This window comes from Leuciscus leuciscus (assembly GCF_965113295.1).
Source record: "Leuciscus leuciscus genome assembly, chromosome: 22".
Classification (NCBI taxonomy): domain Eukaryota; kingdom Metazoa; phylum Chordata; class Actinopteri; order Cypriniformes; family Leuciscidae; genus Leuciscus; species Leuciscus leuciscus.
The window spans coordinates 9,654,793-9,791,148 of record NC_138746.1 but is presented as its reverse complement, the minus strand read 5'-3'; the positions used below and the strand labels follow the sequence as shown (position 1 = coordinate 9,791,148).

The 136,356-nt window shown below is 37.1% G+C and overlaps 10 protein-coding genes and 1 long non-coding RNA gene across 13 annotated transcripts; 5 read left to right on the top strand and 6 right to left on the bottom strand.

Annotated features, from left to right (window-relative positions):
* Positions 1–16,666: 16,666 nt before the first annotated feature.
* On the top strand, positions 16,667–41,083 carry gabrb1 (gamma-aminobutyric acid type A receptor subunit beta1). 2 transcript variants are annotated; one of them, XM_082154927.1, is made up of 10 exons: positions 16,667–17,521; positions 18,098–18,189; positions 18,305–18,372; positions 27,194–27,414; positions 29,848–29,930; positions 33,280–33,414; positions 34,603–34,755; positions 35,017–35,255; positions 35,668–35,901; positions 37,358–41,083. In XM_082154927.1, the coding sequence occupies exons 1-10, from the start codon at positions 17,430–17,432 to the stop codon at positions 37,403–37,405; spliced, it is 1,365 nt and encodes a 454-aa protein (XP_082011053.1). In that variant the 5' UTR covers positions 16,667–17,429; the 3' UTR covers positions 37,406–41,083. The 2 variants fall into 2 exon arrangements, with proteins under 2 accessions (XP_082011053.1, XP_082011052.1); XM_082154926.1 differs by having other exon boundaries at positions 35,668–41,083.
* Positions 40,929–44,064, bottom strand: commd8 (COMM domain containing 8). The gene is made up of 5 exons (XM_082154930.1): positions 43,729–44,064; positions 43,261–43,416; positions 42,986–43,138; positions 42,718–42,873; positions 40,929–41,354 (listed from the first exon to the last, which is right to left on the bottom strand). The coding sequence occupies exons 1-5, from the start codon at positions 43,771–43,773 to the stop codon at positions 41,334–41,336; spliced, it is 531 nt and encodes a 176-aa protein (XP_082011056.1). The 5' UTR covers positions 43,774–44,064; the 3' UTR covers positions 40,929–41,333.
* Positions 44,065–45,153: 1,089 nt separating this feature from the next.
* On the top strand, positions 45,154–73,936 carry atp10d (ATPase phospholipid transporting 10D). The gene is made up of 23 exons (XM_082154925.1): positions 45,154–45,446; positions 48,501–48,846; positions 48,940–49,134; positions 56,670–56,874; positions 58,024–58,109; positions 58,190–58,296; positions 58,409–58,540; positions 59,221–59,333; positions 59,694–59,946; positions 61,138–61,352; positions 61,519–61,695; positions 62,696–63,332; positions 64,939–65,036; positions 65,189–65,315; positions 65,409–65,593; positions 66,701–66,971; positions 67,055–67,131; positions 67,457–67,582; positions 67,674–67,874; positions 68,014–68,094; positions 68,432–68,536; positions 70,183–70,370; positions 71,950–73,936. The coding sequence occupies exons 2-23, from the start codon at positions 48,560–48,562 to the stop codon at positions 72,161–72,163; spliced, it is 4,080 nt and encodes a 1,359-aa protein (XP_082011051.1). The 5' UTR covers positions 45,154–45,446; positions 48,501–48,559; the 3' UTR covers positions 72,164–73,936.
* Positions 49,176–55,190, bottom strand: LOC309487322. The gene is made up of 2 exons (XR_014201827.1): positions 54,530–55,190; positions 49,176–54,086 (listed from the first exon to the last, which is right to left on the bottom strand). It is a non-coding gene; the product is annotated as an uncharacterized lncRNA (long non-coding RNA).
* Positions 73,937–75,338: 1,402 nt separating the features above from the next.
* dapp1 (dual adaptor of phosphotyrosine and 3-phosphoinositides) lies at positions 75,339–82,537 on the top strand. Of its 2 annotated transcripts, none has more exons than XM_082154929.1 (9): positions 75,339–75,628; positions 76,628–76,685; positions 77,635–77,768; positions 77,860–77,990; positions 79,521–79,568; positions 79,798–79,860; positions 79,948–80,033; positions 81,168–81,255; positions 81,455–82,537. In XM_082154929.1, exons 2-9 carry the CDS (start codon positions 76,639–76,641, stop codon positions 81,476–81,478), a joined length of 621 nt encoding a protein of 206 aa, XP_082011055.1. In that variant the 5' UTR covers positions 75,339–75,628; positions 76,628–76,638; the 3' UTR covers positions 81,479–82,537. The 2 variants fall into 2 exon arrangements, with proteins under 2 accessions (XP_082011055.1, XP_082011054.1); XM_082154928.1 differs by having other exon boundaries at positions 75,352–75,628; positions 76,628–76,750.
* A 33-nt stretch (positions 82,538–82,570) lies between these two features.
* On the bottom strand, positions 82,571–84,315 carry lamtor3 (late endosomal/lysosomal adaptor, MAPK and MTOR activator 3). Its single transcript, XM_082154931.1, has 7 exons — positions 84,220–84,315; positions 83,993–84,042; positions 83,881–83,915; positions 83,729–83,787; positions 83,509–83,642; positions 83,242–83,305; positions 82,571–83,137 (listed from the first exon to the last, which is right to left on the bottom strand). Exons 2-7 carry the CDS (start codon positions 84,005–84,007, stop codon positions 83,064–83,066), a joined length of 381 nt encoding a protein of 126 aa, XP_082011057.1. The 5' UTR covers positions 84,008–84,042; positions 84,220–84,315; the 3' UTR covers positions 82,571–83,063.
* A 670-nt stretch (positions 84,316–84,985) lies between these two features.
* On the top strand, positions 84,986–89,748 carry rrh (retinal pigment epithelium-derived rhodopsin homolog). Its single transcript, XM_082153531.1, has 7 exons — positions 84,986–85,183; positions 86,689–86,879; positions 87,249–87,348; positions 87,477–87,630; positions 87,794–87,962; positions 88,884–89,062; positions 89,144–89,748. Exons 1-7 carry the CDS (start codon positions 85,057–85,059, stop codon positions 89,247–89,249), a joined length of 1,026 nt encoding a protein of 341 aa, XP_082009657.1. The 5' UTR covers positions 84,986–85,056; the 3' UTR covers positions 89,250–89,748.
* Positions 89,551–104,958, bottom strand: enpep (glutamyl aminopeptidase). The gene is made up of 20 exons (XM_082153530.1): positions 103,977–104,958; positions 101,381–101,522; positions 99,493–99,624; positions 99,250–99,370; positions 98,429–98,583; positions 97,255–97,368; positions 97,002–97,136; positions 96,849–96,914; positions 96,700–96,765; positions 96,268–96,428; positions 95,627–95,700; positions 95,387–95,523; positions 94,473–94,528; positions 94,132–94,282; positions 93,866–93,939; positions 91,850–91,954; positions 91,582–91,755; positions 90,306–90,446; positions 90,131–90,212; positions 89,551–90,033 (listed from the first exon to the last, which is right to left on the bottom strand). The coding sequence occupies exons 1-20, from the start codon at positions 104,600–104,602 to the stop codon at positions 89,887–89,889; spliced, it is 2,859 nt and encodes a 952-aa protein (XP_082009656.1). The 5' UTR covers positions 104,603–104,958; the 3' UTR covers positions 89,551–89,886.
* Positions 104,959–110,162: 5,204 nt separating this feature from the next.
* lrit3b (leucine-rich repeat, immunoglobulin-like and transmembrane domains 3b) lies at positions 110,163–116,124 on the bottom strand (the record flags this gene model as incomplete). The annotated part of the gene is given in 6 exon segments (XM_082154366.1): positions 110,163–110,279; positions 110,283–110,611; positions 112,714–112,776; positions 113,663–113,968; positions 114,490–114,944; positions 115,565–116,124. Coding segments are annotated over 6 exon segments (1,395 nt in total). The 5' UTR covers positions 115,690–116,124.
* An 817-nt stretch (positions 116,125–116,941) lies between these two features.
* metap1 (methionyl aminopeptidase 1) lies at positions 116,942–128,888 on the top strand. Its single transcript, XM_082154714.1, has 11 exons — positions 116,942–117,097; positions 118,998–119,049; positions 119,183–119,292; positions 119,435–119,495; positions 122,699–122,790; positions 123,931–124,014; positions 124,649–124,787; positions 126,653–126,784; positions 126,979–127,122; positions 127,254–127,319; positions 127,831–128,888. The coding sequence occupies exons 1-11, from the start codon at positions 116,984–116,986 to the stop codon at positions 127,995–127,997; spliced, it is 1,161 nt and encodes a 386-aa protein (XP_082010840.1). The 5' UTR covers positions 116,942–116,983; the 3' UTR covers positions 127,998–128,888.
* LOC309487167 (alcohol dehydrogenase 1-like) lies at positions 128,856–135,828 on the bottom strand. The gene is made up of 9 exons (XM_082154717.1): positions 135,737–135,828; positions 134,822–134,923; positions 134,573–134,714; positions 133,136–133,223; positions 131,547–131,766; positions 129,790–130,050; positions 129,542–129,671; positions 129,320–129,458; positions 128,856–129,248 (listed from the first exon to the last, which is right to left on the bottom strand). The coding sequence occupies exons 1-9, from the start codon at positions 135,752–135,754 to the stop codon at positions 129,218–129,220; spliced, it is 1,131 nt and encodes a 376-aa protein (XP_082010843.1). The 5' UTR covers positions 135,755–135,828; the 3' UTR covers positions 128,856–129,217.
* Between the last annotated feature and the right edge of the window lie 528 nt (positions 135,829–136,356).

Genomic DNA, 136,356 nt, shown 5'->3' with positions numbered 1-136,356 from the left:
CAAAGGTTTAAGGTGACATTTGGGGAGTTCAAATGGTTGATTCAACACTGTTCGAGACCGGCAAAATCTGAGATATTAAAAAATGTTTTTCCAGCCGTCACCAAACAGTGCACTGAGATATCTCAGAGGGCCAAGGTTCATTAAGCACTTAGCCAAGAGAGAAAATGAGAGGGAGGATTGACGGGGGTGGAACAGTCTGTGTGTGTTGTCCTTGAGGTCAGGCCACACTACGATCCATGGTTCATGATTAGTCAGGTCAAATATTGATGAAAGTTATACAGAGAGGAGCATTTTACAAATAATTGTATTGCATAAAAAGATATACCATATATTGCGGTCTGATATGCCACTGAATACACTGTTAGACTTTTCAAGGGTTTTTTACAGTAACTTACTGGCAACACTGTTGCCAGTAAGTTACTGTAATTAAGAGTTACAGTACCAAACCGTATTTCAGTTTTGTGTAATACAGTGCATTACTGTAAAAACGAAGCTAATCAGTACAGTGCATTACTGTAAAAACTAAGCTAATCAGTACACTACTGTAATTATTTTTATTTGTACTAAATATAAATTAGATTTGATAATTTTGATATATGATTAATTTTATTTTTATCCTACATAAGTACTACTTTCATACAAACCAATTAGACAAAGTTATCACAAAATACCATTTTTTTATTTAAAACATTTCATATATATCACAAAATAAACATGCCAATGCTGGAAATGATGTGTGAAATTTTTACACATTAATGGGTAAGTTTAGAGACAACATTTTTTGTGTTAATTTTAACTCATTCATTGTGTTAATGATTTTAACAAAGTAAATATGTCAGAGAGGTTAGCACAAAGATGTGTAAACGTGTTAAATTAACACATTATGTGCTGTCCTTCACTGCAAACATTTTTGAAAACATACATAAAATCATAAACAAAACATTAGCATTTGACTAAATGAATGTAGAGTCATTGGTTGTTTAGCTTATACAAGTATTATAATGAAATATCAACCATTACATTCATAAAACTGCAGAATATAAATACATTAAGCATTCAAAAGGAAATGTCCAAAACAGGACAAAACACAGTTCTTTTCACAATACAAGACACATAACCCCACCTTAAAAATAATTTCACTTATTTCCAAAAATGTGTTGGATTCATGTACACTGGTGGCCAAAAGAAGTATTTAAGTGGCGTAATGTTTTTGAAGAAGTCTCTTTGATGCTCAAGAAACATTTATTATTATTATCAATGTCTGACTGTCTACTCCATCTTTTCTACAGCATAGGAGTAAAAGTCATCATCAAATAATCTTTAAAAAGCCAACACAATGTTTTTGTCCACCTTTGTGAATAAATGAACTTCTCCAAAGATTGGTTCCTGTTCAGAACTTGATTGACAACATCAGAGTGTTCCCTGGTCTGCATGCGTGCCCACAAACACAAATGTACTCAGTCCTTCAGAGGAGATCCCGGTTCCAAAACTATATGAGAGAGAGAGAGAGAGAGAGAGAGAGAGAGAGAGAGAGAGAGGAGAGAGAGAGAGAGAGAGAGAGAGAGAATATTAGTGTCACATTATTTTTAACCTCCTTTTTGTTAATTTTTATTATTATTTTCACAAAAACTTAAGAATATATATTTGTAAACAGCTTTTGTCAATAAATAGCATACAAAAGAACTAAATTAAATTATGCCAGATTAAATTTTAATACTTACAAATCCTAAATTCTGTCCAAAAATGCTGAGATGCATAGAAAGAAGTTGAACGACTGAAATAGATGATTTTAGCCCATTTCAGCTTGTCTGCAGTGAAGGAGTACCTGTTTGAGACAAATACACAGTAAGATACATGCAAGAAATCACTGTGTGATGATCGTTCTCCTTCCTACAGTAGTTAACCCACCTGTGCGCTGATATTAGGACCTTCCTAGTCAGGTGGAACTGCAATGGTAGAGTCGCTGGCTAATAAAATATAAAAATAATGCAAAAATATAAACTTAAGTTGTTTAGAATGCTAGATTTGGTCTGAATGAATTAGTGAGAGTTTTACTGCAGTGCTTACCTGGATCCATCTTCTGATTGGTTCATTTGCTGTGTAATAAAGTTAGACAATGCAAAGGTCACTTATTTGATATAAGTTAGCCAATTTTATAGAGATTTTATAAGATATTGTTAGCTACCTAGTCTGCACCAGTGGCTCAAAAGCAATTTTCACATAGTGTATGCTAATCATTTCAGCAAACTTATCTCAAAATATATCACAAATGGGCTGGCCTACCTCTGGAATCTTGCTAAGTCACTGGCGCGAATTGGCGCTTTGTTGCAGTTGCCTTTAAACACAAAAATGGAAGTAAATATTAAATTCCATAAAAAAAAAAAAACTATAATATGGTATAGTTTGCAAACTAATGCTAAAACTATAAAGGTTCTCATCAGTAGGCCAACATTAGGATATAAACAGAATTTCACATTAGTTTATTCACATTTATTGTTAATGTAAACGCGTTGCTCGTTGGCATATTTTAACTCGACAATTCAATAATCTAACAAAGTGTGTAAAATGAAACGTTAGCTCAGTTTACCATGGTAAAGTTCGTTACCGCCATGTTGACGACGAGTAACGTTAGGCTAACGTTAACGTTATAACATACGTTAAACTGGGCACAATCCTGTCAACATACACAGAATGTTTTTTTTTTTTTGTGTGGTTTTTTTACCTTGCTTGCTGATCTCTCTCTCGGTGAAGTGAATTCCGTCTCTTCCCCGGGCCAGACACGAACGTCGCGATCCAACAAAAGACAGACCCCATTACCTACACTGGATGTCTGTCTGACGCGACACGACAAATCCCAGACAGTATAGTGATGCGCCGCGGCCGTTATATTTCAGACGTAGTCCGATACGAGTCCAAGCGCTCGCACTAGTTCTTACAAGGGATAAACAGGTTTGCATTTAAAGGTCCGGTCGCTTCAATGTGTCCAATATAGACAGCCTCTGGCTATTATAGCGTTGTAGACACGTGGTGTAAGGCAACAATTAGGAAATAAAAAGCACGGTGGAATGGTGCCAGCCAGAGAGGCAGTTACGTCAAATACAGTAGTATACAGCAAATTTAAAAAATACAGTAAGTCTCTGTATGTGCTGTTAGACGTCACAGAAAATTCCCATGATGCAATTGGAATCACAGTTATTTACTGTAAAGAGAAATAGCAGTATAATACTGGGGGATTTAAAGTAAATAACTGTAGAAATTACAGAAAAGTCTAACAGTGTATATCATATTCATCAACTGTAATTTTCGGGCAAATAGCCATGCAGGGAAGAAATTATGTCATCGAAAAACAAGAATCAATAGGATTTTTATTATGATGTACAGGAGCGGTTTTTGGCACGGGCGAACCGGGCAATCGCCCGGGGCGGCATTTTTGGGGGGGGGGGGGGGGGGGGGGGGGGGCGGCGCCGCCGGCACGAGCAGAAAATAAAAATACAAAAAATAAATCTGCGCCGCGAAGCGGTTTTCTATTATCTATCATTTCACTGTGTGGGGAATTGGCAAATTTGCGCCCCTACTTGCTGAGAAGATGCCGTGCACAGAAGCTGTTTGTTTGAGAAGGGGAAAGGGGAGGGGGCGCGGAGGCGCGGGCGCGGATGACAGTTCACCTCTGGGTCTCTCCCAAATGGAACGGACAAGGGGGGAGAACGGGGGGTCCATATAGTTATCTAAGTCAGTCACACTTAGACTTTCTTCCAAATAACGCACATTTCATTCAGAATATTATAAATACAGGCCTCTATATTTCCTGCACATTTTCGTTTTTCTGAATTGTCTGCATGGCTAATAAAAATAGGTAATACAAAACGATTACTTGGTCACCACCACCAAGGTGAATTGGTTTAGTCTTGACTTCTGGTCGTGACTCGTCGTGAGTGACAGTTGGTATGGAGGGGGTCAGGGGAAATCTGTTGATTGTCGATGTCGTGCCAAATAAGAGATGGATCTTGGACAAGAAAGGTCAAAGCCATCAGGTGCCCAATTTAGAAACGAGCGAAAGATAAAGGTATGCAACTATGTTTTCTCTGTATGATTACGGTATCCATGTCATGAATGAAGGGGCAATATTAATTGGTGCGTATAACTCTTATTTGTTAGCCTTTTTGCTATGATTTTTGCTATGCTTAACAATAATTCGGTTTTAACTCAAACACGAGATCTAATTTCACCATAATATTGTGCTTTGCAACAAAACTGTTACAAGTTCAGTTATTACACTGCAAAAAATGCTTTTCTTAGTATTTTTGTCTTGTTTCCAGTCGAAATATCAAACATTTCTTAAATAAAGATGCATAACGTTATTACTAAAGTAGTAAAATGACATAAGATATTAAGTCTTGTTTTCTGGTGGAAATAAATAAAAATGGAGTTTTTGCTTAAAACAAGCAAAACATGATCTGCCAATGGGGTTAGAAAAATTATGTCCAAATTGGGGGGGGGGGGGGGGGGGGGGGGGATTGGGGGGCGCTCGAAGGGGGTCTCGCCCAGGGTGTAATTCAATGTAGAACCGCCACTGATGATGTATACATTTTAGAGTAACACTGGCACTCAGATCAATTTAATCTGTTTATATTTAAAGCAGCTTCATTAAGCAATGATATATCATTGTCCTTATGTGGGGGACAGAGATGAAGGGATTACATTTCTTCACTTCCCATAGCTGCCAAAAACAAATACAAGGCCCTTAAAAAAAAAAAAAAAAAAAAAAAAACTAGGCCAATGAAACCACTTAAATGCATGTCATCATCCAAGCACACACCGGGTTAGTCTCTGAAATCTGCTTCATTCACTCAAGTTGCTCTGCCTTTCTTTATGAAGTTCATTTGCTCATCTATTTCCAGACACTTGACCTTTCTTGGCCCCAAAGGAACAACTTCACAAAGAACATTCTGACAAAAATGTATCAGTTTCTTCTGTTTCTGAAGTAAATTCGCATGGCTCAGTGCACTAGTCTCAGTGCTTTATTTATTTGCATTTTTCTAATTTATCACATTTCTTTTGTTACAAAATATATCAACAGCATAATTATTTGAGTGAAAAGTTGAGGCTGGTCCTCCTAGAATCCTAGATTTTTCAATGTGGTATCAAGACTTTAACGTCAAAGCTGTTGGAATTTGCTTTGACAGCCAGCAAATCTATTTATTAAATAGAATTAATGTAAAAAAGAGTGGCTAAATATTATTTTATCTAATAAGTGTCCTGGGGTGAACCTGAACAGTAAACTGTTTTCGACAGCCAGTGGCTATACTACAGAAAAGGGCCGGGCCGGCTCTTCTGTCTGTTCAAAAACAGCATTACAGTGTGATGTAATGTAGAGCAGATGAGCAATGATGTGCTGGATGGCCGCAGGGTGTAAATACGCAAGACTGACAGGTGAGTTGATCTGTGTTAGTGTTTGGGTCATTGATTTGGGGGACAAATAATTAATTTTGGAACAACTTCATAGTGCTTGGCTGTCCAGTTCAGTGACTCATATGCTTTGTAGAAACGACCATCAGTTCCTCTCACTTTTCAGTTTCTCCTCTCACTCAAACACCCACAAGTACACACACATTTTTGTAATTATGACATACATGTGTACTCTAACTGGTTTGTGTTTTGTGTATGTGTATGGGTATTTATTTCTGCATCAGGTATACTAGTTGCATGTATATATTTGTGGCTGCTTGCGTATCTTTGACTTGCCTGGAGAGTGGCTACTAAAAGTCCTCTCTTTAATGTCTGATTGGAGCTGACATTTTGGGAGCCATGGTGATCAATACGCCTCACCTGATGAGTCATGCACTATCTTCACATCACACACTCCCCAATCTATTCACCATCCACTCACTGTAGACTAGTAAACATTATGAAACCCAATGAAGATTATTCTGACACCGAATAAGAAACGAAAATATACATCAATATAGATCCAAGGACATCACATTCATCACATTTATACACTCTCAGAAAAAAAGGTACAAAAGCTGTCACTGTGGCGGTACCTTTTCAAAAGGTACACTTTTGTACCTAAAGAGTACATATTAGTCCCTCAAAGGTACATATAAGGTACATATATGTACCTTTTAGGGACTAATATGTACTCTTATTGTTTTCTATTATGTACTCTTACGTACATATATGTACCTTTGAGGTACATATATGTACCTTTGAGGTACATATATGTACCTTTGAGGTACATATATGTACATTTTAGGGACTAATATGTACTCTTTAGGTACCGCCACAGTGACAGCTTTTGTACCTTTTTTTCTGAGAGTGTACAATGTTCCTTGAATGAATTCTGTCATCTTGTTCTCACCCTTATGTTGTTTCTTTCATAAATGATTCAACTATTACTTTCAATTGTGTAGTCCAAGGAGCACAGCATTGTCTGTTTTTTCCCCCTTTGAAGTCTGGAAAGATAAGAGTCCTCCAGAAACACACATGGAGACACTATTCTAGTCATGTGTACATGATGTCATCCCTCTCAATTGTTATACTAAAGGAAGAGGTGAGCAAACGGGCATTTGATTGTTTGGAAAGCCTGAAGAGAGCGAAATGCTGCGGCACATAATAATATCATAAGCACAGTTTGAACTCATACACGCACACTTTAAACATTTGTTCCCCTGCATTGTCCCAAGAGAGCTCTGTAGTGGATAAGAGGCACAGATGGCCACTGTCAAGACTGCTGATAAAGTGAAACGTAAAGAAGGGTTTCTCATCACTCACACGCAACATTTTTGGAGCTTTTACGGAGTTCACGCCGAAATATTAACTTGTCTTTGTACTTACGATACACACTCATATCTCCTACTCTGTTGACTGCATACCACAGCAATTTAATAATCTTTAAAGAAATGTACAGTTATGACACATCTCAAAACATGTAAGTATAGCTTAATCTAGTCCTTATTTGAGAAATAATGAAGCCTAAAAAAAGACATCTTGGGGTAAATTCTAAAGGCATGTCCATATTGTGCTCCCCCAGGCTAAGGAAGTAAAACCATTTGCACATACAGGGATATAATCATGTCAGGGAATGTGCACACACATACTGAATGCATATATAAACACATCAAACATAGGCAAAATACTTTTTGGTGAAGTCACTCACGTGAAAGACTAGATTCACATCACATCAGGCTTAGATCAAGAAAACAGACAGATGCAGGCTCCGGAGGGCTATGTGATTCATACTAGACTGACAGTACATACTATGTCAGGACATGAATCACTAGATTATTTCCTTTTTTATATCATTTTTGATTTTGAAACATATTTCAGTTTATCTTTAGAAACTGATTGCTTTGTTTTATTGTTGTATTAACTAACACTTACATTTTTTAGTGAATAAACAATAAAAAATAAAAAAAGGATTTGAATACGTCTATATATTTGTTATTTGAAAATGCGAATTTTTCATTTTTGAATTAATAAATTGATACTTGATTCCTTCATTTTATTTCAAACTGGCACTACTACTTCCAATATACGTCGACCAACTGTGTGAGAGAAATGGAAGTAGCGTATATGAACCCTGCAGATGGATGAATAGAGCCAGGGATTCTTCTATAGATAGAAATAGTTTCCATTTGTGGTGAGCCATTTTGAAGCCATGCATCAGCCTGAATAAATAATGGCTTGATGACAGAAGAGTGTGGGACTGATAAAGATTCCAGCTGAAAATCCACAGTTCTTTTGTGCGTGAGCGAGTGAAGATAACTAGCATGCATCCTCATGCATCTTCATCAAGACAGTTTAATCAACAACTTCCTCAGGATGTAATTTTATACACGTCTCTCTAAAGCTGATTTGAAGCGGGTATGAAGGACTCATCTTGCACTGCTCTACTCTAAGCAAACAAACAACTTTAATCGTTACTTATTGCCATCTCAAACGGATTTTGAATTCCACAGTGGCAAAACACTGCAAAGTCCAATAATCTAGTGCATCTGACTCATACCATGAAAAAACTGCAGAGCGTCAGAGACAAAAGATGCTTTAGTTGGAAAGGATCTCTGAATTTGAATCTCTAAATCACATTTGAGAGTGACAGTGTACTGATTCTTGCATTCCTGAGCTAAAACGTTTATGCAGCAAAGTACAGTTTAGACACAATATTGCCAATTACTTTGTCTGTTTTTAGCCTTGTCAACTAAAATAGTTCAAAACAAAGTCACATTGGAATTAACCATTCCATAACCAATTAGTCTCTGAGAAACAGTCGTGGTGTTTAGTTGTTGAATGAATCAGCCTTATTGATCAAATCAGTTGAGAGAATGGTTCAATGATTTACTCATTAAGACAGTCACTTGTTTTCTTCCTGAATGATTAATAAAAAATAAATAAAAAAGTTTACTTTAATGGCACCTACAGTGTATCAATTTAACCTGCAGAAAGAATCACTGTAAAATCCAGTCTATCTGGAACGCACTCTCAGAACGCTGCTCAGTCAATCAAGTTCGAGGAACAGAACTGCTGTATGAATAAGATTTCACAGGTTTTATCTCAATTTTAACGGATATACCCCTGGTTAGATGCACACCATTAATATTTTTTTTCTAGAGCACATTTACAAAAGCTATATAAATGTCCTAATTGAACTATAATACATAATCCTGCCTTAATCTAAGCCTGTCTGTGAGACCAGCAGCCAGTTGCATAAATTGTGAGTCATCTAATTTTCTTTTTTAAAAGACTGTTCATACATAATGAAACGTAAGGCTGATAACCCCTAACTAACTGCTAGTTGGTCATAGCCTACTAGTTCTATTGTATTGGCAGTGTGTGTACACAACCACCCTATAATGATAAAAATCCACTCAGTGCTTTTTTTTTTTTTTTATCCCCATAAATCATAAGCAGTGTCTCAGAACAAGCCATTTTCAGATTCTGGGCAATGTGACGTACTTTTGCACAAGCCCCGCCCACAACACTATGACACTGCCATATTGGCATAGACCCACCCTGAGTGAGCTAAACACAGTCCGCCATTGTTTTGACGCCGGAGCAGCTGTAGACAAGAATGTCTTCTAAGCGATTTAGGTGTTTTGTTGTTGGATGTAAGAATGAACAGAGCAGTCGTCATTTACTCCCGACATCTGTGCAGATGCAGTGGATTACTTTTGTTTTTGAAGGGAATGCGACCCTCAATCTATACCTAAATGCGTTTATGTTCACTCTAATCATTTTACACCACACTGCTTTGTGAACAAGGGTCTGTACAAAGCAGGCTTGCTAAAAAGTTGTTACTCGAGGATGAATCTGTAACAACTGTTGTGTTCGTGATCTAGCTTACAGTCTTACACACTGGTCACGGCAATAATGAAAGGTAGAGTACGCACTTTATTACAGTTCATCAGAATTGTTTTACGGATATAAAGTTTACCAGTTTATTAAGCACCCCCTGAAAAGGTCTGTATATATTTGTTTACTGTTAGTTGTAACAAGTGTTTTGTGTAATTCGCTGTGTATGTTGATGAGAATGAAAGGGAGAGAGAGTTTATGAATATATGCACACTTTTTGTATTGTTTTACTCAGCTCTTACAGTGATTTTCTGGACTAAAACAAATGCTTCATCTTCTGTGTGAAGTACAATAAACTTCATAAAACTCATCAGTACATTTTTGGCCATCATTAGGATGGGGTCCGCTACAACACGCTTGTACTAATAGTGGATAAAAGCAAGATGACAAATAAGTTATAACCGTAATTAAACTAAACTATACCTGCTCTATCTCCATGCAGCATAATATTCTCTGGCTGTGTAGGCATCATTGTCCGACTCCGGTTCGAACTGAACACCGCTAGTACAGTTTCTGTTGTGATATTTTCATTTCGTGAGATGAGATTTTCCTGACACTGAAGAACGAGCTCTTAAAGCTCCGCCCTCTGTGCCGGGAGCAGCAGCTCATTTGCATTTAAAGGGACACACACAAAAACAGCGCGTTTTCCCTCCCCTACAAAAAGTGGCAATTTTAACATGCTGTAAAAAAATATCTGTGTGGTATATTCACTTAATACTTCACATACACACTCTGGGGACATCAGAGACATATTTTATCTTGTAAAAAGGGGCATAATAGATGCCCTTTAAGACACAATCTGAACTTAATGGCTATGTGTAAGCAGCTGGCCCCAGGCCATGAAGTATTGAGTTACGGTCAGGATATGTGGTTTGAGGGGTAGTAATTATTATAAAAAATTTATTTTAATCATTTTGACAAATAAATAAAGATGAACTGAAAATGTAAATGTCACATCTGTACAGAACATATAGTATCCAACTCTGATTCATTTCTCAAAATGTTGCTATTTCACCTGACTTTTGTCATAAGACAAGTCCAATAAGAGAAATGTACCACAGGATTCAGTGTACTCAGAGACACTGTACAAATACTTCTTTTCGATTTCTATTTGTTTTCACAAAACATTTGAATTTGGAAATTCCAGATTTATGCATAATAAGACAAAATGTTCCCCCATGGGGATACGCACAGTGACATCGCACACGCACTTATAAAAACAGAAACTCTCTCAGATGCAAGTGGGTTTAAAATGGAAGTGGTTTGACTTGTGTGTTCATGTAGAGGTGTGGGTCCAGCTTTTTGGCCTGACAGTCCCAGATGCTCTCATGTCTTATTCATGTACATTTGGTTCTTGAATGATGCTTGACTTAAGTGTCTTGTAACCGCCTCTACTTTGTGTGTGTGACATCACTTTTTAATCTCACGAGGCGATTTTTCCACCCAAAAAACAAACCATGAGTAGCTTGAACAACTTTGTCTGAACATCTTGCATCTGGAGCCTCAGGGTCGTCAGCTGAAGGACTTCTTTTCAGAAGTTTTCATGAACTCTGTCCCATCTGCTCTCCAGTTCCACTTCTGTATTTCTAGATGGGCTTTAAACTTTGTAAAGGACACGAAACCAAACACAATAAAATTCTTAAAAATATCCACACAGGCAGGAACATTGGGACACAGCCGGATGTTGAACTGCAGAGAGTGTGTGGTGGATGCTAGGAGTGCAGTGAGTCATGGGTCAGTAAATGTACTGCACTTGTGGCATTTGGAATTGTTTAGTGTTCCACTTTTTCTCTTTTGTCCCTCTCGCCACCCTTTTTTCCCCATCACTCAGATTGAAATAGAAGTAGTAAAGACCTTTTCCATCCACCCTTTAAGTACACAGTACTATGCACTGTGGACACCCTAACAGCACAAATGGTCTACAGAGATTCATCTAAACATCACTGGGAACCTTTTTGCGTACACACACATGCCCATTCACAGAGATGATCAAAATGGCCTGTGCAAAACCATAAAAGTGTGTGTCTGAGTCTCAGTGAGGACACAAGTGAAATTAAGCTAGTGAAATGAGAAATTAAGCTTTTCAAAACTCTTAATCATTTGAACCAATTGCTTCGGAAAATGATTTACTGTTTTGGATGGCGGAGTGCTAAATCAAAACGGTGTAAATGTAATGAAAGCTCAAACATGTATAATGACACCTTGTACAAACCAATTGCAAATGTTTTCATGAAAGTGCAGTATATTAAATGTAATCTACAAATAATTGAATACCACTGAAGTGAAGTAAAGTGACATAAAAGCCAACTATGATAACCCATATTCGGAATGTGTCCTCTGCATTTAACCCATCCAAGTTAGTGCACACACATTAGGAGCAGTGAGAGTAAATGATGATAGAAGTGACTCACAAAAGCGCATGTTTGCATAAAGCTATAAAGCTCTTCCTACTCATAATCTCAATCATAATTTATTTGCTGCTCAGATGTGTAGGTCAATTGCCCTCTGTATGATATGTCCTCTCTTTTTTTTTTTTTTTTTTTGGGATGTAACCCAGCAAGGCAATATGGCAGCCGTCCCAACAGTCTCAACTCTGGGATCCAGGTCTATATACTGCAATTCTCGTCCATTTGTTCTGACCAAGACAGTTTAGTAATTATGCTGGTGTATTTAGAGCGGTGAGAACATGGCAGTGTGTTTGCATGAGTGATTTCATATTACAAGGCGAGTAATTCATCTCGACTAAGAGTCTCATTTACTTAAAGTCCACTATTAGGAATGATGAAGCATGCGATCGGATCCTTTATTAGAAGATGGAGATGTTTGACTGAGGGTAAAAAAAAAAACAGTGTCTATTAAAAGCAGGCAAAACTATCAATCTGAAGCTTTGGGGAAAAGCTTCAACGCACTCATTTGCCATACCAAATTAGTTAATTTCCATTTGTTCCAGCCAGGGCACAATTTAATCATATCACATCTATTATCCAAAACACATTCTGATGCTGGATCACAGCAGCAGTATTAGCAGTATTATACAGCTTCATGTTTTATGTGTGTATCTTTATGTGATAAAGGTTTATCTGAAATAGGGTCAGACAACCCCTGAACAGACCACTGGCACTGTCACCATAGCAACAGTCAGTCCTGCCATCCCCCTGAACTGTTGCCAACAATCTGATGTCTCTCATAAGACAAAACACAACACTTGTCCTTTAAACTCAACAGGGGAGGTCTAGAATGATGGACAACACATCCTAACCTCAACTCAGGCCCAACAAAGCCGGTCACAGGGGGTCTGTGTAGTCATCTTTTCAAGCAACACAGGCTTCAGAGGCGGAACATGCGAAGAACAGCCAGGGGCCTACTATCCAGACCCCACCTACTGGGCCTTTATATATGGAGTGAATGCTTGAAGAGCCCAGTGCTCCATATGAGAACAAACCACAATATAACAAGCCAAGTTGACAGCTTTGTTGAGTTTTAAATGCATATATCTGATTTCCTATTCTTTTCTTACTGTTCATTGCAGTTGTATCCTTAAATTGTCAACTGTCATAATTTACCTGATTGCGCTCCAAACCCATATGACTTGCTTTATTCTGTGGAACACAAAGAAATATATTTTGAAAAGGTTTTTTATTTTTGTCCATACAATAAAATAAAACGAGGTCCAAAGTTCGAATTTCATTTGAAGTTTTTAATGTTTCACAGAAAAAAGACAGGTTTGGAATGACATAAGGCAGAAATTTCATAATATAATACTGGTTTAAAATGACGCATTTTCAGATTTTAAAAATAGCGCTATCCTGTAATCATCTCAACTTCCCATCTGTGGCATGTTTTGCTGAAGCATTAAACACAGCTGAGCACACAACTACTAATACCTTCCTAAGCTCAACATTCTGCCTATGTGTACAGTATGTACACTACATGGCCAGAAGTGTGGACACCCCCTTCTGACACCTGGGTTTGGCTATTTTAGCTATACTGCCACAATGCTCTCAAAATCTTAACAGTAGACAAACAATATTTTGAGCCGTTTTGTAAAAAATTTTAAAGGGATAGTTCACCCAAAAATGAAAATAATGTCATTAATTACTCATCCTCGCATCCTTCCAAACCTGTAAGACCTTCCTTATTACTGGTGCCTAAAATCACACATACTGCCATACAATCTTCTTTGCCATTTTTTTCAGTATAATTTGGTGTTTTAAAAAATGCACTAAAGGATGCCAAAGAAAGATGGCGTGCACAAAGCCCAGACCTAAACCCTAATAAACATCTTTGGGACAGGAAACCAGACCCCACTACTTGACTTTACTGACGCTTGTGTCTGAATGGGAACAAATACACACAACCATGTAACAACATCTTCCTGGAAGAGAACCAAAGGAACCAAACCGTATTTAATGCTCATGATTTTGGATGTGGTGTTCTGGTGTCCGTGTATGTGTATGTGTACAGTAGGAGGGCCAAAACAACTTTTAAAGTTCAAGTTCGGTATTTTACACTTAAAGCCCTGTTTACAGATCGTTTCTGATGAAATAGAACGGTTAAGATTTTGGTTAAAATTTGGACACATGCTGCTGTTCCGAGAATTTTAGGTTTCTTTCGCTTTCCCCCCCACCTCCAGAATGGCTGGATATGTGCACTGGAACAATCCTTCCTAAAACGCATTAAACTTTCGTTTACAAAGACGTGAAACTCACCGAGTAGTCAGGGGTGTGCACTGATATGCTCACACAAAAATCGCTGCAAAAGATGCTTTCCAACAGGTGTTTTACCCGAAAGAAACCTAAAATTCTCGGAACAGCAGCATGTGTCCAAATTTCAATCTTAACCGTTCTATTTAATCAGAAACGATCTGTAAACAGGGCTTTAAGTGTAAAATACCGAACTTGTCCTTTAAGTAAGCAACATGAAACTTTGATTTTTTATTTTTCTAGTTATTGTCTGAGTTTCTGTCTTGTTGAACACAAAAAAGTAATATATAAGTAATATTTTATATATATATACATATATATATATATATTATTTTTTCTTCTTTTTTTTTCTTCTGTCTAACAGAAGACAGAAACTCATACAACTAGTCCCATATGGTTAACAAAATGAAAAATAATGATTTTGCTTCTAAATCTTATACCTTCGATTAAGTGCAACTCTCTACACTGTTTTTCATATTCTCTCTTCCTCAGTCAGTCTGAATCTATTTTATTTATGTTTCCAAGACATTATTTAGTTGATAGCGCCCCCTAGTGCCACCACTGTCCTCCATTACAGTAATGCAAGCTGTGTCTCCAAAGGTTCAAGCCTTCAGCATTACTGCCACCGTCTGGGTCATATTTTGCTCCCTCATTTTTTGTTTTGATTGACAAAATATTGGGCATCATTTTATTTTATTTTCAAATAGGAAGACTTTATGATTTGTTATGTGTGCAATGCCAGACCTGTTAGGTTTATCATCTTGAAAATGTCCCAAAACTGCCATTTTATTCACAAGCAGTGAATTGCTGATTAAAAACCTGCCAATGAATGTGCCATCAAAATAGACGAATACTGACACTGACCTTGCTTTGAACCTTTAGCTTTTTATAGAGTGAATCTTCCATCTTCCATGACTGGTGTCCCTGAATCTGTAACACAACAGCCAACTGAAAGCCAGTGAGGAGAAGCAGCAGGCAAATGATCAGGATGGTATTTTTCACTCACTCACTTACTGGGTGCCGTTATATTTGTGGTCTGTGGTTTTCCCAGTAGATAGCCACTTCTCAATAAGGCTTGATGGACACACGCTGTGAGGAATAGAAGGTGAATGTGATTCAGTATTGATTCTTTGCTCTAGTTTGGGTTGATGCAATGTCTACAGTATGTGTGTGCATGTGTTCAAATTGGTGTGGCTGCTCATTTACCAAAGAGAAGTCAGAAGAAGATCAAGTTATGACATTTTGATTAAAAATTATGAACTCAAAAAAAGAAATATATAAATAAATAAATAAATAAACATATGGATGAATCGTTCACAGTAAAATCAATAAAATGCATTTAGAAAATAGATAGGGTAATTTTCCATTTCATGTCGACTTTAACCTCAGGTTACTCTAAGGAAGTGGTTACCAACCGGTTTTGCTTCAAGACCAAAATTTGACATCAAGAGGCAACCCCACAAAATACCCCAAGTAAATGTCTTTAAAATCACTGAAATAAGTGTAATGAATTGCAAAGAATATAAAAAATTATTAATATAACTGAATGGGAAACTAAAGTTTCAAAGCCACAATGAATTCTGGCATCACATTCTGTCAGCAATTTTCTAAATCATTCCACGTCTTTTTACTTTTAAGTCTGAATTGCTTTGAAATCTTTGGCATTTTTTTATATTTTCTTCTAGCTGGATCAACTGAGCTCCTTATCTGCACCGTTCACTCCAGTGCCCTCTTACACAGATCCTTCTGCTGTTCCAAGACCTAATTTCCCACCAGGCTTGGACTTTGTGCACTTGAGGATTTAAAGATCCCCAAAACCTACTTTCCTACCAACCCTCTCCTTCATGATATTTCAGGTCAACTCAAAACATATTATTATTATTTATTTTTGAGGGCTCTTTACAAAGCCTATACATATGGCTGAGCATCAAGGCATAACACTTAATGTCCAGAGGGGAAGAACGCAGCCTGCCATCATGTCTCAAACTCTTTGCTCCATTAAACAATAAATCTTCTTCCCACCGGCCCTGACATGCAGTTTAGTTCCTGTCAGGCAAAGTAGACGACTTGATAGCAGTAGTAATTTATATTGTAGTTTAGCAGGTAAACTCTCCCTGTCGTATCATATAAAATATACTGTATAATAGACTACTTTACAAATTGGCGATTTCAGTTTTAAATTTAAAAGCATGAAGGTCCAAACCTAAACTTAACCCTCAGTGGGATGCAAGCAGATCATGAAAATGTATGAATTAGTTAGAATCCACACAATTTAAATAGGCTACATTATCATCAATGAATTGAATTGTCATGAAAGTGAGTTTAATATTTCTTTAGTTTTTCTTATTCTATGTTATTGTTAGTCCATTTAAAGATGTGAAAAAAAAAAAACATAGCTTAATAAAATACAGAAAGCTTAAGTTATTGGTCCCAATGTTGCACTGTCTGCATTGCAAACACTTCAATTGGAATCCACAGGAAGCCACCACAGTAGACGATTTCACATAGGCCTATATTTTTAAAGAATAGAAAATGAAAGTAGGCTACCAAAAATAGTGTTTGAAAACAACATTCCATTGCTAGAGAAAACATGTTAGCTTGTAAATGGACTTTACCCACTGTTACTGTGACAACAAAACCCTGTCTCGCCTATTCCTTTATTTTTCTATGCTGTATCTGCCTTTATTATTGAATCACTTAAAAATGTAGGTTCCTGCTCTCCGTTTATAACAGATAACGACTATTAGCCTAAATAAAATACAGTCAAAATTATTAGTTAGTTTGACTTGGCTGTTTGAACAGAATCGCTATACTTATACGGTCGAATGTTCTTTCCTCACATCAGCGCAGCGGTAACGCCTGTCCTTCCCGGCCGACACATTAATTATTCCAACAGTCTCCATGGAGATCTGCAGATATTAATGCGTTTTTCTCAGTGCCCGCTGTTTTAATGCGTTTTCAGAGTTTCTAACAAATAATTCACTCTGTCTCGGGCGCGTGATGCACAGCAAATTGAAAGATGGCGCGAAAGAGCTCTTGAGCCGGCGCGCGCGCTCAGGTGCACCCACGTCAGCTCTGCCTGCTCCTCGGATTGAATGAATAATTTTAGATGCACGGAAGGGATAGGCGCATAATCTAAACGCGACTGTACGTTCAAGCTTCTGTGCCATGAGCTGTCGTGTCCAGTGACCCGCTGGCGATGGGATCTGACCGGCATACTGATACGCTCCGACAGCAGCGTCAGCACCGGGGAGCACGACAGCCGCAAGAACACCTCGCGCGCCACTTTGGATTTGGATCACGTTGCTGTGTAGTTGAAATCGCTGGAGCGCTTCTTCAGACTAAGTTTGGGATATTGCAACTCGGTCGATTAGAGAGATGCTGATCGCTCGGGATCGGTGGCGCGCGGGGATCTTGTGTCTCTTCATGCTCGTGGCTTTGACGCTTGGCCGTAGCCCGCCAGCGAACAGGTAAGACATAACGTGCTTGTGTATATCTGTATGATCAGTCTGACTGCTTTCCCTGCAGAGCCACGTTAAACCAGCCAAAGATGATTTGCTGGTCTCCCTGCCTGTTGGCTGGTTTAGGGTGGTTTTGGGCACTTTTCAGATGGTCAGGATGAAAACCAGTTTCACTTGCTTGGCCAGCCTGAGGGACTATCTAGAGCAGCTGGGCCATACTGATAGACCAGCTAAGACCAGTGGCCAGTTGCATAAACTGTTAAGACTAGTCTTACAAGTTAGTCATCCAATTTTATTCTTTAAAACTATTAATAACTTTTTAAAGTCAGTAACATAAAAACGTAGATTGGTCTTATTTGACACCGAACAGTAAGACTGATTACCCCTAACTAACTTCTATTTGATCATACTAGTTCTTAAGACACAGTCTTAACATAATGGCTATGTTTATGCAACTGGCCCCAGGTCGCCCAGGCTAGAAGACAGTTAAAACCAGCTTTGCTATGCTACAAGACCAGATTTTAGGCTTAAGATGGTTTCTTTCCGCACAGTTGAGTCACAGTTTCTTAAACTACTCTTCCCCAGTGTGAATGAACGGAGCAACATGTCATACGTCAAAGTCACCGTGGATAAACTTCTCAAAGGCTACGACATCCGTCTCAGGCCTGACTTCGGAGGTAAAGACGTTATATTGATTTAAAACACTTTTTTGGATGTGACCATTTTGATGGATGGATAATTGACTGTCATGAGACCATGTTAGTGAGATTGTGGTGTCTGTTTGCTTTGCAGGTCCTCCGGTTGATGTTGTTATGAGTATTGACATCTCTAGTATCGACATGGTGTCAGAAGTGAACATGGTGAGTCCACAGGCTGCTCAGATTGTTTAATAGATGGTGGGCTATATTAAGCAACCAGAGATATCTGTCAACACAACCTGTTAAGGCTACAGTTAGTAAAGTGGTAGAATAAACTTCAGTTTGCTATTGTAGTCCATTCAGGAAAGAGTTACAAGCTGTTCCTATTTCTTTCAGAAGCACAGCTGACTGTAATATTAGATAGACATTGTGTTCATTTTGCATTATGATTGTTTTGGCATTGGAGCTGAACTGACATATTTTTTTACTCTGACTCAGCAAAGAAGGCCAAAATAAGCAATTTTTTGGGAGGGACATACGCACAAGACCCCATATACCCACAGGATGGTGCAGGTTGAAGTAATGGATTTTTTTTTATTTTAATTGAATAGGCGTTAACACAACAAAAGGTTACAAGTATGTGAACATAAGAAAAAAGAAAGGAAAAAGGGGACACATACAAACATGCGCACATACATATGTATATATACACACATATAGACATACAGTATATACTTCTCTGTTCTGTATTTTTCAGCAGTCTGTAAAAATATACCTCAGATTTCTTGTCAAATCTAGTTGTACAGTAAATCGCAAAGCTCTTTCATGTTTTGATGTGTTTTGAGTGTTTTTTTGTGTGGAATTCACGCTGAAAACAAATGCTGCCGCTCACTCTTTTTGCCACTTAGTGGCCCTAACCTATCATTTAAAATGATAAAAAAGTTGTAAGAATAATAGTAAAATGTGTTCTGAAATAAACTTCAGGTGTAGCCTTGTGCATTTCCACTCTGAAGTCTGAAGACTAATGCACTCTGTGGGATTTCTAGGATACTCAAGTCTAAGGTTGAGGTTGTTACTTTTGTTATGACAAGGTGTCACATTTCTCATGCTGGAAAGAGCTTTTTTTCGTGAATTATGGATAGTGGGCCTGAACAAAAGCCATTTCTGTGGTGATTTGTCATACATTAATTATTTTAGCAGGTGGGAGGCCTTTCAGGCACATGGTGGAGGGAGTTAGTGAGAGAGAGATAGTTAGCATTTGCAGTGTCTCCCTCAGGACTCGCTGTTTCTAGAAATAATACAGTTTTAAAATTAAAATAAATTCAACATGTAAATTACCAGATTAAATATATGCATTGCAGGATTACCACCTGGACCAATTTATGTCAGCTTCCTCTCTTGTGGCAAAGTCAGGGTAAGAAACTAACCCAAAACCCAGTTATTGTGGAGTTTGAAGTTATAAGGTAGAGTTGACTCTGGTGGTTGGTTTCATTCATTCTTGACAGGAAGAAAGGATCTGGCATAACATTGAGTATTCTTATACTCTATTTTGAAGTTCTTTATCTAATCAGCTTCTCATGATTGCTTTTTATACTGTTGGGCAGAGGGTCAAAACCAAGGCAAAATAATACAAACAATAACAGAATCCAATAGTGTACATGAACACCACCATGCTTGGGATTTTCTTTAAGCCCCGATCTTTACTATTTGGAAATGTGCTGGAATACCACAATATTTAAAGATATTTAGCAGTGATATTGTCAGGCTTTTCTGTTTACAGTGAAGTAAGCTAATTGCCTGCACAAAATATGATAGCATTATAATATAACAATATAATACGTAACGATAAAGTTTACAGTGGTTTCATAAATTAATTCAAAACATAAAAAAGCAAAACACACCTGATGCACATGCCTTGTTCTTTATTTTCTAGAAGTAGAGTTTAAGAACGTTGCTCTATTTTTGTGTAATTAATTAAGAGAAAGTACACCGACATTTTACTCAGACGAAAGTGACTTGAACGCACCTGCCATCATAAACACGACTTCCCACCTCGTAAATACGAACTTCCATGTAGGACTTGAACGCACCACAAGACACAGGCAAACAGGGATACACTGGGAAACGGGCGTAAGATGCAGTGTGACACTAACAAGATCTTGCAGAGAAAGTAAGCTGAAATGTAATGAAGCATAATAGGGCTGACCTCGACTAAAGATTATGAATGGGAGACTGTCAAAACATTTAAATCATTTATTGCTAATGTCTTTTGTTGTTTGATTAACATTAATGACACTCACTGCTCCTGAATGAATAACTTTTGTAACCTTTATTGTAAGGATTAATCTGTATTTAATTTATTTTGGGAAGACCATTTAGTGTTATTTTACATTTGATTCCTTATTACATTTCTTTAGTAATTCTTATTTTCTTTATTCTATTTTCATTATTTGTGCTACTGCTTGTAAATTGTTTATTTGTTCTTATTTTATTACTGAGTGTTTACTTGTCTTTTATGTGAATTCAATTCACAGTTTGAAATCAGGCTTGTGCTGTGTGTTAACTAACTAAATAACTATAAGCATATAATTTTAATAACGGTGATTTATTGGCTATGGACCATTCAATGAAAGTAATTATCAGCTTGCTATCGGCCCGAATTTTTATATCAGTGCATCCCAAGTGCTTTTAGAAAATAGATATTGAACTCCTTTGGTCCAAACTCTCTCATCCTATTTTCTCCTATTTGATTGTCTGAAATGAAAACACACATACACTCTGACATGATTTTCATAACACTTCAGGATCGAAGCAGCAGAGATCGACAGACGTGTTTTCTGTTTATTTGCTTTTTATAGCACAGAAAATCGTAGGTTCATAAAGAACTGCAAAAGGTGATTTGGCGGAGGAGTGAGAAAACCTGAATTTAAATAACCAATTTAGAAATGGCGTTAAACTAAAAGATAATCTACCTCAGCTCCCCTAAGAACATTGCAGAAGGTCAGCTGTTCTCAAGGCTGTCACAGCTTCATATAGCCAGCTCTTATAAGCTTCTGCATTGATTGTTAATGTACACTGCTGGTTACCTCAGTTGCCCTCGTTCACCTCGTCGTGACTGCAGTGTGCGGATACATGTTAAGATTGCAGTAAAAAAGCAGCCTCTTTGCCGCAGCATAATGCTGGTGTTTTACTAACGACTTGTGTGGACTTAAGCAACAGAGACTTTATTAACTTTCTCAGTCTTCTTGTAAACGATTAATCAGTTTATTCCAAAGAAAAACTTGCATATTGTTGCCCTATTGTTGGTTTGATTGCTTCTATTGTTCTCCTCATTTGTAAGTCGCTTTGGATAAAAGTGTCTGCTAAATGATTATGTAAATATAAATGTAAAGTCAAAAAACTGGGTGTTCATAAGATTAATCAGGGTATTTTAAAGAAAAAATGGGTGTTCATAATAACAAATATTGCTTAATCTTTCTCCGAAATTACTTTTCTTTTCTGCTGACGTCACTTAGGCCATGCAAGCTAACGGATAATTTTAACCAAAATATGTAAGCATTGATTCAGTAAACTTGCATTTGGTCTTGGTCAGGGGTGTCACACTCATTTTAAGTTGAAGGCCGGGAAAAAATGTAACCATGTGCGGGCCGAATTATCTTTTTTAAACCTTAGTGAGCTGACAATTAGCCTACAATAATATTAACCATACAAACTACAAATAATAAAACTAGAAAAAAGGTTCGGGCTGTGCCTATGCAATCATCTATCAATATGCATATTCTTTTTCTCACAATACTACATTTATATTTCAGGCCCTGTGTTGATTCATATCATTTCTGAAGATTCATGAAAAAAACTGTCTAAATAAACAAAGTCTAAATTCACATTGACTTTAATGCTGCGTCAAGCTGAATCAAGCCAAAGCAGATTTTTTTCTAGTGATTTTTCTTGATATTTGTTCTTGTATTATTCGCTACTTTAAATCCTGTTATGTCCCTCTGAAGTGAGTGTCTCTCTCAGCCTCTATTCTTCTGTTCCTCTGTGATGTCTTCTGTGTGATGGATTGGGCACAGAGAAATGAGTTCATTTTAAACCGCACTGTGAGATAGGGTGTGACTGTGATTGGTATGGCCTCCATTTGTGTGCATATGTGTGTTTGTTTAAGCATTTGTGTATGTGCTTTTGTTTGTGTGTCAGGGTGCTCTGTGAAGAAGTTGAGGTGCTGGACTGATGATTTTAAGCGGTTGTCAGGGGCAACAGCTGCTTCTAATAATAGAATCTGAAGGAGGCATTTGTCCTAAGCGAACCTGAGGCACACCCATCCTGTCTCTCTTTCACATTTCTCTCGCTTTCTGACTCGGTCTTCGCTTTCTCTGCTTTTCTGCCGCACTCACATAAATTCACTCAAATGTTGTCATCTTCATGGGACTGCACACTTCACGTCTGAAGAGTAGTTATGGATTTTATTTATATAAAAAGGGTGATGGTATGAGAAATAAAATGTCCTTGATCTTTTGAAATAAAAAAATTCATGGTACTATGAAAATACTGTGTAAATCACAAATGCATGATATGATGTTTCAGAACCATCCTCAATTTTTTTTTAAAAGACCACATTATTATAATTATTATTAATTATAATTATTAGTTATTATATATTATACCTTTTTAAATATTTGTACATTTTATTTTTGAATAATAATTAATTCATAAATTAAAATGTAAAACTAATTAATAATAATAATGATAATTTAGATAATGATAAAAAGAGTTTAGTAGTAGTACACAGCTCCACATTGTGGCCTCCATATGTGGGACAACCTGCTTCATGTAGAATAAAACAGCTTTTTCTAGGCCACTGTAATGTCTGGAGTCTGAATCATGTGTCAGTGGACATAAATATATACTGTATATAGAACTGTTCAAAAGTTTGGGGTCAGTAAGCTGTGAATAGCTGCCCGAGAGGCATTTCAAAGATGTCCGCTGAGTAAAATGATTATTGCTTCAAAGGGACTTTGCCTGTACGCAGTGCCGTTTGCTTCGGGGGTTGGGCGGAACTGACTGACCGGCAGTTTCTCTCAGTTTTTCCCCTCTGTTTGGCCTACTGTGTTCGTGGTCATCCAGTTTGAAATGTTGACTGCAAACACAGAGGTTTTTCAGATTTTCCGGCATTGTGTCCATGTTTACGCTTATTTGCAGCTTTTAGCCACGGCACTGCCTGCCTACAATGCGCTGGATCCTTCACTGGAAACCAAAAGTAACTCACTCCAGCTTAACATTTTCTCTTTGAATAGTTGCACCCGGGAACAATACAAGTCGACACCATAGAGATTCAAAGTTTGCTAAGAGGTATTTCCTACTAAAGAAAAGTGGTGTTTGACTCAGGTAAGCGTATCCATATAGCAGACTGGCGGGCGTGGCCTTGGCAACTTGTCAAGTGCATTATGGGTGTTGAAGTTTTCCTACCTATTTCCCCTGTTTTCTTAGTCAGGTGACAACGGTTTAAAAAATATTTTTCCATTCTACTGTATAGGCAACCAAATTTGATTGAAAGCCCATTTTGCCAGCAGTAAAGGATCCTGAAGTTAGAAAAGAGCACCTGTAATTTTGAACAAAATCACAGTAAACTAGTGGCATTTACAGTTTTCACTTTAAGGTCATGCATACATGCAGTAGGCTACATCATCTCAAAAAGTTTTCCCCTCAAAGGCATGTTATGAAGTGATTGCATAGAGATGTTTAAGTCACAATATAAGAAGAATTTGAGAAGAATTTTAACCAAATCTTTGCAGTAGATGAGTCTGGAGAAGCAGTAGTGCTGGGACAGGACCTACCTGCACGCCTTAGTAGGGCAGCTGAAACATCTTAAGTGTTTTTATAACATCACACATATGGAGAATCTCAGAATACTAATTGATCCAAAGTATCTTCATTTTGATTCCTCACTGCTTTTTCTTTATGTGTTTACTGAAAAGTTTTGCATATTCCATTGGTTAATATTGACAGGATCAAATTTTACTGCATTGCAGCAAACAACTTGAAATTGCTAAGAATAGAAACATGACTGTTACTATCCTAACACAAGAACATATATCCTGTTCTATTGTACTATTCAAATGCTTACAAAAAAGAAAATTGAAGAAAAGAAAAATTGATAAATTCAATTGCTTTAATAAAAAAAAAAAAAAATTTTGACTGAATTTTTTTTGTTGCTACATCAGTTTAAATAAACTCTTTAATTAGTTGTTTTATATGTTTACACAGTTTGTATCTTAAAACTGTTGGTCTTTACTTTTAATTGCATGTGGCATTCAGCACTGATTTCATGGTTTTCAACTAACCTGGGTGACGCTGTGTTGTCAATAATGACAACTTGGACAGTTACAAGGTAAAAAGTGAATTTCACAATTGTTTCTAAATCTCCACTGTACCATTATTTGATGTGATATAATATGATAGGTCTGATTATTAGATATGATATGCTCTGTCAGAGATTTACTGAGAAGTAATAATTCCGGTGAATGAAGCTACTTAAATTATTGAGCTTTTTTGCAGCATCTCAGTGTTGGTTTTTACAGCTGGTTTTAAAGCCAAGGTTTTCTGCCAGAATAACAGATGCTGTGATTGTTTTATAGGGGTTTGTAAGTGTCTCTGAAAAGCAGGGTGATTCCACTCTGTCTGTTTAACATTCACTCTCACTTATCATGTTGGTTTAATGGGATCTCAACTTAATTTATTTCATCTCTTATTCAACTGAGAAACGTGGTGACTGGGGGATGGAGTTAAAGCAGAAGCCTCATTGAAAATGTGACTGCGTTTTACAGTCTAACCTTTGACTTTACAGTTAGTCCCAACACATTTGGGTTCTTAAGAGACCTTTTCATTTTCACAGCAACCTAAATGAAGTGCACAGTCATGTAAGTGGCAATTACTGAGAGCAGACTAGTGTTTGAAATATGGATGTACTGTTGGAACGGGATCTCATTTTAAGTTAGTGAGTTCACTGACTTGATTAACTCGACCTCAAAGCAACTTTATTTTCCTTATATTGTGGAGAATGAAGCACACATTTGTTATAATTTAGTTGTTTTGTCTGCAAAGGAGAGCTTGTCATCTTAGATGATGCTTTGTGTTTTTACACATCTGGAGGCAGTGGCTATCTGACCCCATCTGAAAAAAGGTCTTGGCTTGGAAGGCTAGCTCAGCCTCCAGGTGGTTGACATCCTCTTTGATATGTCAGAGTGGGATGAAGATGTAGGTCCTGAGATTACAGATGCAGACAGAAAAGGAAATGAGATAAATAGCAGTGGGATATATTTGAGTATGTGTCTGTGACATATTTTCTTTGAGTGTTAGTGGGGCGTTTGCATATGCTAAAAGGCATGCATGTTTTCGCTGTTGAAACCACTGAGAACACGCACAGTTTTAATGTAGTGTGCATTTTAGTTTTTTTATGTATATTATACATTTGCAAGTTTTGAGACTAAAGTTACACTTAAAATTTAATAAAAATGAATTTCATATTGTTAGATTATGGCAAAATGTTGATCAGATGGAATCCCCACGTCAAAAATACAGAAATATCAGATCCGACTCCGGACGCCGAATCCCTTCCAGAAGATATTCCGTTTTGTCTGGTTTCCAAACCCACTCAGCAATACCCCTTTAAAACTCATGAAAATAGTGGCAGGCTTCAGGTCCTCCTAGGGTGGCGCTTGTCTGAAGTTTAAAATCATTGGTTACCCGTAAGCCAATCACATAACGTTTGGTTATGATGTGTGTTATGCGCCGACTCAGCCGCATCTAACTTCCATTGTAAACACATGTATGATGCGAAAACAAAACCATCGAGCGAAATACCGGAGTGAACATGGCTGTGAACTACTTTTGCAGATTATGTGAAGTAAATCTACACATTCACGGTACAATCAGCGTCTACGTCACGGCTCTCAGCCCGCCCTCTGTTCGTTGATTGGCCGGCTGTTTTGAGGCCGGAGGAAAACTGATAGACAGGTCGCTATCTCAGACTGAGTACAGAAGCGAACTGAAATTGAGCGGAAGTACGAAGTCTGACGTAGTCAGGCTAGCCAATCTAGACAATTACAGTAAAATATGTTTTTTCTATATTCTTAATGATTAATAAGGAATATTAGCTGTTTATTTAAAATGAGTAGAAATTAAATCAATATTTAGGGGTTTTATTTTTTTTATACCCTGATCATGATGTGCAGTCAGTTCTCCTCAAGATCACAAAGGTGTCATGGCAAAGTAACAACAGGTGAAGTTTATCACATAAATAACTATGGACATGATGATGTGCCTTTCAAGTGGAGTCGGAAATATTGTAATTACAAATTCAGAGCACATTAATGACTGAGCTAAGTGGTAGTTATGATTGTAAAACTCCGAAATCTCTGATACATGCGTTGCAGAGTGTTGTGACGTTGGATGGGGCATAATATACTGTAAATAACATTGTATAATATATCTATAATATATAATATATTATTTATATTATATCTATTTATTGTTATCTTAAATATATCTTTATTTAGAGATCAGTGAGCACTTAGCAGAAAGCAAGGCTATAGCGAATTTATAGTGAAATCATTCATAGAAAATTATATTGAATGATTTTGCAAGTTATTTTAGTTTTACATGCTATATTTTAGTAGGAAGTATTAAAGGTATGGAATAGCTGATAATTAGCAGTTAATCAGACAACTTTTATAGTTTGCTTTATGTAACACAAACATGAAATTTCAATACCATGTATAAATAAGTGATAAAAATTAATAATTCTTATCCTTTTGAATTCATATGTAGTTGGGTTTATTGTTCACAATATTATTATTTTGGGCTATTTCTCCATTATGTTTCTGACTTGAATGTGTGACTTGTTTTGTAATAATGAATGCCCGATTTGGAGGGACGAGTTTTCCAGGGACACTTGAAGGCATTTGACAATCAGAAAGAGTCCGGATATTTTTGGTCTTCATTTTAAACTGTAAATTTATCATTTATTTTTGTGTGTGTTTTTCAGGACTATACCATCACCATGTATTTCCAGCAGTCCTGGCGCGATAAGCGTCTGTCCTACACAGGGATCCCTCTAAATCTTACTTTGGATAACCGAGTGGCTGATCAACTCTGGGTGCCTGATACTTACTTCATAAATGACAAGAAATCTTTTGTTCATGGGGTCACTGTGAAGAACCGCATGATTCGTCTACATCCTGATGGGACTGTGCTCTACGGCCTCAGGTCAGAGAGTTTGTGTGTGTGTGTGCAGTTTTTTAAAGTATTTTTTTGTTTTACTTCTTCTCTCTCTCATGCATTAGATTGATGTTAGATTCTTTTGTGTGCGTGCATCTATACATTTATCTCTGTCTGTATGTGTATGCTGTATTTTTGGCTGACCCTATTACCCTGGCTGTCCTAATGTTTCTTTTTTTAGAATTTAAAGCCCAGTGAGAGATGCGTATCCTGTCTCAGTCAGGGAATATAGGTTCTGTTTACCAAAGAAAGATGAGGCTGTCTCTGTCCTGGTTGAACCAGGCTATTTGTTAGCATTCACTAATTAGCAAGAGCACAGTCCATATCTGGACCCCGGATTGGTTTCATCCAGACATTATTATTATTATAACATGTGAAGAGAACAAAAAAAAATGTTAAGTCATCATGAGTACATAATGTACACTTCCCTTCAAATCTTTGGGGGTTTTAATGTTTACATTTTTTTTTTTGAAACAAATCAGTAAATCAACATTTCAGTAATATTATGACATATTATTACAATTTAAAATAATCTATCTATTTGAATACATTTTAAAATATAATTTATATCTGTGATGACAAAGCTGAATTTTCAGCATCATTACTCCAGTCTTCAGTGTCAAATGATCCTTCAGAAATCCTTCTAATATTCGGATCTGCTGCTCAGGAGACATTTCTTATTATTATCAATGTTAAAAGCAGTCTAAATGATTAATATTTTTGTGGAAATTTTATTTTTTTCAGGATTCTTTGATGAACAGAGAGTGCATTACATTATAAATTACTTTACTGTCACTTTTAATCAATTTAATGCATCTATGGTGAATAAAAGTTTTAATTTCCTTCCAAAAAATAAATTTAATTGACACCAAACTTAAAACAATTTTTTTTTAAATGTTTTAAACACAAAATACATTCGGTTAGATTTATGCTAAAAATAAGACAAACAATTATTTTAAGAAAATAAACAATCCTTAGTATCCTATAATAAAGATTAGCTTCTATTATTATCTCTGTAAACAAAAAAAGAAAAGTGTATCAGAACAATTCTGGCCTGTTAAAGACTCACTAGTAAATAAATAACTTTCAGTAGACATTGTTAAAGGGATAGTTCACCCAAAAATGAAAAAGAAATGAATTTACTCTCAATCGAGTTGTTCCAAACATACTGTATATGAATTTCTGTCTTCTGCTGAACACAAAAGAAGATATTTTGAAGAAAGTTGGTAACGAAACAGGTTTGGTTACCCATATTCTACAATCTACATCTTCTTTTGTGTTCAGCAGAAGACAGAAATTCTTACAAGTTTGGAACAACTTGAGGGTGAGTATACGATGACAGCATTTTCTTTTTTGTTTGAACTATCCCTTTAAATCTACCAAAACATAAAAGGAAAATGATGATTAATTAAAGTCAAGTTTAATGTCTTTCTGCAGAGGAAAAGCTGCAGTCCTACACTTCTTTCCCTACATAGTGCGATATTCCATCTCTCTCCATCTTGCTCAATACTGTATAATTTATATCTAATGTACTATGCCTGAGAGGTATGGACATGTGCTGCTCTACATCGGTGTGCACCTATTAGTGTGTGTCTATAAATATATGTGATCACTGATTAGAAAGCTATCTCTCTGCCAGGAAAACAATATGGAGTATAATAAGGTGTTTTTGTGGGGGTGGATGTACCCGTACGTGTATACAGTGTGTTTGTGTTGCATTTGTCAGGAAAAAGTGCTTTATACCCATTCAGGGCTGCAGAACGAAGAAGCAATTCCATCATAAGTTGTGAAAAAGTGCAGCAGTCACGCACTGAAAGGCCATCACGTGTGTGTTTCCGTGTTAATTCAAGCTCAACATAATTAAGATCCAGCCAGAGGCATTTCAGAGAGGGGCTGCACGCTGCAGACATGACTGAGACAGCGTTAAGGCAATTACACAAGAGAGGAATAAAGAGGGATGAAACACGAGAGTGATATAACGCAGTGTGCCTGCAGTGTTATTTTACCAGCAGCTTGTGAGAGTACCACGTGAATAAACAATATAAGCAAATATTACTGTGTATTACCATCCAATCACTTGCTACATTTCACTTAATGGCGGTTGATAGGGAGATGATTACATTTGTTTTGTAATATGAAGTACCCATGTGCTTGTCCAATCATTATTAGTTCAGCATGAATTAAAGTTCTGCAAAGCTTTCCGAATATAAATCTCATTACAGGTGGAAGTATGTGACTGTAACACCATCTGCTCTTAAATGTTTCACTTACCTCTTCTGACATCTGGACAATTTTTCTAAAATAATATAAGTATGTTTGATCAGTCAAACTCAAAAGCAAACTTGCTATTACTGTAGACATACTAAACAACTGCTCAATTGTAATAGTATCGTGTTGTTGTTTTTCGCCTCATATCTGTAGGATAACTACCACAGCTGCATGTATGATGGATTTGCGCAGATACCCGCTGGATGAGCAGAACTGCACGCTGGAGATTGAAAGTTGTAAGTGATGTTCACAGTTTAACCGTTAGCATTCATGACTAGCATGCTGAATAGATAGGTTGATTGCATATTCACAATTAATCATGTGAGTATTAGCTGAGATAACCCTAAATTAATATTATTCAAAGTCATTATAGTGTCATTAAACCTACACTGTATAATTTTTTAAGTTCATTCTTAGCAGAAAACACTTTGTTCTTTCAAAATTATATGTGCTCATTAATGTGTAATTACTTCTACCAACTAATCAAGTATTCTCGTAAGCGTAGAATCTGCCATTTAGAATACATGTGAGCGAGTCGCTCGAATGGCGGAAGCCATGTTGCGCCTCCATCTTGAAAATACATTAGCCAAAGAGGGACATACCTGGAAATTCAAGATTCGCCTTTCGCGTTTTTACACTCAGTGACACCGTGACGAATGCGAGGGGGAGATTACTCACGACTGCCGGCAGATTTGAAATAATACGGCCACCGTAGGAGTTAAAACGCCCCTGGAATGGGAGGAGCTAGAAAGTAAAATTCAGTTGGTAGTCATATACAATTTCACCGCTAGATGGGAGAAAATCCTACATAGTGTAGCTTTAAATAGACTAAAAGTGGTTTTGAATCAATATTTAGTTTATTTTAGTTTTCTAATCATTGAACACAAGACTATCACTGGCCTATAGTTCACACAGACATTCCTTTAACAGTCGAGTTTGTTAAACTGTCCAGGGGTGCGTTTACCATGAGCAAAGTTTTCTCAAGTTCAGTCATTACCAATATAGTTCAACAATTTAACATTTCCCCAAACCATAGTTCCAACGATTTCATTTACAAACAGCATTGCAAAGTCGTGTGATTGGAACTACAGTTCTTGACCTGTTGAATCATAGTTTCAATTTAGTATGACGTGGACTTATATAGATCATGCTCTTAAGCACAATCTCATATATGCAAATTTCATTCTATGTCTTTTAGTTTGTCAGAAGAATGAAAGCGCTATTTTTGAAGAGTGCATTGGGCGAATGTGCTCTAGAACCCCAGGGAAGCCTGGAGTATGACGCAAGAGGCAACCTGCGATTGAATCAAACATCTGGAATTAAAGCAAAGCAACAAAGAACAAAAATAGCGAAGTAGTCCTCTGATGCCATGTTCAGTATTTACAGCAATTAATGAGAGTTCTATGTTGTTGAACAAATGTGGTGTGAACTAAGGGACGTGCTACAAAGTTACTATGGTTTCAGGAAAAAGTTGTGACTGGCGAACACCAAATTGTACTATGGTAGTTAAGCAGCGATTTACGCTGTTGTACTGGAAACGCACCCCATGGTACACCGTTCACACTGGACACGTTCTTGTATTCTGTCTGTCTGTTTTTTTTTTTTTTTTTATTATGTACATATGCAGAATGGCTTTTCCATCACGTGCTCTTCAGCATCTTGTACTATGATTGTCACAATATTAAGACATCTAGTCAAGACACGTCTTGAGCATTGAGCATCTGTTACATGTGTTTCATCTCACTGTTTTTTAACTCAAGATCACGTCCTTTGTGAACGGCTTCACATGTGAGGAGGTAAATAAAGGTTGTAATTCCAAGTTTTTATTTCTCCTCTGGTAGGAAAATGGATCAGGGGGCATGATTAATTTTATTAATTTTCTTTTCACACCATTCTGTTTAATTAATACCATTAAATGAATATAAAACATTGACAGCTCTAAAAATACATAGAGAGAAGGTGAATGCAATAAAGTCCACATTTTCAATGAAAGCATTAAATGAAGATGCATGAATTTCTTGCAGCAATGCAGCAAAAACTGGCACAATCAGTTGTATAATCCTAATGCATGTATGCATGCATCATTATAAATTTATCAAGAAAAATACCTGCAGAGAATCTGGCTGTGCTGACTAATCTCTCTGTTTCATCTTTCTCAGTCTCTGCAAATGTCTTACTCTCTGTCACTCTTTCTTTTTGCTCTCTTTCATCTCCTCCCCTCATCTCTTTTGCACTTTGCCTTTCTCAGTGTGACAGACAGGGTTTGTAATTGGGTGTCTTCTTTGTTGGTCAGACAGCTGTATTCCTGTGAGGCTGCTGTCATGTCAGAGCTCTGAGATGCATATCACCACAGGAAGGAGAAACCTCAAGATCACAGCAGACATAAACCATGTCGCTTTCACGCGGCAGACATAAATCATGTCACCTCATCATCCATGGGATGTGGTGAAGGTGACATGATTTATGTGGACAATATCAGACTTACTGTAATAAGAGACAAAAATACTTTCCACAAATAAGTTAGAAGTAGTTAATAGTTCACCCAAAAATGAAAATTGATCTTCTGAAAATAAAAGAAGATCATTTGAAGATTGTTGGTAACCAAACTATTTTGGAGACCATTGACTTCCATAATGGCCAAAAAAACAACAAAAACCCCCCTCAAAATAGTTTTGGAATACATTTTATTCATATTTGGGTGAACCATCCCTTTACGCACATGTCATGGAATAAAGTCTCTTTTATTCTTTTTTTTTATCAAAAGGTCAGTAAACATTTGCATTCAATTTGTTATGGAGCCTTTCATTTGGATGCTATTCATTTTATGTGAATTTGGCCATTTTTACAAACCTGTTTTTTTACAAACCAAAATTTGATATATCACACAGTTTGCTTTTAAGAAACTCAGATGCTTAGATCTTTCATTGACTCTTAATGCTTATATCTTTCAACACATACAATTTTTAAATAAAAAATGGGACAGCTAAATATTTTTAATTGACTCAATATTTAAAGATATGTACCACAATAACTGAATCTAAATTTAGGAGATTTTTTTATATTTTTTTATTGATACTGTCAATACAGTGGAAGAGGAACAGGCCTAAAACATTTTGGAACAGTCATTGGACACCAGAGTGTACCCTTTTTGTAGAAACCAATTAATCCAACGTTACAGACTCGAACATTAAAGAGAAGGGGACCGGGAAGAGTAGACCTTCATGAGGATTATCACTGTGCTTCAGTCACTCAGGAGTATAGGCTGATGTTTCTCTTGATTGAACTTAATGAAGAACGGGAAGAATTGGCTATCGTAATACTTTATCTTCTAATTAAGCTTTAATGTTCTACAGTACTATGCTCTCTTGGAGATAAGCGCGCAGAGTCTGCAGGGACAATCTTTAGCAGTTAGACTTGGACCGGACCTCTCACAGAAGTGTTCTCACTGCATTCACATGCTGATTTACACCACTGACAACACAGACTTCGGGAACGTGAGAGAGGCCGCTTTCCCTTTGAGCCAGCATGCTGTTTTGTGGATATATGTGTATTTCTAAATGTTTCTGTCCCTCTTTTGTTTCTCAGATGGCTACACTACAGATGACATTGAGTTCTACTGGCAGGGAGGAAGTTCGGTGACGGGCGTGGACAACATTGAGCTGCCGCAGTTCTCTATTATTGATTATAAAACACTGTCTAAGAAAGCTGTGTTTGCCACAGGTACAGTGCGCTCCCTGCATGTTCATGAGATGATTATACTTTCTTTTGAGATGAGTCAGCCCTCCTCAGTACTGTATGCCAAGATTCTTTCAGTTCACTTCAGTTCAAACATGATTCATTAAAATAGCTGTATATTTGTAAGCACAGAAATTCGAAAGTGGTATGCGTGTAGCTGTAATATTGTGCTTATGCTAATGAAATTATGCAGTTCGCTGCTACATAATGTCTGGTCCAGTTTGCGGCTTATTTTCATCAAGACCCGCCCACTTAGATAGGAATCTATCTGACTGACATGTTAAACGACCAACCACAGTTTGTTTTAGTAAATCTGAAACATGATACCATATTAATAGACCGGTGCAGAAAAAGCTAATTCGAAATATGGTGTAACAGTCTCCACAGTCTGTTAACAAATGCATGCATAAACACGACTATTCAAAAGTTTGGGGTCAGTAAAAAAAATACTTTTGAAAGAAATTAATACTTTTATTGACACTGAAGTAAGTAATGGCTGTAATGAGTAATGGCTGCTGAAAACTCAGCTTTGCCATCACATGAATACATTACATTTTAAAATCTATTAAAATAGAAAAAAGTTATTTTAAATTGTAATAATAATAAACTTTTTATTTTATATAACGCCTTTAAAGCAGCTTCTCAAGGCACTTTACACAATAAAAATACAAAGAGAGAGGGAAAAAAATACACAGATAGAAATACAAAGCGTACAAAAAACAAAAGAACACACTGGAATACAAAATAATTAAAACCATAAAGAAAAAGCTAACCTTTTAGGTTGGATTTAAAAATGCTTAGATTTAGATTTTGTGCATCAGGAAGTGCGTTTCAGAGTCTAGGAGCATAGGATGAGAAAGCCCTGTCCCGTACAGATAGTAAACGTGTCTGTGTCTAATGTCACACTATTACTGTTTTTACTGTATTTTTGGTCAAATAAATGCAGCCTTATTGAGAATATTAGGCTTCTTTCAAAAACATTACAAAAAATCTTACCAACCCCAAACTTTTGAATGAATTATTACTGTGTGATTAAATTACTGAACTGTGTGTGTACAGAACAGGATTAAGCACTAATAGGTGAAATGACAACCAAATTTACCGGTAGCTGCAGTGTGTAAGTGGCGTTTGTGTACCTCACTGACACAAAACACTTTAATTTCTCACTTTCAGGGTCGTATCCTCGTCTGTCTCTCAGTTTTAAACTGAAGAGAAACATTGGATATTTCATCCTACAGACCTACATGCCTTCAACACTGATCACCATCCTGTCCTGGGTCTCCTTCTGGATCAACTATGATGCTTCAGCTGCAAGAGTTGCACTAGGTGTGTGTGTGTGTGTGTGTGTGTCTGTGTGTGTGTGTGTGTGTGTGTGTGTGTGTGTGTGTGTGTGTGTGTGTGTGTGTGTGTGTGTGTGTGTGTGTGTGTGTGTGTGTGTGTGTGTGTGTGTGTGTGAGAGAGAGAGAGAGAGAGAGAGAGAGGACACATTTTTCTACACCTCCCTTTTCCCACTTCTTAAATTTACAATTAATGCCAACCAGTTTCTAAATAAGCTTTTTTAAGCATTGTAAAACTGACTCTTTTTAGGAATCACCACCGTTCTGACTATGACTACAATCAACACTCATCTTAGGGAGACTTTACCCAAGATCCCTTATGTGAAGGCCATAGACATCTATCTGATGGGCTGCTTTGTCTTTGTGTTCCTGGCCTTGCTCGAGTATGCTTTCGTCAACTACATATTCTTCGGCCGTGGTCCACATTTACGGAAGAAAGTGGCAGAAAAAGCTGCAAAAAGCAACAATGAGAAGAGTAACAAAGTTCAGGTGGGTTTTTGACCAGCTCTATGTTTACACGAAGTAATTCTTTTGATCAATACAGTAGAGGTGTTGGACTTCATACTGTCTCATATTATTATATGTAGATTACCTTCATCAAACATTCACAAGATAATTTTTAAAAACACTAATTTAATATAACACTGTTAAATGTAATCTTTAGCAAATCTGATATTTTTTCATACATTATAATGTGGTCATGCCTAAATTTACTGGATTTTAGTTTTTAGTGTTTTGTTTTAAATAAAATTTCAACATATTAATATTGGCCAAAACTTGAAAACATTAATTGTCTTATCAGCATTGGCCAGACTTTTAATATTGATACATCTCTAAATTCTAAATCACTTTTATTTACTAAAATTCAGTTTTATTTATTCCTTCTTTTATATTAATAAAGGTTGATGTCCATGTAAGCATTCCCCTGACGAACCTTGATCTTCGCCTTAGTGGGGCTGAGATGTTAGGTGCTCTTGGGGACCCGAGGAACACCATGTTCTCTTATGATAGTGCCAGCATCCAATACCGTAAGCCCCTTACAAGTCGGGACCTCTATGGACGGCCCACTGCCTCTCTCGAGAGGCCAATGGCACGAAAAAAGAGTCATCTTAGGAGACGAGCCGCTCAGCTGAAGGTGAAGATTCCAGACCTGACAGATGTAAACTCCATTGACAAGTGGTCACGTGTCATATTTCCAATCACCTACACCTTCTTTAACTTAGTATACTGGCTGTATTATGTCCACTAGGGAGCAGCACTGACTCAACCCAGCCATTCACACATCAGGTCAGGCTCTCTTACCCTCCTTGCGGTTTTCGACTGCCAGTCAGACAGGAGGAAGAGGTGCATTCTGTAGTTAGCCCTTCTCTGTAAATTATTAAACTATAAAAATATATAATATAAATCTGTATTATCATTTTTCAATAAGAAAATAAGTCAAAATGACTACTCAACTGTTGCTGCTTAATGTAGATTATCATAAATATTAGTTAAAATTGTCGCTGGATTTTTGCACTTTGCTTCTGTGGGATCAATTTCACTGACTTGCAGAAAGTGCAACGACGCAATGGGGAGAAAATATGCTTTTCTTAGCTGACGACGGCATTGCACATCTACTGTAGGTCAGGCAGGCTTGAATTTGTAAAACAGCATTTGAAAGTTGTTTTCATCATTTATCTTTCATATATGACGGTCTTAAAAGGATGTTCTGGGTTTATTACAAGCTCTGACATTTGTAGCATAAATTTCATTACAACAGAAATTAGCCTAATTTCGACCTGTACCTCAGTTTTATTATACATAATTGGAATAAATAATTTTCAAATAAAGCTCTTAATTTCAAATTACTTTTATTTGTTACTTTTACTTGTAGATATTATTGAAGCTGACCCCTTTGTTTTACAAAAAAAGTAGGCTTTTTTATTTATTTATTTATTTATTTATTTAAGAAAACCAATTGTTATTCAGTTATTTGTGTTTTAGGTCAATATGACCCAAGCTAAAGATAAAGAAGAATAGTAAAAGTTTCGTCAAGCTAAGTGTCGACCTAATTCTGTTCAATATATGTGGTATTAGTTTGTGGTTACAGTCGGACACTTAAAATAGAAGTATACAGGCCAGGCAATTGAAATAACCACATAACATGAAACGCTATGAAACTTTACACCAGTTGCCATAATGTAATGGTTGAGCACTGCTTACATCGGCCAAACGGAATTAATGTGCACTATAATTAACTTAATATAAGTTAATTCACCTAGAAAAGTAGTTCCTTCAAAAAATGTAATTTTATAGTTGGTAGATGAAGCTTAACTTGAATTAAAACCTGGAACATTTCTTTAAAGCAAGACCTTCATAGTATATATTGTTCAAGTTTGTTGATGAAAGTCTTACCCCAGTTTAGACACATCACATACTGTAGATTAAACATGTTCTTATAAAGACTTCACTACCAAGAAATGGGCTCATCATTTGGGTTACAGTATTTATAGGGCTTGGTTAAGACTACAACTCAAAAAAAAATTATTGTCTTCAGCTCTGGTGTCTATATGTGGCCTAACACACTTTTTGTTCTCTATAATCAAATGTAGTCAATCTGCCAAGAATGGATGTCCTTGCATCAATATGACAACACATGATGACAAGCAGGATGTACAGGAGTTCAAAGTCTGGACAGTATGTACATTTGTACATTAAAACATCAGGTATCAAAAGATCTATGATGTCATCAAGTTTTTCTGTACTTTTTCTTATAAGCCAATTAATCCTGCATATTTCATTCAAAGCAGTAGTTGATTTTTTCAGCCCACTTTATATTAAGTGTCTAACACAGTCTAACTACTGTGTAGTGTGTACTATCATTTATATTAATCATTTCATACAATGCACTTATTGTGTTCATACACGTTTCTTACACTGTACGTATATTTAAAAATACCTTCATGAAATTACAGCTGTAATTAATTTCTCTAATTACTCTGTTGTTGACCCTTCTCTTACACCTTAAGTGAAGTGAAGTGACATGAAGGCCAAGTATGGTAACACTCTTTGTCTATTTGTCCTCTGCATTGATTTAACCCATCAAAGTTAGTGCATACACATTAGGAGTAGTGAGTAGTGAACACTGGGCAGTGATTTGCTGTGGTGCCCGGTAGGGCTGAACGATATTCTGTTTTAACATCAACATCGCGATGTGCGCTTGAGCGATAGTCACATCGCCGGAACATGCGATGTGAAGGGTAGTAGCACCCATGGTGTATTAAGAGAATAATGATTTCGTACCAAAAAGAAAGTCAAAATCAGCTATTTGAGACCATTTCGGCTACAAAAAGGAGGATGTTGACCAAAAAGAGGTACTTTGCCTGGAGTGTTAAAAAGTTGTGGATGGTTGTCTCTTTTAAAAAGTATTTTGTCTTTTATTTTTCGTGTTCGCATTTATGAGGAAAAACCAATGTTACGTGACAGTTCTCTGTAACGGACGCGAACGCCCTGAAAGCGGCACTAAAAGACTGCTTTAAAACTTTCACAGAGACCTCAAACAGAAAGCACAAAGCCTTTCTTTAAAGCGAATTTCTTTTTGTATTAATTGTATCTTAATTTTAATCAGTGTTTCATTATCCAATTTCCTGGATTTAATAAATAAAAAGTAAATATAGCAGACAATAGATAATCACGACACGGAGGCGCCAGCTCTTGAACTGGAGCATGCTATCATCCATGAACCGAAACTCAGCGTATAAGGTAGCCTACTCGCCTCACACACCTAAAAAAATATAGAAATATATCTATTATCTACAGAAATCTCTATTTTTAAACAGAACCATTCAAAACAAAATAAAACGATGTAACGTTAATCCGTATGAAATGTGTATTTCTCTCCGGCGCGTTCACTAGGCCTACTGCGAAGATCGCGAGTCAGCCTTTCGTCAACTTCATCTTTGCAGCCGACACAGAAAACACTTGTTTATTAATAGACAATTAAAATGTGTCATTGCAATATTTTACATATTCATAATCATTACTTTTGCTGGTTCTTTGTGACAGCTTTTAGGTGCCGTTTACATGAACGCATCTGCATCAGCACTGAAAACATATATATAGAGAGAAAGAGAATACGATTTTTTTTTTTTTTTACTTATTTTGAGGAATTATAGCCTAATGAACAAACAAACATATGTTAAGAGCGCCCCCACGTTGGATTGCGATAGAACGTTCACCGAATTCTGACAAAAATATGTTCTAATTTTGGAATAAAATATTAAGTGACCTTTTTGTCACTTGTAATGAAGCTTGCTTATTAGTGAAATTATTAATATCATGGAATGGTAATTATTGACTTTAGCCTGGATTGATGGCTCGCAATATATATCGTTGGGGAAAAAAATATCGCAATGTAATTTTTTTCCAATATCGTGTAGCCCTACTGCCCGGGGAGCAATTGTGGGTATTGAGGGTGGAAGAGAATGCTGTTTGTTCAGTCCCAGTATTGAGAATTGAACCCGCAACCTTGCGGTTACAAGTCTGACTCTCTAACCATTAGGCCACAAATGCTCCATTAAACCTAAATAAACCTACCCATACCACCAAACCTGTCCCTAACCAGTATCCCAGCTCAATAGCAGCAAAAGTTTGTTGGGTATCACTTTATTTTACTGTGTTCTTGTTACAGGTTACATGTAGTTACTATAGTAATTACATGCAACTAACAGTAAACCCTCTACTTAACCCTCAACATGAACACAATAAGTGCATTGTACCTAATAAACAGATAGATAGATGGATAGATGTAGGTACACAGTAGTTAAAGACACCTAATATAAAGAGTGACAGTTTAATACTGTAAAGCCCAATAAAACCCAGACTTGATTCATTAGCAAGAGATTAAAAATGATATATAGCTTAATTATGTTAGTTCCTATTGTTCAATATTTGACTCGGCACTCCTAACACTATTGCAATCGAAATGTAGCTATGACTTTAGATATAGCCATTGTTAGGGATGTAGTTCTAACTATTTATATAGTAAGTGACTTAACTGTATTTACCTTTCAAATTTGTATTTAGCTTTAAACCTATTCACTGCGAGTTATATTATCCAAGCTCACCAAAATGTCAGATAGGACTTAATAACAAATTAGATTTTTCCTCTTTATGGCTGAACTTGTGCCTTTAAAAAAAACAAAAAATAAAAATAAAAAATAAACACATTTTACAGGGTTTACCATTCAATAGCTGGGTTGAAATTTTCTGAATGGTTTTCCACTTTTCTATAGATCAAAGATTACTCAAGGGTACCACACATAATCAAAATGAAAGGTACTTTCAAGGGCTTTTCCAATGCCCTGCATTAATATGCTATGTAATATTATAAATACATGAATATATATATAGCATGTAAATAAATTGCTTGCATTGCAACACTCTTTTTAGTGTCAATCTGACTGGGACGTAGACAGCTCAGTTATTGTCCAGGAGTGAATTAACTCCATTAAAGATTCTCATTTAAAGCTAATCAAAGAGATCTCAAGAGTGGCAGAATAAAAACAAAGCTCACACACGCTCCAGCCAGAATCAGCATGAAGACACAAACACGTAAAACACATAGAAGTGTTAACATATTTAACTTAGGGGTCTGATAGGCTATATATCACTCATACAACGGCAAATGCCAGAAAAAGGAAAAAAGTATGTTTTAAACAGTATCCTATTATCCCTGTATGATTTCTGTAATTGCACTTATGCTATTGGCCGTGCAATCTTGTGCAGATGCGGAGTGTGTTGAAGGAGAATGCATTTTCACTGATTGAGACTGATGATTGTATTTGAGTGTATGTTTGTATTTAAGCTTAGCAACCACAGTTGTACTTTATTTTAAATTGTAGACATTTTGAATTAATTCAAATAAAATATCCCACTAAGCAAAATGTGAAGAGCTGATTATTGCATTGTTGTTGCATTAACACAGGATATAGGAGTTCTTTTGTGTACTGGGAAGTCTACGAATCATGATGGACACTGATTTAACTGTGGATTGGATTAAAAAAGGGTTAATTGTTCTCACAAACCATGTCTGGGGGGTTTCTGCCTTTTATCATTTTATCTGCCTATTACTTATTATGTTGACTCACATTGACAAAAAAGGAACAACTCTCAACTCATGTGTTGGCATTAATGTTTTTAATTGCTTTATTTAGAAAGGCATCCCTTGGGGTGTGAAACCAAAATTAATTTGCATTTCATGGAGAATTGAACAAGATCCTGGCATCCGTTTAGCTTTTCATCGTGTAAAATCCTCAGCTTCAAAACGATCCTAGCACCATTAATCACGCAACTTCAAGTCAACTCTAGTCCATAATGATGTAGCTTGAACAATAATATTCAGTCTGTTGAGCTCTTTATGAACACTTCATAGGTAGAGAGACTGAGAGATTCCCGGTTCTGTCCATAAGGTTCCTGTTTGCCTGCATGCAGGCATTGTCTCATAATAAAGACATCAGAAATCCTCTCTTTGACAGCAGATGGCACAGAATCATCTTTATAAGGAAATGTACTGGTTGGTATGTATCTTCATTTCAACTGCAGCACCACCTAAAATAAGACACAAAGTCAGCAGAGGTAAGCGTTGGTGCCACTACTGTATAATAAAGTGCCCCTTTTATGATTTTTTGGATGTTGCCTTTATGTAGTGTTATTTAGCTGTTTTGAATGTAGAAGTTCTGCAAAGTTTAAAATATAAAAGTGAACGATACATGGAGTTATTGTCTCCCAAAAGAAAGAGGCGATTCTGAACTGCCTGAAACGAGTCATCAGTATGTAATTCCGACCTTGCTGCGCAAACCTCTAGGTTTGCAGGTTTTTTGACTGCCGCTGAACACCGTCTACTTTGACTCGCCCTTAAACACTAGTTTTAGTTGAGGCCTATGCTGCGTTCCAGTCCACTTTTAGACACGCACTTGTGAACTTCCCTAAGCACTTCCCCTCAGGGGAATCCCCGCCGCCATTTTGAAGTGCATTCCACTTCGTGAAGTGGACGAGGGAAGTTTATATGGACAGACCCTCGTTCCCTCGATTTTGACCGAGGGAGCGAGTCTACTTCACATGTACACTTCAGGCACCTATATGTCCCACAATGCAGTACGATTGTGACGTCACCACAAATCTCGTCTAATCACCACCACAACAAACAACTCTATGATATATTAATTTTATATATTTTTTAATTTAAAACAACCCACACACACCTATATACATTCAGATACTGCATTAAACAAATTCTTAAAGGGACATTTTTTTTTATAATAAATCAACTCTTTAGCTGATTCCAAGTGATCAAGGGCTTAGGACGTTCCAATTCAGCCCGTCGCAGTTTCCGCCAGTAGTGGGCACTCGTAAGCAATGACGTACATCCGAGTGAACGAGACAGAGGGAAGTTAGCGAGTGAAGGGCATGACAATTTTAGACTAGAACGCAGCCCTGGAAGAGTTTGGTTCATGTTGTCGACATGTCGAGAAGACGCTCTTTTCTGCAATGCAAATTTAAATCCACTTTGTATGCACTTCCGAAAGATGAAGACTTGGGTTTGAATTGATGCGGTAAAACCAACACTATGATAACCGTTCGTATCACTGTGTTTACAAGTGCTGAGGAAGCCTCCTGAAATGCAGATACAGTAAAGGGCGTTTTGTATTATAACACGTGCTGTAAGCGATAGACCAATCACAACAGCCTGAGCCACCTGACCAATCAGAGCAGAGTAGGCTCTCGGAAAGGAGGGGTTTAAAGAGACCAAATCCTTTATCTAACCGTTTCAGACACTGTGATAAAAGAGGTGATGCTGCAATAAAGTACAGTATGTAAGTATTTTTTTTACCTTGGATGTGTGTAAACCTAAACAAAATTAGAAACTAATAGGGGCACTTTAATAGTCCATTACCTTAACCTTAAGCATTACCTTATTAGCAGCCTCTAGTGAACTGATGAGAGTTTGCAGCTCCTCTTTGTTCATTTCTATATTCACAGATCTCTGAAGTCCATTCTCTTTCAGGTCCAGACTGAGATTTAGCAGAGGGGTGTTTAAAGCTGACAGCTTATCACTGGATAACGCCAGCTAGGAAGGAGAGGGGGGAGGAAGTAAGAAAGCAATATTAGCAAATGGAAAAATCAATAGATTTTCTTATCACTATGATTAATGCACACGTGTATGTGTGTGCTTGGTGCACCTTTAACTGCCAGTTAAAGTCCTGTAGCTGTGTGCTAGAGATGGCATTAGTTCTCTCCACCAGAGCATGTCTGATCTCATCAAACCTGGACCGCACACACTGGACAACAGCCTCAGCCCGTGCTGTGTCCAAATCACTCAGCAGTTCCTGGATCTTCAGACGTGCACATAATGAATCAGATGTTTAGTCAACCAATAAATCTATTTGAACATTTATATGACTCTGTACACAGTTAAGACACGTTCATATGTCTATTCAGATTCCCCTCTACTAACCTCTTGATCTGAGCAGCCCCTTCCTACAGCAAAGCGGATGAGAGAAGAGAGAGTGTTCATTAACTCCACCCATTCTGTCAGACTCCACCGATCACCGTAATCTGTTTGCCTCGGACCACTCCGCCCGCACACCCCATCCACCACCCTGTGCATGAGCTTACAAAAGAAACAAGAAGTTTTCAGGGTTCAAAGTCAAGCTGATAAACAAAGATTACTGTATAAGGAGTTTCATCTAGAATTACGCATTTTTAAACAACAGATAACATAATCATTTTTTTGTAAAAATATGTGATCCCAACTGTTTTAAAAAAGTAAACAAACAAAACAATTCACAAGCCAAAAACCATACCAAGCACTGACCCGGCTGATCTCAAGCTGATGGCAGAAGGTGTGCTACTGGTGTCGAAACAGAATCAATACAACTATTTGTGCATTTATATAAGTTCATAAATAGCATTATATACTTACTTTAGGACATTCTTCAGATGGTAATTTGTCGAGCAATTTTATCATTATGCTGTCAGTCGTCTTCCTCAGCGTCAAAGATGTCAGCTGACCGAAATGTCACGTGACTTCATATTCTGTCGGCTGTCGCGTCAGTGCCTTCAAGGATGTCGTTTGTACTCTGGGATTTATTAATGAAACATTTGACATGCTACTTAAATGTACGTGTTAAAGTCTATTACACTATTTAAAGTCTATAACTATATAAAGTCTATATAACCATTTCACTGTTGTCTTCTTCTTCTTCTTTCGAAGTTTTATGGCGGTTGGCAAACCAGCTAAAAGGTGCATTTACCGCCACCAACTGGACAGGAGTGTGAGTTAACCGAGTGAAACAAATAATCAAATAATTCAATCAATCAATCAATCAATAAATCAATAAATATATAAAACTGTATTCTGTTAACCAATCCTGTTTCTCTTAGATACCTCATTAAAGCACTATAAACCCTTGTCTCTTTCTGTGCGTTTTGAAATATGCTATTTACTGACAATGTATTAATACCTACGTAGCTTAATGATTCGGTAAAATTGATTCTTTCTCTGTTGTATTCTGTGCAATGAATCAACACGTGTTCAACTGTTTCTGACAAGCCACATTTATCACAATTCTCAGATTCTCTTTTTCCTATGATAAAGTAATTAAGATGTTATGGAATCTTCCTTTCTGTTTCCGTATTTATTTATCTCAACCCCAACTTTATTTTTAATTTTATACAATGTCTACCTTTTGTCTCCTTGTCCCATTTCTGTTGCCACATTTTGTTTAGAGCAGATTTTATTATTGCTTTAACTTCAGTTTTACTCAGTGATACATTAATGTCTATTACATTGCGTTTCAGAGATCTCTTTGCCAACTGATCAACCTCCTCATGTGCTGGAACCCATAACAATGAAATGTTTACTCCTATTCTGTATATTCTGTACAGATTTTGTAGTATTTCATACAAAATATCCTGCCTGGATGCTGACTTTCCACTGTTTACACTCATTAAAGCTGAATAGGAGTCTGAGCAAATCACTACATCCATAGGATGAACGTCTTCCACCCATTGAAGTGCCATTAAAATTCCAATCATTTCATTTCACTGTTGTGAAATGTCAACTTGAACGAACATTTCTTGTCAACTTGAACGAACCCGGAACTATTCGCTCACAAAATTTCAAATTAAAAGTTCAAAATCGTACATTTACTAGATTTCGATTTGAAATTAGATTCACATTTATTTAAATTAATTGTCACTTATTTGGACTATTTTTCACCAAGCAAAAGAACAGTTTTTGTACAGAAAACTTTTCCTGTGTCTTAAAAGAAAAAAGAAAAAAAAACTTAACGTAGATGTAATATGTATATTTCATTCAAAATCCCTTTGGAAAATGCTGGTAATCAACGATCACTACGATTTTACGTTCAAATTTGTAAAAAAAAAAATTTTTTGGGATTGCCAAAGTATGATAATACATGCAATAATAATACTGGAACACAGGAGAGAAACTTGTGGGTGTTGCAGTAGTGACCGTGTGGCAGCATACTGGATGCTCGCGCGCAAGGCGGGCTGTTGCAGTTCTCCGATTCATTAGGTTGCTATATTAGTATATTTAATGTGCTCGGATGCATGATTTGTGCATGATTTGTACAGGATTTTACTTACTCTGAAATGTGGGCAGTCCGTGACTCGAAGGTAAGTTTAAGGCTTTGTTATCTGGAATATGTGTTGGGTCCTTTAAGAAAGTAACAGTCACATCTTGGGCCACAATGCCGCCGACATAATTATTTTATAACTTTACACTCCTTTTGACCTGTACTTACTCGAGGTCACATACGCATTTATTGTACCTGCTTCTTTATAGGTGTCTGCGGATGTGTTTCCGGATGTGTAAAACGAAACTTTTCTTTTTTTAAAGTCAAAATTTGAAGCATCACCATGTTTTCATCACAATCTTTTCTCGTCTTAAAAGTAGCACATGATTCAGGTTGTGTAATTACAACAGTTGTTGGTCAACTCAAAACAATGGAATGTTTTGTTTAAACAATTTTTTAACTGTTTACATTTTACAGAAAAGCGTACAATAGGCTGTTTAATGCCAAGTTTGATTGTGACAACTTACCCCATATCATGTGACAACATGCTGTTTAGTTTTCAATGACATATATTTTTTTCCCTCTGCAGTAATGTTGAAAATGTCCGATAGTTTTTTTTAAGTCAATAGGGTAGGCTATGTGTATTCTAAATGGATCCATATGTGTATATAGATCAGTCCAGATAGATCAGATAGTCTGTATAGATACAGAAACTGAGTCAAATGTGAACCTAGCCTGAGAAATACTTGGGAATTTAATGTGTAAGCATATTATCTCAGAGGCATGTGGGAGCTTCCTAAAGTGTTTTTGCCAGTTTCTCAGTTTATTTGAGAATTTTTGTTTATCCATAAAGCATTCAGTATTACATTTGATACATGGATTTCTAAGTCCTGAAGTAAATGTAAGAATAACTTTCAATAGTTATATTGCAAGATGAACATTTACTGGACTGAAAAAACTTTAAAATGTGAGTATCATATATGACACAACAGGCCTCTGAGCCATGCTTATATGTACATGTCAATCATCATTGTATTGCATTGCATTAATATGTTTTGCCCCCCACAGTTAAAACTATCATAAAACGAAGCATTTAAATATCATCTAACTAAGACACATTATTGGAAGATATAGACCAGAGTGATAACTAATATTTATGTGCAATTTACATTTGATGTGTAATAAAACCTCACTAATTTACATTACAAGCTATCCGAATGTAATCAAATTTTTAGGACGTATAAATAACAACTGCACCAAATTGCACATTTTTGCAAAGTTTGAGCCCTTGAATAAAACTGAGGTGTTTTTTTTTTCTCCTCAAGTATAAGCTCCATATTCTAATTATATCATACTATATGAGACATAAAAGCATGATGTATCGAATATGATACAAAACATAAAACAAATATGCAAGCCATTTATGTTCCATTAAAAAAAAAAAAAAAAAAAAATCTGATTATTACTTCAAATGTCAGACTTTCCAGGTTTTGAGATTTGACAAATAAAATCTATTAATTATCATTTTGATTTGAAGTTTTTTAAAGGTTCTGTCATAGCTTCTGCATTCATTTTCATATATCTGAGTCTGTGGTAGAGAAGTGAGTTTAATGTGAAATTTGAGGTCGGGGACCAAATCTGTTCTGTGGGTGCGGACTGGAGTCAGTCCTAGAGCCTCCAAACAAATCGTTGGGGTGCGGATTAGATCATTTCCTTTCCTAGAGCTCTTTCTATCCGGGTCTATTGGAGACGACCGATAGATTTCTTAGGCGTGCTGAAAGAACACCACAGACAGAGTACAATCAACATGGGAAAATCTCACAGTAAAACAAGCAGCTGTGAAAAATATGATACACCAATGTTTTGCCAGATGAGAAGTTTATCTATGTATCATCTTTTTACTCTTTTAATTCCTTTTATAGCCTTACTGTATCATCTTTTTTATCTCTTTCAATTGCTTTTTTACTCTTTTAATTTTCCTTGCTTTTATTTTGTGAATATTTTAATTCCTCTCTGTCTTAAGCACTTTGAATTACCATAGTGTATGGAATGTGCTGTATAAATAAACGTGCCTTGCCTTAGAAGATACTATTTCGTAATTGGTATAGAATAATGTGGTTAGCCTAGTCAAAGCATGTTGAATGTTGGGTAGAGGATAGAATATGCTAGTTCTAGGTTAGTTAAGTGTTAGAAATTGAAGAAGTCCCAACACAAAGTGCCTTTTTGTCTCCGTCCTTTTATTAGGTGTAATGAATGAATAAAACAAAAGAAAAGAAAGACCAGCGCCGGGAAGCTAGAAAAATAGCTCAGCCCCCCACAACTCGGCCTATGCAATATATAGTAAGAATATTGAGGGAGTATCACGATCTCAACCAATAAAATTTTAGTTCAGTCTTTTCCATAAAGTAAAGTAAAGTAAAAAGTATATACGTTTTATATAACATCTCTATAAATGGTAAATATCCGGTAAGATCTCCTTCTGTTCCTCCTTGAGATCCGAAAGGCTTCCACAATGCATATAATAGAAGGCTTTCTCCCATTTGAACACGGGTATCCATATTAATGCAGAACAGATGTACAGTACATTACACACATACAAAGGAATGTGCAAGCAAGGCCTTTTCTCTGGACAGAGCTGAGATAAGGAAAGTATACTTCTAACATTAAGCTAGATAAAGTCCTCATCTAATGCTTGTTTACATTTGCTTGTTTCCAATTCCAACATATCACATATCTAGTTAAATGAAACATATCTATGGCCACCTATTATCTGCACACTGTGTGTTTATATAGTCGTTTTAGGGTGTCATTTTTCTTCTTCCTCATTTCGGGTCATGTTATTCTTGCAACATGTCCACCATAGGCCTTCAGAAAAATGAAGCCTCTTGTATCTTGGCCTGTGTGAGCTGCTTCATTTGAAGCTTTTGAAGCAGTGAAACACTTCACTGCTCCTTCCTCTTTCCATGTTGTAGGGAAGTGTGTGGTTAACTTGAAAATGGCATTAACTACAGGCAGAACTTCTGCCTTTCAGCCAACTTAAGCCTGTTCAACAGGTTTTATGCTTTCAAAAAGAGAAGAAATGGCAGATTGCAAGGAGTAGGCCTATACTCTATGGATTTATAGCAATTGTATGTGTGTGTTTATGTGTGTTCAGGGCGAAGGCTGTGTGTAGTGCAGACAGGGACCTCACCATTTTGTCTTGCTGTCGTCCTCATGGAGCGGCTCCACTGGGTTCGACACAGATGTATGCAGCTGATATCCACAGACAGGAGGGGCTGGTACTCTCCTCCTTCATCACTTCCACCTAAGAGCAGTCTGGACGCTCAAGACCCTCTGGTTCAGCGGATCAGTGGAAAGAGAAGAGTGGTGGTATCACAATGTGGTCCACAACATGCGGAGTACCACAGCTTCTCCAAGGGCTTTCAAGACAACAGCATCCGGACAACCAAGTATACACTCATCAGTTTCATACCCATGAATCTGTTCCAGCAGTTTCACAGGTGAGCTGAAAATATTATGTCTAAATGATTTAATGGTGTGTTTGTATTTAGATGTTTTTGTGTGTTACTGACACATTTGGGTTCTTGCAATAGATCGGCAAATCTGTACTTCCTATTCCTGGTGTTGCTGAATTGGGTCCCAGTGGTGGAAGCATTTCAGAAGGAGATTACCATGATTCCCCTAGCCGTGGTGCTCACCGTCATTGCCTTCAAAGATGCCATGGAGGATTACAGACGTTACCGCTATGACAAGAAAATAAACAACACACTGACGCATGTCTACAGCGGGTCAGTATGTGTTCGAGCCTGTTTATCTGGTGTTGTTAGTGTTTCTGTTATGTGTTTTTTTTTGTGAGTTTTTCCTGGTGAAAAAACTTGCAGCCAGACTGATTCAGTATACTTCAAGTGTGTTAATGATTAGTTAACTTGAAGTGTGCTATTTTGGAACAACTAATTTTGTACTAAGTATATTTTAGTTTTAGTATTAAATTGTAGTAAAGCATAACTTTTAAGTGTATTTAGTGTACCTTTGTGTGCTAAATTGGAACAACTTCAAATATACTTAGTATACTTTAAGTATATGCCTGTGTAGGGACTAATTACATGCTTGATTATTGATATTAAAGTGTACTTTATTCGTGTTACAAGTACATTACAAATTACGAGTGTCTTCGAAACATACAAGCAATATACCAAGTGTATTATATTTGAGTAAAAAGTATATGCTCAGTAATACCTTTGGCTTATTCCAAATACTACAAATTGCACACTTTGTCTTCAATAACAAATGCACATTAATAAACAAATATTACTTGGCTATACTTTGTACAATATACTATTGTATACTATAATGTATTTTGAAAGTATACTTTCAATGCATTGTTACAATGATCATTTTCAGCACACAGTTAAAAATATACCTAAAATATATTTTTAAGTAAAGTGCAAATAAATACACTTTTAAAAAAATAAACAGAATCTAAAACATATCTTTAGAAAATATATGTAAGTACAATTATTTAAAAATGTGTTAAAAGTTGTATTGTGAAAATAGGTAAAAGCATGATGCTAAAATACTTTTAATATATTAGACGGAGTAAGTGTGCATCATTCTCAAAACATGAGGTCTGCTATTTAGAACACAATTTAGAGCAGAATTATCAAAAAGCTAACCTCGTTGTAGTTAAAACATTAAAACATAGCATGCCACAGGAAATGTGTTCAAAGCACCGCATCCACTACAAATATTCCTATTTATTGTAACTTCTGGATAATCATTTCAGTGCTTAACTCCATAAATTAGAGTATTTAATGTAAATGTGTTTATCAAAATTATTTAGTTTTTATAAGTCTCGAGATGTGTGTGGAAAATTGCTTATGCACATTTCTATGCCCATTTTGTGCATACGCAATGTTTATACATCAGGCCCCGGCTCTTACATTTTACATTTAATGTCCTTTAATACATTACAAGCTCTTAGTTAACACGACTGTAAGATTAGTTAATACGATTGCTAAATGTAAATTTATTTTTAGATAAAATGCATTTAATTGCAGTTTTAGTTAAGAATAACAATGTTGGGAATGAGCTTCAATGTGAAAAAAAAAAAATATATATATATATACATATAATGTTGTTCTGCATCTTGTGACAGTGGCGTATTAAAGGGATCATATCATGAGGAACACATTTTTCCTTCATCTTTTGAGATAAAGGAGTTCATTGTACTGTGAAAACACTTAACTTTCAGCTCAAATTTTCTTCACCAGCATTAAAGACTGAAGCCGAGCTGTAAAAATGGCTCGTTCTGAAATCTTTCTTTTTTTTGACGAGAAACTAATAACATTTGACTATATGTACATATCAGTGCAGTCTATCCAGTTTTTAGAAACCTAACCCAAGTATTGGTCAGGCAATACAAGACAAATCAGGAAGCTAGCAAGAGTAAAAAGGTGTATCTCTCTGCATATCCTTCAGAAGGATCCCAATGTTAGAAATCAATTAAACTATAACTAAGTTTAGCTTTACTGCTTAAAGCCCAGACACACCAAAGAACTATAAGCAAAGAAAAAAAACTGCGGTGACGAAAACCAATCGTGGTGTCTGCTCACAGTGCCTGTCTCTGCCAAAACACCTTCTGAAACCTAAAATGACAAATGGGACACCCTACACGCGCACGCGGCGGCCATTGTAAGTCCACAAGACTGTAAGTGCATATGAAATGTGCCATTTGGGACATGGCCTGTCACTGTGTGTGCCCTCTTGACTTTGTCATTGGCTTGCTTTCGTCATATCTGGTTTTCTGGTTTGCTAAGCAAAACAGCCAATCAGAGTGATCCGTCTCATCGACAGCCCTGATGCAGAGTCAACATGCTCAATTGGCTGAAAAGATGGCAATGTTGGCCTGACATTGGCAGACAACTGACTGTCCACTTGGTGTCACAGCCTTTAAATTGTTTAATAGGTAGTAAAAAGGACTTTTTTTCCATAAACGTGGAACTCCCCACTATTCTCATTAAGAAGTGTTGACACAGATTCACTATTCAAACACTGTGCCTCTGAGATGAGGAGCTTATTTCCAAGAAATGACATTGCATAATTCCCATATTGTGCAAAACTTCCTCCTATGCTCTCAAGGACTTTACCCATTAGAATTATTGATTCTCCTTTGTTCCTTGTCCTTCCCCAGTCCTCTATGTAAAGAAATTAGCTGATAAAGGGTCTTTTTCTATAACAATGCTTCAGTATTTCCATACAGAGATATTTTAATGATCTCTAGTGTCTTGATGTGAAACTTCAAATGTAGTTGTGAAAGTCTGTAATGTCACAGTTATTCCCCTCCCAACTCCTAAGCGAGTGCTCATTTCTTATACCACATCTGACACAGGACACCCTGCTTTCCTTCTCTCTATGTTTGACTATGGCCACTATAAAATACTAAAAATAAATAATATCTCACATACAGTATCTACAATATGCAAATAAAATAGCCTTAATAAAGCAATGGTTGTAATTGAATGCAGTCCTTATTAAGTTTTATAGTAATAATAATAAACATCTGGGCTTCAAAAGTCCAGGGCTCAGGGTGATAGATATTGTAGCTTGTGTTCTCTGTCCGAGATAAACGTCACACTGCAAACGTGTTGCTTATTTACCAGCCCTCGGTTTTTCGGTCTGAAAACTGCCTCTGGGTCATAAAAAGCTCTACGTCTAGTTTGTTTATGATGCCTGGGAGTGTTTCCTGGATAAGGAGCGGCCCGGTCTGTATGTTATAGATCATTACAGGTTTCTGAACCACACACTACTGTTGAGACAAAGGTTTTGAAGGGCACTTCTCACTTCTTAGGTGTCAGATCTTGCACATGATGATCTTTACTTGGACAGAATCATAAGCATGAATTTAACTAGTGATGGTGAGACTTGTTGGACATGCTGGGGATAGAAAAACTGCCTGAATTGGCTGGACCATTAATACAGACTGTCTTCCCGGAGCAGAGGAGTCAACCTGCCATGATTCAGTCGTTAGACCTAGATCGAGGTGTCATGGCAAAAGATCTGACCAAAAACAGAAGACTTGTCATGCCAAGTTGGACTGAAGATGAAGAGGTAAAGGAATTACACCAGTCGTACTGCAGGAATAAGGTCCGGACGACTAAGTACACCTTCCTGTCCTTCATCCCCAAGAATCTTTTTGAGCAACTTCATCGTTTTGCCAATGTATACTTCATCATCTTGGCTGCATTGAACTTTGTGCCTATTGTAAACGCATTCCAGCCAGAGATCTCCATCATTCCTATTGTCTTCGTGATGTCCATAACTGCTGTTAAAGACCTTTGGGAGGACCAACGGCGGAAGAAGTCTGACCGAAAGGTCAATAACTTCTTATGTGATGTGTATGACAGGTAAGAGCATGAAACATTCTAAACGTCAGAATTGAAAATATACACGTAATACACACAATCTATAACAGTAAAGTACGTCAGTTTGTACTTTAACCTATTTGGTTAGGCGGCTGCTATCTGCTATCAGTGGATCATGGTATAGCGCATAATATGTATTCAATATATATATGCTTTTTTGTTCTTCAACAGTAGAAACAATGTAGTATTGTATACTACATGTAGTGCCATGTAGTAAGGTATTATTTAATCTAGCTGTGAGGTGACTTGACCCAGATATTTTACTTTGGACAGTTTCTTGATCCTAACACTGGCTTGTTCTTCAAACAGTTCGGAGGTGTGGCTTAATACCTTCAGTGGATGTGTCACTGTCAAATGCAACAAACTTTGGTTTCTCCAAATACAGCCATTTGGATTTGCATGTTAAAGTGTCACAGCTACAATGTGTCTTGTTACATGTCTATTTCCAACCTGTATCCTGTGCTTTAACCCACATACGTCATTTTTTTTATTAGTGCAGCTCTTAGTTAATGGTTAGCTTGAAGTATAGTTGTTATTGATCTGTTTTATTTTATAAATTTAAATTAATATCTCTTGATTAAAGGTTTATTTTAAGCTTTGATATTCTGCATTTCAGAATGTATTTTAATTAAGGGTTAATACTATATATAGTATACTCTATTATACCGTGTAGTCATGTTGATCCTGTACACAGTTGCCATTCACAGACAGCTGACTTTAGTGTTTATATTTTGCCTTCTTGCACTAATGTCCCGATAAATATTGTACCAAAGCGTTGTGTTATCTGCCATTTGGTTCTAGCTAAGCTGTTAATGCTGCTCAGTGTAAAAAGGTTCCCATGTGATCGTCTTGCCACAGGGGGTCATATTTGTTTTTCTGTTCTGGAGCTGTTGCTGGGAGTGACAATGAAGCGCAGGGCTTACTTGATTACTATGGCATTGAGGCTGGTGTGTTTATTTTAGTAGGAATAAAACAGTAATGTTGAATATGCTTTGTGCTTAAATCATATGGCACATCAGTGTACAGAAACAAAGCATCATTGGAAACGCATATACTGTACAGCATGTATGTTTTTGTCATTCTGCAGGTATATATTAAATACTTTTTGTTGTAGGTTTGTTTCACAATGGTTCTGCAGATAGTCAATAATACCACCAGCAAGAATGGTTTTCAGGGCCATCGATATTGAGAGGGCTGTTTTAACTAATAATTACACATTTTACAGGTCTTTCTGGAATACTGTATTCTGCAGTGATTTTGCAGTCTTTAATAAGCACTAAACTGTATATATGGATTTGTTATTTCTGGAAGCCAATTTCCTACATAACTTTAATAGTTTATTGTCTTTCTTGCTTATTTTGTACAATGAAACATTTTAAACAAGCAGAGTACTGTATGTAATTTACAGTCAGCCAATTATTGTCACAAAATAAACCCCTTCAGGATCATACGTGACCCCGTTGCTTTGCACCAGGGTCCTGATCGGTGTGCTGAGGTGTATTATGGGATAATACCTTTAAGTTTATTAACTTTTCATTACAGTAAAATTACAGTAAAACACATATGCACACATATATACACACACACACACACACACACACACACACATATACATATATATATATATATATATATATATATGTGTGTGTGTGTATATGTGCATATGTGTGTGCACGTGTGTGCATATGTTATGAGGGGCCGTACAAGCCAAAATCCATTCTTCTACTGTCACACTCATACATTCTCCTTTCACATACATTACATTTCTACTGTCACACTCATACATTCTCCTTTCACATACATTACATTTCTACTGTCACACTCATACATTCTCCTTTCACATTCATACATTTCTACTGTCACACTCATACATTCTCCTTTCACATACATTACATTTCTACTGTCACACTCATACATTCTCCTTTCACATTCATACATTTCTACTGTCACACTCATACATTCTCCTTTCACATACATTACATTTCTACTGTCACACTCATACATTCTCCTTTCACATACATACATATATATATTATTTAAATTATTATTATTATTATTATTATTGGTATCCATTACTTCCTCTTTAAGCAGGAAATCCTCAAAGTAATCCTGTTTTCAGTACAGTTTTAACTTTTTGGAGTAAGCAATGAACATGAAATCAGACCATTTTTTAATGATGTGCTGCAATGTATTGACCAAATGCAAAGAGAATCAGATTATTTTGTTGATAACTCTGCGATCACATTGAAACCCTATGTGGATTTCTGTCAGTCTCAATATTTGTTGAGGATTCAAGAAATAGAGCAGCAGTAAATACATTGGAGTCCTTATATGGATGTCTAAATGTAGTGCGGACTGCTTATGAATCCAGACAAAGAATCAGGTCTGAGAACAGTTATGTCCGCTCGATGGTGTTTTAAGCCCCCAATACGCTGATTTCACGCAGCCGTTATTTTGAAATCGAAAGCGAGGCTCCGGTGGGAAGAAAACCGGAAGTGTCGCCTTTAATCACAGGAGAGTCGTGAATGTGATGGCGTATTGTTGTGTTTAATGATGTTGTGTCAATTCTAAAAATGTACAAACATTTCTTTCATACTTTAGACTATATACAGTGAAATTCATTTATAAATAAAATATTTTTTTTATATATAATTCAGAATGTAAAAAACGAAGCAGGTATGAACTATATACATATCCTATATTGGATATTAACATCCAATAGTGTAAATCGCGGCAGCAGCTTCAGGTTGGTAATCCAAGGCATTGTTGTTTATCTTTACTTCCGGGGTTCTTCCCACCGGAGCCTCACTTTCGATTTCAAAATGGCGGCTGCGTGAAATCAGCGTATGGCTCCTTAGAGGCAGCTAACCCTACCCTCAACCTTAAACCTACCCATCCCCTCGCTGCCTGGAAGGTGCCATTGGGGGCTTAAAACACCAAACACCGTTATGTCCTGTTGCACACACAGAAGAGGCTGTTTTTCTGGTGGCACATATAATTTTTATTTCTGTCACACACTGTACAATCTGCAAATTCAACAAAGACAACCATAAATTCGTTTTTGTTTCATTGTTGAAATAGCTGCCAGTGTGACTTCTTCATGTCAAAAAGTGAAACGCTCTTTCAATAAACTCACATTACACATTTATCTGATACTGTATGGTCACAGAAAATGAAACAGTGTATTCCACCAAATAAAACAATACTGACATTAACATTCAGTAATCAGATAAAGCTCAATTAACATACACCAACTCTATACAAGGACTTTACGTAGCTATTTAACTTTTCATTTGCGCCTGACCTACTTGCACACCGCTCGTCTCCTGTCTCTCTCTCCTGTTGCAGACCTCGCTGAACCACGCCCCCCTCGCCACTATATATATATATATATAAAAATTTTGTACAGCCATGCACAAAACAATCAATATTCCACATCTTATATTTTGATACAAATCCATTCCAATCCAAATGTTTAACAAATTGTCAAAAATGTAACATCTTATATTTTGATTCCAATCCAAATGTTTAACAAATTGTCAAAAATGTAACATGTAGTTACGATTGTCTGTCTTTAATTCTGTATTAATAGCATCAGCCAGAGAAGACTGATAGTCTGCTCTGAAAAAAACCCCAATGAGATTCCATTGTCATCCGACTGTTAAAGTACACTGATTTTTATAATTGAATCACTTTAATAGTATGCCTAATATTTAAGATATTATTTCACCAAAACTGGTGTTTGAACTGCATGTTTGAAAATGAGTGTTGAGAAAAGCAAAACAATTAGTGAATTACCGCTTCAATTATTCTAGAAAGTGCCTTTCTTCATTTGTGTCTTAATAGTTTAATATTAATAGTGAATCCAAATAAAGCATTTAAAGTGTGTGTTTGTATTGAAGGAAGCATCTGCGGTATGTTGAACGCCGTTGGGCGGAGGTGTGTGTTGGTGATCTGGTCCGTCTCTGCTGTAATGAGATCATTCCTGCTGACATGGTGCTGCTGCACTCATCTGACTCTAATGGAGTGTGTCACATCGAGACTGCCAACCTGGATGGAGAAACCAACCTCAAACAGAGGCAGGTGGTCCGTGACCTGCCACAACAGGTGTGTGCCTATGCATTTCTTTGTTATCTTCATCACCATTGTTTATGTTAGTTCTCCATAAATATGGAGTTCTCAGGTAGAATATGTGTTGCTGTATTTTTCCACCTTATCTTTAACGTAAGAGTGGACAAGGCCATTTGTAAATTGAATGTGTGTGTCTTCCCGTGCAATCCGCTTCCAGTCATTTTTAGCTGTACAAAACAGCTCGTTATACTGCTTGATATTGCAAACTGGTATTTCTTTCCATATTATTTTAATGTATTGTCATAATTATAAACACTGGTTTGTAGCACAAATAGCTTTACTGTTTACTGCACTTTGTTATTCTTCTAGTTATTTATCTATAGCGGCTAATAAATCGGAAATCTTGCAATTCACAGAAAATAGATTAATTCCACATTGCAAAAATAATGTGTAAAGGTAATTGTTTTTTTGTATTGAAATCTATAAAGCTTTTTAAAAGAAATAAAATCCATTTCATATATGCAAAAGTGGCCTAAAGTGATTTTGTCCAAATGTTATTAAAATAATATAATTTTATAAGCATGTTGCATAGTCGTGCTTGGAGTCAATCGTTTTATTTTTGATAACACAATGAAACATGCCAAGTTGTGTGGACATAATCTTTGGCCAGGTTGTCATACAAAGAAATTATGAAGACATGGAAAAACAAGAGAGAATCAATAAAATATGAATAACTGATTATGTTGTAGTCAGTGTATGCTTTTCCTGTGAGCTTTTGCATAGTAAAATAAAACCTTTAGCTGTAGTTTGCCTTTTTTTTCCAAATAATTTATTGTTTTGTTATTCATTTTTTAAATATTTAAAAATATATATTTAAAGTATTTTTCTCAAATTTTGATGGTTTAATAGAATTTTTAGGGTTTTTAAAAACAAATATAGCCTCTGGACATCACTTTTGGCCTCAACTGTAGACAATTACTTTAAATCACATCATCTAATGTTCTCTGAATTTCTAAATTAAAATACTTTTTTTGGGGGGCATAAAGTAGGGTGTAACCATCATTACAAAGAAAAAAAGTCTCTGAAATGCTGAAATTCTTAAAAGAAAACTTTATTAAATTGTTTGGCATAAAAACCTCTCTGAACAGTGTGTTTAAAAAATGTATGAATGTGATCTTCCTTTAGGGATCTGAATTTATTCCAGAAAACTACAGCAGTCGCATTGAGTGTGAAAATCCCAACAATGACCTGAGACGGTTCAGAGGCTTCATGTGAGTAAGCAGTAAACTGCTTCTGTAAATGATAAACAAGGCATTTTAAAGAATTTATTTTTATTTTTGTATGTACACAGGGAGCGTCCTGGTAAAGGACGGGTTGGACTCCATAGTGAAAACCTGCTCCTGAGGAGCTGCACTGTGAGGAACACGGAGACTGTGATTGGCATTGTAGTCTATGCAGGTCACTTTCACATCAAAAGATATGATGAGATTGTAGAAAGATAAAGAGCTTCACATTAAAAGATATGATGAGATTGTAGAAAGATAAAGAGCTTGTGTGTGATTGTATGCAGGTCACGAGACAAAAGCGATGCAGAATAACAGTGGGCCGCGCTACAAACGAAGTAAACTGGAGCGCAGACTCAACATGGACGTCCTCTGGAGTGTCGCACTACTGCTACTTATGTGCCTTATCTCTGCTGTAGGTCAGTATTATGGTCATTGGTGTATTTGTGTCAGAATTTAAACTATTAAGTACTAGGTAGAGCTGCACGATTCTAGATAAATTGAAAATTATGATTTAGTTTAGTTCCTTTATTGTCCTCAAGTGGAAATTTGTCTTTGGCTTCACTATACACCACACACAGGTACACCAACACAACATAACATTCCCATATGTACATATACAATCTATGCATACATATCCACCCCTACTCATATTCATATCTTCTCAACATTTTAAATTCTAATGGTAGTTGGCACAAATGACATCTGGTACACATTTGTACTCGCTCGAGGTTGTCTAAAACGTCTCCTTGATAGTTTTGTTTAAAATAGAGATCACGATTCACCTACGATTCTGATTAGGCAGCTAAACAATATTATTTTTTAATGTAATTTATTAGAGATTAAGTATTAATTTGAATTACTTTTTTTAATTAAGTTCGATTGAATGATTCAGTGACTCATTCATAAAGACTTCACTTGTTTCATGACTGAATGAATGAGTGTTTTTGAACTAATCTCTTGAGTGAATGATTCAATAACAAATAAAAAATTACGGTCTGTAACAAAATGAGAATTGCAGTCACTTTAATCGTGCAGCTCCAGTACACGGTTAGTGTCATTTTTGTGGGTTTAGTAAAAATATGATTGTGATATATAGGTCATGGTGTTTGGTTGAGTGGACTACAGAATACTATTTTCATGATTCCTGATGACACACACCCTGCGCTCGCTGCCTTTTACTTGTTTTGGACTATGATCATTGTTCTGCAGGTGAGTGACAGTGAGCGAACACATGCATGTCATATCTAATCCAATTATTATCTAATGGTAATGCTGTAGCTAAATCGTCAGTAAATTTGAGTATGTACAATTTTATGATAGTTTGATGCAGGTTTAAATCTGGTTTGCATAAATTCTGTATTCTGTTGCCCTATTTTTTGTATTTTCTTTATAAAAAGTTTTTAACCTTTAAAATGTTTACATGTACAATGATATTATAGTATATCAGGCCTATCCTTTACAGTTCATGAATCAGGTTTTCAGTTACATACTTCAGTAAGCATATAACCAACCTTACGTGTTGTATCTGACTTTGCTGTCCTCCTCTTCTTTCTTTTTTGTGTGTTGTAGGTGCTGATTCCCATCTCCCTCTATGTGTCGATAGAGATTGTGAAGCTGGGACAGATATATTTTATTCAGAATGATTTAAATCTGTATAACCCAGTACTGGACACAGGAGTGCAGTGCAGAGCGTTGAACATCACAGAAGATCTTGGACAGATCCAGTACCTGTTCTCTGACAAGACGGGAACCCTCACAGAGAACCGCATGCTGTTCCGCCGCTGCACTGTGGCAGGAACCGAGTACCCTCACCATGAGAACGGTCAGTTTACTTCAAAACAGCCTTCAAATACGCCTGATTGATTCTTTGGGTATGCTGTTTATAAGGCTTTTTTTTTAGGCTGTCAAACTTAACATGCTAACTTAAGATGTTCATAAATTGATTATTATTAAGATATTTATTTTTGTTTATATTTATTTGTTTTTTTGTGAACTTGACCCTCTCCTTTTCCCGCCTCCTTCTATCCCTTCACTGGCACTCCGCTCGGCACAAGGTCTTTATGCGCTCCCTCACGTTATCTCGCATCTCTTTAAGGGCAGGTTTTTTCGTCTTCAGGAGCCTGCCGAAAAATCTTCTTCAGTCTTCTCAAGTCGCCTTTTTCAATTTCCCTTGAGCGCCTGTTCTCTCCAGCATGCTGCGGGCCTTTGATCTGTCTCTGCTCCATCCCAAAGTGCTCTGCTCCCATGTTCCAGATGATAGTGGACATTGTCTTCATCTTCTTCCCAATGTCACCAGCGAGGACAGACTCCAGGACTTGGTCTATTTCCCTGTCGAAAGACTCCCAGTCTTTCCTGGCTGCTGCTGTTGGCCACAGCACTAGCTTTTTCCTCTTTTCCGCTTCCTCAATGGCCCGAACTTGCTGACCTGTTTCCTGCCTGGCTTGCCTCTCTTGTTGTTGCTGGTCGTCTGATACATTGTTGGTACTTGAGGGAATGCTGACGCCTTCGTTGTGTGCCTGGAGATTCTGGGTGCTATGGTCGGACACCTGACCCTGCCTCTCCTTCGTCTCATCAGGTTGCCCTGTGCTTTGCACACTACTGTTAATTCTTAAACAGCCCATCCTCTTCTGGTGTATCTTCAGACCCCTATCGCCTTTGCAGACCTTTCCACACCTACAGACTCTAGTTATTCCGTTGTTCTGAAACATTGTCCTTTGATCGTCATCCGTGGTCATAACAGTTGTCTGTCCTGTAGGTTAAATAATAATATATTGTACATTATGTATATTAACATAATTCAATTTAAATAAATTAGCTCAACAGCTAATTAGATTTGTAAGACAACTATATATATATATATATATATATATATATTAGTATGTATATGTGTGTGTGTGTATGTATATGTATGTATGTACACACACACATTTTATCCAAAGTATAAATGGGTGTTTATGCGTGAAAATATGTAGCTATTGTATGGTCTTGATCATGTTTGTGTTTTTCTCCTCAGCGATTTCTCTGGAACAGTATGAGGCGCAGGGCTGTGGCGATGCAGATCACTCTCTTACCCTGAGGTCACGCGCTAGCAAGAAGTCTCTGAGCTGTAAATCGCTCAGCTGCAACCGGAGTTCAGTGTCCCTCAATACCCTCACTGCAGAGTCTGACACGCACTCAGTCCACGATACACTCCGCAGACACACACCCGGAGCCTTCAGCAGCACCATAGTGAGAAAAGAAAAGACTTATCTTATCTTACTTTTCCTTGTCTTGATTACTTTGTTTCTTTACTCCCTGTATTAGTCATATATTACTTTCACAGTAACACACTGTAACATGAGCTTCAAGTATTTATTGTCATAAGTAAATAAATCATAAATAATTTTTTCTCTAGGAGTGTGCTGTTGTTCCAGACCCTCAGCTTCATGTGAAGCTGAGCACACTGTCATCCCCCATGCGTTCCCCTCTCCAACAAGAAGCTGCTGAAATCTCTCACATCCTAGACTTCTTTCTCGCCCTCACTGTCTGCAACACCGTAGTAGTTTCCTCACCCACTCAGCCAAGACACGTGGTATGATCCAAGTCTTTACTAATTAACTGATTGTCTGAAACTCCTGCAGAAAGCAGCTTTCTGTTGGTCAGCACTGCAAATCTGCATGACCAACTTGAACCCAAAATTGGCCTTAAAGGGATACTTTACCGTTTTTTCATATTAAACTATGTTATTCCCTTAACTAAGACGAGTTGATACATACCTCTCTCGTCTCAGTGCGTGCACTAAATCCCTCTGTCTTGCGGCGAAACTTTGTTAGCCCAGTTCATTTAATATGGGCCAAGCAGAGAAGCTACCAAACACCTCCACGTTTTCCCTACTTGTAAGCACTTCGACTTGGCGCAGTAATATCTTCACTAGAGGGAGCGGGGGCCGGTGAGAGGATTTTTCCACGAGTGAAGATATTACTGCGCCAAGTCGAAGTGCTTACAAGCACTTGCTATGGTATTCCGCCATACAAAATAGTTATCCATTTTACACGCTTAGAAAAGCGCAACGTTTTGTTTTGTGTCACCGTTCTAGGTCGAGTTACACTTCGCGAGTAACTGTATTTAAATAGGGAAAACGTGGAGGTGTTTGGTAGCTTCTCTGCTTGGCCCATATTAAATGAACTGGGCTAACAAAGTTTCGCCGCAAGACAGAGGGATTTAGTGCACGCACTGAGACGAGAGAGGTATGTATCAACTCGTCTTAGTTAAGGGAATAACATAGTTTAATATGAAAAAACGGTAAAGTATCCCTTTAAACAGACTGACTGGCCTTAGTGATGGATTTAGGCCCGGGGCTTTTCCCAGTAAGCCAGTCAATTTGTAGGCCACTGTCAAAACTAAATTAACCTCAAACATGGTTCAAACTGTGCTAAGAATTCTACACAAATGTTTCATTGCTGAAATCATAATCAAATTAGCCAAAATATTACATAAATTGCTATTCAGTGCCTGCTTGTGGCTTGCAAAAAATTATACTTCTTATATGTGCATTTCTTTGCGTGTTTGTGAATCTATTAATGTAATATCAGGTTCAGATGCCTGTGGTTCGCACACCCCTGCGCTCTCTAGAGGAGATGAAGGCCATGTTTCAGAAGCTAAGTCTACCCCGCTTTCCCTATTCACCAAGTCAAAACACGGACAGTCCTCCCAGCCTAACCAAGAAACTCTTCGCCCGGGGTCGTTCGGCTTCCTACTTCCCTAACAGCAACCCTCAAACACCCATCAAAACGCTACAGTCCCCCATCACACCTTCTGGCACCCCTTCAAGCACTCCGTCCACCGCTGTCACTCCTGCGCTGTTGCCCAGTGGTGCGTGGGGCGAGGATGTGGACGACATACAGAAGGCCAAAGATAACTCTGCTGATGAGACTGAGAGTGATGATGAGGATGAGGCAGAAGCGTTGCTGTACGAGGCAGAGAGCCCGGATGAGGCGGCATTGGTGCAAGCAGCAAAGGCTTATGGGTGTACTCTGCTGGGCCGGTCCCCAGAGCAAGTCCTCGTGGCTGTTCCAGGCACAGGGCCACTGTCCATCCCTCTGCTACACGTACTGCCATTTCATTCTGCCCGCAAGAGGATGTCTGTGGTGGTGCGCCATCCCCTCACTGGAGAAGTGGTGGTTTACACTAAAGGAGCTGATAACGTCATTATGGAGCTGGCTGAAGAAGGTATGTGTGGTGACGTCTTTGCTTTACCAAAGCAGGTCATGTATGTTTTATTAAGGTTAGTTCACTCCAGAGGTCATTTCCATCATTTGACTGATTTTTTTTTTAGCAGTGATGAAAAAATCTGAAGGCCATCATTTTGACAGGAGAAAGGTTTGTGTTCAGGCAGATGCAAAGCATCAGTGTAGTTGAGTTTAGTAAATTTTTCATGTTTTGTTCATATAATAATCGAAATAATTGTATTTTTTTTATATATATATACTGCGTTGGTCATATTTGCCTGTTCAGGCCCAAAAGCTCGTGTTTTAGTGGCCTCCGCTGTCACTACGGGAAAAAGTCTCTGTTCATCTGTTTTGTTCCTAAATAAATAAATAAATGCATAATCTTGCCCTAATGCTCGTCCTGTAATTTCAGGATTAAAAATGGAAATGTGGACGAAAAAACAAAAGCTATTAAAAGTATTATTATCATTAAAATATGAAAATTAAAATGAGTGGTAATAATAGATTATGACAGAATTTTTACGACCCTGTCTGTCAAAATGAGGGACAATGAGAAATTCAGAAATTCACAAAAATCGCTGCAAAAGATGCTTTCCAACAGGTGTTTTACCATTCGTTGTAAAACTGTGGACCTATTTTTCCAAACGCCTCACACCCATACATTCTTCCGTTGAGAGCTTGAATAATAAACACTCCAGCCCGGCGACAGAGTAATATCGTACCTCACAGCACATCCAATACAAGTCAATGGAGTTGGACAAAAACTACGATAAAACCTGTTGGAAAGCATCTTTTGCAGCGATTTTTGTGTGAGCATATCAGTGAACACCCCTGACCACTCGGTGAGTTTCACGTCTTTGTAAACGAAAGTTTAATGTGTTTTAGGAAGGATTGTTCCAGTGCACCTATGCAACCATTGTGGAGGTGGGGGGGTGCTACCACAGAAACCGAAAATTCTCGGGCCAGCAGCATGTGTCCAAATTTCAATTTTAACCGTTCTATTTCATCAGAAACGATCTGAAAACAGGGCTTTAAGTGTAAAATACCGAACTTGTCCTTTAAGTTGACACCTAGCAGTCTCAACAATATTGATAATCTTTAACATATTGCTTCTGCTTACATACTGTATCAAGGCTTAAAAGGCCAATTCCTGTTGGTCCAAAAGTGTACAAAAGATCAAACCTCTCTAAGGGTCCATTCACACAGGAATTATTGCATTCCTTTTCACTGCTTTTCCATTGTTTTTCTATGTAAACATTTGCTAGATGCCTTTTGCAGTGTCTCACGCATGACAGCGTTCTTAAGACATGGCTCTCAAGCAAACATCAGTTAATTAAGACCTTTAAAAAAATTCTTAAATGTGAAGTCATGATCCATTAAGTGCATGGAGTATGTTTAGTAGGTTACAGACTGAACAGAGTGTTGCCCTTTCAGTTTGCACACTGAATATTTATTGTAATCACAGACTGTTGAGAATTAAAAATGCACTAGTCCATATTGTCATTTTGTGTAGTCCTACTTTTCAGAAATTTGGATGCGATATTGTCACACCAGTGTTGAGTGTATACTCAAGTATTTGTTTTGACTATGTGTGCATGTGGGTGCAGCTGAAGATGGTTTCTCAAGGGAAGTAATTGAACGGACGCAGAAACACCTGGACCAGTATGCAAGAGAGGGACTGCGCACTCTCTGTGTTGCTAAAAAAGTATGTCTTTCACTTTCATTTCCCTTATTTGCAACATTCATTATCTTCTATTTGCATACAGCACATCAAATGTAACCTGACAATAGATTGCATCAAGATGCCTGTGCATGGAGGTTGAGTCTTGAAGAAAATTGTTGGCATATGATTGACAGGTGATGGAAGAGCAGGAATACAAAGCCTGGTTGAAGAGACATGAGTATGCAGAAACCAGCATTGAAAACAGAGAAGAGCTTCTGCTTGAATCTGCTGAGAGACTGGAAACTAATCTCACATTATTGGGTGAGACATTAAGACAATGAAGACAAAAATGAAATTGCCCTGAAATTATATTGTGTGTTGGTTGTCCTAGCCTAATTCTTTCTTGGTTTCCAGGGGCAACTGGTATAGTAGACCGCCTTCAAGAGGAGGTGCCTGAGACCATTGAGGCTCTGCAGGAAGCTGGGATTAAAGTATGGGTACTCACAGGGGACAAACAAGAGACGGCTATTAATATTGCTTTTGCTTGCAAACTCCTCAGACCCACAGACCACTTACTGATGGCCAATTGTGACAGCAAGGTAAGTAGAGGTGGTGAAAAAAACAAAAAAACAAAGTGCCTATTTACACCCTGGTATAAATAGCTGGTGATGCTAAAGTTTACGAAAATTTGGAAGAACAAATCAGTAAGCACTTTCACCAAACTGCGGTTGATGAAAGTCCTGGTTTTGCCAGTTGCAACATACGGTTGTGAAGTGTGGACATTGAAGAAAGAGGAAGAAAGGCACATCTAGGCTTTTGAAAACAAGTGCATTAGAAAGTTGTTACAAATTCAGTGGACAAAACTGATGACAGTTGAGCAGGTATACAAATTGGCTAGAACAAAAGGCAAATTGCTGAATCACATTAAATCCCGCAAGTTACGCTATTTTGGTTATGGTAATGCGACAATCATTCGATTCCATTAAAGGCAGCATCGTGACAGGTTTAGTGGAAGGTTTCAGAATTCGTGGAAGACTTGCCGGATAATATCACGACATGGATTGGTCTGTCAGGAGTTGGCTTGTTTCATGCCGTACGGCAGAAGACTCTGGTCATTACTTTCTCATCCATACAGCCAACCGCCGCCAAGCGACGATGGTGATATGACATGACATATATAGCACTGTCCACTATTGTCAATTTAATATTTGTTTTGTATAATATGCAATAAGTTAAAGCACACTTGTAAGTAAATTCCAAAATATATTTCTATAGTATATTTCTATTAGACTTTTCCAAACATCTAGGCATTCCTGTAGCTCAAACTGTAGAGCTTCATGCTGAGAATGCCAAGGTCATAGGTTTGATTCCCTGGAAGTGCATGAACTAATTGACTTGGCTTTTCAGCCTATATTGGTTTTGGTCATTCCCATTAAGTGGTACATGTAATTAATTTAAATAAAACAGCCCTGGTTTTATATTATATTATATTATATTATATTATATTATATTATATTATATTATATTATATTATATTATATTATATTATATTATATTATATTATGTTAGAAAAAATGCAAAAGCTAGGGTGAAAATGCCAACAAAGTACAAAGGTAGATGCCAATATGTTCAGTCCTTTATGTTGCACTGTATATAAAACTGAAATCTGAATTAAATGTTTTGTATGTGTGTGTTTTTTCCCTCAGGAGGCTTGCGAGGCTCAACTTCATGAGTTACAACTTGAGATCAAACAAGTCACAAATGGAGGCATGTCTAAACATGATTGTAGTTCTGACTGTGTGTTGGTTATTGATGGCCGTACGCTGGACTATGCTCTGCAGAAGGAGTTACAGGGGCCGTTCCTGGAACTCACATGCTGCTGTCGCTCAGTCATATGCTGCAGATCCACCCCCCTGCAGAAGAGCCTAGTGGTACGGCTCGTCAGAGACAAGCTGAAAGTCATGACCCTGGCTATAGGTGAGTAAGTACATTGAAAGGTATATGGTTAAATGTCCATGTAGAATGTTGTTTGAATTAAAATGTGTGATGCTCATATTCAGGTGATGGAGCCAATGATGTCAGTATGATTCAGATGGCAGATGTTGGCATTGGCATCTCAGGCCAGGAGGGCATGCAGGTACAAGCAGAAACCAGGGTTGGGTTTGGGTACTCCTTAAATGCAACAAAACATGTAAATTGCATTATTCGTTTTGACTAATTATGTAGAATTCTGACTAATTACACAACTTTTCAATAGTTTGGGATTGTTATGATTTTTCATATGCTCACCAAGTCTGCATTTATTTGATCAAAAATACAGTGAAAACATTAATATTGTGAAATATTATGTATAGGTGAAAAAACATTTGATTTAACATTATAGTTAAAACCTTGTACTTCATTTAACAAAACAGATCTTTCCCACTCTTGCATTGTTTATGATGTCTTCTTCCTTCATATAGGCGGTGATGTCCAGTGACTTTGCAATCTCGAGATTTAAGTTCCTGAGAAAGCTAATTCTGGTTCATGGTCATTGGTGCTACACACGGTTGGCTAACATGATCCTCTATTTCTTCTACAAGAATGTGGTGAGTAATGTACACATTTACACAGTTCCTCTTATTTTATGAATCAATGCGGCCCTGACCTGTTCCTCTTCTTTCTTCTTTTTTCATGTAGATGTATGTAAACCTGTTGTTCTGGTACCAGTTTGTCTGTGGCTTTTCAGGCAGCACGATGACCAACTCGTGGGTTTTAATCTTCTTCAACCTTCTCTTCACCTCCATACCTCCACTCATATATGGAGTGCTGGACAAAGATGTGTCTGCCGAGACACTCCTAGAACTGCCTGATCTCTATAAGTCTGGACAAAACTCGCAGGTGGTCATCCTGTCTCACACGTCGTTCTGTTGTACTCTGCCTTTCTGTTGTGTTCAGCTCATGAGCTGTTTTGCATTGTGTTTTAAATGGTATGAATATAATGATGGCTTATTTGTGGTTATGTGATGTGTGTTTTCAGGCCTATCTTCCATCAACGTTCTGGCTGACCATTCTCGATGCGTTTTACCAAAGCCTAGTGTGTTTCTTCATACCTTACTCTGTAAGTCATTCTGAAGTTCTTCACTTTACTGACTAGTCCTCATTTGAACCGAGTTTTTTTGCATTGTTCCCAAATGACACTTGAGATCTTGACTGTGGCCAAAAACAAAAAGTGTGGAACGTTTCTTAAATGCACATTTAAATAGAACACCCCCCCCCCCCCCTTTTTACGAACCTTGCCTGAAAAAAAAAATTAAAGCATTCATTAAATGTTACAAATTGGATGTTTGAAATATAATTAATCATTTAAATGTCTAAAAGGTTCAATACAATTCAAATATACTTTTCAGAGCAGTGCTCACATATAATAATTCATATTGTTTTTGAATGCTATGAAGGCGTATGCAGGGTCTGATATTGGGGTATTTTCCTTTGGCTCTCCAATCAATGGCTCCGCTCTCCTCATTATCCTCCTGCATCAAGTCATAGAAAGTCGCACAGTGGTAAGCCAATCACAGCTGTTCAATGCAAATTGATCGTCTATAATGCAGTGTAATTTAAAAAGTAAATCTTTTAGAATAGTAATTGCATTCCATGCCACACTGTGTCCTCACCAAGCATTACAATACAATCTACACTACCAGTCAAAGGTTTGGAATAATTAAGAATTTCTTTATGTTTTTGAAAGAAGTGTCTTTCCCAAAGGATTCATTTATTAAAGGTACACTGTGTAGGAATTTCTCCCATCTATAGCGGTGAAATTGTATTTTGCATTCAAACGAATAGTGCTCTCTAGCGCCTCGCTTTTTCAAATGCGTGTTGCAACTACGGTAGCCGTTATACTAGAAGCTATGACAACATGTCTTCCAATAGCACTTCATCGAGTTTAACTATACATGTTCTACTGTTATGCTGCCTATATAATGAATTACCCAACCAAGCAATGAAAAAAAGCTTCATTAATTTAGACCGAAACATCAACTTACCTGTCGAGAAGAAGGCAGTCAACTTCAGCGTCCCTTTCAAAGTCTTTCTCCTTCATTAGCTCTTTTCACCTGGGAAAAGCTATCCCGATATTTACCCTTTTTTTTTTTGTTCGCCGGTCACGTTTCCCTTTAAATTAAATGTTTAGCTTTTTTGGCGATGAGGATTGCTTCTCCTGTGGCTCGGCATAAGTATGATCCTTCATTATGAAGTACCATGCAGTGCAGCCTTTCAAATTTGCCGGGGCAGTGACAAGCGCCTCTCACTGATCTCCTTGTCCGTTTCAGCTGGTTTCAGTCACGTGACGCTGGCTCTGAATGAAAATGCATTGTGGAAACGAGTTGAGGGAGGCTAGTGCTTTTTGTCCCTCTCTGCAATTATAGTTTTTCAAAATGGCAGAACAACATGGAAGCCTCCTTGGACTTACCTGTCCAATGTAAATAAAGATAAGAAATTCTTCGCTTACGAGGATAAGTCAGATCATTGGCAGAGGTAATTTTACACCAATGAGGACATATTTATGAATAAAAACATTGATTTTAGCTAATAAAATACTTAAAAAGACTTCAGTGTACCTTTAAGCAGCACAACTGTTTTTAACATTGATAATAATAAGAAATGTTTCTTGAGCAGCAAATCAGCATATTATAATGATTTCTGAAGGATCATGTGACACTGAAGACTGGACTAATGATGCTGAAAATTCAGCTTTGCCATCACAGGGATAATTAGAAAACGGTTATTGTATATTGTATTTTTACTTTATTTTCGATTAAATAAATGCAGCCTGGGTGAGCATAAAATACTTCTTTCAAAACCAGTTCAAAACTTCAAACTTTTGACCGGTAATGTAAATCTGAAGTATTTGCCCCACCCCCCATGTGAAATGTTATTGGTCCAAAATACAGCTCCACATATTTGTACGGTACATTAATGATCAAATATCTCTTTAAGCATTATCTCAAATCATTCAGCACGTTCTCATTCAGCGTGCACAGAGAAATTGCATGTTGCATAAAACACCACAGTAACAACACAGCACTGAGTTATTCTTGTAACAAAATTTGCATACCACACCACTATCATTAATGTCTTTATTTACGGAAGACTGGCTCTGTATCTTATGCTAATGCTGGTCTTGTGTGGTTTTTCTTTTTTTGTGCAGACGTGGATACACGCTACATTGCTGCTCTTCAGTGTCCTGTTCTATTATGCCTTTACCCTGTTGTTCAGCATTACGTGTGTGACATGCAATTCTCCTACAAACCCCTACGGCATTGAGACACAAATGATGTCTGAGCCGCTCTACTATTTAGTATGTGGACTAACCACAGTCCTGGCCCTGCTACCCAGGTATTACACACACATACACAAACAAACTGTAATACTGTTTCAAAACCCAGTTACCTGACTACCAAGATTTTATGTTAAAGGCTTAAATACACTACATGACTTAAAGCATTAAAACACTAGGCATCACACACTTGCAGGCTTTTTAAATGGTTACAGATAAACTTGGCATCATACAGGGTTTCCCAAATGGAGTTCTTTATTTACACATTCGCATAATTTTGTGGACAGAAGTTTACCGCAGTATTCCACCCAAATAACAGCTTGAGGGACTTGAATTGTTAAAAGTGAAGAATTTAAGACACAGATATTAGTATTGTAACTTGTAGTATAAAATAAAAGCATTATTATTATGAAATGTAAAAATTTCTTTTTCAAAGGACATTGGTGATTTACAACCGTAAATTCTGTCTTAATTTTTATAATTAGTTAAAACTAATAATAATTAGTTAATATTTTATTTTATTTGCTCGGGTTCCTTAAACACTAGTGTAATTGTAATGTGAATCACAAATATCACTACTAAAAAAGAGGTTTGAGTCCACTTTAAAGTCCAGGTTCAAAGTCAAAATAAAACACTTACAAATTTTTTTTATTTATATTTTATTAATTTACCATTCACCAACATTACTGTATTACAACATAACTGTATTAGCATCCACTCCACACCAATGAACAATAGCGCTCTCTTTATTCTAATTATATTCCATTTATATTCATGATTCCAATTATATCGTTTCTCTGTGACATTATCTTTATAGTTATGATATGGACTCTTCTACTCTTTTATATTTAGAATTTGTTTTTTAGAACTATATCTTTATAAATATCGTTATAGTTATCGTTCTTAGAGTGAACGGGCCTTATGGGGTTTGGCTGGCAAGAAGGTTTTGAGGACCCCTGAACTAAACAATTGAGTATCGCACACTACTAGACTTTTACATCGGTCCGACAAACTCGCGCAGAAACATGCGCCTCGTTCTAGGAGCCGCATGACAAATGAAAGCAATGTGTTCTAAAATCAGCTCAAAATATCAAATAGGTTTGATCTCCTCCAACTGGATAGAATCAAAGTCTGAAGCTACAAATTGGAGTCTGTGCCCGTTATACACTGTGATTCTCAGCTAAATCTGAACGCCCAAAATCTGCAGACTGTCTCTGACTTTCGGCAACTAGCATCAAAACTAGCAATTCGGGGCAAAAGTCAAGTAGAGTATTTATACACTTCCAGCAAAAAGAATAATTCTAAGATGCTTAGTTTTTTCCTATTTATCTGGGAAAGAAATCGATTTCTTTTTCACAGAGAAGGCTTGAACATGCATGCTTAAAATTGTATAGTGTGATGAGAGCTGAAAAAGCAGTATTAATGATACCATTCTTTGAGAAATGTTTTTTTTTTATGTAATCTTGACAAACAAGTTTTCAGTCTTTCCCCATTCAACTTGATAAGATCTGTACTTGTATGATTTTAACTACATAGAAAATAATTGCCCGTTGAATTGTTTTCATCTTGTCTTAAAGGCAGGTCATGATGGTAACTGTATATTTCACTGTTGTCTTTTCATCTCTTTCTTTGTCTCAGGATCTTGTTTCGTGCCTTTTGTAACACTATCTTTCCATCTGACCTGGTGAGAGCACAGAAAATGGAGAGACTCTCGGCACAAGACTATTCCTCTAGTTTACAGAAGTGGAGGGAGAACAAAGCTCAAAGACACGTCCCTCTAAACCTCAGTGTGAATGCTGACATGCCCCATTTAACAGATTGTATTGCTGAACCAGGCACTGTTCTCTCATGACCAATAACAAAGTCCCTTTTGGTCATATAAACATGGTCATTAGCTCAAATAGTGACTGTATATTCTTGCACTTTAGTGATCGGTAGATACTCTAACCAGTCAGAATTCAGAGCTGGCCAATGAGAGTGTTTTCACTGTGATGTGCCTGGGCTCTCTCACCCTCTGTGGGTGGAGCTTACAGATGAACTGCATCGCAAACTCATTCCTGTCCAGTGACCGCAGAATGGACTTGGAGTCTGGCTTTTGTAGGCTAAAGATATGCAGATAACTGTTTACGTTTCACACGGCTGGACCTGTGACATTTTTATTCACACATGCACTCCAGCATCACTCAAGAAACCTCAAGAGTTGTGAGGATGAATTGTGGGTCAGGATGTGGCTGGTGTATGGTAAGATATTGTGGCTACTTTGCTCCTACTTTAATGCAATACTCCATTTTTGGTTATTGAGGCTAAAATATTCATGAGCTTGCACACTAAAGATTAACATGTATACATAAACTCACAATTTCGCACACTGTCCTTTTTCCAGATTTTATATTCTAGCAAAATGTAAATGACTATCTTCCTCTGATTGAAACTATGGGAATGATAGTAAAAAAAAACATGACTGTTGATGCCATGAGGATGTTACATTAAAGACATTAATTGAATTTTCCCTGCTCAGGAATAAAATTAGGTGAAATTAAACGGGAGCTAATGTATTTTTGACCCAAGGTCCTTGATGTTCGTTTGTGTTTGTATTCTGATAGTGAACATGCCTACTGCATGCATTACGAATGTACATGTCCAGTATTTCATGAAAGGTTAGATTGCTTTTTGTACTTAAATGCAATTTTATTTTTATTGCAAAAAGTGAACGCTTAGAATGTGAATCGATAATCCAGAATGATCAGCTTAGATGATTTTGAGTCAATGACTTAAAAACATTATTGAAAGTCATCTTGTAAGTCATATATGATATTTGTAAAACTTGCAATAAAACATTCAAAACCTAAAAACTTGACTAGTGCATGAATATGAACATACTCACAACCGATAGCCTAGGTGTTATTGTAAAGCACTTGTTTTGAGAGATAAGAATTGGCTTTAAAATCAGGGATGCCAACTTTTCAATTTAGCTTGGAGTGAAAAAAAAATACACACAAAAACCCTGCGTTACAATAAGTGTATTGTGATTGTCAAAACAATGTTTAAATGGTACAATGACTGGTAGGCCTACTGTTTTTTAGTGCTTGACACAAATTTCACGATTTCAATTAATAAGCTTGTGTTTCGATTCCGATCTTGATTCAATATCGATTCATTTGGATAAATATCAGGTACAGTAGCTACATGTTAATTTTTCTCAATGAAACACAATTTATTGTTTGAATTTCGTAATAAAATTGACAGAATTTGAAAGCTGGGACTTTGTTTCATATCAAAGTAACCTGCTCTGTCTTGGTGTCAGTGTCCTCTTTGGCGTCTTTGCTCCGTGATTTTTCACTCCTTTTTACTTCAGACCAAACATAGCCTACTGTTTTTGTGACCTCAGTTTAATCACTGAAACATAATTGTATGATTCACTGTTATCCAAAACAAATTACATTGTTACAATGTCTTCAAAATATAACTTATAACTGCTGGAATGACAGCATTGTAATGTTAGACAGAATAGCATTTGGTCTTCTTTCTAAAATTGATTTGCATTCTTAATTGTGACTGGTCTTCTTTATTGCATCTAACCACCTTTACACTGCAAATAAATAAATACATTTGAAAAAATCTTGAATTTATAACTGCTATAAGTGCATTTTTTTATATTTAGAATGTTTTCCTAACTCAGAAGTCAGCCATTTTTGTGGACTCATTGCTTTGACTCACTCGATAGCACACGTACGTCTGCAAGATGTCTGTTAAAGATCACTTCATTGGAAACCATCTGTGGTTACTAACATCTGATAGACATCTTTAAGATGTCAGTTTAACACACATTCTAAATCATTACATCTTAAAGACATTTTCTAAACGTCTATTTGACATCTGACAGGAAACGTCCTATAGACGTATTGCAGATGAGCAAACACTCTAAAAAAATACGTCTTCCAGACGTAAACGCACATCAAATAGACGTCTCCGTGATGTACATGTGCTTTCTGGGAAACTTTTCACTGTATGTGGCCATTACTGTGCATTCAGTCATTGCTGTGGAAATCAGTCACGTCATCACTTGAAAGACTTATTCATCATGAATAAGTCTTTCAAGTGATGACGTAACTGATTTCCACAGTAATGACTGAATGCACAGTAATGGCCACATAAAGTGAAAAGTTTCTTATTGAATAGGACAGACACCTCATGACAAGACAAAACATAGGCTATCTTTAAAAATGAAATCAGAAATAATGAGAAGTAGAAGTACTGTGGTTTGTTAAAATATCCTTCTTATCAGTTTATCGAAAAATAAAGATTTTTTTGTTCTCCTGCACTCAGAAAATATTTAAGCCTTTTTTCAAGATTTCCATCAAATTGAATTGAACAATCCTTACATATTATTCATAATATTATGAATTTTAAAAAGTTTTTTTTTTTTAACTAGAGCTTCTGTTTCACCTCTGATTTCAAAAAAAAAAAAGTAGATTATACATGTCAACTATAAAATAATGAATGAATGTCAATTTATTTAATGAATTTGAATATAATTACTAAAGGTTAAAGGTCGCCCCCTTAATCCCACTTTATCTAACACATTTAACCAAAGTAGGCCACCAATATTTAAACACCTTAAAAAACAAAACAAAAAACAGGAACTGTCACAATAATATTTGTTTACAATTCGTGAACAAGTGCGACCTTATAATTTCCAGAATAAAATCTTATGTCAGAGGATTTTCTACCTTTAACCATCAAGGTGTCCTCCTTTGAGTTGTGGGCTGGGCACACCCACCAATGTCATATTGCATCAACCAAAACAAATTAGTGTCTCTTTCATTAAAGACCAGTGTCGTGCTCTGAACGTGTAAACCCATTGATCACAGTACAATCAAGCGTAAACGGCCCACTTTACCTGCATTCACACTAACGTTACCTAATTATATGATTTGTCGAGTGAGTTTTGTCGCTAGTTAAGTTGCCTCGTCACTCGCGTCTACTTTGGTTGAAATGTGGCCAGTCGAATATGAGAACAAGTGCACTAAGCACACGGTTCCATAAATTTTGACATTGATTTAATTGGTGGGCGGATCTACTTGACTTCCCTGCCTGTAGCTTTCGGTTCTAGCGCAAGGGCAGCTCTGCGTGAGTAACTGTTACTTCGAGCTGATCTGAGATTATTTAGTAAATGACTGAGTCTGAATGACTGACTGACTGACTGACAGCGACTACACTGAAAATCTGCTCCAGTCACATCAGATCATCATCAGACAATGAGTGTCAGTTCAACACGGAGCAGCGGGGAAGAACTCGACGAGCTGGAGTCAGTTAGGTGAGCTCAAACAACTCTCTGTTTTATAATGTACTTGGACCTTTCTAAACGCATACACCACTCATGAAATAACAATACTCTACAAGCAGTGTACACGACTGAGCTCAGTTATGCGTAGTAACATGCTCTCCGTTATTTTAACTCCTCTTAATGACGGTTGTACACGTATTTAATACTTAGATCCTTGTATGGTTCTTGAGCTAAACTTGTTTCTTTGAAAGTTTCACAGTTTTCCGTGTTATGCTCAAATGTGAGAGTAAAAAAATAAAAAAGGGAAGAGAAATAAAACAAGTAGCCTATATAATGAGCAAACTATTGTTAGTTGTTTATTTGATTTGTACAACTGTTTGTTGTCGAGGTCAGCTGCGTTGGCGAATGCACGAGGAAATACTTCTCCAATTTTATTTATGTAGTGAATGAAAGGGTTACAGAAACCTGTTCCCTCATTGACTGTCTGTTATATAATTTAACCTATTTTTATGAAGGTTTTTTTTTTTTCTTGTTAACGACAACAAAGCAAAACAAATGTAAAACATTATTTTATTCATTGTATATTTAAATTTCACATGATTAATCAAAGGCTTTCCTTTTTCTTCAAATTCTGCAAAGCCCAACATGTCAGTTTTATATTTAACCCCTATTTTAGGACCATTAAGTTTATTTATTTTTTATTCATTATTAGTAATATTTGCTTAAGAACATTATTTTTATGACCAGTAAGCACATTCACCCCTATTCTAATTACAGTAATCCATGCGGATGTTTTACATTTAACTATAATTTAATTGCTAATTGTAATTTAATCTAATTGATCATTAGATTCTCACTGTAATACAGTGATGATAAATCGTCCCGTCCCTAAATTTTTATATTTTTATGCAAAAGTTTCAGAACCAGCACATCTGGAACAATAGCTCAGAGGATGTTGACAGTTGATATTTGACATCACCATACAACATGGCTTTGTGTTTAAGTGCCCCAATTTGTTTCTCTCTGTAGCTGGTATCATTATGATTTGTCCCGGCATGCAGCTGAAGCCCTTCTCCTTTCGAATGGGGTAGATGGGAATTTTTTACTCCGAAACAGCAACAAGGGTCCTGACTGCTTTGCTTTGTCTGTCCGGTAAGAAATATCCATTTGGGACAAAAGTTCAGAAGTATTTGCAGTCGACATACAAGTTGGATATTTTCATTGTGTGCACTGACTGCAATTTATAGAGAAATCTACCTGCAAAGCTACCTAAAATTAACCTCAATTGTGTGTAAGTGCTGCTTAATAATTTTTAGGTTTTTTAGTTTTTTTTTTTAGGATTCTATGATAAATAGAAAGTTCAAAAGAACAGCATTTATTTAAAATAGAAATAGAACCGTCCTTGCTGAATAAAAGTACTAATTTCTTTAAGAATCTTACTGACACTACACTTTTAAATAATAAAGTATAATATAACCTCAAATGAACGTATTTGACCTTTGTTTTGTGCAGGAGTAGACACTCACCTTTTCTAAAATGAGTTGCAAACCTCTGCCCTTTTATTACTCAAACAATTTAAAAAGTCAAATGATGACCCAACATGACTTTTTGCTACTCCTCTTATTTTTCCATTTCTCTTATTTTCTGTGGGTATTCAGTTTACTTGAAGTTTTTCAGTTCCTTTTTCTTTTTTCAAAGTGTCAGTTGTGACCCACTGTAGTCTTGTGTCTTGCAAAATAAAGGTGCTTTCTCCCATTTGAATATATAAATTAAAAAACTGATTCACACAAGCCATGAAGGCAGTACCCTGCTCACATCACTGTGACGGACTGATATGTATAAATGCGTTTAATTATGAGGTTAATTGACTCTTCATTTATAGTGTGACTTTGTAGAAATAATATTCAGCCTATTTCAGTGTGACTAGGTGTGATATTGCTTGTATACCCCATTGATTGTAAAATCAAGTAATATTGAGAATTCAGTCATAGTATGGCAGCATTTACTCACTCTCTTTTCCATCAACCCTTCTTTAGAGCAAAGGATTCAGTGAAACACTTTCATGTCCGGCGGCAGTTTGGCAGATATTCCTTTGGCTTCAATGAATTCCCTTCCCTTCAGGATTTTTGCTGTCACTTTGCCAATCAGCCTCTGCTAGGCAGCGAGACAGGTTAGCTGTTTGCCTTTAATTTACAGTTCACAAACTTTTCAGCACTTCTGCGGCACAGTCACCTGTTTCCTGTTTCACTCTTGTAACCAAGGAAACCTGATAGTGCTACGGTTCCCGTACCCACGGCAGGTGGAAGAGCCATCTATTTATGAGACTGTGTGTGTGCATACGGCCATGCAGACAGGCCGGCATGAAAATGACCCGGTGCCTAATGTTCCAGCAGTAAGTCAAAATTACATTATACAGACACACATGCACACATGTATTGCATCTAAAGTGCCCCAATTATGCTTTTTTGGATGTTACCTTTCATGTAGTGTTATATAACTGTTTGTGAATGTAAAAGTTCTGCAAAGTTTCACAGATTTAAGTGCATGATATATGGAGTTACTGTCTCCCAAAAGAATGAACTGTCTGAAAGGCGTCGTCAGTAATTCTAGCTTTACTTCCTGCTCGAACCTACGTAGGTTTGTAACAAATGTGTATAATGCTTACTTTGACCTGCCCTCAAACACTGTAGTTGTAGCTGAGGCCCGGAAGTGTTTGGTTGACATGTTGAGAAGCAAATCCACTTTGCGTGTGTAATCCCTTTGGTTCTACTCACCCCACTCCGAGCAGGACTCGAACTGGCATCTCCGGCATGGGAGGCGGGCACCCTAACAAGGATGCTAAACACCTCAGTCTCTAGTGCGCCTCTTGAGATCAAGGGAGTGAAGTTTACCTGCGCAGCTCTCACTAGCTGGCCTCCGTTACACTCCTAAACCTCACTCCCATCTGGGTCACGGCACCAACGTAGCCCCATCCGGTCCTACTCGCCCCGCTCCGAGCGGGACCATAGACTGTAAAAAAAAGAACGAACTGTCTGGCCTCCGTTACACGCAGCCCCCTAAACCTCACTCCCATCTGGGTCACGGCACCAATGTAAGCACTCCAGTCCTACTCGGCATCTCTGGCATGGGAGGATGACACGCTAACTAGGACGCTAAAGACAGCAGTAACAAACGTCATCCACTAGTGCGCCTCTTGCGGCCAGGGGAGTGAGGTTTAGTTGCACAGCTCTCACTAGCTGGCCTCTGTTACACTCTTTCCCCTAAACCTCACTCCCATCCGGGTCACGGCACCAATGTAAGCCCTCCAGTCCTACTCGCCCCGCTCTGAGTGGGACTCAAACCAGCGTCTCTGGCATGGGAGGCACGGATGCAAACAAGGACGTTAAAGACCACAGTCTCTTGAGTCATTCGCTTGTGTGCCTCTTGAGATCAGGAGAGTGAGGTTTACCCGCACAGCTCTCACTAGCTGGCTTCCGTTACACTTGCACTACCAAAGGATGAGGACCCGGGCTGGAATTGATACGGTAAAACTGACGGCATCGTTACTGTTCGTGTCACTGTGTTTACAAGTGCTAAGGGAAGCCTTCGGAGATTAGGCTCTCAGAAAGGCAGGGTTTAGAGAGACTGAATCCTTTATAGAACCGTTTCAGGCACTGTGAGAAAAGAGGTGATGCTGCAATGTATATTATCAGAAAATGTAAGTGTTTTTTTTACCTTGGATGCATGTAAACCTATTTTAGGAGACATCCAAAACAAAATTAGAATCATAACATAATAGGGGCACTTTAAAAGAGTTAAATGGCGGTTAGGACTTAGGATTGGGTTAAAAATCAATACATACATGCAGTGAGTGGAATTTATCTGTCTTGGTAGTATTGTCTGTGCTCCTGAATCATTGAAAGTCTTTTCATGTTGTTAACAGCTTGGAACAAAAGAAGGTTATCTGGTTAAACAAGGATTTCTTATCAAGGTATGGTTACACAATTTACTATATACATAACATATATATATATATATATATATATATATATATATATATATATATATATATATATATATAGATTCATATAAAAAATCTAAACCAATGTTTACAGTAAAACTAATAAGGTAAATTGTGAACTGGTTAAATTGGTTCTAGAGTTAACCTAGACATAGTTCTGTTGGCTGATGGAATTCCTCTTTATTTATTTTCTGGGCAGAGCTGGAAACAGAGATGGTTCACACTGCATAGATATGAACTTAAATATTTCAAGGACAAAATGGTAGGTCCATGTATTTTGTACAATAAGATTTAGAATTAGATAACCATTAAAGTTGATTATTTATCCCTCAGAAAACTGTCCCCTCAGTTTGTAGATCCGATACGAACCCTGAATCTGACGGAGTGCTCTGCTGTACAGTTTGATTACAGTCAGGAGAGGGTCAACTGCTTCTGGTGAGACATTTATGATATGACTGCACTATCTGATTTCCTTTTCTTCCTCTTTTGGGTGTCAGGGATACTTCTGTTTTGTAGAGAATATATAATTTTATACCATTTGGTGACATATTCTGAAAATGGAATTCATAGATTCCAAAACTCTTTCAGACATTTATAAAAGGGATGTATATATGTTTAAATTTTATTGAAGTTTGAATTTACTTCCTTAAATTAAATTACAGAAAAAAGTAATTACAGTTCTACATCCTGTTTCCTGCATTCATTCTAATTCAGGATTTGTAATTTAAAAGGCTTTCTCAGTTCAAGTCTGAATGGTGCACAACCATGAGTTTACGTGACGAGGGCGGCTACAATTAATGAATGATCTTTACCCAGTTATTGAACTGAACTGAGTTGAATAATGTCATTATTACCTTGTTACATCTGCTTTACAGCCTAATTTGATCATAATTCTGTTACTTTCCTGTTTATTATTGTGAAGCTGCTTTGAAGCAATCTATTGTATAAAGCGCTATAAAAATAAAGGTGACAAAATATGACTTGATAAAATAATGTGTTAGTTTAACCATAAAGGCTTCAGGGAAATAAAGAGCGATGCCTAAAATGTTGATGTTAATGGTAGACTGTTCATTTTCTTACAAAAGCAAAGTTTCTGAAGAAAAAATAAGACTTTTTCTATTGACTAGATGTCCTGTTTGTTTTTACATCTGAAACTTCTGCAAACTGGCCAACCATAAAATTACTGGCTATTTTTGACAACTGAAAATGAGCTGTATATCTGCAGCATTACACAGTTCCTGTGCTCACTAAATCAGCATTAGAGAGAATCTTCATTACAAAACTCACATGGTCTGTGTACAGACTAAGATATAATGAAAGGTGAAAAGGTAATTACAATTTCATATCAAAATCCTAAAATTGTGCATTCAATATCTATTGCATATAATATTTTCCTACATGTAAGTGAAGCTCAGTAATGAGGAAGTGCAGTCAGACACTCCTATACCTGGACTTCCTCCTGCCCCCATATTTTCCGATGTATGGAGTTCTCAATTTCAGCCTTTTACTTCACTATTCAACTATTTATTAATATTCTTCTACTTTCATTTTTCTCTCTCTTTCCTATAGTCTGGTGTTCCCCGAGAGGACGTTTTATTTGTGTGCAAAATCCGGTGCAGAGGCAGACGAATGGATTAAGATACTACGATGGAAACTGGTAAGCAGAAGCTAAAATGTTAACCATGAAAGAACAGTCACTATTAATAATCAATGTACGTAATGGTTTAACAGTATAGTCAATTATTTCTTTGTTCCAGTGGAAATTAATCTATCTGACCCTCTGCACCAGTCTAATCATAGATTTATTTGTCTTTTTGTTGTCCTTATCTCTAATGATGACTACCCTGCATTTCCAGTCACAGGTAAAGAAAGGTCGATGATGTTCAACATGGAGAAGTAGCACTGGAGCAATGTGAGCTGTGTGCAGTTTTATGTTCGTAATTACACGGGATTCATTAACTTCATCTGATTTGGCATTTTAGTAGATATCGCATGAAGATATAATCTGGCCACTGAATCTCACATGCAAGATTTTGCATCTAGGTCAAGCGAAGTCCCAAGGCACCATGCTATCATGCTTTAAAAAGAGTCTGGAGGCGGTGCATTACCAATGCTTGTTTTATAATTGACTATAGGAATTTTTTTTCTGTGTGGAACTTCCAGATTTTCTTATTCTTCTTCAAGCCAAGCTATACTTGCTGAATGTTCCTTTAAGCGGTGTGTCTGCTCCCAAACATACGTACAATACCCCCTTATATGCATGGCTGTGACTATGAAGAAGTGAACATGTAAAATATAATTAAGTTTGTGCATTGAAAGACCTTTGGATGTAAGATACTTTTTTTCCAGAATCGAGAGCTGCAGTGACGTATTTTGTAGGCTAATCTGGAAGTTAGCATCACCCTTATTCCCTCCACAAAAACCCAATTGGATTTTACATTGACTTTTGGATTACTGCAGAAAACAAGATCTATTACCAACAAAAGTTCTTGCACATTTTGTACATCTTCACAAGTAAAAATTTTATGAATTTTGAAGCCTAAAGACAATCGCCAGAAGTGAAAAGCTAAAAGTAGCCTATATCTTAACTACAAATTCAATGTCACCATCACTAAGTTTGAGTTAGTACACTATTTAAAATGCAACAAGGCTATGAAAGCAAACTAGTGAATAGATGAGTTTTCCTATTCAGTGCGAGACCGTCGTTTGTGGTCGAAACGTTGCAATTTATTAAACTTCTTTGGGAACAGAAATAGCAGTGCACCAGTTCTTTTGCATTTCAGCTCAGTTTTCTTTTGATCGAGCACCAGCTGATGTGATGTTTGGATGTGCGCATATACTACTCTGAATTCATGATGTTTAATGTCCTCAACAATCTGTAGTCCCACTGAACCATTTGTTAGCAACTGCTTTTTTCAAGACTAGTAAAAGCTTCTTTTTTTTTTTTTTATAAAAAAAAAATCACAAGAGGGTATTAATGATATATTTTATGTCAATGAATAAAACATAAACATATCTTACACTTGTGTTCATCACAGAACTCAGGTTTTTGGTCTACAAATATGCATAATCCCTTCAGCACTCTATAGACCAAAATAAAAGGTATAAAATTATAATTTCTCCAAATAGCAATGCTACTTCTAATGTGATGTGTGAACTGACAATGTGTGAACCCATACTTGTACCCATTTTCCTATGGAGAACCCCCTTCTGTAAAAATGTATTATGTCAATAAATAAAATTTATTTTTGTAAACCAAAGCTTTAGACAAATTTATTAATTAGGAGGAGACAAAAAGGAGCAGGTTACATTCATAAAAGACATACAGCATCAAGACCAGCCAACATTATATATGTACATGTGTGTGTGTGTGTGAGCTAGAACATCAAGACATCTGACTGCATGGGCGATCGTGACTCTCTTGTCCAAATGTCTGATTCCTGTAGGTACTGAGATGAATAGCAACTAAGCTACTTCCACCACTTGTCTTAGTTCTTCAATCAGAGGGACTAGCTCCTTCTCAAGACTGAAGATCAAACCTAAATATGAAAGAAAAAAATCAGAAATTAATCATTGAACTGTTATTGTCATGAGCATACAACCAAATAGGCTCTGTGGCTTTTGTCATATTGGAGAGACACACCTGTGTTGGCATTACTACTTGCGATGAAACTGATCACTAAGGGTAATCGGTTGAACTGTACAATCTGCAAAGGAAATACATAACAAGGAAGTAGTTATAGTTGAGTAAACTAACAAGAAATGACAACAAATATATTTTTTTGTATTCCCATTTTAATATGATAAAGGTTTCTAGATGTGCAATGTTGATAACTGGAAGCACGTCATTACGGTCTGTGAAAAGGTCCATAAGGAGCAAGTCTTGAGTGTGTGTTGTAATATAAAGTACCTGGTATGTGTTATAGTAACAAATGATGCTCTTGTTTTTGGACAAGCCGAGCTTGCTGCCCTGATCAGTTGCCAAGGCAAAGGTGGACAGGAACGCTGGCCGCAGTGCATAGTCAGGGGCATTGTCATTGGCAACTAAAGGAGAAAACAAGTAAAATCTCAGGTGGCGCTTCAGCAGACATAATACAAACAGACATGAAACTCAGAGCTGAGGCTGTTACCTTTGATTACAGGGACTCCATCTCTATCTGTCACCACTATTGCATGGAGTCCTTCAACACTGATGATGGCAGAGAAAAGTAATCATTCATTACAACCCACAATGCATAATGAAGTACAAAACTTGTCTAAAATCCAAGATAAATCCGTTTACCTTGGCAGTTGTTTATACAAGTAACTCCTCAGATTCTGTAACAATTAAATCAAACGCATTATGACATTTCTAAGAAAAGTTGTTTCAGCAAATGCATTACAAACATACTCACATCTGCCATATTCATTAGATTGACTGACTATGTAGCTTCCCTGCTGCACCCTGTAGCAAAAAGATTAAAGGACGAAGTGGGAAGTTACACGAAATTTTAACAGTATCTTGTGGGCATTTCATTGTCGACAGCAATTTGTAACTAAACACTAACATTTCTAAATATAGTAATTATAAATGGAGGAAACATATATTAAAGGCATGAGACGCAAAATGTAATAGTATTACCTTCAATTCAAGCCAGTTTTATAAAAGTTCTTCACTTGTTTATGTGCGATCATCACATGACAGAAAACACAAGGTTTTCCGTGTACGTAATATCCGTTAAAACGTCATGTATAAGGAGAGTGCGTGTACACAAGGCCATCTAGTGGTGGCTGTTGATTTTGATGTTTTGTAGAGTGTTTGTCTTCATCCCTTTATGTATACTGTCAATGGATTAGTTCAAATTAAAGTAGCCTAAGTAAAAGTGTATAGTCATTTTACATTTTTAAATATATCTGTTATAACAATGATGTGATAGCAAACTTGTGATAGGCCACTCAAGGTCCACTTCATCTTAAACTAACTGTTTAATCCCAAAGTGATGTAATAACATTCTTGAAATGACAATAATGCTGCTACTGAAGATACTTTTTACTTATTTGCACTTATCTGCATTTGCACATTGTCCTTGTTTGAACTACTGAATTGTGCTTATCAATTTATTGCTGCACTTTTGTTGTTTTAATGGTGAATTATGCTAATGACTTGTACTCCACATTCCACTAAAGATTTTCTATTGCATAGAATGAAAAGCTTTCATGTGCGGATTAGTACTGAAACAACGGTTTCTTCAGTCCTCACAAACCAAGCAGAAAACATAATTAGAGAACATAATCCAGGCCAATGCTTTTCCAGCCCTTCATTCCCTCAATCACCCCATAACCTTCTACATCCCATAAGCAAACACAGTTTTATGATTTCTTTCTAGGTAGGACGGAGGAGTCTGGACTGCATGGTTTTGTTTAAACAGATGTGAATGTTAGACAGATCTGAAACCTGAGTGGTGTATATATAACCTATATGATTATGTGTGACAACGAGATGGCATCTGGATTTCTGAACGCTTCTGCTGAGAACGTTTATGGTGGAAAGAGCGCTTTCTCACAAGCAGAACACAATATTGTCGCAGCATACCTCATCACAGCAGGTAAATAGCAGTATAGTTGTGTGTATACCTTTTGTATTTGATGTTAGCAATTAGCTATAAATTAACTGAAACTTTTAAATAACTAATTTAATCATTATCAAGTTCATAATTTAATAGCCTAATTTTTTTAATTGGCATATCTTCTCATTAAGTAAGAGTTTAGTAAGCCAAATGGCAAGAATTGCCTTTGGGGCCTAAACAGGAAACATACTCAGAACTTTGTTTAACTGGCAAGGTTCTCTTAAAAATACGAACAAATAATTTAATAGAACATTTGTACAAAGTTATCTGGTTTTTAATAATGTTCTTAAAATGTTAATATAAACATGTTAATTAGGCCTACACCAATCATGGAACTTTTTTTTTTTTTTTTTTTTTACATTTTAGTTCGACGGTTCTCTCGAAATTATGAACAAACGTTAACGTTAATAGATGTTTTGTTTAAAGTTCTCTGGTCTTCACTGTTCTCAAAATGAGAACATTGCACACAGAACACAAAAACGTTAGGCTACTTTACGTAACGTAGGCTATATACATACGGAATGTATTTTAGCCTACGTTTTAGATGGACAGTTATGAAAAAACATTATTCTAGTAGGCTAGCCTAACGAAGAACATTCGTTCAAAGATATTTGGTCTTTATAATAATGTTCTCAGTGAAGTTATTTATACATCGGTCATGGGATGTTTTTCAGAAATGTTTTAGTCGGACGTTCGTGTAGGCCTAATGTTTTTTAATGTCACTGCGTTTTTTTTTAAACGTTCAGAGAACAATCAAAAGTAACGTTGCCAAAAAATAATTTCCAAATTTAATAGAAACTATTTAACTCTCGTAAAACCAAGAAAAGAAAAAAAAAGAAAAACATTTTAGAATTTTTTTTTTACAAATGTACATTTTAAACATTCAGAAAATAACGTTTTCATAATTTAATGGGAACCTTAGCTTAGAAAATATTTTCGTTAGCTGGGTAGGCTTAAATTCAGGACAATGTTTTTAAGCATTCCTTGAAACTGACATTTACAGATTCAGCCAGGCGTGTGAGGTAACCAGCAGGGGTGTGTATAAAATGGGGAACTGAAAACGGGAAATGTTTAGAATGGACATGACACATGTGTGAGACAATGTCTTTGTGTCCACAGATGTCCTGAAGGGATAGTTCATCCAAAAATGAACAATTTTGTCATCATTTACTCACTTTCATGTTGTTTCAAACCTGTATGAGTCTGTTCCAAACCTGTAAGAAGATATTTTATAGAATGGTGGTAATCGGTAGCCATTGACTTCCATAGTACAAAAAAACACTATGGAAATCAATGGTTACTGTCAACTTTTGATTACCAACATTCTTCAAAATATAATATTTTGTGTTCAACAGAAGAAAGAAACTCATACAGGTTTGGAACAACACGATGGTGAGTAAATGATGACAATATTTAAATTTTTTGGTAAACTATCCTTTTAACTTCCTGCTCTCCCTGTCTGTGTCTTTTTCTATCTCTTTCAGGAGTGGTCAGTCTGACTAGTAACATTGTGGTGCTGCTGATGTTTGTGAAGGTCAGAGAGTTGCGTACTGCCACAAATGCTATCATCATTAATCTGGCTTTCACTGACATTGGCGTAGCTGGTATTGGTTACCCCATGTCAGCAGCCTCAGACTTGCACGGGAGCTGGAAATTTGGCTACATGGGCTGCCAGGTATGCACCTCCTTCTTTTTCAACAAACACAGTCATTTTGATTGTATAATTAAGCAAAATTGTAAATATAGTCATAGCTAAGTAGCATTGTTAGGGGCCAATGATGAGTAAGAGTATCCTATAAAGTCTTAGTTTTGCAACCTGAACTAACCTTGCATTATATTTATAATATTTTAACAAAATTGTTTCACTACTTTTTTCTTCCGAAGACATAACAATAAAATATAATGCCAACAAGTGCTAGATATAAAAAAATATTTGAAACACACATTTTCATTAAAACCTAAAATCTCATCATTTTTTTTGCTTAATTCCACTAGAACACACTTTCTTGCATAACAATAACAAAACTTGTTGCCTCTGTTACAGATCTACGCTGCCCTGAATATATTCTTCGGAATGGCCAGTATTGGGCTGCTCACTGTGGTTGCCATTGACCGATACCTTACCATATGTCGATCTGATGTAGGTATGAATCTGTCCAAACAACTGCCTGAATGAAATATGAACCACTAAGGACTGTCATTGACTTAGTGGAGGGTCAATGTCACTTGTGTCAAATGCTGTAGGATATCTATTAATGTGTGTTTGTTACAGGACAGAAGCTGTCAACATTGTCATACGTACTTCTAATTGTGGCTGCTTGGCTGAATGCTGTGTTTTGGTCAGCCATGCCCATTGTTGGTTGGGCAGGATATGCCCCTGACCCCACAGGAGCCACCTGCACCATCAACTGGAGAAACAATGACGCGTGAGTGAAGATTGATATAACAGGCCGGGCCATAGATACCCATTTTATTCCTTTACTAATCTTTTATCAGTTTGACCACTCTGTAAAGCTTTTTTTCCTTTAGACAGTGAATCTTAAAAGTGGAGAGGGGATTACAAGTGGGACTAATCCTGTTTGCTTTTAGATCTTTTGTGTCCTACACAATGACTGTGATCATTGTCAACTTCATCATTCCACTGTCGGTCATGTTCTACTGCTACTACAACGTCTCGGTTACTGTGAAGAGGTTCAAAGTTAGTAACTGCCTAGACAGCATCGACATGGATTGGTCTGACCAGATGGACGTGACCAAGGCAAGCAAAAGTATTTTATTTATTTTTTCCAAAAAAAAATCCCATTCACATGAGGGTAAATGTAACCATTAACTATCAAATATCAGTTTAAGTAATTGAAATAAAGCTGAAATAAAATAAAATAAAATAAATTTAATCAAATTAAAATGAGAAATTTTGTCTTGGCAACTTAAAATAAAAAAGGTTTAAGTATTAAAATGTTAAAACTGAAATAATTATAAGTTAAAGCTAAATAGAAATATTTTATAAAAACAAAATTACTAAACGCAAACTGAAATTAAATTGAAAACTGAGGGGATGTTTACACAAGATTATTTTCAACTAAAAATTAAAAACTTTTTATGCGTTTTGGCTGTTCATTTACAAAACGGCATTTTGGGAGCCTAAAAACGGCAGACTTTTGAAAATTAGTAATAAAAGGCAAGTTTTTGAAAACGATACCGTTATCGTCTCTGTGTAAACTACAAAAATGTGAATTTGTGAAAACGGTGACGTCATGTGCATGCAGTGACATCGCCAACTACTGGCCTGGCATGCAGTAGCCTACATCATTGTCGTGTAACATTCCCTAAATATGTAAAAAAAAAAAAAACCTTGTCAAAATGATCCCGTTTACACGATCCGCAAAAATGACTAAAAACGCTGTATTATGCTGCCAGACCAGTAGTTGGCGATGTCACTTTGTGAAACTACACGCCTAGAGAACGGAATGCGCATGACGTCACCGTTTTCACAAATTCGTGTTTTTGTAGTTTGCAGAGACGATAAAGGTATGCGTTTCAAAAACGTGCACTTTGAAACCCGTTCACGAAAGTTTGCGTTGTGAAAACGGCCCCCTAATCAAAATATAAATACTGCTTGACTGGTTTTGTGTGCCCTCTGGTTTTTGTTAACTTGAATGCTTAATTTTTTTTTTTATAGATGTCCGTTATAATGATAGTGATGTTCCTGGCTGCCTGGTCTCCATATTCGATTGTGTGTTTGTGGGCATCCTTTGGTGACCCTAAAAAGATTCCAGCTGCAATGGCCATAATTGCCCCACTCTTCGCCAAGTCCTCCACCTTTTACAATCCTTGCATCTATGTCATCACCAACAGAAAGTAAGGCCTCCTTGTCCCATCTTTGTTGTCACTTTCTTTCCTTTTCTTTCCTTACTAATAAGTTGCATTTGTTGACTGCAGGTTCAGGAGAGCCATCATTGGAATGTTACGATGTCAGACACGACAGCGAATGAATATTACCAGCCAGCTTCCAATGACAGTGTCTTCTGTGCCACTCAACCCTTAAATGAAGAGAAAATCTGATATTTAAACATTCATAAAACATCAGCGCTGGACGCTTTCTGTCTGCTCCACTGTTTTAACACCACTAGAGCACGATTACTTTGCAGTGTCAGACGAATGTAACGTGTTCTCATACCATTAATATGGTTCCTGCAACTGGCATTGCCTTCTTTTAACCTTGCTATTCAGTATCTAATCTTGATGCTTGTTACATTATGTCTGCTGCAAATCTTGTGAAATTGCTGTTCTTGATACTGCATGTACTCAAAATGTCCTCATTTGAATAAAAATAAATTACACAATGATTTGTTTTAAAGATTTCTATTTTTTATTTTCTTTATAAAATGTGTCAGATTTAAGCATCCTTTATGACATTTATTTCACATTTATACATTTTACAGATAATGAATTTGATGTGTACTGCAATCATTAAATAAAGAACAGTGCCAAAGGATTTGTAATGCCTTAGAAAATACTTTTTTAAAACTGTCATGGCAACAGAATCCAAGGCTATTTTGTCAGAAGAGTGTTTTCAATTATGGCTCATAGCTAAAGATTCATTTTCAACCTGCCCTGAGCAATTCACTGACAAATTTAGTGGGGGGAGGGAAAAACTATTCTGACGCTGCACCCTTCCAGCATTAGGACACATTGTTCTCCAGCCAGACCCGGATCTCCTCCTGATTCCGTTGCATCCATTCAATATTGTTCTTCACAGTCTCTAATGCCTGCTTCCTGGGCATCTCACCTGCTCCTGCATTTGGGTTCAGGGCAAAAAAGTGCTCCATCTAAAAGGAAACCAATTTGTGACAATCAAACACTGAGGCATTTTGCACAAAAGTAGTAAGCTAGTATTCCATTCCAAACACAGCCTTTGTGTCTCACCTTCCATAGCAGCAGCTCGGTGTTGTATGTACTAGTAATTCTGGAGGGCAGACGGCCCAAGTTCCTGTCATTGATAGTATATCTAAAACAGACATGAGATCACATAGAACATTGTTATTTTCAATAAGAAGAATACTGATTTTCCCTGTTCCTTTCAACTGTTAGATGAACTAACCTGTTCACTAGGTAATCCCAGTTGAGCATCATCCATTCCCAGGCCATAGTTTTGCCATATGTGTTGCGTGACACGTATTGCACTAGACTAAAAAGATCTTGACTTCTCACAATGTTTTCATTTTTAGCGGCTTCAAGTAACCTGTTACAAAAGAAAGACAATTGAACAAATTATTTATTGAGTGCTAGTTTACTATTAGAAAGGTCCTGTTTACACCTGGTATTAAGATCGGATCAAAAGAAACGAGGGAGACACATTCCCGTTTATTCCCGTCCTCTTTTGTCCAATTTCAACCACTTCTGTTCTGATTTTTTCAAGTGGAGGGTCTATGGGTGGGTAAATGTATGGGCTTTTTCAGATCATTCGATCTGATAGCCACAAGACCACGCCGAACGCTGTGAGTGCATGTTAGAAATCAGGAATGGTGAGAGAACATTGTGCTTGGTACGTTTTTTCATCATACCAAACTTGGGTCTTCAGCCGACAAAGTTTAAAAGGCTTTTGACTAGCGCGCTTCCCATGTTGTTTCGCGTTTGGTCAGTAGGCGGAGAGTAATGTCTTTTGTGGTTGTTTAAACACATTCGACCACATAAGCAATCGTCTACACAACGAAAGCAATCTGGTCGAATGCATTTTCGACTACCTCTGAAAGTGGTCAAAAGTGGACAAGCTCAAAATGTTACAGACCCCGTTTACACCTGTATTTAGCGTCGTGCACTTGTGATCCAGATTGACCAAAACGCATCTTAAAACCAGGTGTAAAAAGAGGGGTTTTTTTGTGCAATTAGGCTATGAGTTAGTCAATTGTAGGTGAAAGAATCTGAAGCAGTATCAGTATTTTTTCAGAGAACAATGGATTATCAAAAAAGTAAAAAATGCAGGGCAGGGACTTGGTTTTATGCGTCGTTATTGATTGGATTCTGAGATGTGGGCGTTGAACTCAAAAATAAATGTGAGTTGCAGTTGATTGTGCAGTGTTTAAGTGGACTAAGTGATTGGAAAAGTTCATCATTCGTCACCAGAGAGAAGTCTTTCATTTTCATAGGATGAGTTACGGTTAAGATTAGGATTTGGTTTAGGGTTAGTTACTTGTAATTATGTATAATTTACTGTTATTACTATAGTAAATACATGTAGTAAAGTGTAACTATGTCACCTTAAAATAAATTGTTACCCAAAACAATTTTTTTTAAATAAAGCATGTATTTGTAAGAATCACTCACAGTAAAATCATTTCACGTCGACTTTAATTCTGCACTGGGAAGAGGGACATTACCTATGAAGGAGAGTGACATTTTCTACAGAAGCCAGGCCGTAGAGCAGCTTGTCCTTCTCCTGGGCGAGAGAGGCAGAGAGATACTTCTGGAACATGATTTCCCAGCTCCGTTCTGATTTTGAGTTCTTCATTCCGTATCGGTACACCAACAACCGTAAGTTGACAGGCACACTGCTGCTCCGCAATCAGAGAAAGAGCCTCTTTGATACACTGACTCTGAGTGGACCACTATACATCCTGTGAGGTATTTATGTATGAATGTGATTACCTAATTGTTCCATCAATCCATTTATTGAAAATGTCAGAGGCTTGGTCGAGAGCTTCCTGGTCATTCATCTGACATGCAAGGCCTAAAACTGTCTCCCTCAGCAGCCTGGGAACGGAAAAAAGAAATTCAGAGGGCGTTTACATGACACCATTTTCAACTAAAAATGGAACACTTTTTATGTGTTTTGGCCGTTCATTTACAAGACAACAGTGTTTTGGGGGCCTGAAAATGCAAACCTTTGAAAATGGGGTTCAAAATGCAAGTTTTTTAAAACGATAGGCTACCATTATCGTTTCTGTGTAAACTACAAAAACACACATTTGTGTGTATTTTGTGTTCAGTCTAAATAGGCATGCACAAGCAAAGATATCATATATAAACGCTAGATGTCTCATGGCGCAGTCACTTCCAGCATCACCGTTCGGCCATCTTGTCACAGGCAGGCTTAATGTAAAGTGAGTGATAAGCACGCACACAAATCCTCTTATCTCGCTGAAATCTTGACGGATTTACAAACGGTTTGGTTTCTTACAAACGTTATTAACGTGGCTATAATTCCGAATGCTTGAACATGTATGTTATAATTATTCATATGTATGCAGTGTCATAACTACATCTCTGACGTTTATAACAAACCAACCCGTTTGAAAATCGGTAGAAAATTGAGCAAGTTATGGTTATTTAAAAGTACATGCACCATTTAACGAGTGAGCGAGCACCCTGTGGTAAGATGGCCGCCACGTGCGGACGTCGACCTTCATTGGCCAGCAGCGCGCACGAGACATCTAGCGTTTATATATGATATCTATGTGCGCAAGTACTTGACAACCAAAACAACAAAGTGACATCGCCAACTACTGGCCTGGCATGCATAATACAGTGTTTTAGTTGCGGATTTGAGGGAACAGGGACCGTTTTAAGAACGTTGTCGTCTGCAAAGTTTTTCACAAATGCAAAAGAAAAAAAATATATGGTTTTTTTTGTATTGTTGTCATGTAAATGTACACAAGGTTTGTTGAGATTATTATATATTTTTTTAATAATTTTTGAATATTTAAACCTGAAAATAAACCGTTTTAAGATTATAATAATATCAAAACAAAAAAGTTAAATGAAGAAAAAATATTTAAAGTCAGCATGAAACTGAAGTTGCGATAGTCTTCCCTATTGTGACATTTTTGAGTGAAACGGCTTCTCGAACAAGACAAAATGTTGGACAGGACTTAATTTTGTCAATCAGGAATTAATTCGTTATCGTTTGCTATTGCTGTTATCTCATTTGAGTGACAGGTTGTTCCGCCCTCATGCCAGTAAACACATCATCAGAAGGTGTCGCTGCAAGAGGGAGGGGAAGTTATTTTGATAAATGATAACAAGGGCACATGAATTAAAAAAATATATAATCTGCAGCTGTAATAAATCTTTTATAATGAATACTGCAATATTACATGAAGAAAATAAGAAATGTCCATTTTGAATTCGTGGTGACTTTAAGATTCTGAATTTCAGTAGTCAAAAAAGAAAATTTTCACTTTTTATTATAGATCATCAGATGTTCTTTAGAACACAACATGTGGAGCAATGCTGCTGTCATTAAAGCAAAAGGAGGATGAAACAAACACTAAGTCTTTTTTAACTTTAACTTTTTTAACTTTTTCATCAAATTGTTATGAAAAATGTATTAAATTAGAAAAGAATGCAAAATAAAAGAATTTCCACTGCATATGTGCGTACGTAGTACGTACACACACATGCATACTATACAGCGCATACACACAAATGCATACTATTCAGTGCATGTGTGTGTGTGTGTGTGTGTGTGTGTGTGTGTGTGTGTGTGTGTGTGTGTGTGTGTGTGTGTGTGTGTGTGTGTGTGTGTGAACACATGTGCTGAAGCATGGATATATGCAGCATTTAACTCTGGTTTACAAGACTGATAAATCCAAGAATGTGTCCCTGGCTTGGCCTGTGCTATAGGAGAGTTTTTTTTAGTTAGTTCTGCCAAAAAATTCTCACCGCTCTGTTTGGGTCCCCTCATCATTCCACCCAAGCTCTCTGGATATCTTCTGCACAAGGTCACGGAAGAGTTTCTAAAAACGATTTCAAACAGAGCATATGAAAAACTGAAGATTTAAAATAGTAACTTCTTGCAAACATTTATATAAAGAATATCAGCTATAAATCTCCCTCTTGGAATAAGACCAGATTTGAACATTTTACATGTTTTTTACAGAAGGACTTTTGCCATGCTCTGGAAGGTAGTGAAGACTTTGGAATCCAACCTGGAATTTGGGGTACAGCTCTGGGTCATCGGCCAGCATGTCTCTGATGTAGGAGATAGAAGTAGATACTCGATCCCACACAATATACTCAGTTTCATTGGCCAGATATCTTGTTAAGTTGAAGGCATTTCCATAATTGACTATATCTGCCCTGTTAATGAAAAACAAAAGGCAGCACTTTTAAGCATGACTTCATCATTCTTACTTTCTAACCTCCACTATAACCATAAAAAGCTGTGCTATGTAAAATCATCTCAAATTCAGTTTTTTTTTTTTTTTTACTGTCAGCAAGTCGAGATTGAAAGCGTTCTGCAGCTGGAACATGTTTTTTACGAACTCACCGTCCGAATGCAAATACATCATCAATGTAGCTGCTTCGATCAGTTGCATCATACACCTAAAAAAAAAGAAAAGAAAAGAAAAGAAAAGAAAAGAAAAGAAAAGAAAAGAAAAGAAAAGAAAAGAAAAGAAAAGAAAAGAAAAGAAAAGATAAGCTAAGCATCATGTGAGTTTATATATTTTATCTGCAGAACATCTTTGCTCTGATTGGCCAATAGCAATATCACTCCGTCGTCCGTGGTAACGCTGTCTGTCATCTGGCGCTACTTTCCTGTCTCTCATTTCGCGGTACGCGGACAATCTCATTCAGATTTAAACGGAATTGCCGCCATCTAGCGTCTCAAGTATTGTCTGTAAGTATAAATTACCTCAGGCGATTTAAAGGTGCTTTATAAAATAATTAATTTTACTGTAACATCGTTACAGTGTCTGTCTTGTTGCTAGGATAATTGTTTTGTACGTTATAGGGGAGTAGGGACTACTTTCTTTCTTAGCATAAGCTAAATTGACCCTTTTCACTCTGATGGCGCGGTTTAACGTTTAAAAAAAAACGTTAAAAAAATATATGTATGTATTTTTTTTTTATGTATACATTCATAACACTATACTTTGTATTATATTACCTTTGCATCAAATTACCACAAAAAAAAAAAAAGAAAAAAAAAAAACCTAGGATCTAGCGGCTCTATGGAAGTGACATCTTTCTCTCTTCTGACTGCCGTTATCGATCTCTCTCTATTTTTTCCTCTTTTTGAAAGTTGTGAAAACACTATTGTTGGGTTTTTCTTTTGCTATTTGAGCAAATTGGAACACACAAAAATATATATTTCATTTGGTCTCTCACGACTTCTGCTTCTGAGAAACTCGGAAATGTGAAAAAAGGTATAGAGAGAGAGAAAAATATTAATGATAATACCTTATAATCTGTGATAAGTTGCTCAGCAATAGTGCTCCACATACTGTCGTGGTGATTTACTCGATAAAAGCCCATGTGGTCTTTGTTGACTTTGATAAGATCATCGGTTGCAGGGGAGTATCCTTCAATGACTTCCTCTATATAAACACAGGTCAGAAATTAATTACACAGCAGAATACCTCAATTAAAATAACTTATTTCTCAGTGTCAAAAACCGTCTAAGCATATTATCTTGTTAACCTGTATTGTCAAATATGAAAGAGTTGTTTTTGGAGCTGAGTGTTCTCCATTTCACAGGAATGGTCCATTTGTATCTGTGGGACAAGAGATCATTGTGAACTAATGAACTTTTCAGTGTGCCAAATGAGAGAAGAAGAATCAGAGGTGAGTTCAGTTCATTATCTGTGTTCCTGTGAAGAATAATGCTAATTATTATTTGTAAACATGATGAGATAAGGACGTATGTAAAGAATAGAGCAGTGCTTTTCAATTCATGGGTTGTGTGTGACTGTAAAATGAGTTGTAAGTCTGTTCTGATTGTGGACAGTAAGAATAAACCAATCATATAATTAAGAATTCGAAAGACAAAATACATGGCCTTATTAGCTTTTAATAGGTAGGACAAAAAAACGCTTTCCATGTCTTTTGTTGTTGACGTCAAAGGCTGTGCATTTGTCAACAGTATTTTGGTGCAAATATGTCACTTGGCAGTATGGTGAACACAATATTTGATAGTGTATGCATTTTCCTAATCTGCACATGCCATGTTACTTTTGCAAATTGTTGGGCCTATGTGGTTCATGGTAATATTATTGAATTCCAGTGTTTGATTCCACAGACATTTTTGGTGTAGAGGGATGTGGGAATATCATCAGGCTCACCCCAGGGGAGTGGTGGGTTGGCTGGGGTCAGCATTGGGGTCCAGGAGGAACCTGTTCTGGGTGAGCTTCGCTTCAGTGTCTGTGATGGTCAGATTCAGAACAGGATAACCCATCTGCTTGGTCCATGTGTCCATAATGTTTGCCACAGGTAAGCCACTCTCCTAAAGTATGGCCCAAGATATATATAATAGGCATATATCTAAATAGTGTGCAGACATAAATGTATTAAAAAACATTAATTGATTAAAACAAATTAATGAGGGTTAGTAAATATGTCATTGCAAAGTTACTCATAGTTAGTAGAATTTGAAAGTGGACTATCGAAATACAGTGTAACCCATATTTTTCCCTAAATGTGTCACGGCATGTGGTTTCTTATAATATATATATAAGCTTTAAAACGACAAGGTATGACCAATAAAAGCTTTTTACATCTTCCATGGCTTTCCAAAAGTCTGCAGTCTTAGCATTCTGGAAGGGGAAGTTTTTCAGATATTGCTGTGGTAAAAAAAGAAAGAGGTTTATTTAAGATAAAAGTGTGGAGTAATTGGAAAATGTATGTAAAAAGTGAGGCGCCTTACTCGACATCCATCCCTAAATTTGTCACGGCCAAGCAAGTCCTCCAGCATACGTAAAATAGAAGCACCCTAAAGCAGAATGAGATTAGAGCGACCAATTCATAGCAAAAATAGTTAATAGAGCAACATCACCAGGTTAGGCATCACTGAATTTACCTTGTTATATGAGATGGCATCGAACACGGATGTGATCTCAGCAGGGCTGGAAACATCCACAATAATAGGATGGGAAGAGAGAAGAGCATCATCGACCATGACAGGAAATACATCATTGATAAGCATGATGTCGCGCTGGGAACACAGAGGATGAATTTGGCATAAACAAGGCAACTAGCCTCAATGTGATTGGATGGTTTCAGATATGTTGCCTATTTAGGAATACATTTGAATGATTCAGGCATGTGCTCACCATTCCCCAGTCAGTCTCGGCTTGTTCCACTCCCACATACTCAAAAAAGCTGGCAAAGCCCTCGTTCAGCCACAAGTCGTCCCACCAGTCCATAGTCACAATATTTCCAAACCACTGCAGATTAGAGACAAAACAAGGGCCGGTTGCATAAATTGCTTAGACTAGTCTAAACAGTTAGTCATCTATTTTTTTTTCTTCAAGACTGGTCCTAACTTTTTAGTTAGTTAAATAAAATGGTAGTTTGATCTAATTTGAATTGGAAAATGAAGACTGATTGCCTCTTGTCGAACTGTTAGTTGGTCAAACTATACTGTAACTCTTAAGACACAGTATTAACAGTGGCTAAGATTATGCAACTGGCCACAGTTCCTTAAATAGTAGACCCTAAATACCTCGTGCTTATTCAGCCCTATATTGTTTCTGTAACCGTGCCTTTAAAAAAATTTGTTTATTCAAAGTTAAAAAGAAATTGGACATATTTCAAGGATTCAATACTCAAACTATGCAACCAAAGTCAGCAGCAGCATAATGAAAGCTCAACAAAAAGACTTCAAGTGAATGTCTTTACAAGGAAATAAGTTACAAATTATCTAAATTACATCATGATTTTATACCATCTATAAAAGGTTTCTACAGTTCTATTTTAATATGACATTTTTAGCCCTGTGTAACTTCGGATAGTTTTTGGATTCTGCTTCCAACAACCTTGGACCTGGCCATAAAAAGATAATCTTATCAATATGACACTAGTCATTATCCTAAAAGACATCACTGCGTTTGATGTTTCTGAGAGGGTGTAATATGTAACTGTGTGATAGTAATCTTTACGATAATCATATTTTTCTCTGTCAGTCTTGTTACTGTAAAATCGGCCTGATAAATTCTGCCTCTTTGATGGAAAATGCAGTTACAGGAAGCAGTAAAATGAGATGCAGGCTCAGTACAGGGTGTTCTGCCAAGGCCTGTTCTGAAATGTGACTGATGAAGTATATGCTATTGTCCTCGCTCTGCGCAGTGTCCTGGACAGAGCACCTGTAGTGTGCTTTAAAGCACTGCTTGCTTTGAATGATATTAAAGCTGCAGTCTGAATCTGATACATGATGCTAGGTTAGCTTCACAACTCGTAATCTTTCAGTGATTACCATTAGACCAGATATGTGATAGGGTTAGTAACCTGGTGAACAAGCTCATGCGCAATGACACTGGCCACTCGCTGTTTGTTGATTGAAGAGGACTCCTTCTCATCGAACAGCAGGTTGGTTTCTCTGTAAGTAATCAACCCCCAGTTCTCCATCGCTCCTGTTCCAAAGTCTGGGATTGCTATCTTATCTGCAGCAGAAACAGAATACATCCTATAATCCTTTGTCACAATAATTAGCAATACTTATATAAAGACATGATATAAATCAGTTGATAAGATAAAATATTATATAAATCTGGAATCAGTGCCTTTTGATAAGATAAGTTTGTACAGCTGTTAATTTTAAAAAGTATTAAAAAAAAAGAAAAAGAAATGTGTATATATATATATATTATGATTTAAAATGAACATTTAAAAATGTACTCTATGTATTCATATTGGTTACATATGATTTTGAAAACAAACAAAAAAATTATTCCCTTTTCCCCTTTTCCCCTTTTTCTGTGTGTTGGTCACACCACATGACTTACAAATATTATTAAGTAATAAATCTGTTAAAATATTCCTGTTTAGACAATCATAAAAAATAATGTCCACTTACAGTAATTACTTAAGGTTTAATAAAAAAAAAATGTATTGTGATATTGGGGCAGTTTAAAATTAATATGAAAATAAATGTAAGTTCAGAAATTAAAAACAGGCTAATCATGAAACAGTTGTATTCAAGTTATTATATGAATTGGTTTTATGAGTCATTGCCCCATAAAATACAAATTATAAGTAATAATTAGCGATGATGATGATCCCACTATGATAAACAGTTAAAAATTGGGAAAATGTATTTGCTGATTTACCAAGTTTCTCTATAGAATATTCCATGTCAAAATACTCCTCAAAGTAATCGAATATGATCTTAGTGACATTTGCAGCATATTCAGTGGTTGAGATCTGCAAAGGCTGAGCATAGATCCTCAACTGTCAGGAGGAGAGAAAGAGATGAATAATGAAAATCCAGAGAGGTTTCAGTGTACCGACTGTTAGGAAATATTCAGTAAATCCTGGTTTAGAAAAACAAACAGCGAAAGAAAATGTCTTACTGGTATTCCTCTTTTCGATGTTCGCTCCACATAGCTGAACTTGTGCACCGCAAAACATACCAGATAGGTGCTCATCTTTACAGATTTTTTAAAGGAGGTTTTTGTCTTTGCTTCTGACACTTTCTCGTTGTTCTGTGAAAGAGAGCCAAAAGATGTGTTTAAAAGGAATATTAACATCTAATATACAGTTGTGGTCAGAATTATTGGCACCCCTGGTAAATATGATCAAAGAGGGCTGTAGAAATAAATCTGCATTGTTTATCCTTTTGATCTTTAATAATAAAAAATAGCACAAATCTAACATTTCATTGGAGTAAAATAAATGAAAGTGTGTGCGTGGGGGGGGGGGGGATTAATACTAATATTAATGTCCATATTAATATTAATATTCCCATTAATATTAAAAAAAAATTAAGCACAGCAGGGTGACGGTGACTAGGAATATGAAATTGTCTAGCTATGACTTCTTGTTTCACAGGAATATAAATATGAGGAAAAACAAAGGCCAAATTCCCTTAATCATCCATCACACTTTTTTGTAACATTTTGGGGGAGTTGCACCACATGACATTTTACAACCTGAAAAAAGGTCAAATTGACAGTACATAATTCCCTGTGTGTTTGTCACACCACATGACATGAGTAAAACCAAAGAATATAGTTCTGATGTGCAGCAAAAGATTGTTGAGCTTCACAAAATAGAAAGTGGCTGTAAGAAAATAGCTAAAGCATTGAAAATTCCCATTTCCACCATCAGGGCAATAATTAAGAAGTTCCAATCAACTGAAGATGTTACGAATCTGCCTGGAAGAGGATGTGTGTCTATATTGTGCTAATGCACAGGGAGGAGGAAAGTTTGAGTGGCCAAAGACTCTACAAGGATCACAGATGAAGAATTGCAGAGATAAGTTGAGTCTTAGGGTCAGAATGCCTAAAAAGAAAAGAAAAAAACATCAAACAACCCCTACATCACCACATGTTGTTTGGGAGGGTTTCGAGAAAAATCATCCTTCCTCGTCCAAAAACAAACTTCAGCATATTCAGTTATCAGATATGACTGGAACTTCGAAAAGGAAATGGATTCTATGGTCAGATGAAACAAAAAAAAGAGCTTTTATTGCAGCAAACACACTAGATGGGTTTGGTGCAAACAGGGATAAAAAGTACTCCACGCCCATGGTTAAATATACCGCTGGATCTTTAATGTTGTGGCCTATTGTTTTGGTCCTGGACATCTTGTATTATGGATTCTAGCAAATACCAACAAATAAATAAATCTAAACCTGACGGCCTCTGCTAGAAATCTTATAATGGGCCATGGTTGGATCTTCCATTAGGACAACGGTCCAAAACGCACATCAAAATCAACACAAAAATGTGTCACTGAGCACAAAATGAAGCTTCTGCCATGACCAATCCCAGTCCCCTAAACTGAAGCCTAAAATGAGTGGGGTGAACTGAAGAGGAGAAGCACCAACATGGATCTGGGAATCTGAAGGATCTGGAGAGATTCTGTATGGAGGAATGCTCTCTGATCTCTTGTCAGGTGTTTTCCAAACTCATCAGTCATTATAGGAGAAAACTCAGAGCTGTTGTTTTGGCAAAAGGAGGTTGCAAAAAGTATTTAATAAAAGGGTGCCAATAATTATTGGAGAAAAGTATTTATTTCAAAATGTGATTTACCCCCGTTTCAATTCTTTTACTTCAATGAAAGGTTCGATTTTTGCTAATGGTTTTTTTATTTAATTTTTTTAAATGAAAGATCAAAAGGATAAACAATGCAGATTAATTTAGACATAACACACTAGCAGACTGATGGTACAATTCTTGGTTTAAAAGTTCAAGTTCTACAAACTGTTTTTAAGACTCAAGCAGCAGGGGAATATACCTCCACAGGCATGTTGGACAGCGCTCCATATTCACTGTCATGGGTGATGGAGATTGTGTAGGTGGCCTTTTTGTTGGGCTCATCAAAACATGGAAAAGATTTACGAGCGTCTGTGGGTTCATGGTCTGTTGCAGCGATTTTCCTATAAAAGATCAGAGCGGGGTTCATAAAAATCAAATATGGGTTTACGTTTACCCCATTAACCACGTGGGGAAAGTCCAACCACATTTTCATTAACATCTAATCAAGTTTGATTATGGCTTTTAACTCGCTGCCTATATATGCAACAAACAAAATAGTTTTTGGTGGCCTCTGGAGTTTTGCCCATGCAAATGCTATAAACAAAATAAAAAGTGATTAAAATTTACGTTGATAAACATACTCAATTCCTGTAAAGTGTGATTTTTAGTTCTTCGACATTATAGATAATAAAGACTTGTTTGTTGATCATATGATATGATAGATGATCATGTGATCACCCATGATACATGTAGCATGACTTGCTATTTCATAACATATTAAGAATGGCATTCCTATTGTAAGCTTGTTTAACAGTTAGTATTTCTCAGATTTGTAACTGAAAAGAAAAAAAAAACAGAACAGTGCAGTAATGGTGCTAAAAGCTATATTACTTCATGATTAAATAAGCTTTAGCAGATGTAGCTATCTCATTCTTGGCATCTTTCTGCTTTTGTTCCAAGAAATGAGGGTCCAGTTCAGTTCAGGAAAAATTTCAGTCCATTTCCAAATGAGATAAAATACTGTGACCCTACATACAGCTTGGCAATACTCAAGCACGTGTTTTATTGTTAAATAACATTGTATTCTCTTTGGGATTTTACACTATTTTTTATATCTCCCTTAGCGACTATAATTCAATCCTCTTTGAAGCAAAGGTCTCAGACCTTCTTATCCAATCCGTTGGCTAAATTCAGACATTCAGTCCTGTCTAGTGTTATCTGTTCCCTGTTTACAAATCAGAGGAGCTGAGATGTTCAGTAATTGTGAGAAAATTTAAGATAAATAAGTTGCCATGTAATTTCTGGATATGTTGTAATTTGCATGATTAGGACCTCACTGTTGGAGGCAAGCAGTAAATCCCAGAAAGTAGGACAAGGGTGACAACAGTGCTGATAAAAAAAGTTTCCCATTTGGTATTGCCTGATGGCCCTGAAATGGTCATGATTGAAAGCTGAGGAATTTCAACACCCTTATCAAAGCGCCTGGTTACTATAGTAACTATTACAGCCATATAAAAAATTATCCATAATTAAATTTCATCACGTTAAACTCTGTACCGAGTTGTAAAGTACTTGAATAAATGTATTTTATATACTATACGCAAGTATTGTTTTGTTGAATTTGTACATTACTCGAGTACTGAAACTGAAATTTTACTATATTGAAAAAATAGATATACTTTTTACTCTTTATAATTTCATTTAGACCTCCAAAAGGCAATTTTTGCAGGCCCTCACAACATAAATCTGTCCTCATTTTGTCCATTTCACTGAGCTTACAAGTCAATAAATTATGCTCCAAACTGATATAGTTAATGAAATCCATTTCAGTATAAACTGTATTTGGGAACAACATTGGTCATTCAGCCTCAAGAAGAAAAATCTCTATACTATAGCATAGTATTATACCTAAAGAAATGTGGATGAACGTGACTCACTGATCAGTCTATAAATAACTACTGATCAAAAATGTTTTGTTGTTGCGGGTTCTTTTGGAAATAAATGGTCACTTTTGATCAATTGAATGCCTCCATGTTCAATAACAGTGTTAAAGGGATATTTCACCCAAAAATGTACGCACCATCAAGTTGTTTCAAACCTTTATTAATTTCTTCTGCTGAACACAAAAGAAGATATTTTGAAGAATGTCAGTAACCAAACAGTTGATGGGACCCATTGACTTCCATAGTATGGAGAAGAAAAAAAATACTATCGAAAGTCAATGGGGCCCATCAACTGTCTGGTTACTGACATTCTTCAAAATATCTTCTTTTGGGTTCAGCAGAAGAAAAAAAATTCATACAGGTTTGGAACAAATTGAGTAAATTATGACAGAATTTTCATTTTTCGGTGAACCATACCTTTAAAGACATTTATATTGTTACAAAATATTAGCATATTAGAATGATAAAAGAAGGATAATGTGACACTAAAGATTGGAGTAATGATGCTGAAAATTCAGCTTTACGATCACATAAATAAATACAATTTTAAACTACATTAAAATAGAAAACATTTGTTTTAAATTCCAATAATATTTCACAATATTACTGTTTTACAGTATTTTGGAATGCAAACTTGGTAAGCATAAGAGGCTTCTTTCAAACACACAAAAAAAAAACAACTTTTGAACAGTAGTGTAAACATATTAAACATGTAAACTTTTTCACTTTCAATAATGTTTGATTTTATAATCATTAAATTGTGACAGCACACATACTTTCAAGTATAATTTATACTTTATACTTTATACTTTATACTTTTATACTTTTATAACTTTTCATACCTCTGACCTGTGCATAATGACTTATTTAACCACAAAAAAAAAAAAAAGTTATACATGTTTTGATGCTTACATGGTAACTCCATTTTCCTGATACGTGGTCCTGTAGAAACCAACCAGAGAGCCATTGAGCCAGCCCTGGAAGTGAAGAGTGAGGACGTAGTGCTCGCCTGTACCAGTGACACTCAGCTGCTCGGCCACCTCTACCACCACGTACTCCTGCGGCGTGTACTCAAAGCATTCCTTCACCCTGACAGAGGTCAAGCCGGACGGGCCACTGCGCTGTAAAGTGGGCACCGCGGTGACAAATGTCTCTCGGATGTGGAGCCACAGGTGCTGACTGGGCTGCGTCAGGTTCAGATGGATGGACACGCTCCCGGTGTAGGTATCCGTATCGAGGTCGGGCTCCAGATGCAGATCGTAATGGAACGGTACTATGTAGTCAGGTAAGCGGAAATTGTTCCATCCGCCGTTTGTGTTGTCGGATGGTTTGCAGGGACCCCGGTTATCTGGGGGTGTTGTAGGTGATGGTGTTGTAGTTGGTTTGGTTTCATCTTCGGATGAGGAGGTCTTCTGGCTTAAACCAACACCGAGCCCCACGGCAACACCTGTCACAATGACGGCGGCGCAGATGATAGCAGCATGCTTCCCACGGATAAAATACCGTTTTTCCTTCTTTTCGAACTCCAGACTTTCCATGGCAAGCCGTCAAACACGGACACAAGTGTCAGAATGTGTACAAACACTCAAAGTTCACAAAGTCAGAACACTCACTCCCCGTGAACCCCCCCCCACACACACACTATCCTTGCACTTCCTTTTGCCTCCAAACAGAGGAAACAGCTGTGTCTGATTCCCAAATGTGTGGACATACGCAGTCCCACACTCAATCATGCAGGGCAGCCTGTGGGAGGCTCAGAGGTTAAATCAGGAGTTAAGTTTCACCGCCCTCCAAAAAAATTGTTCTGATGTCTGTAATGACACAGCCACGCGGTTGTCGATGCGTTTACACAGGGAAGTGATTGTCTTCACACTAAATCTCACGCTGATAATGGAAATACATAGGGGACAAGGGCTGAATTTGTACCGCCCTTCGGTTAAACATAAATCAAAATATGTTAATCAGCAGTCAAAAAGGAATGATCACAAACAAGCGTCAGAGAGAAAAGTGGGGGAGGGAGGCATAGGAAAGCAGAGTAACATGGAAAGAGTTATTATGAGGAGAGGAAGGGGCTTAAGGGAGAGAACTGGGGAATGTTACGAAACTGACACGGTTTTAAGTGACTGAACAAATAATATACAGGATCCAAAATGTAAATTATGAACAAATTTGTCAGACATTAAAGTCTACAGCAGGTAGATGTGGTCCTTTATTCACTCCATCATACAATCAAAAGGGACAAATGTGATCAGAAACCTTAAATAGGGGGATGTAAATACAATCACTCCATGTTAGTGACTGTACACAAAAACCCCATTTGTAAAGTTTAGATCACATGCATGTTTTCTTCCTGAATGTAGTTTTATTGATTCATATTTGAACACAATTGATTATATATACATATTTGGATTAAAAATCTCAGGTGAACATTTATACACATAGTAAGGGAAGTTTTTGAGCCCAAACTTTTTACAATGAAGGGCCAATAAATAAGACTTGTTGTCCAACAATATATTAAAATTTACATTTTAAAAAATCTAATTCAAAATGTATTCTCTATATTTCAATGCAAAATGATCTTAGAATGGTCTGACCTAAAATCCTTTTCCTTTGCATTTTTCACATATAGATGGCATTGTTGTCAAAACGATCTCCGTTAACACGGATCTACAAAAACGATAAAAAATTCTGTATTATGCATTCCAGATCAGTAGTTGGCGATGTCATTTTGTAAAGAAAAACTAAGTGCCTATAGACTGAACACATAATACGCATGTGTTGTCACGGATCTGCAGGAGAGAGAACCCAGATGCAGAATGAGCAGTGATGGAGTTTTATTGACAAGATTGTAGACCGGGCACAACTAGGAGAGTGAGACAGATGACACTATGGCAGGCAGGGAGGATGACCACTGGGACCAGTCTTGGGTGACAGTGGGCTTGAGGACTCCGGAGGAAGAGGCGGCACCTGGTGGGATGATGGTGAGTAAGACCAGGCAGGAACACAAGGAACCAGAGGCTCTCAGATGTAGCTACAGTCTTGCTGACAGACAGAGGCTCACAGAACCAGAGACTTGACATTTGAGAACCAGACAGCTGCACCAGTCTTGCTGCTAGACAGTGAGAGTCAATGGCCAGGAAATCTCAGGATACAGGGCAGGGCTGGAACGAACACAAGACTCACAATGAACAAGACAAGACACAACAAGATAACAAAGACAGACAAGAAAAAATAATAAATGTAACAAGAGGCTAAATAAAACCTGATGCAAAACAGCTATGAAACAAAAGAAAACTAGAAATAACTGACTGAAACTTATAAATGCAGGGAAGATGGAGATGAAAATCTTGAGTAGAAGAAAAAAAAACAAGAAAAAAAAAAACTGGGATCAAAAGGGCAATTACTAACTAGAACAAGACTAGAGGGAAAAACAAAACAAAATAGCAACAAGGATAAACCAGAACCAGAAACAAGATAAAAAACACCACTAGAGCAAGGGCAAGTGTAACCAGCCATACTCGACCAGCTCCAAGCGGGATTCGAACTGGGGTCTTCAGCGTGGGAAGCAGGCGCGTTAACAAGGATGCTAAAGACTGCAGCCAATAACATGCCTCTTGAGGCCAGGCGAGTGAGGTTTACACACACAGCTCTTAATGGCCTATGTCTGTTACACTCATCCCCCTAAACCTCACTCCAATCCGGGTCACGGCACCAAATGTAACCGCTCCTACATGACCCGCGGGGGAGGCGGGCGGGCTATCAAGGAAGCTAAAGACCACCGCTGCTAGAAATCAGCGGTTACACTTTACAAACCTTTTGTAGTTTTGGAGTTTCAGTGGAGTTGGCTTTGTCACGTCATAACTGTTTTGAAACTTATTGAAATTTCAAAGGCTTACCGCTGGGGGGTGACAATCTCTATGAACCATTGAATCCAGCGGCGAACCATTGAACAAGTGTCTAAGGCTTTACCTGATCTCTGACAGAGAAATGTCTAATAAGGGGAGAAGTTCCACTCTCAGTAAACTTCTGGCTTCTGAACTGGTTGCAGTTCCACTCTGGTTCCATATGAGGGCACAAACAGGACGAGTGCAGAATGAATGGAGGTCTATGGTGCTATACCCCTCAAAATCCACTTTTCTCAGGATATAATTTTTTGTCTAGTAATTTGAATGTTGTGTTCGAAAGGAGATGCAAAGAAATTACACATTGCTTGGTGTTAGATTTTTTAGAGTCACTTATTTGCTTTAAAAAGTCTTTTAAAATGTCAATGACGTCATACATTGACGTACGACCAGAGATACTATGGCAATCCTTCAGTCACTTTGGTGCTTTCGTGCTCTGCACTTTCTTTTCTCTCATCGACAACACAGCTGACACAGGTAAATACACGTGCTAGAAGAGTTTTTGTTTTGTTTGTTTCTGGTCCCGCTTCGGATGCCACGATGCCATCAAGCGGTATCTCTGGTCGTAATCAGTCCTTCATTGACCAATCAGCGTTCATTAGCAGAATGCTAGCTTGTTAAGGGCAACATCAACTCAACCTGTACAAAATCGAAAAGACATAACTCGTTCATTCAACTTTCGACCTATAACCCATGTTGAACTTGCAAAACCTACAATCAAATCTAAGATTTCTCAACGGCAATCTGGTGAAAGAGACCAATTTAGCCGTCTAGCTCCATAGACTCCCATTCATTTTCCACTCATGAGCGATCGCCCCCAGTGGAACTCTGGTGGAACTACAACCAAAATTCGGTACAATAGGACTTAATAGGGAGTGGCCAGGCTCTCTGTAGACGGGCTCTGTCTCTGATTAGTTTTATACATTTGTAGACATTTTAATTATACATTAGTTTAATGAAAAGGAATAATAGTCGTTAATAGTATATCTTATTGGTCTGTTTAGCTGAGCAATCCAAGGAACAAACAAAAACCAGCCCTGAAAATTTATAAAAGAACACATTTTATACAGACACTTAATATTTAATGGTATTAGATGACAGTTAAAAGCATTTGATAGATTTTACTTTCAATAAAACATTTGCAATAGGTTTGTAAAAGGTGTTTTTATGAATGTTTGCAATTGGCTCAATTGATTCGTAGCTTTGAAAAGCTTTGTTTCTCCCTACACCAACAGCCGCTAGCGTCAGACTCTAGCACGCCTCTTGAGGCCGGGGGGGTTAACACGCACAATTATTAACTGCAGACACAGGCAAGCAAACAGGACCACATCACAAGGCTCACAACAAACCCACAATGACATGAGGGAGCACAATTAAAAGGGAGCCACACATGAGGATTAGGTGAACACAATCAAGCAAATGAACACTAGGCAAGAACTAAACAAAGGGGCGTGGTAACAGCAAATAAGGAGACCTCACTGTTTTCACAAATTTGCGTTTTTGTAGTTTACACAGAGACAATAACTGTATCGTTTTCAAACACTTGCACTTTGAAACCCATTTTCAAAACATAGCGTTTTCAGACCCCCAAAATGCCGTAGGCGAGTAAATGAACGGCCAAAATGCATAAAAAGTTTTCCATTTTTAGTTGGAGACAGTGTCGTATAAACGACCCTAAACTGGAATGACTCAATGCATGTCTTCATTGGATCTGCTTCAATGTTACATTCAAATAGTGAATATTTGGACAATTATGCTTTGGTAATTTAAGCTAGATGGAACTATTTAGTGGGAGTTTCTATAAAACCATCACAAAAACGAACTACTGTATTGCAATCTCTGCATTGTAGACTTGTAGTGCTTGGTGACTGCTCAGGTAAAACTCTTAATAAATCCACAAACTTTCTCACCATAAATATAGTGGTTTTTAGGTGGATATCTGATTAAACCAGTTCTACCAGAAAGACTCGGGAGAATTAATACTGTGACAATGAACATTTATTTAAGAGCTCAGCAAACAATCAAATTCTTTGGCGTAGGCCCCGTCCGTAACTCGCATTCCGAGGGTACGGAATCTGCATATCCTGCCTGAAGACGAAGGCAGGGGCGCAGCCCACCCCCTGCGAAGTAAGGAAGGGGGCTATCTGGTGGTGGTGGGGTGGAAGGAGGAAGAGGACATCCTGGCGTCTTCAGGATGGAGGGGAGAGCCCGTCTGGAGGTGTTGGGAGGATGGAGGGGAGGACCCAACATGGTGGTGTTGGGGGGGATGGAGGAAAGGTCCCGTCTTAGTGGTGGTTGGGGAGGATGGAGGTGGTTGAAGTGACAGCATCACACATGAGTAAGTACCACCCTTTTATACTGGGCTATTAAGATATGATTGGATAGATGAGAAGGTAATAAGTGACGAGAACGATTGAGTCTTCCTGGCAGAACTTGTGCTAGGCTTCATATCTTGTACATTTATAGCAGGGCAATGATATGAAAGACTGTTCATTAACGTATCATAATCTTATAATCATAAATCATTTGTTATTATCAGTCTGTGAGATATAATATAAAATGAGTAGAAACAATAGTGCTGTGACATCTTTATCTGGGAGTATCAATGATCTAAGAAATACAGGAAGCTTTTACAGATATTAAGATTAATAATCTCACAGAATTTCATCACTCTTGTCTTTAATATAAAAGTAATTTTAGAAGAAATTGTCAGCAAAATTTTCACCTGAACTCTTTGTTGCACACAGATACTGGCTCAAAATTTTTATCGACAACTACTAACTTAAGTGCTTAGATCTAACAAACCATACATTACAGAAGAGATATTTTATATAGCCTTCAATGTCTGTACTTCATTGTATGTATCAATTCTTGATGTACAGCCTTATAAACCAGTAATACTATTCACCAGATAGATTCTTCAGTTAGAATGTGACTTTTTATTAGGCTACTGACAGTTTCATGTGAGGGAACATCATATTAACATGCTTTTTAAAAGAACAATTTCAATTCATTTGTAAGTGTACATTTACTTTAAATAAACAAACTGCTTTTGCTGTGAAGTGTCTTTAGTTTAGAGCTGCCATCTGGTGGTCATGGCTGTGTAATACATAAATGTAACCTTCCATTGAAATATAGAAGGATATGCTGATTCATATGAAAACTGAAACTTCCTGAAAGTACACATTTAAATGTGTCAGGTGAGAATTGACATGGAGACATGAGGTGTTTGTCTTTTGTGAAGTGGATTTTCAGAAGCAATCAAAAAGTGTTTCTGTGGCAGGTTCTGTACAGCTGTCCTGTCCCTTTTCATTTAGTCTCTGCTGGCTTTGGGGATTTTTATGACTCTCTTTGGAAGGGAGGGCTTTCCAGTCATGTTTCGAGGTAACAAAGAAGGTATTGCCTTGGATTTCTGTTTGGGTTTCCTCTGTGAATAGTCTGATTTTGCAATTGTTTGCTGTTGACCAGAGTTTTTGGAGTTTGCATATTCCGCCATTATCCCAACCACATTCAGACTGACAATGGCCTCTGATATCCCTGCCATGTTTTGTGCTCTGCATCGGTACTCCCCTGCATCTCTATAGGATATTCCATTAAGACTGACCGCCGACCAACGGATTCCCACACGTGGAGACTCGTGTACATCTGCAGGCAATGAGTATAAAAGTGAAGTGATCATATGATCAGACATTAAATCATGTGAATTAAGATAACACTCAATTACATGACAGTTTACAAGCTGATAAATTGGTAAAACATTTGCACCAATGTGCTTTGAAGGGAAATATTTAAACACAAAGATTTAAAAACCAAGTGCACAGCTAAACAGTTAATCATTTTAAAGGTCTAGTAAGCAATTTATGAGACACACTGTTGATATTTGAAATCAACCCAAACAAACACACCCCACTCTTCATTGCTCTGCCCCCAAAATGCACTAACATGCAATGCAAAAGTGGATGTCTGTCTCTTTATCATAGCAGAAGAGAAGCAAAATAAAGCGAAGAGGGCGAACAAAAGAAAAGGACAAAAAATGAACATACAGTACACAAAAGTATGTACAAGCAAGAGTTTGTTGCTAGTCGCCTGCAGCAACTGTCCTCTTACCATAGATATAACATAACAACAACAGCATATCTTGGTTCTGAGAAACATAGCAAAACCAGTTACTCACGTATGGAGCAGAAACAACACAACCTCGGCATCCATTTTCAGGCCTTCCCGCTTAGGTCTCTCCAGCGCTAGAAAGCTTTTCTAATATTAATACTGGTCCAAAAGCTCTTGCATGATCATAACCCTTCTTTTTCCAGTGGTATTCCTCTGACCTTTTCTCTTTTGTTATGTCTCTCATAGGGCTGCATGATATTGAAAAAAAAAATACATTGCGATATTTTTTTCCCAACGATATATATTGCGATATTGCGAGCCATCAATCCAGGCTAAAGTCAATAATTACCATTCCATGATATTAATAATTTAACTAATAATCAAGCTTCATTACAAGTGACAAAAAGGTAACTTAATTGGCTATTTTATTCCAAAATTAGAACATATTTCTGTAAGAATTCGGTGAACGTTCTACGCAATCCAACGTGGCGGCGTTTGTTCATTAGGCTATAATTCCTCAAAATTAGTAAAAAAAATCGTATTCTCTCTCGATACTGATGATTCTGACTCGCGATCTTCGCGGTAACGTTAGTGAACACGCCGGAGAGAAATGCACATTTCATACAGTTTTATTTTGTTTTGAATGGTTATGTTTAAAAGTAGAGATTTCTGTAGATAATAGATATATTTAGATAGATATATAAGCTACCTTGCTCCACCTGTTCAGTCGCTGGCGCCTCCGTGTCGTGATTATTTATTGTCTGCTATATTTACTTTTTATTTATTAAATCCAGGAAATTGGATAATGAAACACTGATTAAAATTAAGATACAATTAATACAAAACGAAATTCGTTTTAAAGAAAGGCTTTGTGCTTTCTGTTTGAGGTCTCTGTGAAAGTTTTAAAGCAGTCTTTTAGTGCCGCTTTCAGAGCGCTCGCGTCCGTAATGGAGAACTGTCACGTAACATTGTTTTTTCCTCATAAATGCGAACACGAAAAATAAAAGACAAAAGACTTTTTAAAAAAGACAACCATCCACAACTTTATAACACGCCAGGCAAAGTAGGCCTAACTCTTTTTAGTCAACATCCACCTTTTTGTAGCCGAAATAGATTTTGACTTTTTTTTGGTACGAAATCATCTTTTTTTTTGCGGCGGATCCTCTTCGTCGCCCATTTTTAGCAATAGGATTGCCAGTGAATGTTGGCTGTGAGCGGTGAGCAGCGGCACAGCGAACCAATCACTGTGCAGGAACGCGGAACGTGCAAATGTCACCGCAGCAACAAGCCATTCAACAAACTCGTGTTTACTGTGTGCTACCGTTCTTTTAAAACACCATGGGTGCTACTACCCTTCACATCGCATGTTCCAGCGATGTGACTATCGCTCATGCGCACATCGCGATGTCGATGTTAAAACAGAATATCGTTCAGCCCTACTCTCTCAGCCATCTCCTATACAGTCTTTCTTCAAATCTCCCTCTTGCTCACTCTCTCTCTTGACCCATCATGAGTGAACACGCCCCCTACTGCTGACTGACAAGTGTGTTGTGGCACTCGGTCTTATCCACTTTCAACAGCGTTTCTCAGAAATCGCTTACTGCACCATTAAGTGTGACAAAGTTCTAAAGGTAACTTACAGCCAGAAAGTTTTCTGGGCAATCTTCTGGAGTCAATGCTGCTTTGCATCTGCTTACAACAAGCTTAAAATAAAGGAGAATATAGTTCAAAACTCTGAGATCACCAACTAAATTACAGTAATTCACTAATTTAACATTCTAATTTTTACATTAAGGCCTCATTTGTTAACATAAGGTAATGCATTAACTAACATGAACTAGCAATATATTTACAGCATCTTTTAAACAAAAGGTTCATGTTAACAGATACAACTTTTGATCTGACTTATTAATAAATGCTGAGATTAACTAAGATTAAAAAATGCTGTAGAAGTATTAGTCATTGTTATTTCATGTTAACTAATCAAACCTTATTGTAATGTGTTACCAAATTTTCCATTAGATTTATATTTAATCACCATAACAATCTAAGTGAAAAGTTCGACTGAAAAATTACCAAATTTCAGAATGTATTGAATTTCATTTTCACAAATTTGTTCATTTTAAGTCCTAACTTTTCGGTTTTATATTGTTTAATTCTAAAACTTAAAAAAAAGATTTTATAAAAGTAAAAATAAAACAAGAAAGATACATAAGCTACTAGAGAAAGAGACACAACTGTTATTTTATTATTATTTATTTATATACTATTATAGTACTTATTAGTATTTCAGATTAACTTTTATTTTTTATATTTTAATTGTAGTAATTTTGTTATGTGCTTTTGTCATTTTTATTATTTTTTTAAATATATATTTCTAATTAGCTTAACTTAGCTTCAACTTAATCTTATGTTATTTCAGTTGTTGCCAATGGAAACATTTCTCATTTTTGTTCATTCATCTAATATTTTGATTTTTATTTATTTCAGCTTTATTAGAATAATTTTTTTTTTTTTTTTACGTTTTATTGTTAGTCAACAATTACAACACTTATTATGATAATGCCACATGAGTGTACAAGAAGATACCTTGGTTATAAAGGTTGGGTCTGGCAGATTTTATCCACATAATTGTTGGAGCCGGGTGTCCTGTTGCATCGCAGCGAAGTAGAACATTGCTACCCAGTAAAGCTGTGATCTTTGTGGCAGAGGTCACCGCGTAGGGCCTGCGGCAGCGAGTGAGCTCCACACTCTGAAAGGGAACTCCAGCGAGATCTGGCGGTTCACTACAGGTCAGGAACTGATCCAACAGGACCAGAGAGGATTCTGGGGCTTTACTAATATCAAGCAAGGTGGAAAGCCTACAGTCACACACCCAGGGGTTGTCCTGAAGACCTGTGAGAGGAATGAAATGGATGAGAGAGGGTGACGTGATGACACACTGAGTCTTCAGAGGTATGCACTACATAAACTGTTCTCTCCAGAAAGGGCTTTAGTTTCCACTAGAGGAACAGCATGAGCCATCAAAAGGCTGAAAACTCTCAGATCGCACTTAGATATCATCACATATGTGTCTGTGTAGGCTACACCACTCAGGTTGGGTAAATATTTCATTAACATAAGACATTCATGACTTAATTTGGTTTCACTGACTTTGGCAGTGTCGATGTGTGTGTGGAACAGTTTGTCTAGCATAGTTGTATGAGGGCCAATCAAGGTGTGTTACAGGATTATTATGTGCCAAAAAAAAAAGCTATTTATACAGTAGTAGACAAACTTGAAACTTGGTACCCTATATTGTCCCTAGTACCATATGCAGATCACTGACGTAGATTTAGTTATCATCAGTAACGTGCAATGGTATTCTTCATTTTAGTTATGACCCTACAGATTAACAAATGATCTTTATGTTTCACCTAGAACCACTGAGCGCTGGCTTTGAGTGGCGTCACTGAGCGGCCAGAGAGCAGTCAGATCATTGGGCAGGGTGCTTAGCCTGTTGCTCGAGAGGTCCAGATAAGTCACATTGCCAAGGTAACGCGCAGCCAGGGGTGGGATTCGTGCCAGGCGGTTATTGTGAAGTCCAAGTGTTCGGAGGCGGGGCACATCTCTGAGTCCCTCCCAGGGGAAGGTGGACAGAAGGTTCCCGTCCAATCGTAACTCATGAAGGGAAGACAGGTTTGTAAAACTCCTTGGATGCAGAACGGTAATGGAGTTGTATGTAAGCCACAAATAAAGCAGTTCTGGCATGGCAGAGAAAGCGCCTCTAAAGATCCTGGAAACAGAGGTGCGCTCTAGGCGAAATTTGACAGTATCACATGGCAAATCAATTGGAATGGCAGTCAAGGCTGGGTTCTTACAGAGCACAGTTCTAAGAAAAACACAAAACAAAATATATAAATAGTTTAATAATATACATTACAGTTAATATATGTATATATAGGCCTATGTGTGTGTGGTCAAAATATTTCCTACGTTGTGGGGATTCAAATCTGTTTATCCTTTGTTGTGGGGACTGCAGCAACAACCTGTTCATACTCAGCATCCCAACACTAAAAATTTGCATTTTATAATGCTATAGTATGGTTACAGCATTAGCCAGGCCAATTTATAATATCGCAATATAAGATAAATTGGCCTTTATTTATAAAGTCTTTAAAAAAATGTTTGGGTGTTTATAGTATTGTGCATTTTGCTCTATTTTAGTGTTGAAGGAAATGTCTTAAAACTTAACAGGAAATGTACAAGTAATTTTCTGTCAAGACATTATCTATTTTTCGATGTATTTTTTCTGACAGTGTATAGCCTACTACACATATTCCCTCTACAATTATGAATACACCTGTCTCCCCTAGATTACATTACTGGCACATTGCAAGAAACCTGTAACAAGACAACAACAGAGTGAAGGAGAGAGCGTGTGGATGGAAGAATTCAGGATCAAAGACTTGACCAGGCAAAAAGATTACAGAAAAAACTATTTGACTGTACCTGAGTCCTTTGGAGTTGCTGCGATCATGGAGCACACAGGTGCACAGAGACGGGCATGATGGACTCTGTGCACAGACCACCAACGCTAAGCACAGAGTGAGGCCTGCATATATGACTGGATGCATTGCTCTAAGAGACACATAAAGGATCGCATACACTACTGTCCCTGGAAAGGGCAGGAGTCCGAGCAGGAGTGTGACATTCCCAAACGCCGTTGTAGATTAAGACAAAGTCTAAAAGGATTAGTTCAGATTACTCTGGAGCAGATCAACACCTATAGTCAGTGAAGTAAAGAGAAACATGCTTTACAATAATAATATATAAAATGGAAGATGCATTGAATTAAATTTAAATTATGTGTTTTCTAATGGACATATTAGAAATATAGTGCAGTATGACCGATAAAATGTTTGCTAGCAAATTGGATATAGCCTACACAAAATTCCAATAGTGTTGCAACTACTGTTCCATTTTGAATAATAGTGTTTTCTCTCGCAAATGGAATCGTATAATTTGGCCTGTAGCCTAGCTGTGATGGCCACTTTTGAAAACAATAGTTAATAAAGCCTCAAAACATTTGCACATTTTTGTTTCAGATCATTGGTTCGGAGCTTGTTTCAAATTCGCCAAGTCACAGGATTTTAGAAAACAAGAGGTGTGTTCTACTTGAAGCAGTGCTGCGCAGCCGCAGACAGATCGGTGTATGACATAAAAGTACAGCGAGAACGATTAGAGCCCAGATGGGTCTGTATGCTTTCGAATCGCTCACACGGTACTTTGATGTCTGTCTGCACAGCGCCGCTTCAAGTCGAACACACCTAAGGCTTTGTTGTCATTTAACATTGGCATATTTCACAATTCCAATGGTTCACCTATAGGGGGCGTTGATTTGTTGAACACATGGGCAAGTGATAATTGCTTCTAAATACCCCAAGCCTTGCCTAACACAAAAAGAAAAAGAAAAAAGAACACAATTATTTACAGAACAGCTCATAGTTGGGTTTCTCTTGATATTCAAGAGCGGAATGGGAAATAGATAAACATGTAGTGGAACTGCGGAGGCGTGATTACAGAACGTTTTGAGCGGAGCTGGGTAGGTCTCTGTTGCTCCGCTCCACTCATACACTGAACTCCAGTCCGGTATTCGGTCTGCGTTGCTTGGCGAGGCCTGTGATGCTTTTGCTTCTTATGAAACTATTTTAGTTGTTGGAGAAGAAATATTCGAACTAACTTTACAATGATGTGTGGTCAATAATTGTGGCTGCAAGTGAAATAAATAAACACACAATTTTGCAATGATGCACAAGGTGGTGTTGGAGTCCCTCCCTCTGATCTCAGATGACTGCAGCGGTAGAGACAGCAGCAGCTCTCTCTCTCTCTCTCTCTCTCTCTCCCTCTCTGACCGACAGCAGCAGAAGCATGGCGGCGGTGGAGACACGGGAGTGCGAGACGGAAGGCTGCTGCAGCGAAGCTAAGCTCCAGTGTCCCACCTGCATCAAACTCGGAATTCAAGGCTCATACTTTTGCTCTCAGGTGAAGCTCTGACACTTTGGTTTAAGAAACAAGCGACGCTCTCGGGTTTTGTAGCGCATGTCACGCTGCCGGCCTACGGGACTGAGCTCAGCATTAGCTAGCTAGCTGTCTTACTGTACATCACAAACAGCCACTTTAGCCCTTGCTTTGAGCTTTGACGTTTGCATTAAAGTTTTGTGCATGGTGATTTTCAGGATGACATATTAGTCTGAGATGTTAAACCCTAACACGGAGTGAAAATGTAGATTAGCGAGCTGTTTCTCTGCTCAATGTGCTTTAAATGACTTCAGCTCAGCGTGGCCCGCTTGCTGCTCAGTTGCTAAATCCATACACCAACCCTGTATTTATAATCTCTAAAGTTAAATGACAACATGATGCATAAATCTGTGCAACCTGTAAGGGAGTGTAGATTTAACCCCGACTCTCATCATTCTCGTATGATTTGCTGGGCACTCCTATGTCTCAAATCCTTGAGAGCTGCAACATGGCCATGATGGTCAAAATGCTGTCTAGGGTGGCAGCTCACTGGGTTTTATGACAAAAAGCCTATGCTCAAAAAATGCTGTACAAGTACACAGCTTATTACATTTTGACATATCTTTGGACTCTAGCACTTTTGGAGAGGCTGATTTTATGACATGGTGTTGCCAAGTCCAATATATCTGATTTGACATTTCCACCGATTCCATCTGATTCAAACATTCACCTTTGCAGTGCTTTAATTCATCTTCATCTAATTCTAAGATTGTATGAAATTCTTTCCTCTGTGGAAACACTTGTTTTTTTCCAGTTTTTTTTCATGTCAATTGGGTTCTATGTTGTATGGAGCCCAACGTTCTTCAGAATATCCTCTTTTATGTTCCACTCAAGAAAGTAAGTCATACAGTTTTGGAACAACATAAGGGCGAGTTAGTGATGACAGAATTTTCATTTTGTGTAATGAGCTCTCACTGTAATACTTTAATATGGAGAAGTGCGGAGCTCTGTCATATTATATAGGATATTTTCATCAGCTTTTCTTTCTAATTTTGCTAAAGTACATGATTCAGCTAGCCTTTAACTAGTATATTAGTAGATGTACACAATGTAACAGTTCAGTAACATTATTATTATTTCATTTTTTTACATGCTTCATATTTTTTCTTTTGATTTGATTAAAGACCCATGAAATTACATGATAAACACAGTTTACTTTATGTAGCCTACTTCCTATTCAAACAGGAAGCTAGACATATAAAAAGCCTTTACTTTAAAACAAGAGGATTGTGATTTGCTATTTATTGCAAGCATAATTTTTGGACAATAATTAGGATATTCTGGTTATATTCATTGCAAGATCATCTCTCATAATCATAATATTTGATTTGTTTTCTGGAAGAGAATGTTACATTTTAAATGCTATAATATACACTACCATTCAAAAGTTTGGGGTCAGTAAGATAAAAAATAAAAAAAATTAGTAAAAATATAGTAATTTTTCAAAATATTAAGATTTAAATGAACTTTTCTGATATTATAGTTGTATCTATAATAGTTGAAAATGACTGTAACGTATTCTTATAGTATGTATAATCAAGTCTTCATTGTCACATGATCCTTCAGAAATCTGTACTGATTTGGTGCTCTGGAAATTTCTTATTATAGATGTTGAAAACCATTTTGCTGCTTAATATTTTTGTGAAAACTGTGATACATTTTTTCAGGATTCTTTGATGAATAGAAAGTAAAAAAATGTGTAACATAAATGTCATCACTGTCACTTTTGATCAATTTTAACTATATATATATATATATATATATATATATATATACACGTTAACAGAAACTTAATTTTTGAGGGCCTTTAAGAAGTGAAATTGTTTGAGAAATAACCTCTAATAAAGTTCTTGTATGTTTTCAGGAATGTTTCAAAGGCAGCTGGGCCACCCACAAACTGCTCCACAAAAAAGCAAGTATGTGTGTTTTATTCACTCTCGCTGTTGATGAGTGATGTTCAATTCTGCATTTGCATTTTATATTCTCCATAGTCCATACAAATCATGTCTTGCATAATGCCATCATTAATATCTGGTGTTTTATTTGTAGAGGAGGACAAAGTAAACGATGAGGGAAAGAACTGTGTGGAAAAAGAAATCAACACAGACCCGTGGCATGGGTACAGATACACTGGTAAACTGCGACCCCACTATCCACTGGTAAGGACGCAGCACACTAGAGATGGACATGAGCACAGACATCATTAAAATTGCATCGAAATTGCAGCACATGCACGCATATGGCGCTTTTCCACTGTACGGCTCTCTTTTGGGGTTTTCAAATTTTGTTGCTTGTTTTCAGACACCCATGCGGCTTGTTCCTAGCAACATCCAGAGACCAGACTATGCAGATCATCCTTTGGGTAAGATTGCAGAACCCTTCACACATACATTTTGAGCTCATTTTGTAAATTATGCTCCACAACACTCTAACCTAGACTAGCTTTCTTGCCCCAAGCCCTTTATTTGAGTCATTGCACTATTCTGACCGGCTGCCCTGTTTGATACGCCTGTATGATGTTAAAACTTTTGACCCTTGCAATGGGCCACTGATATACAAGCGTTTAAACTAATGGTCTCACTCTCCATCTCATCTGCAGAAATGCTGTTTGATTTTTAAAGTGTTTGCTGCAATAGTGCACCTCTTCTGACCACATTAAACCTCTGTTTATTGTATATACACATCTACTGTGTTTACTGAAAACTCTAACTCTGTTTTTTTGTTTGGTATTTCATTGGTGTATCATCTGTATTATTAGCATTTGGAGTTTAATGAACTCGGAATCGTATGTTTGCGATTAGGAAATGAGGCCAAATGCATAGTTAGACAAAGTTATATTGTGAAATTAACTTTTTTTATGTTTTCTCTTTTCGTATAATTTAAAAATGTAAAGGTATAGCGGAGGATGTTTTACTTCCTGGTGGGTAGTCTAAACTATTGGTCCTCCTAATTGTCAATCATTCTGGTGAATCAATCAAACTTTTCAAAAAGTGGAGAGGGCGGGTCTTATCTAAAATTTGGAAAGATCCTCCGCTATACCTTTAATTTATTCCTGTGATGCAAAGCTGAATTTTCAGAATTACTCCAGTCTTCGGTGTCACATGATCCTTCAGAAATCATTCTAATATGCTCATTTGTTGCTCAAGAAACATTTGTTCATATTATCAATGTTGAATACTGATCCATGTTTTTCATTATTCTTTGTTGAACAAAGTTAAAAAGAACAGCATTTATTTGAGATAAAAAAAAAATTATATAACAGTGTGTCTGAGAACCATGAAAACATGAAGTTCTTTGAAAAGGTGTGGTTTTATTTATATGCAGATGCCACTCTGATATTTTTATTTAATTCAATGAAACGCAGACGTGTTTAAAGGTGCAGTGTGTAATTTTTAGCGGCATCTAGTGGTGAGTTTGCGAATTGCAACCAACAGAACCAATATGTCGTCGTCGCAGACAGCAGAGAGTAGCCAGTTAAGCTTTTCTTTACAAAAATCAATAAAGAAATTGTTTACTTAATTATTCAGTAAAACGATATTGCAAATATTATTGTTACTTGTTCATCATTGTGTAAGTGTTTTATTTGCTGACTTTAGCTAGTTTCTTTGCACGAAGAACAATATAGTGATGAAACCCGCTCTGTAGTAGTTTGTCCGTTTAAGGCTACTGTAGAAACATATCAGCGCAAAATTGCTATTTCAATGCAAGGGGACCTGTGGTGTATGTACATAGTAATGGCTCATTCTAAGGTAATCAGAAAATAACGGTTCATTATGTATGGTCTTTATACGGTTATGTACATGATATTGCATTTCTGTCAACAGATCCTCCTAAATATTACACAATGCACCTTTAAGTGTGACTTAAGTGTCCAAATACTTTTTGGGGTCCCTGTAAATGATGTTCCTGATGAAACGATTTTTCAAACAATGATAAATGGTACACGTCTTTAAGAACGAATCATGATTTTTCTTCTAGTCTAGATGCATCTCTCATGAATCACTGTGTATTGTGAATAAATGCTCATTTGTCCCTCATTAACGGATGCTGCAGAACCTTCCCGTAAGTAACCATTATGTTGGTGATTAGTTGGTATTAGGCTCCTATAGTTACAGCCTTTCATTCCTCTGTTATTAGCTCATCCTTGAGTCTCCTGCCCCCGGCTTTTAAACAGCAGAATAGTGATGTATTGAAAAAGCCTGAATGTCTTCAAAAGCATCCCCTGGTTAGGTCAGGAATGTGTGCACATTTTTAACAGTACATTCAATTGCACTTCTTTGTGAGAGCGTGTGTGATGGTCCTGAAGTCACTCTATACACGTTACCATTTATTTCCGTGTATGTGTGTGTTTGGGGGTGGGCTGCTGCAGTGTGTGTCTGAAGCTCTTCTCTTGCTCTCTGCAGCTGCAGAGGTTGGGTTGTTGGCAGGTACGAAGCCCCGCCGCTTCCCATGTGTGTCTTAGCCAGTGCTGTCCTCTTGTTTTAATAGTATTACAGGGAGCGGTTGGCTCCGCAGTGGGCGTGTGAGTGTATTTTTGTGAGCGAGAGTGTGTCTGTGTAGTAGCATGGCTCTGTTTGTTTCTGCATGGCTGATATCGTCACTCAGCTGGGACTAGAGGTGGGCGATATGACCAAACGTTGTATTGCTTTTGCTGAGAATTACATGAAATATGGTACATCTAAACTTAATTGCGTTAATACTTTTTTTTAGACACATCCTGCTATCTCTTTTTGCATTACTACTACTTAAGGGCTTTTTACTGTTTACATAAAAGCTCTAGCATTTCACATCCTCATATAATATATTGCTGACGATACAATCAAGTGTTTCACCTTCTGTAAAGGTGAGAATGAAATGCTCTCTTCAATCTAGTTGACACATTTTCTGTCACCATTTGACATTTTTTCTCCCAAACGCTGAAACATACTGTTTATACTATGTTAGTGTTTCTGTGACTGTCCAAAGCATGTGAATACGAGGCATGCGATTGGCTGTTTGTTGCTAAGCAGCATCTAGCCGTAACATTCTAGCATTATGTACATGTTTGGTACAGCAATTCTCCAGAGCAGGGTTTCATAAGCCCGGGTAAAACGCAATGCTAACCCCACTTCTAAACGTTTTGTGAAACGTTTCTCTACCCTGGGTTAAAAACAGTGCTTAGAACTACAACCTGGGATTAAGTGCAGTGTGAAAAGCCCTATAGAGTGTCTTTGTCGCTATACTAAATCTCTATCTCTACGATATATAGTCATACCGCCCAGCCCCAGCAGGAACTGTCTGTGATCACATCATTGCCAAACTGTCATGTCCTAGACCTCACTAGATCAGCGACCATATGTGTGTGTGTGTGTGTGTGTGTGTGTGTGTGTGTGTGTTTGTCTCTAAGAAGTGGTTATGTTGTCTTCATTAGCTGACTGGAGACTGTGCTGTTGAGATTCTGTTGTGGTGAAGGTCAGTAGGCAGAGCTAGTCAATATATATGAGTGATAGTAAGATGCTTTTGTGGGTAGATGGGTATCAGTGTATTTTACTGCTCACCAATTCACCAATTCATCACGTCTTTCAGGAATGTCAGAGTCAGAGCAGACCATGAAAGGGACGTCTCAGATTAAGATCCTCAACGCTGAAGAGATTGAGGGCATGAGAGTTGTCTGCAAGGTAAATCAACATCATAACTCCACAAATAATAACTTTGCATGCAGAATAATAACTGTGAAATGTTACAGTGGAAGTTTTGGGTGTTGTTGTGAGAGTCAGGGATAAAGTACAATAACATCCAAATATTAGAGAACAGGAATCTGTATAGTTAATGAACTAGCTTTAGTTTTGTGTTGTACCTGAATTAATAGAATTACGTTGTTAATGTGTGTAACATTCAAAATACAGTTCGAGAAAAATAGAATTTTTATTCTGAACGGCGTCCCATAAACTGACGTAAAAAAAATTTTTTTTTCATGTTTCAATTGCCTGTCATGTAATGCAATGCACCAGTTTTAGCAAATCAGCTTGGAGGTTACCGAAATAAAACAGGAATACTGATGTATAAACAAATGTAATAGATTTAATTAGGATGCATGGAGTGAGAAATTTTTCTGCCTCTATTTAACTTCTAATTGCTCTGCTGCTGTTTGTTCTGCCTTATATATATATATATATATATATATATATATATATATAATTAATCATTTATGTGTAGGAGAACCTCAGAAAAACAAGATAAATTCACACATTTTATGCAAATCAGCTGAAAAATTGGCTAGTGTCGGCCTATCATGTCTATCATGAGCAGAAGAGATTTGAATTGTTGACTATAAAGACTCTTTCTTTCTTTGTTTCTTTCTTTGTTTCTTTCTTTCTTAAGCACATTTAAAAACAACCATGGGTTGACCAAAGTGCTTTACATGGAATAAGAGAAAAACAAATGAATTAAATATAAAAAAATTACAAAGCAATATAATAGACCTATTTGACTTATATTTTAGACTAACATCATATGTTCAAATAAATAGGATTTTAGCTTAGTTTTAAAAACTGAAAGAAAAGGTTCTGTTCGGATGGCTAGTGTTGGACGAGCAATAGCAAATGCTTGATCGCCTTCTTAAATGTCCCGATCTGAGTGGTTGCGATGATTTGTGCGGACTCACAACTCAGCAAGATAGACTGGTGCAAGATTATGTAATGATTTAAAAACCAAAGTTCAAATTTATTTGTATAGCGCTTTTCACAATGCAAGCACTGCAAGGAAATCAAGATAGGGGTGATGTTCTGAAATTTACGCATGCCAGTTTCCTCCTCCAGCTGGCTCGAGAAGTACTTGACATTGCTGCCATGATGGTGAAACCTGGAATGACAACAGAGGAGATCGACCATGCGGTGCATTTGGTAAAACTTCACAATCTTTTCTCTTTAAATATTACAAAGTAGTAGTCTGATCAATGCATAAAGTTTAAATACTGGTTATCTAAGGGGAAATGTGAAATTGCTGATGCCTTCATATGGACATTTTTTCTCTTTTATTTGTTCTAAAGCAGTGGTTCTTTACCTTTTTGACTCCAAAAAGTATGCCTGGTCCTTTTATTATAATAATAATAATAATAATAATGAATAATCTCAAAAATGTTAATTTATTATTGCACATATTTGTTTTAGTTTTTTAGCATATTCATTTAGATTAACTTTTAGTATAATATAACTATAATTGGTGTTAATATAACTAAATTTAAATCATTTTAAGACATTTTGGGGTCCCCCTGGAAGTTTGCTGAGGCCCCCTAGTGGGCCCCGGACCCCTGACTGAGAACCACTACTCTAAATGTCATGGTTCGTGCTGGACTAATTTTTGCTAGTTTCCTTCTAGAAAAAAAATAGCATAATTTTGACAATTATTTGAAAATATTCTTAATGAATACTTAGATTTTGTTTTTGTAAACTTGGTTTGAGTAGTGCTGTGATATGGCCATATTGTGTGTTGTGTTGTGTTGATGCTAATGTGGTGTCTCCATGTTTACTGGTTAAGGCGTGTATAGCGAGGAACTGCTACCCCTCTCCTCTGAACTACTACAACTTTCCCAAGTCCTGCTGCACCTCAGTCAATGAAGTCATCTGTCATGGGATACCTGACCGCCGTCTCCTTCAAGACGGGGACATACTGAACAGTATGTATCTGTATGCATGTGCACATATAGTACATACATGCATCTTAGATCTTAATTTTCCCTCCAAGAATGCTGTCTTAAAAGAATATACATACCCTCCCTCTAAATTTCAAATATATTACATATTTCAGTTAGTCCAGATGTCAGCTACACATTTACTTGGCATTAAGAGATTTGTGTGTGACTTTTTTTTAAACACATTTTCACTTTTCTGTAAATGCATTGGCAGTGTCCAGAGTGTTGTTTTTTCCTCCTGCTCAGTTTATGATCATGATCTTTGCTGAATGCATAATCAAATAATTTTGTGTCACTGTGTGTAGTTTTCTGCAGTTCTGTGTAACATGCAGAAAAACATTCAGACTTAAGTTGAATTGCACTTAGGGTTGGGTATTGGTTGGGTTTTATCCGATACCAGTACCTACTCGGTATTTTTCAAACGGTTACGGTGCTTAAACGGTTCTTAAACCGGTACTTTTTAAAACAAAACCGCACACGGCTTAAAACAAAACCGCACACACTTTATCAAAAAAATAATACCTGTGTGTGTTTTCTGAAAAAGATTTTCTGATTTCTGATGAAATTCAAAATTGTGCCGTTTAAAAGGCTACTGATGTAGCCGAAAACAATTAAGTTAAGATAAAAATGTTGTCTTCTCATATTATATATATATTATATTACGTATTATATATTATAGACTTTTACAAAACAGAGAAATATCTGACACTGAGCAGAAATATTTAACACACATAGTATAGCCTCATATAAATATACTTGATATACTTCATACTTGATATGCAAGATTTGCAGTTGGCATTAAAATACTAGACTTACCCGAAGAGGAAAACTGCAGCTGAACTTGAACTTTAGTCAAGAGTGTCAGAGGTTTTGGGTTCTAATCCGCATTCGTAGTTTTTTGTTTGTTTGTTTGTTGTTGTTTTTTTAAACCGATTATGCTCATCAGTGGTTGTATATCAAGCAGGGACACTTTGTGTGCATTAGGCTATATTTTGTGATTTCACCAGAACGAATAAATATGAGGCGCCGTCTAGGGCTTAAATCGAACTTCATTCACGCACACATAAAACGCTTGCATATACATATACTAAGTAGTCACACATACATGTATACTGGTGAATGCTCCAACTATATGAAATGCACAACGTCACATCTAAAGTCGCTCACGCACACACACATAAACTCTACACACACGAGACGCGCGGAACTCTCCGCGCACATACTCATCTGAGACGCGAGCACACACACACACACAAACTCGCGCACATACTCATCTGAGACGCGAGCACACACACACACACACACACAAACTCGCGCACATACTCATCTGAGACGCGAGCACACACACACACACAAACTCGCGCACATACTCATCTGAGACGCGAGCACACACACACACACAAACTCGCGCACATACTCATCTGAGACGCGGGCACGCACACACAAACTCTCCGCACACATACTCATATAGACGACGCCTCATAAATAGATCGATCTCTGCAACGTATTGAAGCGCGCGTCCGAGTGAAGAAAGTGCGGTGTGCGCGAGCCACAAGAGAAAACACTGTATACGCGCCACTGATCGCAGCGGCAACGAGCACTTTGATCATTTAATGTTGTTTAGATGTTTTGTTATTGGATCATTCATGCCGCGAGATGTTTTATAGGGGGCGGTGAAAAAAGTCAGGCACCGAAATCAGGCACCGAAAGTTGCGTTCTTATTCGGTCTCGATACTACCGTTTACGTCGGAACCGGTTCCCTATTGGAACCGGGTTTCGGTACCCAACCCTAATTGCACTTCATATTACATGCTCACTTGACCAATCATATGTTATTTTTTCCCCTGCAGTTGATATAACGGTTTACCACAATGGCTACCATGGAGATCTGAATGAAACTTTTTTTGTGGGTGAAGTAGATGAGGGAGCCAAGAGATTGGTTCAGACCACTTATGAATGCCTTATGCAAGCCATCGACTCTGGTGAGAATGAAACTACTTGCAAACAAGCACTAAACAATTCAACAGACCCCATGCTATGTAAATTAGACATTTTATTTGGACTAGGTGATGTAGTGTACAGTATATTTGTCTAATGTGATGTACACTAATGACCTTTAGAGGGCAGAGGGATTTTTGTGTTGTGATCTGAGGTGGTTTTTTGCTGTCTTGTCTAGTAAAGCCTGGTATTCGGTATCGTGAGCTAGGGAACATCATCCAGAAACATGCCCAGGCCAATGGTTTCTCTGTGGTACGGAGCTACTGTGGTCACGGCATTCACAAACTATTCCACACGGCACCAAACGTACCGCACTATGCCAGTGAGTAACATCTCGTCCAGTTTGATGCAGTCTGAATGATACAAACATTGCACACTGTGATGTGCCGAAATCTGCAGAGATTGCAAACACTCTTAAAGCTTGTACTGTCCTTGTTTTATGTATTTCTACAGAGAATAAAGCAGTTGGAGTGATGAAGCCTGGACATGTGTTTACTATTGAGCCCATGATCTGCGAAGGTAAGAACAATGTTTAAAAAGTAAGGCTGTCAAAGTTAATATCATGGTTTTCACAAAAATAATAAGCAGCACAACTGTTTACAACATTTATAATAAGAAATGTTTCTTGAGCAGCAAATCAGAACATTGAAATGATTATGTGACATTGAGATAATGTGACGCAATGGTTGTTGATAATTCAGCTTTGTCACCACAGGAATGAATTACATTATAAAATATATAGAAAATAGTTATTTTAAATTATAATAATAGTGCACAATTATGGTGAGCATAAGGGACTTTTTTCAAAAAAATTGTATCAATATAAAACTTTTGAATGGTTGGGTATAACTTAACTATTTCATTTTGTATACCTACAATATTCTTGTGTATCATGCAAGCAAATTGCTGAACCCATCAACTGCACAAGTTTTCTTTCCTTCAACATACTGTTAACTAAAAAAAAAATTAGACTCGGTGTGATTTAAATATTATAATCAATTGATTAGTAAAGAGTCTTTGCTCTGTGCAGGTGGTTGGCAAGATGAGACGTGGCCAGATGGTTGGACTGCAGTCACTCGTGACGGCAAACGCTCGGCCCAGTTTGAGCACACGCTCCTTGTGACGGAGACTGGCTGTGAGATCCTCACACGTCGCCTTGAGGATAATGGCCGTGCTCACTTCCTGTCCCAAATGTAGGATTGGTAGGGTTATATCAGCCCTGTTGTGCAGTGAAGGATACAGCAGCTCTGCCCCATATCACCAATCAGCCAATCACATTGTGGTTCTCTGTTGGGCAGGAGATGATTGGCCAAGTGGCCGTATCAGTGGAATTGGGCAGGAGATGGAGATTTGGTAACTTTTGAATGTGTCACCTGGCAGTCACATTAATCAGCTTGGATCTGAGAAAATTTAAAGGCACTGGCCTTTAGCCTGGTTTCAGTGCCACCACACTCTGTCTACAAGGCAGAGGTATCTGCGTGAGTGGTTTTTGCGTGTACGCACCTGTGTGTTTATGAGAGTGTGTCGGCTGTGTGAGGTTTGCTGTCTCAGTCTGCTTCAGTGTGTTTGTATGCCTTGGCTCGTTGCAGTGTACCGGGTCTGTTTTGTAAGCCATTGTTGAGGTTTGAGATGCAACGAGTGTATGTGATAAAACCCTGTGGAGTCTCTCCAAACCTTATCAAATCAAGATTGATATATGGAAACTCTTTACAGCTGAAAGAGTGCCTCGTAATGTTATTGAACATTGTACAAATGTTTTTCATAAACTTCTATCAGCGTTAATAAGGTTCAATTAAATCAATCCAGTTTGAGTGAGAATGTCACCTAGGGAAACATTAGGTTAGGTACAATGGTGTAATTATGTTTTGTGATGGGGAGAGGATGGCCTTTCTGAATGTCCTCTCACTACAGTCATCCTTAGTCAGTGACAAGATGATTTTTGGTTGTCTTTGGTTGTTTAATGCCACTTAAAGAGCAATGCGAAAGTCAAAAAACAGTTGCAGGCCTCTTTGTCAGTTTGATGCATCTCATGGAATAAATTACAGTGTTTCAGTATTCAAGCTGAATTAAAGTATATTTTCTCCTTTATTTGGACTTGTTAGTTTTTTTAATGTACAACAAATGCCAAACTTCAAGCAATCACAACAGAATGCAATTTCAACAATGACTTATGAAAACAGGTGAAAAGATAATTCAAAAAGTTCCTCTGTATTGAATTGTTGTTGCTTTTGGTGAAACAATTAAATTCCTTGCCATGCGGAACTGGAGTACAAGATTCAATCCATCATTTTAGTTCCACACCTTTCAGAAATACAGAATATTAAACTAGTATTAAGGTTGTCTGATTTAAGTCTGTGCAATCCATTCCCATCTGTCTTAAACTGTGGTGTAGAAGTTGGGTGAAGATAATTTGCTTCTCATTTGGATATATTCAGTATGCATCGAATGCTGTAAGATAGAAAAAATTGTTAAAACTTCGACAGGATTAACTTGAGAAACGAAAAAGGTGAGAAATATACCATTGTCCAGTTTTCATGAGGTTGATGGCATCATTGATCTCCTCCAGATCCATTTTATGTGTTATAAACTCGTCAAGCTTTATTTTGCCGGCCATGTAGTCTTGAACCAGTTTTGGAATAGAGTCCTTGATCTTAAAACCTTATTCACATAAACAGAAATGAATCCATGCACATGCATATACTCTGAAAGCCATAGAAATCATTAACTGACAGCTGGTTTACCTCCTAATAGAGTTCCCTTCCAGGTTTTCCCAGATATGAGCTGAATTGGTTTTGCAGAAAAGTCTGCATCAGTATAGCCAACCATAACACTCACACCCCAACCTTTAACACACGACTCCAGTGCGCTCCTCTGAGGTCAAAGACGCCTTAATTCACACACAGAAAGATTGCAAGTACTGAAAGCTTTTAAATAAGTAAATAAATGCCGCTTTTTACATACTGTAGAGTACGTGTCAGTGAGGTCTTACCATTACTTCAGTGTTTCCCACACACTCGAGTGAGAAGTCCACTCCTCCATTGGTCATTTCTGCCAGTACTTCAGAGATTGGTTTATTATATGCTTTTGGATTCAGAAAATCAGTGGCACCAAAGACCTTTGCCTTCTCAGACTTCTTTTCATTAATATCCACAGCAAAGATGCGAGAGGCTCCAGCGTTTTTACAGCCCATGACTGCAGCCAGACCTACAGCACCCAGTCCAAACACTGCACACACAGAGCCTGGTGTAACCTTCACACAAACACAAACAAATCACTATTGTAATGCATCTCAACATACACCTATACTATTCAAGCCACAAAAAACTAAATAATAATAAATAAATAAAACTATTAGGAAAACCAACACATTCTCACCTGTGTAAGGTTGTTCCATTTCTTTAAGAAATAAAATCTCTGCTTTTTGATTTTAACTTTTACTATGGTAACCTTTTAATGTCGTGTTAGCTGAGACCTTTGTCTTGTATTGTGTTAGTTTAGCAAAATCATTTGCTGAAGTTTATTGCTGATATATTCATACATGTCTAACTACGGTTGCAGACACTGTCAACTTGTTCTTTAATGTTCATGGACCGGCTTTGACCGTTCCAATATGGCGGATGGCTTACGTATAGCTGCCCATAGAAACAGCTGCTAATGAGGCATTTATATGGTCTCAATAAATTTAAACCACAAGGAAGCTTTATAATATGGAGCACGCTAAATCTCAATCCTCTGGGAATCCTCTCATCTCTTTTATTACTCAACAGATAAGGTATTTTATTGAACCGATAAATTTACATGTCTTACAGGTCATTGTAAAGCATGATCTATTGTGAATTGGTCATTTCATTATGGTTGTTGCGCTGTGCTGGAATGTATTTTCAAGGAAGTACCGTGTCTATTAATGGGTAGACTAGCTACAATAACATCTTCAGATAGTCAGCTTGAGATCCTTTCCATCTTAACTGGTTATATCTCTTAAACCTAATAGTAAATCTCTCTTTTTTTAGTTTTTTTCCCCGCAAAATGCATGCAGTTTTGTTTTTTTGACCGCTAGAGGGCCAAAAGTTATACTGGATACCTTTAATTAGCCTACTGGTCTGAGAAGATACTGTTATTGATTCTTCTTTTAATTATTTTAAATTCTTCTACTACAACTAGAAATCTTTACTCTAAAATATGTTCCAGTGTACCATGTTAATATAAAGGAATTTTCTATTGGCCTATTGATTTTTCACAGATTTTAGGCTACTCATATTAAGCATTGCAGTGTGTTGTTGAAGGAAATGTCCGTAAACTTAACGGGAAATATAGGCTACTGGTAATTTTCTATCAGGGCATTAAACATTTGTCATTGTTTTGTTTTTTTTTACAGTAAAGAAATATCACAATGGATGTGCACTTTAGAATCCTGTTGGAAGTAGCCTAGGCCCTAGGTCATGCAAGTATTTTCCCCCTTTTGTTTATGAATGTGTATTAGGACATGTTACTCATTTCATGTCGCCTACAGCTTTTTGCATAATATTTAGTAGGGAAGTAATCATATTTGGATGTGGGGATGAGTCATGAATCATCCACATATCTGATTCACTCAAACATTGATTAATTAATTAATTAATGAACACACAATGTGTGTTTCTCATACACTAACAACTGTTGATTCTGCTTTTGCTTTGTTTGGAATGGTTTTCTTTGACAGATCAAAAGTGGTAAGTGTACAAATGCTTCTTGAGTCTCTATACTCACCCCAGCTGTGTTGACAGCAGCTCCATAACCAGTAGCGATGCCACAGCCGAGCAGACACACGCGGTCGAGTGGAGCATCATCATGAATCTTTGCCACAGCAATCTGGTTCATGACGATGTACTCAGAGAAAGTACCGGTGCTTGCGAACTGCAAGATGGGCTGACCACGGCAAGTAAAACGTGTTGTGGGATATGACATAAAATCAAGATACTTATTTATCCTGTCAAAAAAAAAAAAAAAAAATCTTTGTAGGCTAAGCTTTACAGGTCCCAATGCATGGATTATTTTATTATTTTCGAATGTTTCCTGGGTTGCCCTTATAATGTTAGTATGTTTTTTAGATCAAAAGTTGTTATAATTTAGAAATAAAAGGCATATTTCCTAGCCTGATTTTAGCCTCTGATTTGAACGCTCTGTTTGAAGGGGCGTGTCTGCTGTGTGACTTCAGTGTAAACGCCCACTGCTGTGATTGGCTGACATGCTTGCATATGAAATATCTCGCATTACATGTGGAACTCTCTCGAAATCTTTTACTATTACAGCTATTATATGTTTTTACTATTACAGCTATCGGGATTAACGAATCGTGAGAAGTTTTTTAAGTATTTAGATCTATTCCCATCACATTAAAGGTTGCAGTGATGAGCATTGAGCAGATGACAGCCTGTTGATCGCGTGAATGAAGATCTTATCATTGCAACGCAGTTTCTGCACTCTCATAAATGCTTTCACCAATGCAAACATGAGGTAAGTACAGCAAGAGCTTCGTTGTGCCGTGTAACAGCGTCATTGATTTCATAACGAGTTTTGGCAAGTGTCCAGATAAACTCGCACTGTGTGATTGACAGCTTGGGCGATTGGAAAGGGATTGTTCTTTGATCGCTTTCTGTATATATATTAATCACAGTTTGAGTACGATTATTTTCATCCTACTAAGAGAAACGACGTGAAGTTGATCGTTTGGTCACTGGCTTGATTTACTGATGCATAAACAGTATTGAACGACTTTTGAGAGAAAGATTATCTGAACTTGAACAATTACACATCAGAAATTCACATAACCCACTGGTTCTTCAGAGGCTCGGATGAAGGAACTAAAAAATACTTTTGTGTTCATTTGTACATCCAACACTGAGCAACTGCCATGCTTCGCTCGTTTGCAAGCCATGATGTCTCTCGAGGAAAAAACTATATCTCTCTTGCACAGCTCATTTTCTCATGGGCGGGACAAATTCTTTTTGCGGGCAAAGCAGAGAAAGGGGAGGTAACCTTTCCCCTTATGACGACATAAAGGGAAGATTTCTAGATTCGCCCGTCAGAGCTTTCATTTTCTCAAAAATACCCAGGGCTTGGTTTACACCCATCAAAACTTCTAGCCACTGGGGGACCATAGGCAGCAGGCTAGGGGAACTCATATTAAGGTTAAAAAACCTCATCAAGTGAAATTTTCATGCAATCGGACCTTAGGATGAAATATGTGACAATTGTTCTGCCGTGATAATTACTTGTCCTGCCAGAGAATTTTCTTTTTCTTTTAAAAAGCAAGAAATGTTGTATATGTAAAACGTTGTTTTGTGTTTGTTTCTCACCAGTTGCGGTCGCACAGGTTTGTTTTTGGGCACTTGCAGAATCTGCATTCTCCACACTGAGAGACAGAGAGTGGAATGACCTTATCACCTGTTCAACACAATACACAGATATATTTTTAGTTTACAGCAATATACATATTTTTGAGCATATATTTACACTCAAAAGTTAAAGGATTAAAGATGTTATTTTAGTATTATTTATATACTATTATATAATTTATTAATGTTTTAATTTTAATTTTTAGTAATTTTGTTATGTGCTTGTCATTTTATATTTATGTATTTTTTAATCTTAAATTTATTAATGTTTTAGTTTTAGTAATTTTATTTCAGAAAGTTTTTCATAAAAAAAAAGTAGACTATACTGCCGTTCAAAAGTTTTTCAAGTGAAAATTTCACTTGAAATTGTCCTTGTTTTTCATAGAAAAACAAAGATTGATCCATTACAAAAACTTCTAATTAATCAAATCACAAATACAGTGCAGACATTAATAATATTGTGAATGATAATTGTAGCTGGAAACAGCTGATTTTTAAAGACAGTTACACAGAAGTCCTGTGTTTAAGGGGCTGTTTACACAACACGTTTTCTACTAAAAACGTAAAACTTTTTGGGTGCCTGAAAAAGCAAACTTTTAAAAACGGGTTTCAAAGTGCACGTTTTTGAAAACGGTCTCCGTGTACACAACAAAAACATGAATCTCTGAAAACAAAGACGTCATGCACATGTATTCAATCAGTGTTTCATCGCCATCCTATGGCCTGGCAGCAATGCTGCATTTTTAGTCGTTTTCGCGGATCCGTGTCGTGTAAACGTAGGCTAACCTATCTCATGTTATGTTTGCTAATTTAAGTTAATCATTTTAAAAGGCTAACTGATCATTAGAAAACCCTTTTGCAGTTGTGTTAGCACAGCTGTAAACTGTTGCACTGGTTAAGGAAACAATAAAAGTGGCCAAACTGGCCATCTTTAGATTAGCTGAGTCTCTCGAGCATCAGGACGGGTTATGGGTTTGATTACAGACTCAAAATGGAAACAAAGAACTTTCTTTGAAAATACGTAAGTCTATTGTTGTGCTGAGAAATGAAGGCTATTCAATGCGAGAAACTCTTACTTTCACTGACTCAATGATCAGTCACAGCAACTAGGCTCATGGAGGCAAATAATATCAGTGAATAGTGAATAATCAGTGAAAACTCAAAGCTATATGGCTTTAGATACTTTGAAGTCATATATATTACTTTTATTCTATTATTCTTATTCGGTCCTCATTCTCTGTAATTGCATGGAAAAAGTAGTACATAATAAAAAAATGCTCATTTTGTCTCCACTGAAGAAAGTCATACAGGTTTGGAACAACATAAGGATGAGTAAATGATGAAAGAACTTTCATTTATGGTTGAGCTATGCCTAGAGATGATGTTTTATTTTGTGACCTGGTTTGAAATCAGTGACTCCAGGTCCAACACTCTCCACCACACCAGCGCCCTCATGTCCCAAGACAGTGGGAAAACCTTGCTTGTCCTTTGCCTCAAACAGGTGGTAGAGGTCAGTGTGACACAGACTTGAAGCTACAATCTATACGTGATGGGGAAAATCTTTGTTTATTGACACAAATGAACAGAATTGCATGTTTTAAAATTAGTTGCTTGGTTTTGTGACATCTTTCATGGGGCATTTCCCACCTTGATTCGTATTTCTCCTCCTTGAGGTGGGGCGACTTCTATTTCCTCTATTACCAGGGGAGAATTGGGCTCCCAGGCAATGGCAGCCTGACATTTGATCATCTTTGGCACACAGATGGAATTGGTTCATCATATTTTATGTATTTAATAGTTGACTTTATACAACTTGAACGGTTGCATGATCTCTGCTCTCTAACTGTGGCTGAAGGTCGTCCAGCCAATGGAAGCATAGAGCCACAACTATCTGTGATTTCACTATCACTAAAGATAAATATTAACTGAATGAAACTGCAAGAACACAGTTTTAGTGCGGTTAAATAGTATCCATTTGATTGAAAACTGGGAGAATTGCAAATATATATATATATATATATATATATATATATATTATAAGACAATTAGAATAATAATGTACTATTGTCACCTCGCACTTTTGTGGAATTTAAAACGCTTTATGTAACCTTTATATTATTTAGTCTTAATGAAGAGTAAGTCTTCATATTGCATTATAGTTAGTAAAGCAGTGCAGCAAGTCATTTGTGCATTGTAATAACACATTTTCATTTTTCATCACTATAACATTTTGTTGTTGTTGGTATAGCTAAAAGTTATTAGTTTATTTATAGCTAAAAAAAGCAATCGTTGTGTTATACTGGATAACTCAAAGCATCCGTAACTGTCTTATTAGTCTTATATTATATTATCATCATCATTTTTATTATTGCATTAAACTGATCAGAGAGAATACAAATTAAACTTAACTGTAGATGTCTTTGCTTTGTACTTTTTTTTCCAATGCGATCAATAGCTCAATGGAAATATGCGTAAAGGTATATAGGGACTGAAGTCATATTAATAATGCATTAACTGCTCTGCAGCACAAAGGAAAAGAAATTAAAAGACAAGTTTACGAACCTTCCCAGCAGTGGCCATTTGAGTGCTGTGCAAAGAGAGACAGAGAATCCTTGGCACTCGCTTCTATACTCTGGTTTTAAATGGATGAAGCAATCTCTCTCTCTCTCTCTCTCTCTCTCTCTCTCTCTCTCTCTCTCTCTCTCTCTCTCTCTCTCTCTCTCTCTCTCTCTCTCTCTCTCTCTCTCTCTCTCTCTCTCTCTCTCTCTCTCTCTCTCTCTCTCTCTCTCTCTCTCTCTCTCTCTCTCTCTCTCTCTATTCAATTCAATTCAGAAAGCTTTATTGGCATGACAAAAAAAATACATTTTGTATTGCCAAAGCATCAAAACAACATAGAATATGATTTAGAACGTTTAGCACACAAAATTATAATAATAGTTAAATTTAAAAAAAGAAGATAATATTATATTTATATATTATCTTGGCTAGATATTGTAAAAATAATAATACTGATAACATAAAACAATAATAGAGTAAACAAAGATTAATAAATAAAATAAAATAAAAAGGATTATAATGCAGAAATCATGTATATAAAAACAAAAGTAAACAAACACTGAACTTGGAATTGAACATTATATACATGTGTGTAGGTCTGATGGGGTGTGTTAGGCTGTGAGTGA

Bases quoted from the DNA above. Each gene is read 5' to 3' on its own strand.
- rrh (XM_082153531.1), top strand. From the start codon at position 85,057: ATGATTATGTGTGACAACGAGATGGCATCTGGATTTCTGAACGCTTCT. The intron at 85,184-86,688 runs GTAAATAGCAGT...TATCTCTTTCAG, and splicing joins AGCATACCTCATCACAGCAG to GAGTGGTCAGTCTGACTAGT. The intron at 86,880-87,248 runs GTATGCACCTCC...CCTCTGTTACAG, and splicing joins TTGGCTACATGGGCTGCCAG to ATCTACGCTGCCCTGAATAT.
- gabrb1 (XM_082154926.1), top strand. From the start codon at position 17,430: ATGCTGATCGCTCGGGATCGGTGGCGCGCGGGGATCTTGTGTCTCTTC. The intron at 33,415-34,602 runs GTACAGTGCGCT...TCTCACTTTCAG, and splicing joins GAAAGCTGTGTTTGCCACAG to GGTCGTATCCTCGTCTGTCT. The intron at 35,256-35,667 runs GTGGGTTTTTGA...ATATTAATAAAG, and splicing joins AGAAGAGTAACAAAGTTCAG to GTTGATGTCCATGTAAGCAT.
- metap1 (XM_082154714.1), top strand. From the start codon at position 116,984: ATGGCGGCGGTGGAGACACGGGAGTGCGAGACGGAAGGCTGCTGCAGC. The intron at 119,496-122,698 runs GTAAGATTGCAG...CACGTCTTTCAG, and splicing joins CTATGCAGATCATCCTTTGG to GAATGTCAGAGTCAGAGCAG. The intron at 124,015-124,648 runs GTAAAACTTCAC...TTACTGGTTAAG, and splicing joins TCGACCATGCGGTGCATTTG to GCGTGTATAGCGAGGAACTG.
- lamtor3 (XM_082154931.1), bottom strand. The intron at 83,306-83,508 runs GTACTTTATATT...TTTCCTTTGCAG, and splicing joins GTTACTATAACACATACCAG to ATTGTACAGTTCAACCGATT. The intron at 83,138-83,241 runs GTGTGTCTCTCC...TTTCATATTTAG, and splicing joins AAGTAGTAATGCCAACACAG to GTTTGATCTTCAGTCTTGAG.
- enpep (XM_082153530.1), bottom strand. From the start codon at position 104,602: ATGGAAAGTCTGGAGTTCGAAAAGAAGGAAAAACGGTATTTTATCCGT. The intron at 101,523-103,976 runs GTAAGCATCAAA...GATCTTTTATAG, and splicing joins CAGGAAAATGGAGTTACCAT to GAAAATCGCTGCAACAGACC. The intron at 97,369-98,428 runs GTTACTAACCCT...TCTAATCTGCAG, and splicing joins CGCATGAGCTTGTTCACCAG to TGGTTTGGAAATATTGTGAC.
- dapp1 (XM_082154928.1), top strand. From the start codon at position 75,570: ATGAGTGTCAGTTCAACACGGAGCAGCGGGGAAGAACTCGACGAGCTG. The intron at 76,751-77,634 runs GTAAGAAATATC...ACCCTTCTTTAG, and splicing joins TGCTTTGCTTTGTCTGTCCG to AGCAAAGGATTCAGTGAAAC. The intron at 80,034-81,167 runs GTGAGACATTTA...TCTTTCCTATAG, and splicing joins GAGAGGGTCAACTGCTTCTG to TCTGGTGTTCCCCGAGAGGA.
- LOC309487167 (XM_082154717.1), bottom strand. The intron at 131,767-133,135 runs GTGAGAAACAAA...TTTTTTTGACAG, and splicing joins AACCTGTGCGACCGCAACTG to GATAAATAAGTATCTTGATT. The intron at 129,672-129,789 runs GTAAGACCTCAC...CTTTGACCTCAG, and splicing joins TGGGAAACACTGAAGTAATG to AGGAGCGCACTGGAGTCGTG.
- atp10d (XM_082154925.1), top strand. From the start codon at position 48,560: ATGGAGCGGCTCCACTGGGTTCGACACAGATGTATGCAGCTGATATCC. The intron at 58,297-58,408 runs GTCACTTTCACA...GATTGTATGCAG, and splicing joins TGGCATTGTAGTCTATGCAG to GTCACGAGACAAAAGCGATG. The intron at 67,583-67,673 runs GTGAGTAATGTA...TTTTTCATGTAG, and splicing joins ATTTCTTCTACAAGAATGTG to ATGTATGTAAACCTGTTGTT.
- commd8 (XM_082154930.1), bottom strand. From the start codon at position 43,773: ATGATAAAATTGCTCGACAAATTACCATCTGAAGAATGTCCTAAA. The intron at 43,417-43,728 runs GTAAGTATATAA...TTCTTTTGTAAG, and splicing joins CATCTGAAGAATGTCCTAAA to CTCATGCACAGGGTGGTGGA. The intron at 42,874-42,985 runs GTGCACCAAGCA...TCTCCTTCCTAG, and splicing joins ACTTTAACTGGCAGTTAAAG to CTGGCGTTATCCAGTGATAA.